The following is a 115,617-nucleotide window of genomic DNA, read 5'->3' as shown; positions in this document are numbered from 1 at the left end:
TTATTTAATAAGCTCGTAGTGTCCACTTCGGAAATAGGCTAATTATAAACCTCACACATTCAACTGTCGTTACATTTTATTCAAATGTTAAACTTTAGCTACATTTTATGGTGCGGTCAAAGTTAACAATAGCTAGCTAGTTATCGATATGTTAGCATACATTTAAACATTACACACTATATTTTAAAAGCAAATTCACCGGGGATAATTAAAAAAACGCTTGTTCTTAAACACCTGTCACCGTCAAAGTATTTCTAAAATCTGATTCTTCACTTCACTGAGCAACAAATAAGATTTTTAACTCTTTTCTTTACTTGTGATAAATGTTTTTTCAGCAGCTAGCTCTTTTTGTGAGATTTAATTAGTATAAGAATAGAAGCCAGGCTTCGGTTTGTGGTTTGAGGAGAAATATGCACTGAGAGAGGAGGTGTCGAAAGGAGCGAAATCCTGTCGGACATACGGGGAAGAGGGGCAAAAAAATGACGACAAAAAGAAGGCGGGATCAAGCATTGGTGGTTCAGTGGTAGAATTCTCGCCTGCCACGCGGGAGGCCCGGGTTCGATTCCCGGCCAATGCAACTCTTTTGTGCTTTTTCTCTGTCCATGCTGACAGCTGATAAGAGACAAAAAGACCTATCTAAGTCCTTTGGATGTTAAAAGAAAATGTGGACAAATTACGACAGAAAGTAATTGCATCCCACTGTCTGAGCATTAATGTTACGACTGGTTCTGAAAGCAAATTGCAGTTTTTACTGTTGGAAACTTGAGAAGTCTCTACTTGTGTACAAAGTCCATGAAAGACATCGGAAATGACGGGGAAAGATACGAAAAACGTAGTGACGACATGAATTGGTTTGTTTGTTTTAGGTTGTGTGACAGCAGGTTACGGGTGGAAAATTAAACCAAACGGACAATTTGAAGGTTAATGGTGCGGTTGTTTAAAAAAAACGACACTTGTGATGATATCTACAGGTACCTTGGACAGCCAATAAAATGCTAATTAGCATAGTTATTTAAAAAGCTCGTAGTGTCCACTTCGGAAATAGGCTAATTATAAACCTCACATATTCAACTGTCGTTACATTTTATTCAAATGTTAAACTTTAGCTGCATTTTATGGTGCGGTCAAAGTTAACAATAGCTAGCTAGTTATCGTTCTGTTAGCATACATTGAAACATTACACACTATATTTTAATGATTGTTTCTTTAACTTTATCAAACTGCAAGTGAACTTCCAATGATAAAAACAGGTGAGTGACAGGTTATCACCAAACAGAGCTTTGTTATCATGAGATAACAAACAAAAAAGCACCTTGTGATCTCCAGACAACAGCTTGATTTATAATGAAGCAATAAAACCTCCCTAAACTATTTTTTTTATAATTTAATCTGGACTTTAATACCAAATCACAGTGTATTATTTGTATTTGTGTATGTGTACTTTGCATAAAATGAGCGAGTATTTAACTGACTAATTAAAAAAACTGCAGCATTCTTGGTGAGCAGGTAAATAATTAAGCTAATTATAATGTAAAATATAAAATATTTGAATTCTAAGCTTGTTGTTTCTCATGTAAAAAATGTGACTATCTTTGAGTTCTAGGGGAAAAACACAGATTGAAATTAATTAACATTCAGATATTTTAAACTGTGATGTAATTAAAAGCGTCTTACAACAAATTTCTTGTTAAGCTCTTCATTCTTTATTTTTTCCTCAGTTGAGGACCATTAGTAAAAGTCATACAAAGCTGTTATGGTACCTTTGAGGTCTTTGATGACTGAAACCACTCATTATGGCAAGATCTGGCATCCAGAGAAGAAAGGTAATGTTCAGATGCCGATTTCAGCTCAGTGTCACCCACAGCTGGCAGGTCTACGGGGTACATGGCCTATCAGAGGGCATATCACCTAGCATGACAACAAAATTTAAAATTTAAAACAGTAGTGATTGGGATTCCACAATAAACAGTCATTAACTGTCCCAAGTGACTATTTTGGCAGCTTTCTAGCACAGATTCCCTCCACCAAACTACGTTCATAATCACGGCACTTTAAATAACATTTGCTTACACAGAAACGGAACATTGAGTGAAAGATGACTTTTTATTTTTATTACTGCCAAACTCTTAGTTCCTTGTTGTTAATATCGGCAAAGAAGTTAAATAAATTAAAGCAGGTAAATCTGATTTTGGCGACAAATCAATGTCGGGCCACACTAATCCGTGGCGATATATGGGTCATGGATATATGTATTAGAGAGCGATGTTGTTTGTACGATTAGTGAATTTTAAAAAACGATTTTGGAAAAGACTGAGGGTTTACGTGACCTGACTGTGTTTTCACACCGCATACGGGTGCAGAGCACATAAAAAACAGCTGTGTGTACTTCTAACTGGCACCTCAACATGGCAACGAAACGACACGTCAGGTTATAGCTAAAGGTAAAGAAATTACCAAATGATTAACTTACTTTATGTGGACAGGAGAAGGTGTAGCCACCACCTGTAACTTCAGACCCCGGTAAGAGACTTTGAGCCCACCTTTCTGTATCGTTTCCTTGACCTACAGCCCCACCTTCCGGTGGTAGTTTTTTTTTTCACAGTGACTCGTACAGGAATGACCGGAAACTGGTGATGCTGGTGATCAACATAAAGCATAGCCTTTTACAAAACATTTTGTGTCTTTCCGAAAGACTTTTTCGAGTATTAAGTGATGTCACACTGTGTGGTATTATCTTTACTTTCTCTCACATATTTGTATGCCAGAATATTCGGTAATTTCTCCACTAATAGTGATCAGGTAGTTTTAGATGATTCCCTGTGTAATTCAGTAGCGGCACAGCAGTTGGTAAGTACATTTAATTGTGGATTTGTGTCGTTATTCAAGGCAAGAATTTTTTATTTATGGAGTACAGTTCAACAACTGGGTCACTGAATTGCTTTACATAGAACATAACATTGTTGGAAACAAAATCTAAAGTAAATAAACTAAATAAATCATCAAAGTCCTTCTTTAAACACAATTGTAAAGTTTTTAGTCTCCATCAATCATGATGTTACACACTTTCTAATCAGCTATTCATTATTCAAAATTATATGGTAATAAATTTGTCATTCTTACACGGATCTCTGTGCATTTTCCAGTTGAATGCCACTACTTCCAACAGCCAGCAGAGTGCCGTTTGTATAATTTTGTTACCTTTAAAAAAAGTAAGTGGGGCCTTTTAGGTTCCCTTTTTTCCTTTTGGAGAGGTCACATGTCTAAATTCAGATGTGGCTTTCTTTCCCTCCAATGAAAACTGTCATACACGCTTCATCCCGATGTAACTAAGCTACATTTATATTATGTTACCTTATTACAAAAGGAATGAGTTTGATATGTTCTAACTAAAAAGTAGTTTAATTTTCAGTGAAGATATGTAACTTCAGACTTATTTAATTAAGTACCAAATTAGCTGTATAGTGTAGTGGTAAAAAGGAACAGTGAAAAGTGTCGTATTTTATTTTGAAAATGATCAAACGGAAGTATATGTTCGTGGTGCGTTTGGTTGCGTTAACTTTACTTGTTAATCACTGCGTCATTACAACAGTTCAGTGGACACTATGCTGCTCGGGTCGACATCAGGTCGCTGGTTGTTGCCTCTTCGGCGTTGTCTCCCGCTGCGTCGCAATGTTAGTTTGGAAAACTCCGCCAGGGTGAGTCATGTTTTAATTACTTTATGCTGCATTGGTTTGTTTGTTTTGGGGTTGTGTGACAGCAGGTTACGGGTGGAAAATTAAACCAAACGGACACTTTGAAGGTTAATGGTGCGGTTATTTAAGAAAAACGACAATTGTGACGATATCTACAGGTACCTCGGACAGCCAATAAAATGCTAATTAGCATAGTTATTTAATAAGCTCGTAGTGTCCACTTCGGAAATAGGCTAATTATAAACCTCACACATTCAACTGTCGTTACATTTTATTCAAATGTTAAACTTTAGCTACATTTTATGGTGCGGTCAAAGTTAACAATAGCTAGCTAGTTATCGATATGTTAGCATACATTTAAACATTACACACTATATTTTAAAAGCAAATTCACCGGGGATAATTAAAAAAAACGCTTGTTCTTAAACACCTGTCACCGTCAAAGTATTTCTAAAATCTGATTCTTCACTTCACTGAGCAACAAATAAGATTTTTAACTCTTTTCTTTACTTGTGATAAATGTTTTTTCAGCAGCTAGCTCTTTTTGTGAGATTTAATTAGTATAAGAATAGAAGCCAGGCTTCGGTTTGTGGTTTGAGGAGAAATATGCACTGAGAGAGTAGGTGTCGAAAGGAGCGAAATCCTTTCGGACATACGGGGAATGGGGGCAAAAAAATGATGGCAAAAAGAAGGCGGGATTAAGCATTGGTGGTTCAGTGGTAGAATTCTCGCCTGCCACGCGGGGGCCAGTTGCGAATAGCTGTAACAGAGTGACAGCCAATGAAATTGCAGCATTTTGGTGTTGTCCAAGGTTCTGAACCAAACTCTGAATGATGGCTGAGACCCTGGTTCAAATCCCATCTGTGACAAACCAAAACATTTATTGAATCAAATTAGCTGTTTGTATTTAATGACCTCGTATTGGTTATTGAAGACAAACAGCTATTTTGATTCAATAAATGTGAATCCCACTTTCTTAATAATTGTACTTATCATTCTCTTGGTTTTTTATTAGTATTTTAATCATTTATTGTATTATAGTGGTGGTCTATTATTTATAAACTATTGGAAATATGATTTAGTCAATCAAAAGCTATAGATGTTAATATCTATCAGCTCTCTCTCTGTATATATATCTATTCATAGATATATATTCAGGCTTAACAGTGATACAAGAGACAGTTTTGTGCACTTCAACTTTTATTATTTTAGCTAACATTTTTGCAATGGAAAATTGTTCTCAGGTCCCTCAGCACAAACATTTTAAAATACTTTTTACATGTCGATAAATCAGAATCAGAATAAACAAATACAGATATATACAGATATATTATGAAACATTTAACGCTCATTTCAATTTAAATCTTCAACTATGACTAAATTAAACTTAAATAACACTTTATATTTACATATGTGAATTTCCATATCTAGAGGCCTAGTAAACACGTGAACAGAAACAACTGATGACCATCTAGAAAAAACAACTTTTTAACTATCTTTTCTTCTCCTGTACCCATCGTTGTTTTTCTTCCTCAAAGAAAGGAGACTTGCAAAAGTCCTTCCAGCTCATTTCCTTGGTCATACCCTTATGTTGATAGAGGGCATGAACTTTTGATGGGCAGTAAATGTACTTCCCTGCCAGTCCAGGGAAGCTCGTGTGGATATGTGGGCTGTCTGGTCCCTGTTTGAGAACCATGCGGCAGAATCGGCAAAGGCGGCCAGGTTGTTGTGAGTCGGGTCTTTTTCTCTTTTTGTCTGTCTTCTCTTCCACTCTTTTCTTTGTGTCTTCCAGCTCCCTCTGAAAGAACTGAGTGGATGAAAAATCCTCAAAAGACATTTTGGGGTTAGAGAGACCCTCAGCAGCATAGATGTTGTGCACCTTTTTAGAGCAGTAGAAATACCGCACGGGCCCTTGCTGAAAGAAATAATGGACTGAGGATCCATCAGTCCCGTATCTGGACTTGGGCTGTCCACATGCGAGACAGTTCTTCGTCTGTCTTTGCTTCTGCTCTGACTGTTGCTGCTGCTGTTTTAAAACGTCTTGCACAATCTTCTCAATAGACTCTTGTGTCATAGGTGTGGGCGAAGAAGTTGCTGGAGGGTTGAATCTAACAGGCTCAATGGTGACAACTGGAACACTGGCAGTCTTACTCCCCTCAGTCAAAGAGTGCCACAGCTGCTGAGTTTCCAATAGTTTTTCAGGGCTTGTGTTCAGAGACGAACTGGCATTTATAAGCTTTGCCCGGTGCTTTATATATCGAGAGATATGTTGCCTGGTTGTGGGGTGAAGCAAGCTGTTGGGATCTGTGGCAGCCCGATAAACCAGATCTGCATATTGCTGATCCACAAGCTTCAGCATGTCTTTTTGTCCATGAAATTTCTGCAGCAACCCATCAATGGCCTCTGTCATTGGTGCTGTCCAGCGCGAATGATCCAAGACAAAGACCCGTCCACCTGTTTTAATTTTTCCAATACGGGCACTCCTTGGCGAGGATCTCAGCGGTAGAGGTACAGCATCTGCAGTTTCTGTAACAAAATTAAAAAAAAAAACAATTATTGTCTCTCAGTTTCATGTTATTCAGCCGTGATATAACGAAAAAATGTGTCTAAACAATTTTGTTCATTTACCGGCAGTGGCTAGAAGTTCCTGTTTGCTCTCCGACTGCATCTCCTGCCTTTCCGGAGCACCAGCAGAGAGGGGATGGCTGGCAGATGTCATGCCTGAAGGTAGCTGGGGGACCACATCTGGAGCTTGGACTCTGGAGGGGGTGGGTGTCTGCAGAAGTGACAGAGGCAAAAGAGCAACTTGTTCTTCACTCTTTCTGCTTCTGTGCTTCTCCCAGTCCAGAGGGACTGGGCGGCAGTCTGGCTCTCGGTATTCAAGGCCAAACCTCTCTCCAGTGTCTGTTGCTGAAAGGTGAAGTGCTGGGTATTTTTCCTGCCCCGTCACTCTTTTTGATGTGGTATTTAATTCAGCAATTAATGCTGGATCAAATACAGCAGGCAGGAGGACATCTGGCTGCTTGAGGTCAACAAGCCGCTGAAAGTTCCACCGTGCCACACCTGTCATGCCCTGTGCCTGGAACAATTCAGGGGAGACATGGGTCCCTGTGACCCACTGGGCCTGGTGGAAATGGTATCCCTCTTGCTGTGATGTACCTCGCACAGGGATCCAAAGTGGGACTTTGGCACCATCTCCAGGTACATGGTTGAGCTGGACAGTTCCACCATACCTGTACATTATCCCCGCAGACAGCTCAGGGTCACTCAAACACCCGCGGAGAATGTGCACCCTCTGTATACGCCACGTCTTCAGCATTGACGGCTTGTACATCAGGACATCATTTGGGTCTTTGGCCAGGTGAAAATGTTGAATGACCTTTTCAACCCTTTCCAACAGCTCTATGGGCTGTGGTATCTGAGTCCTGCAGTGCTCGCGTACATGCTGCTTTGTCGGACTAGCTGGATGGATGTTGCAGAACTCATAGGCTTTTTGGAGCCTTTTGAGGTCTTCCTGATCCACCACAGAGAAGGCAGCAGAGAGGAGCTGACAGAAAGTGCTGAAAAGAGGATGATGTTCCGACGTGCACTCCTGGGAAAAGCGCCTCAGGCAGTGGAACAAATCCAGTTTGACAACAATTTCTGAGTTGTAATGGGCTCGTGAGGCACATCTGTTCTGCAGGTCACCAGAGGTTGCTGCAGCAATGTGGGAAGGGGTAGTCTTCCACGCATCCCAGTCCAGATGTTCACCCGGGATGGTGTTTGGCATCTTAAATGCAGCGCAGCAATCCCTAAATGAAAGATGCAAATATGTAATATATGCTACATAATTTACCCTAACTTGATGTTGCTAAAATCTAGGCCATAACGAGCACAACATAGTAGTTTAAAAGGCAGTAAAAAGAGAAGATGACCTTTCTCACCTGTCTACCCAGTGGTATCCTGCCTTTTCCACTCCGGCGTCAGTGTACCTCTTGGCCATCCCTTTGTACATGGGTTCCAGTGACCTGTCAGATTCCGACTGAACCATCACCCAGGACACTATCATCCAGTTCTCGTTCATGATAGCGTAACTGGACATGACCCCAGATGCCAAAGTTACTTTTCTTGCAACTTTCCGGGTGTGATCAGATCTGAGCACATGCCCAAAAGTGCCTTTCAGAAACTGAGACATGGCTGGCTCTTGATGTCTGAACTCGCTGATTAAACAGTCAGTTAGGTAGAAACCAGAAACGAAGACGCCACACCAGCCATCTGGATCCTCATATTTGCCAAAAGCATAGGGTGTTATTTTCTTCCTCAGAAACTGCCCGATTGTCCTCTGGCCATGCACGCCAGCCTCAGCATCCCAAACGCTTTCTATGGCATGCAGATATGCCAAATGAGCTCGCTCATACTTGAGATGCATGAGCTCATTCACTTGCTTTGCCATGTCTGTGGGTGACTTGCCAGAGCGCCTCAGCTCATCCATTACGGACTTACAGATTGCCTTCTTGTAAGTGAGAAATGCAGGGAGAAGGTTTGTAAATCGTTTTGGTAGCTTCTCAAGCCATCGTGGACTGTCAGCAAACCAGTTCCTACGACAGGCCTTACAGCAGAGTCGTGAGGAGAAGATATAATACTGACCACTGGAGCCAACAATTACTCGAGGCCTGCCCACACCTGAAGAAACCACTTGTGGACGGGGGCAGCCATGGAGACACGGAAGGATGTAATTATTTCTTAGTCTACCCATAATGTTGCTTTCAGGTTTCCAAATGAAAAATGGATGGAGCTGGTGGAAGTTGGGCGATGGGAGCTCAGCCACTGTATCGATAAGTTCAGGCTGTGGAGGAAGACGCCACAGTGAAATCGTATTCCCTGGGTTACGCACGGGGCGAGACCCAGGCCACAGTCCAAGATCCTGAAGCTCTGTCCTCATCCACAGTTTTTGATGTTGTGAACAGTTCCAGCTGCTCATGTCATGGTCACGCTCTGGCAGAGGCACAGGGATGGGTGGTTCTCCTGAGGGAACTACCATTGAAAAATTAAGACAGACATGACACAAAAGTAATTAGAGACTTAACAAAGAGAAAGAAAGAGAAAGAAAATATACATTTTTAGGCTGAACGAGTAAAATTGCTAAAGTAGAGTAAAGAAAAACAAAAAAATGTTTACATGCTCTCTATACTTACCATCTTTACTACTCTCCTTAAAAGTAAGTGCTCTGCATACAGAGGAGCCAGTAGCACTTGTGCTGGGATCTGAAAAGAAGTGCCATCTTTATGTTATGTATTCATTCAGGATTTAAGCACGATTATGTGATAACATAATTTTTAAAGTGGTTTATTGAAATTATACTGACCTGTGCATCAAACAGATGTGTTATGGAATATTAGTGGAAACATACCTGTGAATGACTCCGGTTTCTTTGCTCTTGTGTCTTTTGAGCGCGCAGTTTCTGTCACAAGGAATGAGAGCTCTGCTGGTAGGGGCACAGGTGTCTTCCTCTTCACAGCTGCTGGGAGGAAAAAATAGAAAAATATTTAAAAAAAATACAAAAAACAACCACATATTAACCCCAACATTAGATTAAAATAACAGTATTGCATTATGTTTACCGTCAACTGTTGATGTTTGCAGTTCATCAAGTGTATCAGGTGGTCTAGACTGGGTCGAAGATGGAACTACAACAGAAAAAACATCTGTCATTCAAATATTCATGGTGAATGTAAGTGTTGATGTTAATAGGAACTCAAACAGCCATTTGCTTGCTTCTCCTGCTCTTCAGAGCTTCATAAACAATCTTTCAATTTTTTTCCACATCTAATTCGCGCACACATAGTAAACTAAATTTTTTCTCTGTCCAAGCAAGAGAAGCAATACAGGGTCCGACATAACCCAGTAAAAGTACATGCAGGGCAAGTTATGGGTAAGTCGTGGGTAAGTCAAAATTTGAAATTTGCCGAGAAGAAACCCTAAAGTTGTTTAAAAACCTACCACTGAACGTCACCAGCAGGTGACTAAACTCATCAACGCTGCCTGCCACACAATCAAATTTGAACAGGCCTTCGTCTCTTTCGCTCTTCTGAAGAAGAACAGTTTCGACATATGTATGCAGATTTAATCTTCATCCAAACGTCGACGTCGAAGGTGAGTTAAAGTTCAAAAACTAAAAGTTACACATTTGTAGTGTGTAAATTTGCTCATACAGTTTCATAGTTATGCTCATGCTGCATCTCATCTCTGTGTCAAGCAGGTGGCTTGCAGGAGCAGACAGAAGGGGCTTGGAGTGAAGACACGCCTTTTTCCTCTCACTGTTCTATATGATTGTGTTGTATGGAAAATGCATTGTTAGTTATTGACATTAGAAAGAGAAATTATTATCTGAAATGTGTAAATTGTAAAATGTAAATGAAATTAATTTAATAAATAGAAATTTAGGTTAAAAAACAAGGGTTATTTTCATTTTTGCCAGCCAGGCCAGTGAAAATACACAAGGGCCCAATAAAACTCTGATCTACTGGCCCAGGGGGCCAGCAGGAAAAAAAATGTTATGTTGAACCCTGCAATATGGCTCAGTGCATGCATTCAAGTGTTAGTAATGCTGGGCATTGCATGATTTTTTTTTTTTCAATGATAACAAAAATCTATACTCACCTTCATTTTGGTTGGATCAATTCATAGTCCTTATGACCATAAGAGTGACAGCAGCATACAAACAAATATTGAACAGGAAAATGGCCGGAACATGGCCCAAACGCAAAAACACACAGAACAAAATGAGTTAAGTTTCAGTTTTGGAGGGTCATTCATCATGTAAGAGAATCGCACTCCACTCCTGAAACCTGTTATCTAAAAACCTGTCTTTGCTCCTGATGAAAGTTCCTCTTGGGCTGCTGCCACTGATGGCACAGCAGCTGATCACAAAGAGAAACAGAGATATAAGTATTGGAAGTATTAAATTCAAGACTTACCCATCATCAATTCAGTAATCCAGCCAGTGTAATAACAACGGACTTACTGCTTTCAGGTAGGATCTTAGACGGTGAGATGCTCAACATCGCACTTTCCAGCTCCTCATCTTCATCCATCGCTGTGGTGCGGACAAGATTTAAAGTGTACAAAAAAAAGAAAAGAAGAAAAATTACTGGCACCGTTTACAATCAGTTTAAATTTAACACATATCATGCTAGATTTATTCTGAAAAATGGGAATAAGAATATTGACAAAATAACTTGCCCAGAGGTTTAGTTGGTGCACGTACTGCTGTCGGCTCAGCAGTCGTGGAAACAGAGGCACTGAGCTGCTTCTTCCGCAGGTAATGCTGCAGCTTGTGCATGCGTGTCCCTGGAAGGCAGTTCTTTTTAATAATGAAGTCTGCAAAGCCATCAGCTCTGCTGTCCCATATCTCCTTCCAGGTGCTTTTTCTACGGGAGCCGAAGCCCACCAGCTGATCATCTTCAGAAGATGCTGCTGCAACACCCTCATAATTTAGAGCAGTCTGAATCTCTGTAAAACTGAGCGCATAGTCCACAAATGTGAAGAGACTGTCTTTGTTATGCCCCTCAGTTTGACTGATTCCTAAAGCCTCTTCCTTCTGGAGATTCTTAATCAGGTACAAAGTATACCCAACATCATTCTCCAAAAGCCACCTAAAAGACTTCCCTTTATATTTGCCGAACTGTAGGATGTAGTCTCCCAGCACCTCTGTCACATCTGAGGCATCCCCCCCTCTCTGACGGACCATACTGAGAGCATTCTGTCGCACAAGCTCTGCTCTCATGGGTACAGATTTATCCTGAAGACTCTTGTCATCCTTAATGTGCTTGGCCTCAGGAGAAGGCTCCTGGAGGAGAAAACCAAGAGGCCCTTTGCGGAAAACCACTTGAAGTTTCCCAGGAAAGAACATAATTTTCTTCTGCATCTCAACCTGCGAAACAGTAAAATAAACAGTTAATTTTTTATTTCTAGATTCCACTTTAAGAAAAAAAATCAATGATATATATCTATATTTCATGTTATTTTCACATCAACTTTAATATTTTAGCTCAAAGAATAGTCCTATTAAAAACCTGTTACTCTCCATTATTTTATCCTTAAAGAGGCCAAGTAGAGAGCAGAGGCACAGGTGCATATGAGGACACAGATTTTTTAGTGTGTACAAGAAAGTAAGAGGATGGAAAAATATGTTGAGTAATTTTTTTCACTCTGCAGGTTTACTCTGATTCTATTATTCCAAAATCATTTAAAGTAATCCCTTGATAAACAGCCCACAGAGGAAAAAAGTTCTTACAGTACAGAGTTTTTACTAGTGCCTCAGCACTAGAAATCGATATTAACTGAACAGAAAGACGGTAAGATGCGTTAGCGACACAATGTGGGTGTAAGATAGTATACTGTATATTATACAGTAACAGTCTCTTAGAGCTGGCGTTACGCCAACACATCATTAAAAAAATGAATAACTCTCAAATAATGACCGGTTAGCTTACTGTTATAACATGCAAGCCCATACATGAATATGAATGAAAATTTTCATTCAACATTTTACGTATCATTTCATTCATCATTTGACGTCTCATTTCACTGCATTTTATCAGCGTTTACTATGAACTACAAACGTAAGCTGATGATGTACTTTTTAAATATCTATCCACATTAATATGTCTTACCTTTTACCGAGGAGCAGACGTGAAATTCTCGGAGCGTCAGCGTACAGTAGAGCGGTCCCGCTAATCGTGGAAATTTACTGGGAAAAAATTTAAAAGTTTGCAGCATCCTGTAGAAAAAAGCGAAACAGCGCCAAAAGACGTAGCGGTCGAAAATATATTACATCCGTAGTGATTTAGGCACTACCATAGAGAATGAATGGGATTTGGTTTAGGGCCGTTTAGCTAAACAACTCTCGGCTCCCGCGCGGGAGGCCCGGGTTCGATTCCCGGCCAATGCAACTCTTTTGTGCTTTTTCTGTCTGTCCATGCTGACAGCTGATAAGAGACAAAAAAGACCTATCTAAGTCCTTTGGATGTTAAAAGAAAATGTGGACAAATTACGACAGAAAGTAATTGCATCCCACTGTCTGAGCATTAATGTTACGACTGGTTCTGAAAGCAAATTGCAGTTTTTACTGTTGGAAACTTGAGAAGTCTCTACTTGTGTACAAAGTCCCTGAAAGACATCGGAAATGACGGGGAAAGATACGAAAAACGTAGTGACGACATGAATTGGTTTGTTTTAGGTTGTGTGACAGCAGGTTACGGGTGGAAAATTAAACCAAACGGACAATTTGAAGGTTAATGGTGCGGTTGTTTAAAAAAAACGACACTTGTGATGATATCTACAGGTACCTTGGACAGCCAATAAAATGCTAATTAGCATAGTTATTTAAAAAGCTCGTAGTGTCCACTTCGGAAATAGGCTAATTATAAACCTCACATATTCAACTGTCGTTACATTTTATTCAAATGTTAAACTTTAGCTGCATTTTATGGTGCGGTCAAAGTTAACAATAGCTAGCTAGTTATCGTTCTGTTAGCATACATTGAAACATTACACACTATATTTTAAAAGCAAGTTCACCGGGGATAATAATTTTAAAAAAAAAACGCTTGTTCTTAAACACCTGTCACCGTCAAAGTATTTCTAAAATCCGACTCTTCACTTCACAGCAATAAAGATTTTTAACTCTTTTCTTTACTTGTGATAAATGTTTTTTCAGCAGCTAGCTGTTTTTGTGAGATTAAATTAGTATAAGAATAGAAGCCAGGCTTCGGTTTCTGGTTTGAGGAGAAATATGCACTGAGAGAGGAGGTGTCGAAAGGAGAGAAATCCTTTGGGACATATGGAACGACGAGAAAAAAAATGGTGATACGAAAAACGACTAGATCAAGCATTGGTGGTTCAGTGGTAGAATTCTCGCCTGCCACGCGGGGGCCGGTTGCGAATAGCTGTAACAGAGTGACAGCCAATGAAATTGCAGCATTTTGGTGTTGTCCAAGGTTCTAACCAAACTCTGAATGATGGCTGAGACCCTGGTTCAAATCCCATCTGTGACAAACCAAAACATTTATTGAATCAAATTAGCTGTTTGTATTTAATGACCTCGTATTGGTTATTGAAGAAAAACGGCTATTTTGATTCAATAAATGTGAATTCCACTTTCTTAATAATTATACTTTTCATTCTCTTGGTTTTTTATTAGTATTTTAATCATTTATTGTATTATATTCAATTCAATTCAATTCAATTCAATTTTATTTATATAGCGCCAGATTACAACAATTGTCATCTCAAGGCACTTAAGTAATATAGTCCAATTCAAGCCAATTGGAATTCAATTCATTGTAATCATAATCCAATTAATTCATATAGAGCTAATTCAAAAAATTAATATCCTAGCTAAGGAAACCAACAGATTGCACCGAAATGTGTCTTCAGTCCAATCTCCCGTCCTGAGCGTGCCTGTGGCAACTGTGGAAAGGAACGACTCCCTTTTAACAGGAAGAAACCTCTGGCAGAACCAGACTCAGGAAGGGTGGCCATCCGCCTCGACCAGCTGGGGTTTGAGAAGACAGAAAAGAGGGAAAAGAGGGGGGAAAAACACCATAACGCCATTCAAAGGATATCTGTTGGAACAGGGAAACATAGGTTAATAACCACAATAATGTCACATGTACATAAAATCAATTTTGAAATTAAACAGGGGGAAAAAGAGAGCAAAGTGAGGAAAGGTGTGACAGATGAGGTCCCCCAGCAGTCTAAGCCTATAGCAGCTTAACTATGGGATGTTTCAGGATTACCTGAGCCATCCCTAACTATAAGCTTTATCAAAAAGAAAAGTTTTAAGCCTAATCTTAAAAGTGGAAAGGGTGTCTGCTTCCCGGACATTTACTGGCAGCTTATTCCACAAGAGAGGGGCCTGATAACTGAAGGCTCTACCTCCCATTCTACTTTTAGAAACTCTGGGAACAACAAGTAAACCTGCAGTTTGGGAGCGAAGTGCTCTGTTAGGAAAATATCTTACAATTAAATCTTTAAGATATGATGGAGCTCGGTCATTAAGAACTTTATATGTCAGAAGAAGAATCTTAAATTCTATTCTGAATTTAACAGGGAGCCAATGAAGAGAAGCTAAAACTGGAGAAACATGATCTCTCCTGTTAGTTCTCATCAGAACTCTGGCTGCAGCATTTTGGATCAGCTGGAGGCTTTTCAGAGAATATGTGGGACAGCCCAATAATAAGGAATTACAGTAGTCCAATCTTGAAGTAACAAATGCATGAACTAGTTTCTCTGCATCACCCTGAGACAGGATGTTCCTGATTTTAGCAATATTACGAAGGTGAAAGAAGGCAGTCCTAGAAACCAGTTTTATATGTGCGTCAAATGATAAATTCTGGTCAAAAATAACTCCAAGGTTCCTCACTGTAGAACTAGAAGCCAAGGAAATACCATCTAGAGTAACTATATAACTAGACAATTTCTCCCTGAAGCGCTCAGGTCCAAAGAGAACAACTTCAGTTTTGTCTGAATTTAAAAGCAGACAGTTCTGAGTCATCCAGGTCTTTATGTCTTTAAGACAGGCTTGTAGCCTGACCAACCTGTAGGTTTCATCTGGTTTCATAGATAAGTACAGCTGAGTATCATCAGCATAACAATGGAAATTTATGCCATGCTGTCTGATAATGTTACCTAATGGAAGCATGTATAAAGTAAAAAGAATCGGTCCAAGCACAGAACCCTGAGGAACTCCATGACTTACTCCAACGTGTGAGGAAGATTCCTCATTTACAAGAACAAACTGGAATCTATCAGATAAATATGACTTAAACCAGCCTAATGCAGTTCCTTTAATCCCAATAACATGTTCAAGTCTCTGTAACAGAATGCTGTGATCGATCGTATCAAATGCAGCACTGAGATCCAACAGGACAAGCACAGAAACAAGTCCGCTATCAGAGGCTAACAGGAGATCATTGGTAACTTTCACCAGTGCTGTTTCTGTGCTATGATGCACTCTGAATCCTGACTGAAACTCTTCAAACAGATTATTTCTATGTAAATGATCACAAAGTTGAACTGCAACTATTTTTTCAAGAACTTTGGACAAAAAAGGGAGATTGGATATAGGTCGATAATTAGCCAACACTTCTGAATCAAGAGTAGGTTTTTTAAGTAAAGGTTTAATTACAGCAACCTTAAAAGTCTGAGGTACATATCCTGTCAACAAAGACCGATTGATCAAATCCAATATGGAAGTGTCAATTAAGGGGAAAACCTCCTTGAACAGTCTGGTTGGGATTGGGTCTAACATACAAGTTGATGGTTTAGAAGAGACTATTGCTGTTGTTAGCTCAGAAAGATCAACTGGACAGAAACTGTCTAAATACAATTCAGGTTCGAAAGATACTTCTAAAGCTGCTCTACTTGATGATACATCAGTGATAATAATGGGAAGGATTCCATTAATCTTCTCTCTGATAGAAACAATTTTATTGATGAAGAATCTCATGAAATCATCACTGCTGAGAGTTAAAGGAATACATGGCTCAACAGAGCTCGGACTCTTTGTCAGCCTGGCAACAGTGCTGAAAAGAAACCTGGGATTATTCTTATTCTCTTCTATCAATAATGAATAATACGCAGTTCTAGCTTTACGAAGTGCTTTCTTATACGTTATTAAACTATCTTTCCAGACTAATTGAGACTCTTCTAAATTAGAGGAACGCCACTGTCTCTCCAGCTTTCTTGCAGTCTGCTTTAACGCACGCAGCTGTGAATTATACCAAGGAGCCAACCTCTTCTGACTGATTACCTTCCTTTTCAGAGGGGCAACATTGTCCAGTGTTGTACGCATTGAAGCTGTAGTGCTGTCAACAAGAGAGTCAAGTTCTACTGGAGTAAAATTTAGGTAGCCATCCTGTGTCATATCAGCACATGGCAGTGAAGAAAAGGATGATGAAATCAACTCTTTAAATCTGGTTACAGCATTCTCTGACAGACACCTTCTATATGTAGAATTCTTCTCAGAAACCGTGTAGTCAAGTAATGTAAATTCAAAAGTTATTAAAAAATGGTCAGACAAGACAGGGTTATGAGGGAACACTGTTAACTGTTCACTCTCAATGCCATAAGTCAGCACAAGGTCAAGGGTATGATTAAGGCAGTGAGTAGGTCTGTGAACACTTTGAGAAAATCCAATAGAGTCTAATATAGAATTAAAGTTAATATTTAGGCTGTCATTTTCAACATCTACATGAATATTAAAGTCACCCACTACAATGACTTTATCTGTACTCACCACTAACTGGGATAAAAACTCTGAGAATTCAGACAGAAACTCAGAATAAGGGCCAGGCGGACGATACACAACAACAAACACAAGAGGTTTTTGTGATTTCCACTTTGGGTGGGAAAAACTGAGAATCAGAGATTCAAAAGAGCTAAAACTAATCTTGGGTCTAGGACTGATTAGTAACCCTGATCTGAAGATAGCTGCCACTCCTCCTCCTCTGCCTGTGGTTCTAGGAACATGAACATTTAAATAGTCAGAGGGAGTTGATTCATTAATGCTAACATGATCCTCCTGCTGCAGCCAGGTTTCTGTAAGACAAAATATATCAATATGATGATCACAAATCAAATCATTCACTAACAGAGACTTCAAAGGGAGAGATCTAATATTCAGCAAACCACATTTAATAGTTTGATGTTTTTGTTCAGTTAAAGTTTTTGTTTTAATTTTTTTTTGCACAAGAGGATTTGCTCCTTTTGTGTTTTTTGATTGAGGGGGGGGCAGCATCAGGTGGGAAGCCGCAGAGAAGTGTGTAAGACTACAACTCTGCATCCTGGTCTCAACCTTGGGATGTCATGTTTTTGGATGACTAATAAATTCGTCCATATTTCTAGAAATGAGAGCCGCTCCTTCCAAAGTGGGATGGATGCCGTCTCTCCTCATCAGACCAGGTTTTCTCCAGAAAGATTGCCAATTATCTATGTAGCCCACGTTGTTTGCTGGACACCATCTAGACAACCAGCGATTGAATGAGGACATGCGGCTAAACATGTCATCACTGGTCAGATTTGGCAGGGGTCCAGAGAAAACTACGGAGTCCGACATTGTTTTGGCAAAATTACACACCGATGCAACATTAATTTTAGTGACCTCCGATTGGCGTAACCGGGTGTCATTACCGCCGACGTGAATAACTATTTTACCGTATTTACGTTTATCCTTAGCCAGCAGTTTTAAATAGGATTCTATGTCGCCCGCTCTGGCCCCTGGAATGCATTTGACTATGGTCGCTGGTGTCTCTAATGCCACGTTTCTGACTATAGAGCTGCCAATTACCAGGGTTTTGTCCTCAGCGGGTGTGTCGCTGAGTGGAGAAAATCTATTAGAAACGTGGACAGGTTGATGGTGAACCACGGGCTTGACTTTAGGACTATGACTCCTCTTCCTGACAGTCACCCAGCCACTCTTAAGTCCCGGCTGCTCGGGATCTGCTCGGGGACGACTAACAGAGCTAGCTACGCTAGGTGGCTCCGCACTGACTAAAGGGGCCTGGCTCGCTATCGGGTGGTTTTCAACAGTGCAGAGCCGAGCTTCCAATTCAGATAACCTTGCCTCCAAAACTACAAAAAGACTACATTTGTTACATGTACCATTACCACTAAAGGAGGCAGAGGAGTAACTAAACATCTGACACAAGGAGCAGGTGAAAGCAGGAGATAGAGGAAGAGAACTGGTAGCCATGCTAAGCTAGAGAACCAGACACACCGCTAAAAAGTGAAAAATAAAAACTAAAGATCTGTAAGAGTGAGCGTTAGAATATAACAAGTATGGGATAGAGTTAACTATGCAAGATGTGTAAATTATAGGGAGACATAAGGTGATTATTAGTAGTTCAAGAAGAGCGAGAACTGTCACAGTGCACACACACAAAGCAAAAGGGAGGGGTGCAATACGTCTTACCGCAAAGCAAAGCCGTCAGACCGTATAGTGGTGGTCTATTATTTGTAAACCATTGGAAATATGATTTAGTCAATCAAAAGCTATAGATGTTAATATCTATCAGCTCTCTCTCTCTGTATATATAGATATCTATTCATAGATATATAGTCAGGCTTAACAGTGATACAAGAGACAGTTTTGTGCACTTCAACTTTTATTATTTTAGCAATGGAAAATTGTTCTCAGGTCCCTCAGCACAAACATTTTAAAATACTTTTTACCTGTCGATAAATCAGAACAAACAAATACAGATATATTATGAAACATTTAACGCTCATTTCAATTTAAATCTTCAACTATGACTAAATTAAACTTAAATAACACTTTATATTTACATATGTGAATTTCCATATCTAGAGGCCTAGTAAACAGAAACAACTGATGACCATCTAGAAAAAAAAAACAAAAAAAAAAAAAAAAAAAAAACACACAACTTTTTAACTATCTTTTCTTCTCCTGTACCCATCGTTGTTTTTCTTCCTCAAAGAAAAAAAGACTTGCAAAAGTCCTTCCAGCTCATTTCCTTGGTCATACCCTTATGTTGATAGAGGGCATGAACTTTTGATGGGCAGTAAATGTACTTCCCTGCCAGTCCAGGGAAGCTCGTGTGGATATGTGGGCTGTCTGGTCCCTGTTTGAGAACCATGCGGCAGAATCGACAAAGACGGCCAGGTTGTTGTGAGTCGGGTCTTTTTCCTCTGTCTTCTCTTCCACTCTTTTCTTTGCGTCTTCCAGCTCCCTCTGAAAGAACTGAGTGGATGAAAAATCCTCAAAAGACATTTTGGGGTTAGAGAGACCCTCAGCAGCATAGATGTTGTGCACCTTTTTAGAGCAGTAGAAATACCGCACGGGCCCTTGCTGAAAGAAATAATGGACTGAGGATCCATCAGTCCCGTATCTGGACTTGGGCTGTCCACATGCGAGACAGTTCTTCGTCTGTCTTTGCTTCTGCTCCGACTGTTGCTGTTTTAAAACGTCTTGCACAATCTTCTCAATAGACTCTTGTGTCATAGGTGTGGGCGAAGAAGTTGCTAGAGGGTTGAATCTAACAGGCTCAATGGTGACAACTGGAACACTGGCAGTCTTACTCCCCTCAGTCAAAGAGTGCCACAGCTGCTGAGTTTCCAATAGTTTTTCAGGGCTTGTGTTCAGAGACGAACTGGCATTTATAAGCTTTGCCCGGTGCTTTATATATCGAGAGATATGTTGCCTGGTTGTGGGGTGAAGCAAGCTGTTGGGATCTGTGGCAGCCCGATAAACCAGATCTGCATATTGCCGATCCACAAGCTTCAGCATGTCTTTTCGTCCATGAAATTTCTGCAGCAACCCATCAATGGCCTCTGTCATTGGTGCTGTCCAGCGCGAATGATCCAAGACAAAGACCCGTCCACCTGTTTTAATTTTTCCAATACGGGCACTCCTTGGCGAGGATCTCAGCGGTAGAGGTACAGCATCTGCAGTTTCTGTAACAAAATTTAAAAAAAAAAAAAAAAAGTCTCTCAGTTTCATGTTATTCAGCCGTGATATAATGAAAAAATGTGTCTAAACAATTTTGTTCATTTACCGGCAGTGGCTAGAAGTTCCTGTTTGCTCTCCGACTGCATCTCCTGCCTTTCCGGAGCACCAGCAGAGAGGGGATGGCTGGCAGACGTCATACCTGAAGGTAGCTGGGGGACCACATCTGGAGTTTGGACTCTGGAGGGGGTGGGGGTCTGCAGAAGTGACAGAGGCAAAAGAGCAACTTGTTCTTCACTCTTTCTGCTTCTGTGCTTCTCCCAGTCCAGAGGGACTGGGCGGCAGTCTGGCTCTCGGTATTCAAGGCCAAACCTCTCTCCAGTGTCTGTTGCTGAAAGGTGAAGTGCTGGGTATTTTTCCTGCCCCGTCACTTTTTGATGTGGTATTTAATTCAGCAATTAATGCTGGATCAAATACAGCAGGCAGGAGGACATCTGGCTGCTTGAGGTCAACAAGCCGCTGAAAGTTCCACCGTGCCACACCTGTCATGCCCTGTGCCTGGAACAATTCAGGGGAGACATGGGTCCCTGTGACCCACTGGGCCTGGTGGAAATGGTAACCCTCTTGCTGTGATGTACCTCGCACAGGGATCCAAAGTGGGACTTTGGCACCATCTCGAGGTACGTGGTTGAGCTGGACAGTTCCACCATACCTGTACATTATCCCCGCAGACAGCTCAGGGTCACTCAAACACACGCGGAGAATGTGCACCCTCTGTATACGCCACTTCTTCAGCATTGACGGCTTGTACATCAGGACATCATTTGGGTCTTTGGCCAGGTGAAAATGTTGAATGACCTTTTCAACCCTTTCTAACAGCTCTATGGGCTGTGGTATCTGAGTCCTGCAGTGCTCGCATACATGCTGCTTTGTCGGACTAGCTGGATGGATGTTGCAGAACTCAGGCTTTTTGGAGCCTTTTGAGGTGTTCCTGATCCACCACAGAGAAGGCAGCAGAGAGGAGCTGACAGAAAGTGCTGAAAAGAGGATGATGTTCCGACGTGCACTCCTGGGAAAAGCGCCTCAGGCAGTGGAACAAATCCAGTTTGACAACAATTTCTGAATTGAAATGGGCTCATGAGGCACATCTGTTCTGCAGGTCACCAGAGGTTGCTGCAGCAATGTGGGAAGGGGTAGTCTTCCACGTATCCCAGTCCAGATGTTCACCCGGGATGGAGTTTGGCATCTTAAATGCAGCGCAGCAATCCCTAAGTGAAAGATGCAAACATGTAATATATGCTACATAATTTACCCTAACTTGATGTTGCTAAAATCTAGGCCATAACGAGCACAACATAGTAGTTTAAAAAGCAGTAAAAAGAGAAGATGACCTTTCTCACCTGTCTACCCAGTGGTATCCTGCCTTTTCCACTCCGGCGTCAGTGTACCTCTTGGCCATCCCTTTGTACATGGGTTCCAGTGACCTGTCAGATTCGGACTGAACCATCACCCAGGACACTATCATCCAGTTCTCGTTCATGATAGCGTAACTGGACATGACCCCAGATGCCAAAGTTACTTTTCTTGCAACTTTCCGGGTGTGATCAGATCTGAGCACATGCCCAAAAGTGCCTTTCAGAAACTGAGACATGGCTGGCTCTTGATGTCTGAACTCGCTGATTAAACAGTCAGTTAAGTAGAAACCAGAAACAAAGACGCTACACCAGCCATCTGGATCCTCGTAATATGCCAAAAGCATAGGATGTTATTTTCTTCCTCAGAAACTGCCCGATTGTCCTCTGGCCATGCACGCCAGCCTCAGCATCTCAAACGCTTTCTATGGCATGCAGATATGTCAAATGAGCTCGCTTATACTTGAGATGCATGAGCTCATTCACTTGCTTTGCCATGTCTGTGGGTGACTTGCCAGAGCGCCTCAGCTCATCCATTACGGACTTACAGATTGCCTTCTTGTAAGTGAGAAATGCAGGGAGAAGGTTTGTAAATCATTTTGGTAGCTTCTCAAGCCATCGTGGACTGTCAGCAAACCAGTTCCTACGACAGGCCTTACAGCAGAGTTGTGAGGAGAAGATATAATACTGGAGCCAACAATTACTTAAGGCCTGCCCACACCTGAAGAAACCACCTGTGGATGGGGACAGCCATGGAGACACGGAAGGATGTAATTATTTCTTAGTCTACCCATATTGTTGCTTTCAGGTTTCCAAATAAAATTTTTAAAAAAAAAATGGATGGAGCTGGAAGAAGTTGGGCTCAGCCACTGTATCGATAAGTTCAGGCTGTGGAGGAAGACGCCACAATGAAATCGTATTCCCTGGGTTACCCACGGGGCGAGACCCAGGCCACAGCCAAGATCCTGAATTTCTGTCATCATCCACAGTTTGATGTTTGGAACAGTGCCAGCTGCTCATGTCATGGTCACGCTCTGGCAGAGGCACAGGGATGGGTGGTTCTCCTGAGGGAACTACCATTGAAAAATTAAGGCAGACATGACACAAAAGTAATTAGAGACTTAAGAGAAAGAAAATATACATTTTTAGGCTGAATGAGTAAAGTTGCTAAAGTAAAGAAAAACAAAAATGTTTATATGCCTTCTATACTTACCATCTTTACTACATTCCTTAAAAATGTCAGGATTGATGGAGGAGGGTAGGACCCAGATGCAGAACTTCAAAAAAAAAAAAAAAAAGGAGGTTCATTCCAAAAAGACAAGGAGCAAGAACAAAAAGCACAGCTGAGCCGGATTATCGAAAATACTTAAACGGGGTTAGCAAAACAAGACAATGGATAAACAAGGCTATGGAAATCAAGACTATGAGGCAAAACCAGACTTAGCATTTGTGACTGTGACATGAAGGTTGAGTGAGGATTCTGCAAAGACTGGGACTGAACCTGGAAACTAAATGCTGTGGGGAAGTGATTGGTGATGATGTGCAGCTGTGGAACAGAAAACAGGTGACCAGAGTGAAACTAAGTGGCAGGGAAAAAACATGACAAGAACCTGAAAACAAGAATATTAAAACCTAAACCGTGACAAAAAGTAAGTGCTCTGCATACAGAGGAAAGCAGTAGCACTTGTGTTGTGATCTGAAAAGAAGTGCCATCTTTTTGTTATGTATTTATTCAGGATTTAAGCACAATTATGTGATAACATAATATTTAAAGTGGTTATTAAAATTATACTGACCTGTCAAACAGATGTGTTATGGAATATTAGTGGAAACATACCTGTGAATGACTCCAGTTTCTTTGCTCTTGTGTCTTTTGAGCCTGCAGTTTCTGTCACAAGGAATGACAGCTCTGCTGGTAGGGGCACAGGTCTTCCTTTTCACAGCTGCTGGGAGAAAAATAGAAAAATATAAAAAAAAAAAAAACAACAACCACATATTCACTCCAATATTTTATTAAAATAACAGTATTGCATTATGTTTACCGTCAACTGTTGATGTTTGCAGTTCATCTAGTGTATCAGGTGGTCTCGACTGGGTTAAAAATGGAACTACAAAAGAAAAAACATCTGTCATTCAAATATTCATGGTGAATGTAAGTGTTAATGTTACTAGGAAGTCAAACAGCCATTTGCCTGCTTCTCCTGCTCTTCAGAGCTTCATAAACAATCTTTCAATTTTTTTCACATCTAATTCGCACACACATAGTAAACTAAATTTATTCTCTGTCCAAGCAAGAGAAGCAATACAGGGTCCGACATAACCCATGGCCCAGGGCCAGTAAAAGTACATGCAGGGCAAGTTATGGGTAAGTCATGGGTAAATCAAAATTTTAAATTTGCCGGGAAGAAACCTTAAAGTTGTTTAAAAACCTACCACTGAGCGTCACCAGCAGGTGACTAAACTCATCAACGCTGCCGGCCACACAATCAAATTTGAACAGGCCTTCGTCTCTTTCGCTCTTCTGAAGAAGAACAGTTTCGACATATGTATGCAGATTTAATCTTCGTCCAGACGTTGACGTCGAAGGTGAGTTAAAGTTCAAAAACTAAAAGTTACAAATTTGTAGTGTGTAAATTTCTTCAAATAGTTTCATAGTGCTCATACTGCATCTCATCTCTGTGTCAAGCAGGTGTTGTACGGAAGATACATTGTTAGTTATTGACATTAGAAAGAAAAATTATTTTCTGAAATGTGTAGATTGTAAAATGGAAATTAAATTAGTTTAATAAATACAAATTTACAAGGGTTATTTTCATTTTTCACAGCCAGGCCAGTGAAAATACACAAGGGCCCAATAAAACCCTGATCTACTGGCCCAGGGGGCCAGCAGGGAAAATTTTTTGCACCCAGCAATATGGCTCAATGCATGCAATGCATTTTTAGTGATAACAAAAATCTATACTCACCCTCATTTTGGTTGGATTAATTCATAGTCCTTATGACAATAAGAGTGACAGCAGCATACAACCAAATATTTAACAGGAAAATGGCCGGAACATGGCCCAAACCAAAAACACACAGAACAAAATGAGTTAAGTTTCAGTTTTGGAGGGTAATTCATCATGTAAGAGAATCACACTCCAGTCTTGAAACCTGTTATCTAAAAACCTGCCTTTGCTGCTGATGAAAGTTCCTCTTTGGCTGCTGCCACTGATGGCTAAGCAGCTGATCACAAAGAGAAATAGAGACATAAGTAAGGGAAGTATTAAATTCAAAACAGACTTACCCATCATCAATTCAGTCTTCCAGCCAGTGTAATAACAATGGACAATGTTTTCAGATAGGATCTTAGATGTGAGATGCTCAACATCGCACTTTCCAGCTCCTCATCTTCATCCATCGCTGTGGTGTGGACAAGCTTTAAAGTGTACAAAAAAAATGATAAAAATGACTGGTTCTGTTTACAAACCCATACATGAATATGAATGAAAATTTTCTTTCAACGTTTTATGTATCATTTCATTCATCATTTGACGTCTCCTTTCACTGCATTTTATCAGCGGTTACTATGAACTACAAACGTACGTTTGTAGTTGAATATTGTAGCAGAATATGGAAAAAGTATGGAGAAAGTGGCAGGAAAAAAAAAAGTTGGAAAATCAGCACTCTTGTAACTATTGGTGGCTCAGTGGTAGAATTTTTTCTTCCCATGCAAGAGACCCGGGTCCGATTCCTGGCCAGTGCCAGTGTACCTTACAGTTCTTATGTGGCACTAACCTTAAGGTCGTGATGGACGTGAGGATAGTCAGTGAGTCATCCCACGGTTTCTCACTTGATACTGGGTTCGTAGAGAGCGGAGCAGTAGTCTGTAGACTATTCAAAAGAATAGAAAAAAAGTATTACTAACTTTTTGTTTTCTAAGCATTTGCATAAATATGTCCCGTAACATAATATTGAAAAAGGCTGGAGAAAGTGCAGAGAAAAAAAAAAAAGTTGGAAATTGGAAGATCAAGTGAGCATTGGTGGTTCGGTGGTAGAATTCTCGTCTCCCATGCGAGAGACCCAGGTCCAATTCCCGGCCAATGCAGATGTACCTTACTGTTCTTATGTGTCACTAACCTTAAAGTCATGATGGATGTGAGGATGGTCAGTGAATCGTCCCACGGTTTCCTCATGCCATCAAAACAACCATTAAAGTTTTTATGTGTCCAAAGCCAAAGAAACACAAATTCATTGACTGGGAAATTGACTTCCAAAAATTCCATCTCTGTAGTGCTGATATTAATGAGTTGGTCCCAGTTTATTTGATTGACTCTCTTGATGGTGTCATTTAGGTATCTATTATACATGATGTAGAGGGAAGAAAATCTAACGGAACATCCAATCTCTAAATCCCAGTTTTCCCTGGAGTTTAGGACTGGATTTATGTTGACTGCTTTCATGATACCTGCTTTTCGATTCACATAGTCCACTGGAACACAAACTTGTTGTTATCAGACCACTACACTACCGAGTGGTTAGTGTACGTACTAAAGCTGAGGGAAAACCAAAGCAACTCCAAGAAAACTCTTCAAACCTGTGAATACCCAAACTGGGCCTTTGTCCACATTCTGGGCAGAGAGGATAGATGGTTTGAGAGAGGAGTCAAGGAAGCCATCTGTGTTAAAGTGGTAAATTTATCTTTGAACAGAGGTGGTGGCCTCAGGTATCCCCTTCTCAGCACCTACAATGCAGTATTGTCTTTCCTCCCCAGGCAGTTTCACAATCATTCACACCTTGGATCATCTAACCAAAACTCATCCTATCAGGCAGGTGGACAATTCAGAAGTGATAATGACTTAATGAAACGCAAATTGGTCCGGAGGTTCAGTGACAGATGTAACTGTAACGACCTTCTCTGCTTATAAGCTGATACTCCCCACCATCTGGTTTAGAACTGAAGAAGCCTTTTGGATGAGAGGTGAAACGTCTTCTAGATCCAAAAAGGAGTCCAGTTGGCCTATTCAAGCTCTTATGATCACCATGACCTGGATGACTGAGAATCTTCATCACCATCCTTATTGCTTCACAACCTTTTTTATTCAAGTTAGATTAAGAATTTCATGTGGACATAAAGTGGTGCAAGTAAACTGAATAGTCTCATTCTATATTTTGTTTACAGCCCTCATTTTTAGACCTCTTTTAGGAAAAAAAAAACAATATTTCACTCTAAAGCAGCTTTATCTCAATGTAGTTGTACAGTCTTAGATTTATGTGACCCCTCCTTTTAATGACTCACTGTCCTATGTGTGTGATTATCTGTGTGCAGAGGGTGGCTGTGGACAGGGTTCTCTCTGAATTCAGGTGTATAAGCGGCGAGGACGGCGTCTCATTGGGTGAAGCTGTCAGACAACAACATGGCAAAGATGAGTCTGTGCACAGGTCAGTCTGTCACTGTTACCTTTTTCATGGTAATGCTTATTTCAGTTCAATACAAATATTTAAACACAACGTGTCATTCTCTGGTATATAAGAGTGGATTTGTGAAAGAAATCCTCAACACGGTCACAGCAGGTGATTTTACCCCAAGTCATGTGACATTTGTTTGGCCATTGGGGATAATTTTTTAGCTGTTTTTCAAGCTGTATAATGTAAAACGCCTGTTTTTACAGTATTTCCAGATTTCATTGTCTTCCTTGCGATAATGTAAATGTGCAATGACTTAAGCAAGTTTGTTATTTAAGAGTATTTATACATTTTCCCTGTGTTATTTTTGTGGAATTAATGCCAAATAAAGCATCAATTTGTTCCATTATGGATTCTGTAAAATGAAAATTTAACAAGGAGTTCGAGAGCTCAGCTCAAAAGTTCCATATATTCGTAGGTTAGTGTCTTTATTAACCACCTAACATGGATAAATTAACACAAATGCATTAATGGTGAGATTAAAGAGACCCCACAGGTACTTTAAACTTTATTCATATAAAACCTTTCCTACAGGCCTACAGATCAAAGTGCTTTACACAAAACTTGACAGTAAATTCAAACATTAGTTAGTATTCAAGTCAATACCAAGTCAGTTCAAACTATAAGATAAATTGTTTGAAAATTATTTGCAGAACTGTTGACAATTCAGAGTAGAAAATAACCATCACAAGGAGAAAGGCATCCAGAGAAGGATGGCTTTTTCTTTAGAACATATCCTGATTCTAATTTAAACCCAGTTTACTTTTACACAGTCTGACCATCACAGCTTAAAGTGGATCTAAATGTGCTGGGTGGAGGTTTATGATCCAGTATTCACTCTCTTGTTGCTCTTTTATGAGTTTTCAACACTTTGTCAAGATAATGGCCGCGTTTCCCAGATTCACTAAGAAGCTCTTAGCGCAAAGAGCTGTAATAATTTCTGTAAGAGAAGCATTAAATTAGTCTGAAACAAAGTACATATTTACTTTGAATTCAGTTTACAAAGCAGCACAGTGCAAAGTGAAACCGAGTTAGGGGTGAATTCAGTGTGGGTTTGGGATCTCTAAAAAAATCCCTTGTATTAGTTATTAAAATTTATCCTGGCACCATTTTCAGAGGGTTTCAGCTCAATAAAGACGCTGCAGCACACTGGTAAAAGTACAAAGTTATTATTAGTTTGTTAATCACTTTTCAACTTCTGTTGAAACATTGAATTTTATCAGCTTGTACAGAAAGAAAAAATGTTAACCTGATTATTTGGTTTTATGTCATTTTAACTTTATCTCTTTACATTTTTTGACAGGGTGCCAGTTAATGGCGCTTTACAAGAACTGTACAATCCCACTGATTATTGATTTGTTGTTAAATAATGGATTTAACAACTGAATGAGATGCATATGAAGAGTGTTTTGCATTGCTGCAGATGTCGCCCCCCAGATGTGGTGGTGTTTCCACGCTGTGTGGAGGAGGTCAGCGCTCTGGCCAGGGTCTGCCACAACCACAATCTTCCCATCATCCCCTTCGGCACCGGGACTGGCTTGGAGGGAGGGGTCGGTGCTGTAAAGGTAAGTCTACGTATGGATATTTGTGTAGAAATATACACTTTCTTTGAAATAACCGCAATAATAACAGCTATAAACAGGATTGCGTGTGCACGCTTTTTGGGTTTCACACTCAGAAATATCCTACAGGTCCTCTTCTACCTCTCTTACCTATGGTGTGCCACAATGTCTTGTTTTGAGGCCTTTATTGTTTCTGTTATATCTGCTCGCTCTTACATTTTTGAGCACTTTTAAGGATATTTCCTCTCAATGCTATGCAGATGACATTCAGCTGTATCTCTTTTAAGCCCCAAGATGTTTCCAACCTACACAACTTTCATAGGTGCTTAGACTTTATTAAAAGATGGATGGCTGACAACTTTTTCCAACTTAATGAGGAGAAAGCAGACGTCCTTGTTTGTACTCCAGACAGATTTGTGTCTAAGGTCATGGAAACGCTTAGTATCAAACTCGAATGGTACTATAAAAATAAGATTTTTACTATACTTGTATAAGAATATTAAATTCATGCAATTTTACAGTGAAAAGAAAAAAAACAACCATACTGTATGTTGGCATGTTTTCTTTCCTTAGGGTGGTGTGTGCTTCAGTTTAAGGAACATGGACCAGATCCTGGATCTCCACCCGGAGGACTTTGATGTGACGGTGGAGCCCGGTGTGACTCGGAAGGCCCTCAATGCCTACCTGCGAGACACCGGCCTCTGGTTCCCTGTGGGTCAGTCATGTTTCCAATACCACAGTAACAAATGTGTCACTGTCACTGGAGAGAGTCAAAAATCTAATGCAGTGGAGTTTATTCAGGAAAAAGGAATAAACTTGAGTCCGTATTTGCCAATGCACAGCTTTTATTCGCTCAATAAAATTCGCTTTTTTTCTGCCCAGCAACAACTACATCACACCTGAAAATAACTGGTCAAACTCTGGTGATGTGTTGTTTTTCCTTTGTTTTGGTTTGTCTCAGATCCTGGAGCTGATGCCTCTCTGTGCGGCATGGCTGCCACCAGTGCGTCCGGCACAAACGCCGTGCGTTACGGGACTATGAGGGAAAACGTTATGAACTTAGAAGTGGTGTTGGCTGACGGGACCATCATTCATACGGCCGGGAAAGGCCGACGTCCCCGGTACACATCTGCCGTCACAAACACACTTATCTTTGGAGGACTGAAGCTGTAATAATCCTTAATTAAATTAAGAAAAAAAAAGGTTAAAAGAAGAAGTTTATGTGATAAGAGAAAGATTAAAAGTTTGATTTATGTAAAAAATACTCATATAGAAACAAATCAGTTATGAAGGAACCTAAATTAGAGAATGAATTAATAGATAAGTACAGTGTAAAGGCAATGATTCAGAAATACAGGAGTAAATAAAGAAAGAAATGAAATATATTCCATTGAAAATTTTATTTAAAGATTTATTAGAAAATTGAGGGACAAAATAAATAGATGACAACATTAACACAAGATGAAATGAACGCAGTTTAAAAATACATATTTATTTCACATTTTAAACGATTATTTATGCATAGATTTTTTTTTAAATTCAATTTTAGTTGAATTTCTAATGATATAAACAGCATTTCCTTTTTTAGCCATTTTTGAATTTGGGTATTTATTTTTTGGATTATGGCAGTTTCAGTCCTCCACACTCATCTTTGCTTTTGAATTTCTGTCTCCAGGAAGACTGCTGCTGGCTACAACCTCACAAACCTGTTTGTGGGTTCAGAGGGCACCTTGGGGATCATCACCAAGACCACGTTACGCCTGTACGGAATCCCAGAGGCCATGGTGTCCGCCGTCTGCTCCTTTCCCTCCGTCCAGGCGGCTGTAGACAGCACCGTGCAGATTCTACAGGCCGGAGTCCCCATCGCTCGCATCGGTAAGGAAGGAACAAGGAATACTTTGTTTTTGTTGTGATTCACTGTTTTATCCTTGTTGTTCCCTAAATTACAAAACTGCTCAACTCTGAAGGTGCATATGTGAGGATAAGCTGAATCAAGAGAAGCTAAAGCTGGAGAAATATGATCTCTTCTGGTAGTTCTGGTGAAATAAACAATGTAACTGAATGATTTGGACAAAAAAATTTAATTAATACATGTTAAAGGTGTAGGTTGTATGATATCATTATATTGTTGTCATAGAAATAAAAAGTGGTACCCTGCCAGCGTTTCTTGACCAAGAAAATTATGTGGACACGGGCCCTGAGGCTTCATGTGAGATATAACTGGCACAGAGAGACTGAAGGAGGAAGAGAAACCAACAAGCAACAGATTAAACTTTATTGATTCCTTTTAGATAATAGGTTCCTGCAGTGAAAGATAATAGAATCCAGGATGGAGGGGTATACTGTGAAGTTAGCTTTGTAAATAGATCAATATCCATTAATAACAACTGGGGGAAAAAAAAACCCGACCCATTAAGCTGTGTCACGGTGACCCTCCTCCTCCTGTTTGTCCTGTTTGTGGCCGTGTGTTGTCCAGAGTTTTTGGATGATGTGATGATCGATGCGTGCAACAGGTTCAGCTCCCTGTCCTACCCCGTGAGCCCGACTCTGTTCCTGGAGTTCCACGGCTCAGAACGAAGCCTCGAAGAACAAGTCAGCACAACTGGTACGTTAACCCCCCCGAAACCTGCCGCACATCTGTTTGTTTCCCAGGATTTTCAGATTTTGTGTTAAAGAGTCCCACCCTGAAGTAAGTTTTTATTTTTTTAATTACAGGGTGTTTAGAGATGAATTCAACAAATGTCATCAGTGATTGTCGTCAAATCTGACAGTTTTAAGGGTTTTAAGCCTATCAGTCCAGTCAATAAGAATCAATAATCAATATCCGTAAGTATATAACCATATGAAAATGGCATCATCATGCTAACAGTAACTGTTTTAGTTTACAAGGTAAATTTAAGAGACCCAACAGCCAGTTAAAAGTCTGTAAAAGCTTCACAGGCCTTGAAGGGCACCTCTGGATTGGATTTTTACTCTCTGGAAATACTTTGTTGTCAGTCTGAAGTCAAATCCACCTGACAGATAAAATGTTGAATAAACCGAAGTGGAGGGAACGAGTAGCTGGAACACAGATCTGTAACCGCAGTTGGTGCTTTTCTCTTCACTGGTTTTAATCAGAATTACAGAAAAGTTGAGATCAGAAGAGGAAGCTGGAACATTCCTCAAAATCACGGAGGAAATACACACCAAGACCCCATCATGTTTTATTCAGTTTCTTCTCTGTAATAAGTTAACTGCTGATTTGCCTGAGTTATGCTTACAATTTTGCTCTGCATTTAGACAGGAAGTTAGTTGGTTTCTGGATTCATGGATCTGTTGCTTTTGATTAGTTTTTGTTGTCTGAACATGTTCGTAAAAACCTCCACTCAACTAGTCATTGAATAGCACGTTCAGTGTCTCTTTAGGCATTTATCTCAACAAACTAGCTGTTATAGTGTGGAAACAGGCACTGAATCAGCAGATCAAATAAACCCAGTTGACGTAGATTATTCTGTATTATCACAATCACTGGTATTATGATCAAAACATTTCTGTTCTGTCTGTTTTTCTGAAGAGGAAATCACTCAGAGTAACGAGGGCTCAGACTTTCAGTGGGCTCGAGATGCGGAAACACGGAATCGGTTGTGGAAAGCTCGTCATGACGCCTGGTACGCTGCGCAGGCTCTCAGACCGGGCTGCAAGGTATACAAAACGAGGCCCCTCATACGCTCTTACACTGTTAAAAGCTAAAATAGATCAAGAAGCTGTTTGCAGAATTATGGCAGCTTTTTATACTCAGGAAAACTGAGCTACTTCACCAGTGAACAAGTTTTATTCTGAGTCCCCGTTTGTAGGTACTGTGCTTTGACACAGATATTTCATTCATTGGATTTAATTTAAATCGATAGTTTCAGCAAACAGCAGCAATGAATAATACAAACACTCTCCTACTTGTGTAGAACCAGGTGAGGTAAGTACTCACTGTAGACTGGTTTTCACTCTCTAAACATGAACTTTAGGACCATTCAATTATCAGTAATTATAATGATATAAAATAATGTAATTAAAGTTATTCGTCATTCGTATGGCACTGCTCCAGTGGCTATTTCTGCTGAATAGCTCTGGATATGTTACTCTGGATACTTTCTCATGTTCTTTTTCTGTGAAAACACACTATTGAAACTTTTTTTTTTTCTGGTTTGGATGTTCGGCTGCATTTTTTTTGCAGCCTCTAAATAAGGCATTATCTTTCTTTATTTCACCAATACTAAGAAGAATGAATGAACGAATGTGTACCATAGCTTTGTTAGCTCTTTGTTTGTTAGCTTTGTTAGCTCTTTGATGCTGTTATATGGCTACTTGCGGCTATAGGAGAACTAACGGAGGGATTTCTACACAGGCACTCTACTGGGACCACTTCATCCACACGCACCCCTGGAGCACAGTTTATTTACTCCTTTCTCTGTGACAGTCGGCTAACTTCATACGGAGTTTGCTACTGCTAGTTTTGTGCAACATGGCAGAATATTTATCAAATTTTGACAATGTGAACGACGACTTTGAGTAAGATGGACGTGCTTACCGAAGTGAATGAGCTGTGCTGCAGCCATGAGTGTGGATGAAGTGGTCCCAGTAGAGGTGTGTGTAGAATTCCCTCCGTTAGCTCTCCTATAGCTGCTAGTAGCCACATAACAGTAGCTATGTGCTAACAGAGCAATAGTACGCGTTTGTTCATTCATTCGTCATAAAGTATTGGTGAAATAAAGACAGATAATGCCTTATTTAGAGGCTGCATCGTCCCTGCCCCGTTCACTCCGTTATATGGATATATGCCGATCGCAAGTTTTCTAAATAGCTTTACGAAGGACGCCGACTTTTGCCAAACTGTTCTCGGTAAGTAGGTCTAAAAAAAACGGAGTTCCCCTTTAAAGCTGAAGTTTTTAGTTGCACAGATGTTGGATGTGTTTCCTTTTACTGGTGAGGACTTGTGTGATAAGTTACAGCTACACAAACAGCGTTAACTCTCTGTGTCACACTCTGTTAAGCATTTAAACCCTGAAAATTGTAAAAGACAAGCACTTGATGCCTTTCCAATACTTACCTGCCCTCTGTGTGTGTGTGTGTGTGTGTGTGTGTGTGTAGGCCTACTCTACAGATGTGTGTGTCCCACTGTCTCGACTGCCTCAGATCATCGTGGAGACAAAGGAGGACCTGATTGGGAGCAGGCTAACAGGTCAGGGGAGAATATGACTGGTGTCTTTTCATTTTCCTGTTTACCTGGGACTAATATTCACTGACTGTAGATCATTGATGGCACTCAACAATCTCTTAACGCAGATTTATTGGAACTGTACAGTCATATGATCGAAATACTCCTGTGATAAGACAATTCAACGTTGCAGTGCTAACAAATAACTTTGGCTCTGTTGACTGCGCTGAGTGGGAGAACTTTGAAATGAAAATGGCCATGTAAAAGTTCCGTAACCTTCTCCATGTTTGTTTTGCCCGCTTCATCTGCCATTCTTTTCTTTTCTGAAGCAACATACTGGGCTCGCTCATGATGGACTTTTTCAAAATAAAAGCCGGTGAGCAACCGACGTTTACAATAAAAATAATAAATAATAAAAACTGCGTTAATGGGAGAGAAATAATTGTCTACGATAATGAATTCATTAGTTAACGCAAAAATAACGCGTTAATGTGCCCAGCCCTACTTTAAAGTTGAGTTGACAGCAGCGCTTCAGGTGACCTTGTTTTTTTGAGCTGATCACTCTCTGGCATGATCATTGACCCCCTAAGAGTTAAACAGAGCTGATGAACCAGAGACAGCTGAACATTATGAGCCGCATCAGTTTGGTTCACAGTCGATAAATACTTTATTATCCTTTACAGGAAGTTACTTTGTTATAGCAGCTACTCATCTTGCAGACTAACACAATAAACACACACTAATCTAATCTAACTCCAGCAAATCTAAAAACTTATCTCTGGATTTTTTGTCACCAGAGTAGATGATATGGAAGACCCAAATGTGGGAACAGCAATCCAGAGGCAACAGTTGTATAACTAAGAATTTTATTGAAAGAAAACAAAAGACATGGCTGAGCCGGAAAAACAAAGAACTTTATCAGAGCTAAACATTAAGTAATAAAACAACCTGACATGGAGCTGGCAAGGACTGTGAAACTACAAGGAGACGATATACTGTCAGGAGAGTGATTAGTGAATGAGTGCAGCTGAGGTTACTGAACACAGGTGACCATAGTTGAGCTAATAACTGGAGAGGAGGAAAACTGAGGAAGCTATGAGTGAAAAAGTGAAATTGAACTGTACCGAGGCAAGACAGGATAAACTGATCAAAGTAAAGTCTAACAAGGACAAAACACGTGTGTAACCAGAGAAACTATGAAACAAACAGATGACTAAATAATTGACAAGACCTAGATAGAAAAGCTTATACAAACCAAGACAAGAAAATCCAAATCTTAGTCCACAAAATTCCATGAATTTTTTATAAATAATGTGAGAAACTTGACCCAAGAGAATCTGTTTTTATGTAGCCGTCGACTGGTCATATCAGTTGTTGAACTTCATGTTTTTCTTCAGTGGTGCCCCAAAAGACACCAGATGCTCGTCAGCATGAAGACACAAAAAAAATGAAGCCCAACTGTGATGAGTGAGAATGTTTTCTGCCTTCAGGTCCCATCGCAGGTCATGTGGGTGACGGTAACTTCCACTGTCTGATGGTGGTGGATCCAAGTGACCCGGATGAGCTGCACAGGGTCCACCTGTTCACCGAGAGGCTGGCGAGGTAACTCCAATTCAATTCATTTAAATGTTATGTATATAGTGCCAAATTAGACACTTCAAACATACAGCCCAATTCAGGCCAATTAGAATCAAATGAATTGTAATACAATCAAATCCAATTAATTGAATTCCAAATTGGTCCATTTCTTACAAAGACAGTTAGCCTAGCTAAAGAAATTAACAGATTGCACTGAAACTCCTCTTTGATACAATCCTGAGCGTGGACGAGGCGACTGTGGAAAGAAAAAAACTCCCTTTTAACAGGAAGAAACCCATCAGAACCAGAACCAGGAAGGGCGGCCATCTGCCTCGATCAGCTGGGCGTTGAGAGGACAGGAAACACCAGGCCCAGGACACCTGCTGAGAAAGAGAAACACAAGTGGATAACAACAATGTTGTATGCATATTATATAACGTGTCTGAACCTTTGTTTGTCACCATCACGTTAGCTGCTCATTCCTCTAAGTTTGTACACTTGAAGCTAGAGGTTTTCACACACCTCACACATCTCCTTTCTGTATTTGTTAAATGCCAGAATAAAGAGATTATTTACCGTAAATTCCGGACTATAGAGCACCTGAATAGAAGCTGCACCTTTTAACTTTTAAAAGAAAATCCATTTTGTACTTGTATAGGCCGCACCGGATTATAAGCCCCAGGTGTCCACTTTGTAATATGAGATATTTACACAGAAAGATGTTACACGTGAGGATTTTTAAACTTTTAATTAAATTTGTATGGTAACAAATACAAATACAAACTGCAAATGCTTTTTTTCTGAACAGTGCCTGTAACATGGCTGGTAAAATAAAATAAAAAAGACAGTAGCCTACCAGGAAAAGTCATTGATCGCCTTCTTCATCTTCCTCCTGCGCACTAAAACCATCAAAGTCATCTTCTTCAGTGTCCGAATTGAACAGCCTCAGAGCTTCGTCTCTCACTTCAGTCTCTTCGCTGTCGCTCTCACAATCTCATCTCAGATTGATTGGCTTTAATTCAAAGCTGCATCATATGCATTTCTTTGTTTGTTTTCCATGTTTGATTTACAATAATTTAGTTGTGTAAGTGTGTTTGATTTATCATACAATTTCATTGGACCACTGTGAACTAATTTTATTGGTCTAATGTTACGAGCCAAAATGTTTTGGGTGGCATGAAAAAAACATATTAGCTGCACCGTATTATAAGCCGCGGTGCTCAAAGCCTGGGAAAAAAGTAGCGGCTTATAGTCCGGAATTTACGGTAATTTTTTATTACCAAAGTCAGAAGTTCAGATACACTCAGTTTAGTAAGTCTTTAAACAACAAGAAAACTTCCAGATGTTCCGGTCTGAGCTTTAGAAGCTTCTGATAGGTTAATTGACGCTGTTTGAATTAATTGGTGGAACAACAAACTTTGTTATTATGTTTATGTTTATGTATTTAGCAGACGCTTTTATCCAAAGTGACTTACAAATCAAGATATAACAAGCTATATAAAAAGATAACAATAAACTACATAGAAGAAACCCACTAGTCCGACTCTGTCAGAGGTGACAGAGTAGAGATAGGGTGCAGGCATAGAAGGAAGTGCAAAGATAGAGGGGGTGGGGAAGTACAAGGTGAGTGCTAGGATAGGAGGTGCTCTCTGAAGACCTGGGTTTTCAAGAGCTTCTTGAAGATAGACAGGGACGCCCCTGTTCTGGTAGCGCTCGGTAGGTCATTCCACCATCGTGGTACGACACATGAAAAGAGTTTGGATTGTCTTAGGCTTGGTGTAGGAGCTGCTAGACGACAATCCTGGGACGAACGGAGGGACCGAGTTGTGACATAAGCCTTTGCAAGAGCATTCAAGTAGATGGGAGCCGTTCCATTAAGCACTTTGTAGGCTAATTACTTCTTACTTATTACTGGGTGCTGAACACCAGCCTGACACGGTAGGAACTATTTCAAAGATTTATTCATGGTCTTTGATTCTCGTTCTGTAGTTCCTCACATTCGGCTTTATTTTAAGTGTTGCCGTTGACATCCTGTTTCACACCTGGCTCTGATGGCCCTCACCTGCTGTTCATTTCCCCCTCAGTGTATATTCTCCTGGTTTTCCTTTGCCGTTTGCCAGTTCGTTGGTGTCTTTTTGATGCTTTTGATTGTTTCCTCTTTAGTTTCGTTCTAGTATGGCTCCTTTAATAGTTCGTTTTATCCTGCCAGGCAGCACCAAGTGACGGCCAGATGAAGCCTCATGAAGCTTTCTATCAAATTGGTTAAAAAAAAGGTTAATTTCTCAAGGCTTCATGTGCACAAAAATGTCACCTCTAGACTGTCTTGTAATAGCGTTGGCATGCATAAAAAAAAAAACAAGTCAGTATGACTGTGTTTAAATAAATGGACTGAAATCATCATACATGTGTTTTTAAACACTGACCAGTGATTGTGCTCCCTTGTGATTGTGCATACTGAGGTGATGCTGACTTTATTCATTTTTAATTACGAAACAGTATTTTTTCCACTGGGCTTGGACTCTTTTCACATGTTACTGGGTACCCCACAGCCTGAATGGACTTATATATGTTCATATATCACACCCAAACCACTTCCTGGATACGCACTTCGTGAGAGATTTTCTCGGCACACGATCCGAAGCCTTGATAAACCCCACCGGCTGTCTCGCCTGCTCCTCTGGAAGTCCTTTTTCTGCATCCATCCTGTCATGTTGTCCTTTTTTAGACAGTTGCAGGTCTGATTCTGAATAAGACTGTTTTCTGTTTTTAATTTAGGTTTTTGTGTAAAAAAAGTGTCAATTCAAATAGTTTCAAATAGTTTAATTGAACAGGACGTTGTGACTATAGCATGTAGATGCTCATGTTAACGTAGATTTACCGACTATGAGATTTATTTTGTCCTCTGCAGGCGAGCGCTGGCGATGGACGGCACGTGCACTGGGGAGCATGGAGTGGGTTTGGGAAAAAGAGCGCTGCTGTGTGAGGAGATGGGACCTCTGGCCATCCAGGTCATGCAGGGTCTCAAGGACGCTCTGGACCCAAAGAAACTGATGAATCCTGAGAAGATCCTGCAGCAGGGAGAGCTATGAACTCCATCTGAGGCGAGAGGTGCATGTCAGAGTGAAATTTTTAGAGGAAATTCCTTTTAAAAGGTTAAGTCTGTTAGGATATCAATGAAGCTGTGAGCTTGAAATTCATTTAAATCAGGAAAAGGATGTGTTGCTGTTCTCATGCCTGGGAATGTTTTAAAGGAACTCCTGGAAAACAAATAGGAAGGAATTTCCATGTAGAAAATAAATGTTGAAATGTGAAAATTCTGAAACATGATAAATACTCAAAACTTTGGTGTTTTTTAAAAGAAAATCACTTGACGTTGGTGGAAACTGTGCCCTTATTAAACAAAAAATGTCCAACAGAATGGTTACATGCTGCCATTCCGACATCTCGCCATTCTGACATTGGCCTCCAATTGTCGGAATGGCGACACTTAATTTTTTATCAAATGTCCCGCCATTCCGACACTTTTTTCCTCCTACTATTTTCTCCCACTTCTACTTTAAAGATGACCTTTCTTTCTTTGAGATGGAATCTAAAACCAGTTTGTGCAAATTATATAAGGGTTTTAATCTTAATTAAAAGTTTTGGAAACAAACAGAGATCAGTATTGGTCACGAAATGTAACGAAATGGACTTAAATTAAAGGAATGTTACGCTGTATTGCTGCTTTGATAAAAGAAAATGTTTGCTGTGAAAAACATCCGTCTGTCTTCTCATCTAACACTTAACAAGAAAATTATTAATAACATTAATTAAATCAGCAAAGTTATTTTCTGCTACATACTTCATATATTTGGCTTGTCTTCTTTGGAAATCTGTACAGTTATGTATCATTTTCTCGATTAAAGCTCAGATAGAGGGTGAATTTCATTATCTCCTACAGTATTCATCACACATGAAGGTATCACTGAACGGGTCGGGAACAGAAGGCGACGTTAATGTTTCTTGTTGCAAATATGCCTCCAAACATCTCAAATGGGTGCCAAAGAGATGGAAAATTAACACAAACGGATGTGGACTGATAAAATAACCACTGGATTACGACGAGAAGTGACCCGAAAAACATTCAACCACAAGAGATTTTTAGAGCGGCAGTAAAAGATATGCAAAACAAAGAAATGCTAATTCTTGATGTTTGTGGGTGTTTTGTCTTATTCAGAGTCTGATAATCCATTCACGACTGTTTTAACAATCACTCATATGAAGGAAATGACTTATCTAATAAATGATTCCACTAAAAATTACTTGTGTGTGTGAATGAATGTGCTGTAATCATTAAATAAAGTTTAAAAAAAAGCCTAATTTCACACTGACTGCTAAAATTAGGCAGTGACGAGTAAAAATTCTTCAAACATTTTATGGAACTCCCTCATGACTGAGTTTGCAGTTCACTTTTAATAAAATATAAAAGGAAGCAAACCCAGGCCTCTAATTTCACATATTTGTAGCTTATAATGTGTTTAACAATCCTAAAAGCTGTTTTCAATGCGACTTACTGTAAAGAAACACATGTAAACAGGTTTCAAGACACCAGATGGTGCTGGGGAGAAATTTAGTGGAATAAAATTAAAGTAAATAATCAGCTCGTCTGATTCTGCTTTCTCTTAAAACTTAACAAATATTCCACTTCTACTCAGTGTTTTTAAAGCAAATAAATAGTTTAAAATAAAAATGGAAATGAACTCCAACAGACCAGAAAACATTTGAGATAAATTCACGTGCAGATTTCAATCTGGTGCAAATATGTGGCGATGCAGTACTCTGCTCCTCCACATGGTGTCAGCAGTGCATCCCTGTGGGTCAAAACTGACGACAACGTGAGTCACATGAGAGGATCCACGAATAAAAACTGTTTTTCTGCCTCAATGCTTTGAGGTCCAACTACGGAGGACTAACACTGCCATAATGAGAAATAAATACAAAAGTATATAAATGACTAAATAAATAAGTTTATATGATGACAAATGCTACTAAGATTAAATAATGGATTAATTTATGCCAAAATAATCATATAGAATTCATAAGGTAGGAATTTTTCTGATTTAATTTCAAACAACCAAGACAAACCCTTCATTTGCACAATTAGATGCGGAAATGTACAAAGAAAACAGAAATAAATGGGATTGGAGAAATAAAAAGGAAGAGAAAATGCAAAGAAACAACAAAGGACTAAATACATCTATAAATAAAATAAATTACGAAAATGTCATTGAAAATGTATGGTGAAATCAAAATAAATAATTTGGAAGGAAAGAATATATCAAAACATTGTAAAGGACGATAATGCTGAAATAGATACAGGACAAAAAAATAAATGAGGAAAGACATTTAATATATTCTGATTAAAAGATAAACTGAGGGGCAAATTAGATAAATAAACGACATTAAGTTTAAATTAATGCAGTTTAAAATTAAAGCAGATAATTTGATTTCTTTCACATTCTGTACAATTATTTTGGCATGAATTCATTTTCATGTAATTTTAGTTGCATTTGTCATCATATAAACTTATTTATTTAGCCATTCTTAATTTTTTGTATTCTTTTTTTGTATTATGGCAGATTCAGTCCTCCATACAGAGCAGCTGACTGAATGTTGAGTCCTAAAACACACTCTACATAAACAAATCCCTATGTAGTATTTAACTCTTGTGTATCTCAGTTTCCAAACAGTTTATTTTATTATTGATTTGTAGAAGATTCCAGTACATGTGTTTACTGAGTCCAAGCTTTCATGCCAACAAAATGAGAACAAAATGACAATAACATCCACAAAACAATCACACCAACCTCAGGGAGATATTAGATTGCTTAAAAGCAATAAGAAATTATCACAACATTGAAAACATGCAGCCACAAACGCTTAATGATTTACAGAACGGAAAAACAAAAGACACACAAGATGCGGACTTGTTTCTGTGCTTGTCCTGTTGGATCTCAGTGCTGCATTTGATACGATCGATCACAGAGACTTGAACATGTTATTGGGATTAAAGGAACTGCATTAGGCTGGTTTAAGTCATATTTATCTGATAGATTCCAGTTTGTTCTTGTAAATGAAGAATCTTCCTCACACGTTGGAGTAAGTCATGGAGTTCCTCAGGGTTCTGTGCTTGGACCGATTCTTTTTACTTTATACATGCTTCCATTAGGTAACATTATCAGACAGCATGGCATAAATTTCCATTGTTATGCTGATGATACTCAGCTGTACTTATCTATGAAACCAGATGAAACCAATAGGTTGGTCAGACTACAAGCCTGTCTTAAAGACATAAAGACCTGGATGACTCAGAACTGTCTGCTTTTAAATTCAGACAAAACTGAAGTTGTTCTCTTTGGACCTGAGTGCTTCAGGGAGAAATTGTCTAGTTATATAGTTACTCTAGATGGTATTTCCTTGGCTTCTAGTTCTACAGTGAGGAACCTTGGAGTTATTTTTGACCAGAATTTATCATTTGACGCACATATAAAACTGGTTTCTAGGACTGCCTTCTTTCACCTTCGTAATATTGCTAAAATCAGGAACATCCTGTCTCAGGGTGATGCAGAAAAACTAGTCCATGCATTTGTTACTTCAAGATTGGACTACTGTAATTCCTTATTATTGGGCTGTCCCACATATTCTCTGAAAAGCCTCCAGCTGATCCAAAATGCTGCAGCCAGAGTTCTGATGAGAACTAACAGGAGAGATCATGTTTCTCCAATTTTAGCTTCTCTTCATTGGCTCCCTGTTAAATTCAGAATAGAATTTAAGATTCTTCTTCTCACATATAAAGTTCTTAATGACCGAGCTCCATCATATCTTAAAGATCTCATTGTAAGATATTTTCCTAACAGAGCACTTCGCTCCCAAACTGCAGGTTTACTTGTTGTTCCCAGAGTTTCTAAAAGTAGAATGGGAGGTAGAGCCTTCAGTTATCAGGCCCCTCTCTTGTGGAATAAGCTGCCAGTAAATGTCCAGGAAGCAGACACCCTCTCCACTTTTAAGATTAGGCTTAAAACTTTTCTTTTCGATAAAGCTTATAGTTAGGGATGGCTCAGGTAATCCTGAAACATCCCATAGTTAAGCTGCTATAGGCTTAGACTGCTGGGGGACCTCATCTGTCACACCTTTCCTCACTTTGCTCTCTTTTTCCCCCTGTTTAATTTATCAATTGATTTTATGTACATGTGACATTATTGTGGTTATTAACGTATGTTTCCCTGTTCCAACAGATATCCTTTGAAAGGCGTTATGATGTTTTTCCCCCCTCTTTTCCCTCTTTTCTGTCTTCTCAAACCCCAGCTGGTCGAGGCGGATGGCCACCCTTCCTGAGTCTGGTTCTGCCAGAGGTTTCTTCCTGTTAAAAGGGAGTCGATCCTTTCCATAGTCGCCACAGGCACGCTCAGGACGGGAGATTGGACTGAAGACAAGTTTCGGTGCAATCTGTTGGTTTCCTTAGCTGGGATATTAATTTTTGAATTGGCTCTATATGAATTAATTGGATTATGATTACAATGAATTGAATTCCAATTGGCTTGAATTGGACTATATTACTTAAGTGCCTTGAGATGACAATTGTTGTAATCTGGTGCTATATAAATAAAATTGAATTGAATTGAATTAATGTGGAGCCATCAGCGCCTCGAAAATCTGGTTCAGTCCTCCGCCAACAGCAATTGAACTTAACAATGTGTGTTGTATCCCTTCTTATGAGGAGGATGTTTCCTCCCAGCATCAAATGTTGCTGCAGCCGGTGTTTATCTGAAGGTCACCTTGTGTACGTCTCCGAGATGTTTCAAGCTTTGACAAAAGCTGCGGTTTAAGCTCTGAGAATGAAGACGAGTTGGACATCAGCTGGAAGAACTCGAGTTAAACCACAAAACCGATGACTCTCAACCTTTGGTTTAATCATGCCTGTCAGATGAAGCCTTTCACCGGCACCTCCCATGAATGTGCTTGATTATAAATGGATGATTTACCCTCACCAATCGCACACAGTTCAATGTTAGAGGAATATTTTTGTGTTTAGGTCTGACTGATACTCATTTCATTCGTCCTGTCGGCACTTTACAGAAGAGCGTTTTACAGAAGAAGTTTTTCAGCCTGTAATTTTTACCCCAAACAATCAACACAACCCCAATTATTAAAATATATTCTCACAAATCAATATTTTATTCATAATTGTTATATGTTTCCCACTGTGTAGCATCCACTCTTCTTTTAACAACAGTCTGTAAACATCTGGAACTGAGGAGACCAGCTGCTGGACCTTTGGGAGAGGACTGTTGTCCCATTCTTGTCTGATAGAGGATTCTAGTGGCTCAGCAGTCCTGGGTCTTCTTTGTTGTATTTCAAATGTTTTCAGGTGGTGAAAGTTCTGGACTGCAGGCAGGTTGGTCCAGCACCCGGACTCTTCTACCATGAAGCCATGCTGTTGGAACAGATGCCCCATACTGTAAGAAATTAAGGCTTTTTAACACAGTCCTGACAACAAGCTGGATGGTCCCTTTCCTCTTTAGTCCGGAGGATGCAGTGACCATGTTTTTCAAAAATAATCAAAAATGTTGCCTCATCTGACTACAGAGCAGTTTTCCACTTTGCTTCAGTCCATTTTAAATGAGCTTTGATCTAGAGAAGAAAGCAGTGTTTCTGCATCTTGTTCACATGTGGCTTCTTCTCTGCATGACAGAGCTTTAACCTGCATCTGTGGATGTGATGATGAGCTGTGTTCACAGACAGTGTTTCTGAGCCCATGCAGTGATTTCCAGGACAGAATCAGGTCTGTTTTTAATGCAGCGCTGCCGGAGGGCCTGAAGGTATTAGATATGTCTCCAGATCCTCTGAACCTTTTGAAGATATCATGTTCTGTAGATGGTGGGATATTCAAAGTCTTCACAATTTTACATAGAGGATCGTTATTCTGAAACAGGTCCACGCTTTGTAGACACAGTTTTTTGCAGGTTGTGGAACCTCTTGCCAGTTTTTACCTCTGAGAGACTCTGCCTCTCTAAGGTGCTCTTTTTATACCTAATCATGTTACTGACCTGTTTCCAATTAACCGAATCATTTGCAGCATGTTCCTCCAGCTGTTTCTTGTCAGTACCACTTACTTTTCCAGACTTGTGTTGCCCCCATCCCAACTTACACCTCAAATTCATCAACCTTTGATGTTTTCAGTGTTCTATTGCGAATAAAATATTGGTTTATTCTGCATTATTTCCATTTTACTGGAGTTGGGGTTGTATGTCCATAAACATGTAAGCTGTTTTTCCACCTACTGTAGCCCACAACTTCACTTATTTGGGCTGCTTTGTATAAACTATAACAGCAGAATAAATAAATTATCGAGCCAGCGATCAAACATTTTAATGTATTTGCATATTTGCATTTTAATGTATTATTGAGCAAACTGACTGTCTTTCGATCCAGTTTTTAAAATATTTATCACTTTTACTCTATACTCTAAAAGAATCACAGCACAACAAACTCTCCCTCTCCCCCTGACTGTGTTTATGCTTTTCCCAGAGCTATTAAATTTATTGTGGAACCACTTGAGTTGATTGTGTGTTTGGTTTTGTGAGTCTGTGTGTGTGTGTGTGAGTGTGTTTACATGCCTGAGCAGCAGAGTGGACCATTTATAGCCCTGCTGTCGTTAAAGCAGGACAGATTATCACCTTCGTTATGACAGTAAGGACCTTGCTATCATTTACCTTATTGGGTAGGAAGACTAAGACATCTGCGTGAGACTGACTGTGAGTTAAAGTGAAGAAACAAAGAGCTAAACCCAATAAAACCAGACTAATTACTCAAACACACAAACACAGGCTTAGACAGAATAATCCCAAACCAAACACGTTAGCCAGTAATCCCAATAATTTAGCATATGGTAGGAATTTCTGGGCATAACCTGACAACAGCATGCAACGCTGGTTAGAGGTCTGACAGACTAGGGAGCACAAGAGGATCATGGGTAAAGAAGATGAGGAGGTAGATACATCCTCAATTAAGAATATTAAATAAGAAATTTATTTGAAAGGTAAATTCAGATAGTTATACTCAAGGTTTAACAGTTAATTCATAGTTAAAACAATTTGATTCGTTTTATTGTCACATCTTCCAAAATGAATAAACATTATAAATAAAAACCATGACAATATATCACAAAATTTAAATGACGTTCAAAAATACTTTTATAGTAAATTTTTAAGTATTGGTAAATGGACTTTTATAGCGCTTTTCTAGTCTAACTGACCACTCAAAGCGCTTCACTACATGCCACATTCAACCCACTCACACACATTCATACAGCACGTCTTAAGATTCATAACTACACGCTTTCATACCCCAGTGATACACTGGGAGGCAACGTGGGGTTCAGTGTCTTGCCCAAGGACGCTTCGTCATGTAGCCTGGGGAAGCCAGAGTCAAACCACCGACCTGCTCTTCCTCCTGAGTAATAGCTGACACGATTATTTCTTTGTTGGGTGATCAAACTTTTTTCATGGTAAAAGCTTCTTAAATGTGACAATTTCTCATGTTTCTCATGTTGGTGGGCGACTGCTCTTCCTCCTGAGCTACAGCCTCCTGAGTATTTTGCAGTTATTTGTATAAATTCCCTCTGGGATGAATAAAGTATTGTTTCATTTAAGTATTTATAATAGCTGACACGATTATTTCATTGTCAGGTGATCAAACTTTTTTCATGGTAAAAGCTTCTTAAATGTGACAATTTCTCATGTTTCTTTACTAACATTAAAAGAAAAACAATAGTTTGGAACTTTTTCTTTTGACTTCTCATCTGACAAGGTCAGTGTCCAGTTAACCAGGTAAGTAAATATTATTTGAGAAATAGAGTCAGCTGACCCTAAAGTAGGTATGGACAGGGTCTCCTGGATTTCCTGGTGTGGTGACCAAGGCAGGGCTCGCTGCGAGTTGTTCAGGTGTAGTAAAACAGACTTTTGAGGTCACAATCCTGGAAAGAGCAGAGGACGAAGTTTCCAAACATTGCAAAAATTCCAGAACAGAGCACAAGACTAAAGGCTAAACCCACTGAGTACGACAAACCGACCACGAGTGAGGAGGTGCCTCACTCCGAGCCACACCGACGAGAAAACAGAGACTGAGGCTATTTTCAGAACCATGTATTAGACTCGTACGTACTCATTTTGCCAAATTGTAGTTTGCTGTATGCGAAAAGTTCCCAGAAGTTGTTCTGATTTGGAATAAAAAGGAGATAAATATATTTAAACTAATGTTTACAGCGCTGTTTCTGCCGGAGTGGCAGTATTACAACTGGACAACAAAGTCGAATGCACATTATGCGGGATGAAGCTAGCTTCCTACCGTTTTACCGGCGCGATGAGGACTCACCAACTAAACGTCACAAAAATGTTGCGCTTCAGAAGTAAACAACGTAAAAATGACTTGTTTTGTTGAAGCTAAATGCCCGTATGATGGCAAATTAATGTTAGTGAAATGATGACATCATGATGACATCACAACTAATCGACTTTAATTGCCTTACTTATTAGGTTATATACTATGTGCTAGCAATAAACGTAGCACTATTCTAAAACAATCTAAGGGTCACATTGGAGAGTATTTTGATTAGAAACCTTCCTGAGTGAAATGATCCAGAAGTATCTGAGTAGCAGCTGAGATAAGAGCTGTTTAAATTCTAACGATCTCCTTTAACATGGGATCATTTGTTGGGATCTGTGGATTTTCTTAGTTTAGATTTGGTTATGTTTGTTTCTACTCTGTTTTCTTGCTTGTGTTATCTAGTCTTTGTTTTTAATTAGAACTTAGATTAGTCTTTTTGTTCATAGTTACCCCGTGTTTTTTGTGTGTTTTGAGTTTCTGGCCTTTTCTTTGGTTTTATTATTCTTTAGTTATTTATTTGACTCTTTTGTGTTTTTAGTTGGTAGTTTCTTTGAACTCTACACTATTGAACATTATTTCTCGGTTCCTTGGTTGTTTTCAGTTCTATCTTCTTCTGTGGTATTTTGTTTGAGCTTATTCTTTACATTGTGTGTTTTAGATTCTTTTTCTGGTCATTACTCCCTGTTATTCCTGTTTCACACCTGTCTTTACTGTGTCAGCCACAGCTGCAATCACTTCCTCATTTGTTCCCCTCAGTTTGTATTCCCTTTGGTTAATCCCAGTCCTCGTCAGATCCTCTCCATTACTGTCCCAAAGGTCGTGTAGTCTGTTCTCATTTATTATGTTTTGACCATCTGGTTTATTTTTGTCTTTAGCTTTTGTTTTCTAAGTTTAGTTCAGGGTTAATTAAATTTTTTTATTTAATTAAAACTAGTATAGTTTCCATCTGCCTGCAGTCTGATGATCTGCATTTGGGTTCTCTACTCTCCACCATAGCTAAACTGTAACACCATCCTTAAATTCGGTCCTAAAATTATAACTCGATGTTTAATTATTTCCATCCAATTGTACGAACTGTGATTCATGCGTATAGATGGCCTGTGACAGCACAACATTTTACTTTTTAAATTTTTTTCTTTCTCAGTTACGAAACTTTTGATCTGAAAAGTTTTGAAAGTAATGTTCTATGTTATCTCTATAACACTTTGCATAATATTTATTGAACATTTGTAGTTTCAGACGTCGCAGCAATAATCTGAAATAAATACAACAAGATGTAAATTACTAAAACAAGTTTTTATGACGACAAATACTACCAAGATTGAATAAAATATTAATTCATGCCAAAATAATTACATCGAATGTTAAAGAAATACATGTTTCAGCTTTAAACTGCAGAGACCACCCCCTCATTGCATTATGAAGCAGAAATATGGAAATATGGAAATACATGAGGGGAGAAAATGCAAACGGAAAATAACAGAGAAGTAAATACAAGTAAAAGAAATTAAATATATTTCAATGAAAAAAAACGAGTTGCAGATTAAATAAATAGCGACATCAACACTAATTTAAATGAAGGCAGTTTAAAACTAAAGCTGATAATTTGATTTATTTCACATTGTATATAATTATTTTGGCATGATTCATTTTTTATTTAATTTTTGTTGCATTTGTGATCATATAAACCCATTTATTTAGCCATTCTTATATTTTTGTATTCTTTTTTGGAATACGGCAGATTTAGTCCTCATCACAGTTTAGTGTAATTGTCTTTTTATGAGTCTCTAAGAATTTTTTCTACCTTCTCTCCTTAAACCCATGATGATTTTCACAAGTTGAAGTAAAAGAGCTTAGGAAAAGGTGGCAGGAGGAAACTTTTGACTAGTTCCTGAAAGAGGAAAATGGGCAGGAAACAAAACTAAAGGAAAGGATTCCAATACGAGGTCAACTATTCGAACAGGAAAGAGAGCTCCTACGTAGAAACCAGGTTTATCCACATATTACTAAAACTGAAATATTGTTTATATGGCACTTCAGTCATATAAACATACTTTTGCTAAATAAACTGGAATATTTTGTCAGTTTGTTCAACATTGAGTTAAAATATTTCGGTAAATAAGACAACGGTGACATAGAAAATATAACAAACACGACCTGGTTCAGATTTAAACACAGTTCAAACACAAATATTCAACTCTGAAGTTTCTAAGAAACCGCTTACACAGAAACTTTTACACATTTGGGTAGACCTAGTGTAAAATAACTTGGATTATTGTTTCAATTACACTATTAACTGCTTTATGTAGCAGGGAGTTCAAAGCTGAACAGATGTTTATTAATAAATTGTAAGTATTAGGGAATCATTTGATGAAAAGACCAGAAAATGGAAGCTGTTCAACACGGTTACAAGTTTTGTAGTCAAAATGTTTCTTTATTTAAAGTAAGGATGAATATTTAATTTTAATCATTAAGAATTTTGCTAATTAAACCAACAGTTCTTGCTTTAGTTAAATAAATATAATCAAACTTTGTTTCAATAAACAGTAAAACCGTGTTGAATTTATTTGGAAAATCATTTTTTGCTTCTTTTAAACTGGTATTAACGCGTTTTAATTATTGTCCTTTTCACAAATTAGACGTAAAAACTACTATATCAAAGCCACCTGTCATTTGCTGAAATGCCCCATATATGATGGAGTAGATCAGACCCCCCACAGAAAAATCCAGGCCAATCCCATGCTGAGGAATTAAACCAGAGTCTTATCGCTGCACCGTCTCCGTGCCGTCTGTTTATGATCGGAGCTTGCGCACTGAGCGCGTCCATTGTCTGGCCAGCAGCGGCAGCGGCAGCGGCGGAGCGGTGAGGAGCGGAGCGGAGCAGAGCGGAGCGGAGCGCCGATTAGAGCGCAGGGGAGCGGCTTCACTGTGACCCCGATCAACGGGGGAGGAATAGCGACCGCTGGTTGGAGCCCACTGGACCGGACAGACAACGCGGACGGGCGACGACGTAATTTATTTCCGAGACAGACTGTCTTTTTTAGGCAGTCAGACGGACAGCAACAGTTGTCACGATGTCTGAGATCAGATGAGACGGGAGCGGCGGAGCGAACGTTGCGGCGCTGCTGTGATCCGGGCCGGGCGGGATAAACGTGTTGCTGCCGCGTCCCGCCTGCAATGAGACAGCCGTCTTAACCACCTGGGACAGCGAGGGGAGCTGCATCTGTTTGTCGTGCTGGGATTTCGGCGTCATTCAGCTCGTCAGCCACCCCCCTGCACCCCCACCCCCCCTCTGGTTGAGTCGAGGTTTTGTCTGCGGGTGAGGTGAATCCAGACGTCAGGGCTGGCTCATGTTCCGCTCAGCAGAGATCCAGAGCTGACGAGCCTGCGGAGACACGCACTCAGGCAGGCCGAGAGACAGACAGGAGTGAGGGGAGGGGGGCGACAGCCTGTTTGGGCTCTCTCGACCCTTTGCGGATCGAGCCGAGCCCCCTCCTGTTTCCACCCCAGAACCCCCACCCATTTCTCTCCCGCTTTGGATGGGGGGAAAGCAGAGCACGGCAGGGCGGCCCCGGGGTACTTTTCCCGGCGTGTCTTCGGATGACAGTGCGGTGCCACCCTCGGCCCACTTTGGTCACTACCGGCCAAGCGGCACCATGGGCCTGCGGAGCCGCTCGGTGAGCTCCGTGGCCGGGATGGGCATCGATCACAGCCCCGCCGTGCCCTTCGGCTTCTACACCCCCAGAGGGACGGACTCGGATCGAGCCGGAGGGGGGTCAGCGGGCACTACTGCGGCCCCCCACGGAACCGGCTACCAGGACACTGGGGGCGGAGGGCACCACACGGACGGGGTGCTGTATCTGGGGTCCCGGGGGTCGCTGGCTGACACCTTGCCCCTGCACATCACACCCCGCTGGTTCAGCGCGCACAGCGGTAAGCTCTGCCGCACAAACACGTCCGTGTTCACACACGCACACCCGGCAGACAGGTTTTAGGTGACGGCTGAAGGATTAATCATCACATAAAACCCCGCACAAACACCAGCTTCCTGTTGCCAGACACCTACAAGCACCCACACCTTGTTTACCTGCTGGTAGGCTGCCATTAAATCCCTCTGCGTTCAGGCGAAGTTCAGCAGGAAAATTATCGGAGAAACACTCAGATATTAGACTAATCTCATCATTTTCTACAGCAAACTGAAGATACTGAGCACTAATTTTGCCAAACACCCACCTGAACGAGCTGCTTATAGCTCATTTTATAACAGTGTGTGTGTTTGTGCTTATATTGGTTTTGGATAACAAAGCTTTAAAGGTTGTGCTCCATCTTGACTGTCACCGCTGCACCATCTGCATAGGTCATTCCTTGTTGTGTGAAATGACACTAATAAGCCTGTTGCCAAATCTGGCTGAGTCAATTAGCCCTGCGATTAGAGTGGAAGGATGAAGGAGGGAGAGGCAGGAGACGGAGGATGGAGAGAGGGGTTGAGAGGGTTGTTCTCGCCGTTAATCATCAGCTTACTTCTCTCCACAATATGTCCCTGTTTTTGACTAAACTCACCTGTCCACACAGGTCTGCACATACCCAAGTTAGCCTCAGTTAACTTATTGATTGTTGGACCTCTTACCCTCAACATCGCATATCAAAATATTTCCCTTTGCACTCTGAAAATAACATTTTTGAGCTGAAATGTCAATTTTTCAATGAAGAAAATCAATAAATAGTTGTAAATTCTGATAATTAGTTAGTTTGACTTTAGGTGTTACTTTGTCCACTGTCAACATTAGCTTGTTTCTTGGTTCTCAGAATTTGGGTAGAAGAGATTAATATATACATGTCAATTTAACATCTTACACTTATATAAGCAATTATTTTTGATAGCTACTCGACAGAAAAGTACTTAAATGAAATTAGTTCAACATAAACTTCAATCATTGTCCTAAAACTACCAGTTGTGGTCACGAGATGGACGATCTGATATCAATCAGTGGTGCAAATTTCCAACCAATTTGCATGTAATCAAGTTATTTAGATCCACATGACTTGGAGTAAGTGTCCAGTTTTTTTATCTTCGGAATTTTGGCTTTAACTACATTGGCACAGCTGGTTCCATTGCAGCCGCATTTACTGAAACGCTCAGCATAAAGTAATTGAGGAACATTTTGAACACTACTCCCCCTTCTCCCTGTCTTGTACACAGCAGGTTCAGCCAGGTCCCCAGGCTCTCATTACCAAAGCTCTGACCGGCTCACAGCAGGAGGAAAGCAAGTCAGACGTCAACATCTCAGCTGTTTTTACCCTTCCTACATTGCCTAGCGACTCTTATGTGCTCTCATATCAGTGGGGGCAGATGATAAGACTGGAGGACGTGGGGGTGTCAGTAGAATATTGGAAAATAGAGGAAGGTGCACATGTCAGACAGTGAACACAGGCCTTAAGGAAATAGTTTTAAGACAGAAAGCAGCTGCGTGTTCATGACTGAATAACTTCTTGATTCAAAGTTCTCAAGAGTTCACTAGGTTAAACCTTAGACTTTTAAGACCTTTTGATACCACATGCAACACAGTGTAATACCTGTTTTATCATAATACCGTGCAAAGGATGTAAGGATCACTGAAGATCCCATTGGGCCCAGGGGACTAAGGTTTTATAAGGTCTTAGAAAAACAACCACAAAGATGCAAAACAACAAGAAACACATCCAAATCAGCTACAAAGACACACAAGAGTAACCACAAGGCCTAAAAAGAAGAGAGAGACATCAAGCAAGTAAAAAGAAAAAGAAAACCGCTACAGAATATGTCAAACAGCTACAAAGAGACATAAAAAAAATCCACAGACGTAAAATATCTCAAAGGACACAAAGTAACTACAAAGATGTAAAACTGCTGGAGTTGTCAAATAGCTACAAAGAGATATAAAACAGCCACTAAATAAGACAAACAGCTACGAAGAGACATAAAACAACTACAAAGTGATGTTAAATAACTACAACACACAAAGTAAGTACAAAGATATAAAACAGCTCAAAAGAGGTGTCAAATAGCTGCAGAGACAGAGTAACTACAAAGACGTAAAACAGCTAAGGGAGACATCAAACATCTACAAAACAAGTTGAACAGCTAATGAAGAGACACGAAGCAACTACAAAGTGATGTCAACTAGCTACAAAGAGACATAAAACAACTATGAAATAATGTCAGCTAGCTACAAAGAGACATAAAACAACTACAAAGTGATGTCAAATAGCTACAAAGAGACATAAGACACTTCAAAGACATAAAACAGCTATGAGGAGACATAAAACTGATACACAGAGATGCTGAGTAGCTGCAAAGAGACATAAAGCCACAACAAAAATGTTAAACTGCTACAATACGGACATGAAAGATCTCCACAAAAATGACCACAAAGAGAAATAAATCATTCCAACAATATGTAAAACAGCACAGGATACCAAAGAGCTACAAAAAGACATCAATGAAGAATTGGAAAATGAGTGCAAAGACATGTACAATGGTGATAATGGGGCACAAAATAACCAAAGATATTTGCTAAACGACCGACAAGCAACATAAGACAAGTGCAAAGGCATAAAATATTTACAAAGATATGCGTAACAATTAGAAAGCCAGTGCAGAATGTCTTTAAAGTGATGCAAAAATGACAACAGCAAAGAAACAGAGCTATAAAACTGTTCCAGAGACATTGAATTCAGAGAGAAATGCAATATGACCAAAGAGACAAAAGCTCAAAAGAAAAGCGAAATACTTACACTGAGTTGCAAAACAACAACAAGGAGACATAATTATTTTAAGAAGACACAAAATGGCTTCAAAGAGACAAACAAGAGCGACAAATCAGTGTCAAATAGCTACAAAAGTAATAAGAAAACATATCAAATTGTAATGGACATAAAACGGCTTCAGAGATATACAAAATGGCTACAATATAGTTCAAAACTAACACAATCAGATTTAGAATGACTATATTTGACAAAACAACTATATAGACAAACAAAATGGCTAGAATACAGTTCAAAACGACCATAAGTAGATGTAAAATTACCACAAAAAAACATAAAAGGGCTACAAATATATACTAAATAGCTATAATATAGTTCAAAACGACCATAAGGAGATTGAATTACTTCAGTAAGACATAAAACAGCTACTCAGATGTATCAAAGAGCTACAAAGGGATCAAACACATCTGAAGAGATGCTAAATTATCATAAAGAGATGAAAAATAGATATACTGTCACACACTTTTATTACAAGGGTGGTTTTGCCCGTCTTTAAGAGTGTCCAAGGACACTTTGGCACATGTAGGGACCGGGGATCAAACCACAGAGCCTGAAGTTTCTGTACAACAGCCACCACCACATTATAATTAAATAATTAATTAAATTACATGGAATCAGGAAAGCAGACTCAGAAATCAGATTTTATGTTATTTCCATGGGTGGAGGCCTGATGAATAAAATACCTGCACACAGCTTGTTTACCACTGTGGGTTATATCAGATGGATGTGGTCAGCAGCTCATCAGTTTTTAATTAAAAACAGTTGAAGCAGGTGGAATGTCGACAACAACAATGTCGAACAACAGTTTTGAAAGCAAACAAGTAGTCAATTTAATGTTCAGAAAAATGCTCCAGGCTTTAGTGCTGTACACCTTTGCCTCAGGTAAGATCACACATAAAAGATAAAGATGACTGACAAGCGCTCGGATGTAAAATGGATTGACCTGGGAGGAGGGCAGGATTGACAGCAGTCATTACAAACATAAGTAAAGTTGAATCTGGCATTTGGATTTGTGTGCAGTCGTCCATGGAGGCAGATAAGCGAACCAGTTACGATCTGAAGTATCCGAAGAAAGCTTTGCTGACCAAAATGTCACACTTTTAATGATGTAATAAATGATTTATTGCACCTTTCATCCATCTAGATTTTGTCTCTGGAGGCTTACTATGACCTTTCTTTACACTTATTGGTTGATGAGATTTTTCTGAAAACTTGTCTGCCTTCAGAGCCACAGCAGAGCCGTGTCACGATATCCAGGGTCCTCGTTTATCCAGCTGAGACCACTGAGATGTGCTCAGCAGGGGCTCCAAAAACAAAATGACACCTCCTGGTTTAGCTAGGGCTTTTCACAGAAAATCATAGAATATCAAATTATCAGTATTAGATAATAGATCATATGCTTATTTGTTTTATTTTCCTGTCTGAAACTGTAATGCTGCCATCCCATCCAGGTCCTCCTTGAAAGAAGTATCTAACCTTTTGATATTTACTTGGTTAAATAAGGGTTACAACAAAGAGAAAGTAAAATGCAAACAAATAAATGAATAAAAACAATTGAATGTATTGTGTAGCATGATGCTAGCTGCTCATTTTACCTGGGAAGAGATCCGTGGGAATTAAGGCCTCCGTACATAGTCCGTATTTTTGTCCTAGGCTTTTTAAACCTGACATAAAAAGCTCTGCTCTCACCAACTCTGATGTATTATTAATCAATGAATTGAGAATATTAACAGTATGACAGTAATAAGCACATTTATATGACACTACAAAAAATAAAGGTTTTTGTGTTAGTTTGAACAAATTTGGACTAAAATGCATCATACGAAACCGTACGAACTTGGGCTTCTCACAGCTGAACTCACACACATAGCTTATATTTTTTAGGGAAGAGTAGTCAAATTGGCCTTGGTGCTCTGTACATGCAGAGTTTATTTTTATTTTTAATTGTGTAAGTGATAATGAGGGGGGGTGAAAAAATATCTAAAACACTGCATTTCAAACCTGTTGCTGCATCTCCATGTGCTTCCTCACATGCTATTTTACATTATCACCAGTGCTTTTAGTTTAAGCATTGGCTTTGTTCCAAAGTAGCAGTTCTCGTGACATTCCCAGTTAGTTCTGGAAGAACACTGAGACAAATTATTTTCCCTTAGGGCAAATAAACCTGTCCATGCATACACAAATGCTTAGTTTATTTTTCAATGTATTCTCCGGATGCCCTTATCGTCGGTGCACTGAAAACACTTCTCAGTAAAATGGCTGTTAATCAGGCAGGCCACAGGTGCATCCTCCCTGTTTGCCCTTGGGAAGTTGGTGTGTTTGTGAGCGAGAAACCGAAAGCAATGTTCGTTACGACACGAACAGCGAGAGCCTTGCAATTGCATTTGTAATGTAGCGACACGTCCTGGTTTGAGATTAAATCCTTTTACACACCGATACACACATATATATGCAGAAAGCAGCAGCAGTAAAATCACCTCCTCCCATCCATCTTTGGTCCGACGCAGGTCAAACACCACGATGAACCTTATTAATGGGCCTCCTACTGTGAGTAGTTGTAGTTATCCTTCAATTTTTGATATTTGAAAGCAGCCTTTTAGACATTGAGTTATTGCTTAAGCAATTTATTTTATTCAAAATGTCAAATACCTGCAGATTATAGCATTTCAAAAGATTTCTATCCAATTACACTCAGTTTTATTTATATAGCGCCAAATCACAACAAATGTTATCTCAATTCACCTCAAATATACAGCCGAATTCAAACCAATTACCTTTCTTCATAGTTAATCACAATTTAACTAATTAATCACTATTGAAGAGTTTCATCTTATTTTTAGTAGGGACAAGACATATGAAGATGTCACCTTCAATTTAACACATTTTTTAAACATTTATAGGTTGATTAATCAAAGAAAATGACTTAAATAATCAAGATAATGCCTCCAGACAATGGATGAGATTTTTAAAAAACTAACGCCAGACACCCTCTCACATCAAAAGACAATATTGCTAAGTTTTAAATCACAGTCAACAGATTTTGCAAAGTCTCCGGATATTGCATGGTCACTGTTTGCAAGACCACAAGTAGACTTTTCAGAGATTATATCCTATCATGCACCTGGTCTAAAATTTAAAAGCAATTAAGTTGAACGATAAGCCGCTTTTAGCGTTGCATGTTCAAAAATCAGCTGTAAAGAATAAGATACGATACTGTAGAACGTGGACACGACCCCTTTTGTATGGTCCAATTGAACCAGATGGTTTTTTTGCAGTATCGCCATGATCAATCTCAGCCAGAGCTTCCCCTGCTTCCTGTTTGGAAGTGACCACACATAACGTGTCGGTTGAAAATGCAGAATGAGTCACGCAGAGGGACACAATTTGCATCAAACAAGACTAAACTAAACTAAACTTACGATGATATTAACCAGGATATTGTCGTAACCCTAGTTGTGAGAAAGACCGCCTCAAAACATCCTGGCAAAAGTCAATATAAAATGCATTTACTTAAAGCAAGCGTATTTGTCTCATAAGATCACTTTAAGGTACATTTAGAATATATATAAAAAGTGGGATTATTTTGCGATTGATCATGAGTCAACTGAGCAATTATGCATTTAATTGCGATTAAATATTTAAAAATAAATGACTGCCATATTAAAAAAGGAAACAAGAGGTTTGGTCGTCAAAAACAACTAGACCTCAACCACAAACATTTGTTAGATTTTGTGGTTTTCCAAGAATGTGAGAGATACAAAAGTGTCACGGGTGGAGGTCCAGAAGGACCCAAAGGAGGAGGAGGGGTAACAAGACGTGAATTATTACAGAATGGTAACAAAATGCGCAAAAAACAACCTGTGAAAACAAAACCTGACTAAACTGACAAAGAAACCTGACAAGGAACAATAATCAGAACACAAACACGAATGGCAAGATGAGGATTAACGGTGAGGATCTGGAAAAGATTGAGTAAAACAAAGGAGAATAAATACACTGAGGGAACTAATGAGAACGTGACGGGGAAACAAGTGGGAAAATGAAGACAAGAGGGATCAGAGGAAAGTAAGAATAATGACCAGGATGAACACCATACTGAGAACATGGAACCAAAAGAATAAATGATTAAACTATGAAGAACACCAGAAATTTAAAAGACCAGAACAGCAGATGCAGATCATACCACAAAAGTCTCTTTTAACACGCAGACTGTCAGTCATCGTTGATACTAAATTCACGTGTGTAAAAGTCTGGTTTGGGGATTTCCGTGGGCACAGTGCCACCGCCTGAGGGGAATAGATGCTGTTTTGTAGTCTAATTTACCAGGAATGATCTCTGTCAAGAAAGTACACGTCAATCTGGGTGTGGTGGACGTGAAAGGAAGTGTTGCAGATATTAAAGAAGAGAAACCCAGGCTTGTTTCGTAACATGTACCTTTTTATGCTTCGCTTTGGTCTTGTATGCAAATGCCTGTGTGATTCTTAATTACTCTGATTAGTCCCGATGTTCCACATCTGCTTTCAGCGAGAAGCATGAAAGGCCGGACAGTTTGAAAGGGGTCTGAACTTGGAGAACTGCCACCAAAGGCTGGTGATGTAACAGCAGGACAAGGCTCTGACACTGAGTGGGGAATACTGTGTCACATTCGCACAAAGCATTTTATGCTTAACTGATCAGTCTGATGTAGACATAGACGTCTGAACACGAATAACTCACTTTACAGTACAACCCAGAGCTTTAGAAATGCACTGTATATCTATCAGTCAGCCACAAACATCCCTCAAACCAGCGGGCCTCCCCTCCACCCTCCTGCCTCTTCATTGATACAATCTGCCAATATGACATCAGTGCTTAATCGATACAGCAATTACACTCCTTTTCGGACCAACAAGTTTAATCCGCGCTGACCTTGGCTGCAAATTCTCCAGCGACACCTCGTCAGTGCAGATGCATTTTCAGAGCTTAATTACATTGCCTGTTTGAACAGAATGGGTCAGAGTCCGAGGCCTTTTTAACAGAATCTCCCAGCAGCCACAGTCGGTAGCGTCACTGAGTCCATTTGTCACATGGACGAGCAGCAGCGACGCATCAATTCATGAATCTGAGCGGTAGGTTTAAGCAGCTGTGTTGAACCTCGACAGATTTTCAGATTATTTTAGGCTCAGTTGTTACAGTTAAGCAAACATCACTGGCTTTAACTTTCATCTGTCCCAATACGTCCAATACCCAGCCTGGTTTTAGCTCTGTTTGGCTCTTCACCACCTCTGCTCATCGCTCCACAGTTCACTAAAAGCTGCTGCTGCTGGAAACAACGTGACCAAAGTGACTCCCAACGGTAAAACTGGGGGTTATAAAATCAAAGCTACAAAGCTGAAGGGTGCTTAGAGAAAAATTAAATTGGGTATTTTACATTTCAAGCTGTCTCAGGCAGTGTTTGAGTTCCTTAAATTGGCCACAGATGTCCTTATTAAGTTAATTTGAGTTGTTTTAAACTACTTTTTTATCTAAAAGTGACTGATTATGCCTTTTTTTTAACAATGTGACATGATTTTCAGAGCTCTTATTGGCTTTGATCAAAATACCTGTTAGTTGAAGCACAGTTCCCCTGTCTTTCAGCCCGTTTTGAACCCACTTTCTATAGTCTATTGTCGAAGTGAAGTCTCACTGGCGATGGATGTAACAGCCGACAACAGAACATTTCCAACAGAAGCTGTCTTCATTATGGTGGATGTGAGTACCCTAATGAAGACATTAGGAGTGGATGGAGTGAGCTTGACAATTGCCAATTCAAAGTCTTTTTATTTGTTATTGTAACTTTATAATTAGGCAAGTATACCATAGAGTGACCTCAGGAACAGTTAGAAGACATTCAGGGTTGCAGCAAACATTATTTAGATAACTGAGTATTCTATCGATTATTCCATCGATTAATGACATTACCGGATAAGAAATACTTTTGCGATAATAACTCAACTTAAATAATAAAAAGAGAAAAAAGATTTGTGTCTTTACACAAACCATTTATTGGGTTATTAAATTAAAAAGTTACTATACTGCAGAGACCAGCCTTATCTTATTTACAATCTCTACTATCTCTTCTTATAATTCTCACTACTGCATTGAGCAGTTTTTGTAATCGAGTTATTCAAGTAAGTCAATCATTTCAGTCCTATAGACATAAATTGATATGGACAGGGTAGCAGAAAAAAAAGTTTTCTGTGGATCTTCTGGTCCAGTCAGCAAGAGAAACGAACAACTCTGAAACTTTACTGAAAGTAATTGCTGGATATATGTCATGATATCTGAATTAGGCAATGGGCTCTGTGTTGTTTATGCTAGTCATTCGTGTTAACACGAATGTTAACTTTAACTCGTGTTAAAATGGAATTACAACAGAAGAAGAGGGTTTATTTAATTCTCAATTAAAAGGTAGACTAAATGTAATGGCTACATATTCAAATATTTTACAAATACCACCAGCGAGTCCTCAAAAACGAGGAAAAGGAACTTGGTTATCTCTGAACACAGAGTTTCTTTTATAAGGAACATCGCAAACATTTCTTGGACGCTTTCTTCGCTATTCCATCACAGGTTCAGTATTACGCTTAGTTTTGAAGCCTTGTCTGTCTTTGTTATTACATTAGCTCCATTTTCAGTTCTGGAAAGTTCGTCATTTTAAAATGCTTGTTCGAAGAGCGTCCCTTGAGTCTCTTATCGTATCAAATATTTAGCCTGATTTATTTTAGGCATTGATTTCTAATCCTATCTCTGCCATCAGAGCTGCTCCCCTTTATGTAACTGGTGGAAACAACTAACTCGGTCCAATCTAAATGTGGACATCACTGTACTGAAAAGGCCTTTGCCTTGAGATTCATTAACAAATCGCTGGTTGATCTCGATTTTTGGGGGGCTGTTTTATTGACATTTGAAGGCGCTTCATGCCCAATAACTCAAGGAGCTGTTTTTATTTCAGCATGTATGGAATGAAAATAGCTATACATTATATATAAGAGTTTTATTATCCATATTTCACTAAATTCAAACAAAAACATTAAGTAAACATTAAAAGAAAATTTAATTTTGTAGTCACTGCTCCTGATTGTCACAGTAAATTTAAGCTTTGTTACATGATTTTTCTTCAATTCAAGCCAGTAAACATCATGGTTGTAAACATTAAACATAAAAATCTTAACTAAAACAGAATCTGTGACCGCAGAGAGGGGTTAAAGACACATCATTTCACACATTTACAGGCACACACACACAGACTGACCACCTGGCCTAAACCAGGTTAGAGGGTGAAGCTGTGACTGCGTGTAATCTCCTGCCTGACAGTCACTCACCCATCTGAGATACAAAGCAATTACTCAGCAACAACATCACTTCCTCTGTCTCCCCCCTTCCTTCCCCACTGTGTCATGAGTGAATGTCTGCATGCCATTGTTCTCAGATTACAGACACATAAGCAAATCCTTTTAAATTATTTTTAAATAGTGGAGCAGCGTTTCATCTATAACGATTCCTCTAGTTATAAAAAAAACTTTGATGTGAATTATTTGCTTCAGTGTGTTGTTTAATTGACTCAAATGTGTTCTGTTCAAGTTTGGGACTATTTAAAACAAAAATACAGAAAAATAAAGCTAAAATACGGAGTCTACTGAGCGAACAAACACAGGGGAACATTTTACGTTAGCATTTTAACGGAAATCAGTTGGTTTGTTAGCTGTTAGCAGATAACATAAGTAAGTCAAGGCTTTAGCTGGGCTGTTTTCATTTTTATCCCTTACATTTAAAAAAACTTTTTTTTTTATTTTATTGGACAGCTAGTTCTTAATTTCTGTAGAATTGTCACCAGAACTACCACACATCAAAGTCCAACCAAAATAAAAAAGTCATATAAAAGTTTTAAAAAATAATTATCAAACATGTATAAAAAGCAACTACACAAAGGTATAAATGACCAAAAAGAGTTACTAAGTGGCACAAAATGACCAAAAAGAAAAATGATTAACCTTAAAAAGAGGCAAACCAATCTTAAGATGCACAAAATAAATAAAAGACTGTAGAATGACAGAAAATTACCACAAAATGACTACAAAACGTAAATAGAGGTAAAGATTACCACAAAGGCACACAAAATTACAGAAAAAGACAAATAATGACCATAACGAGACAAAAAACATCTGAAAGTAGCACAAAATAACCAAAAACAAAAATTATTATCTACAAAAAGAGGCAAACAACCACGAAACAACTTCAAATAGAAAAAAAGGAACATAAAAACGCTTAAAATGACAATCAAAAGACCAAATGACCTTATGTTAAGACATAAAAAGACTAAGAGATAACAAAGACACATAAAACAACTTCAAAGATGCACACAGGATGATGTTGTACCTACTACCACCAGCATTATTCCTATTTTGATTTTATCCTCGTATCAGGGAGCTGTCAGGTTGTCAGTCTTTATGAAAAGTCTCTATGTGTAACACAGCATGGAATAACAAAAAGTGTCCATCAGAGTAGTATGTCTATTTCACAGGATTTGTTTTTGCTGCCTTCACAGGAGACAAAGAACTAATGACAGAACAGTCTGCAGTTTGAGTCTGCTGGAGAAAAAGATTAGACGCCTGAGGCCTGAAATAAGTCTTCCTCACTGCTGCTCGGCGGATGCTTGCATCATCAGATTTAGGATTTGGAGGGATGAAAAGAGTCGCCCTATAAGATGCAGATTATTCACAGGATGGCGATCGTAGTCTGACACATACATGGAGACTCAGTCAGTGAGGTGCTGTCAGTGAGGAGCACAGAAATAAATCATTGCGGATCCTCCCACACATACAAATACAAACACCAGCTTCTGATGCGCAGTGTACGTGGGCTACACAAACTGACTGACATCCACACAGTTGGGTGATGTGGTTGGATGTTTGAGTATTACAGCCGAGGTTTTCAGGAACACGAGGATGCAGGAACATCTGTGCTCTGAACTGTCTGGTTGCGAGAATATAGGTCATCACTGCAATTTATTTCTGTTTTCTCTCCCTCACACACTCCCCACATCTTCCCTCGTCTCCTTCCTCCTCGTTAACTCAGCGCTGTGCACACTCAGGAGGCGTGTAAGGACACAAAGACACACACACACCCTGCAAAAATACAAGGGCAGAGTGAGATGATAGGGAGTGAAGAAGAGACTGTGCGGCGACGTTTGGCGATGGGATCTTTGTTGCTGTGACAACCACATAGCAGCTTATTGCAGCTGGCTTTCCAGACATCAACACAAACAATACTCCATCACCTTTGCAAATGTCACCTCAGCTTTACCGTTCTCTCCCACTCAAAAACACAAATGCTGCTTAGCATGAAATACATTAATAACAAAAAATAGACACAAAACAGTCGTATAAAAGTTTTGAAAAGATAATCACCACAAAATGAGTGCTTAAAGACTCTATGTGTTGAGTATTTGAGACTTAATGTTGAGACTTTCAAAATGAATCCCCGTAAATTTACACAAGATGACCATAGGGAAACAAAACAACTACAAAGGTGCACAAATTTACAACAAAAACACAAATAATGAGCAAAATGACAAAAAAGAAAAACTATTACTACAAAAAGAGGCAAAACAACCTTAAGAGGACCAAAAAACAACCACAAAGAGACACAAAATAAGTGAAAGACACACAAAAACATTCATAAAAAGGTTAAAAGAAGTGCTAAAATACACAAAATGTTGATGTTTTCAAACTTATTTACTATATAATGACACAAATGACCAAAGGGAAACACAAAGCAACTACAGAGAGGTACAAATAACCACAAAGACGAAAGCACAAATAATGGGGAAAACGATAACCTAACTACAAAAGGACTAAGAAAATTCAAAATGATCCTGAAAACACCCTAAATGGTAATCAAGACAAAACAACAATAATTCAACATAAAGAACTACAAAGATACACTTAACTGCCACAAAGACAACCCAACTGAACACAAACTGACTACCAAAGAGACAGAAAACAACAAATACATATACTAGGTGGCCATCAATATTTTGTCTTGTTCTCTGCTGTTGCTTCTTCCTCGTGCACGTGCAGTAAAAGATGAGGAGCACGAGGTCAGACAACAATTTAAAGAGATTTAATCTGGAAGCTCTCATAACTTAATTAAAAAAAGAGTTGTGTGGCTGCATGTCAACACCGTATGTACTGTAAGAGCACAAAGCCGGCCAATTATGATGCAGCGAGAGCCCCAGTGGTCACCGTGGCAGTGGTGGGCACGGAGACTGTTGCTATGGACAGCGCCTTAATGTCGTCAGGAAAGAGCACAGAGACTTTCTAAAGATAAACCCGTGACTAGGGCAGCGAGAGCAGCATCAAACGGCAGCATTTACAGGCTAATGCACCATCCCTCATTCAGAGTCATATGTCATCATCTCAACAGGATGAAATGTGGGCCTTTTCTGACAAAACTATCAATTTCTTTCATTTGCTGGTCTCAAAGAAAGCTTTTTCATATTTCACAGGAGCTTGTTTTCACCACATTTTACATTCTTCAACCATAAAAACACCCAAAATGACAATCAGAAGGCAAAATAACCATAATTCAACATGAATAAACAACAAAGACACATAACAACCATTCATTTACATTCCTCTACTTAAAACCCTCTCATGCAAACCTCACTGAGCCTTAGCTGCTAGCTTTAACTGAAGAGATGACTCAAACCATCAAAATTATAAGCCGACATTCATTTGTCACTATTGAAAAAGAGGTTGTTGAATACACACTGATATTTTAAAAATTAAAAGTTTTAGTGTGAACGCACAAAAACTTAAACTAAGCTTCTACAGTTTCACAATGCTCTGGCTTCTAAATCTGCAAAATTTAAAAAATGTACGACCAAAGTATTTAAAAATACTAATTACAGATCAACAGCAAGACCTGTGAATGTCTCGTTTTGCACATTAAAGTAACTTTGAAACAAGGCTCCAGCTAATAATTATTTAGCTAATCGAGTATTTGCTTGATTAATCCATCAATTAATCGGACAAGAAATACTTCTGAAATACCAACACTTTAAAAGAGAAAAAAGACTTAACACAAACTATTCATTGGTGTATTTTTCAGAAAATACGACAAGCTGCGTGTCAAAAGAACAAAGCCAAGTCGTGCGTTTAATTCTTTCGGAGCCGAAGTTTTTAAAGAAAACTTCATGTTTTGACAACATTTTCAAAAGGCTGCAGCTTTAAAAATATTGGAGATAAAGGAATTCATTAAATGAGAAAAATACTGAGAGTGACCCAAAGTTAATGAAGGTGGTGAATTTAATCACCTACTTTAAATGTGGTGACATCACTGATGACATCACTGCATGGCGGCGCCTCGGATTCCCCAACTTTTAGTGAACATTGGATTTTGAACACTTCGTTTTGATCCTTTTCTGAATTTATGTACACAACTATGAACAAAGCTAATCCAATTTATGATCCTCTTTTTGTGACACAACTGCCATAAAAATAAATCTCTATCTGAGCCCTGAATGTGTACAACATAAAGACGCCATTAAATGCCAAAAAAGGTCAAGTTACAGTAAAGCAACACGGTGTGTTTCATGGCTAGAAAACAAAGTAGTGAACTGCTGTATCTCACTTTAAAAGGAGTCAGAAGCTCATTGTTTTAAGTTTTTGTATCACACCATCATAAACTGAATGTTTTATTGTTCAGCCGTCTGAAGGCTGCATCCTGTCCCAACAGATATCTTACAAAAGGACTTAAAGGGGAACTCTGGTATTTTTAAACCTAGACCTTATTTCTGGCATGAAATATGTTTATCTACTCACCGAGAACAGTTTGGCTAAAGTCGGCATCCTTCGAAAGCTATTTAGATAAATCGCGATCGGCGTATATCCATATAATGGACTGAACGGGGCTTAGACGATGCAGCCTCTAAATAAGGGATTATCTGTCTTTATTTCACCAATACTTTAAGACGAATGAATGAACGAACACGTACTATTGGTCTGTTAGCACATAGCTACTGTTATGTGGCTACTTGCAGCTATAGGAGAGCTAACGGAGGGAATTCTACACACACCTCTACTGGGACCACTTCATTGACACGCATAGCTGCAGCACAGCTCGTTCACTCCGGTAAAAACGCCCATCTTATTCAAAGTCATCGGTCACGTTGTCAAAATTTGATAAATATTCTGCCATGTTGCACAAAACTATCAGTAGCAAACTCCGTGTGAAGTTAGCCGACTGTCACAGAGCACGGAGTAAATAAACTGTGCTCCAGCGGGGCGTGTGGATGAAGTCGTCCCAGTAGAGGTGTGTGTAGAAATCCCTCCGTTAGCTCTCCTATAGCCGCAAGTAGCCACATAACAGCATCAAAGAGCTAACAGAGCTATAGTACACGTTCGTTCGTTCATAAATTCTTCTGTTGGTGAAATAAAGACAGATGATGCCTTATTTAGAGGCTGCATCGTCTTTGCCCCGTTCACTCCGTTATATGGATCGCGAGTTATCTAAATAGCTTTCGAAGGACGCCGACTTTCACCAAACTGTTCTCGATGAGTAGATAAACGTATTTCATGTATATTTCATGTATGTCACGTATATTTCATGCCAGAAATAAGGTCTAGGTTTTAAAATACTGGTGTTCCCCTTTAGGCAGCAGATTAATCATAGAAATCTTAGAGATGGACTAATGCTCTGTTGTGGCCCAAAGCTGCACTGATGGAACAGATGAGGGGCCTTTACTCTTTATTTGTTATCTCTGTTCCAGCAGGTCATCATTTAGTTGCCATCTTGCCATTTACATTATGTCTGAAACTTTTTGGCATGTTGGAGCTGTTAAAAAGATGAAAAACTGCCACGTAAAGATGGAAGAAGGCAGCATAAACCATGTCACTGTAACATGGCAATGCGTGTCAATGGCACACCACTCTGCACACTTTTCGTGAGTCGTATATTCGCATCTTAAGTTTTTGGGGTGACATTTTACATTAAAAATAACACACCAAATGGTTAGTTTTATGGTCAAAGTGCAGGTCAGAGTGTCCTATCAGAGTTCATAGCATGAAAACTACAAAGAAATATGAAATAAGAACACTCAGTATGAGTTTGCATGAACTCTACTGTGAAGTGTTAAGATGTTATGGGTCAGTAATTACATTTAAAATTTTAATTAAAACTCTGGTTTATGTTCTTTAAGCTGTATGTGGAAATGTTTCAGCTTTGAAGGATTCTGCAAGTGCAAATTGGCGATTTTCTTATTAGCTACAGCAAACAGTTTGACGTTAAATGATCTCCTCAAAGAAAAGATGAATGTATGAATTGGCTTTCGAGTGTCAGAAATTCAATTTAAAGACTCTGAAAGTTTAAAGTGCTGCTTGAGATTCAGACTTTGGATGTTCAGTTTAATAATAATTTATCATGATTTATCATAACATTATTTATTTAAGACTTTCCAACCTAAAATAGGTTAAATATTCAGTTATACTGAGTCTGGATTGCTTCATTCTGTACTCCTTATTACTTTGTTATCTCGAAGGACGTTGCTGCTCTCTGTTTTCACACACACATAATGCCTCCAAGCTCTTAGTCTTTTCTAATAAACAGGAGTGAATGTTTAGAAGCTTAAAGTAGATAATTTCATAGTACACACGTCAGACTTGTTTATTTTAAAATAGGCTGAATAACTCGTTACCTTGAACTCACCGTGTTAATTTAGTTCTTGATGAGATTATTTATGTCTGATGAGGGGAAATAATAGCAGATTTTGCAGTTTGAAGATAATTTTTTCATTTCTTTGTACACGTTGTAAAATAAACAGATAATCAGTGAGCAGGTTAAGTGATGCTCACAGAGGAAAACAGTAGATTGTTGGAGCCCTTTGATAGCTTGGTGTTGAGGTACAACCACGGCGTGACGCTGAACCGATTCCTGTCAGGCCCACTGTGGTCTCAGGGTTGATTGAGCCCTGACGGTCTCTCTTCGGAGTGAACATCCTAATTTAACCTCTGGTGATGCTGGATCCAAAACACAGGCTTCCATTTCTCTGTGTATGATTATACTTTAATCTTTCCTCACCTCCATCTAGGGTCACGTTACTTCCCCGTGTGATGAACAGAGCATTTTTCTCCTTTCTGTTTCCCTCCACACCCCCAGCATCCATCTTCTCCGTCTCCACATCCCTCTCTTTCTCTTGTTCTGTCCTGTTCCCATGGAAACTGCTGGTCTTTCCGGTAAGGTAAGGAGAGTTTGCTGGCGAGAGTTGCGTTAGTTGTAAGTTGTGATGTAATCACGCCTTCAGTTTCCAGGGTTACCCTTTATGGTCATGACAGTGGTAGGGTGCTGACGGTCAGGCTTCCTGCCGTCTGACTGAGGCAGAGGACAGTAGGAAAGTGTCTACAGTCTGTTTGTGGGCTGATTTAATCGTAGAGTGTTAAATGCATCTCCTGCTAACAGAGGCAAACAAAGGTGATAAAGTGGATGTGTTCACAGTGTAAGTGTGACATTTAATCAACCATAAAAAAGAACATAGAGCAGACATTTCAGGTTCTGTTTTTAATTTTCATCTCTCAGTAATTCTTCCACTTGGCTCAAGCATCAATCTTTGGCACCAAAGTAAGGCTGAAACGATTCATCAAGTAACTTGAATCCCGAAAAATCCTCTATGCAAATTATTTGCTTTGGTGCATCATTAAGGAAACCGGAGAGGAAAACAGCGAGAAGAAAATGCTTCACAGTGTGTCCACTGTAAAAGCGAATTAGCTTACAACAATAGCACAACATCAATGCTACGGCATCTCAGCAGAAAGTAGCCAGTTCACATTTCGAGTCCACTGAGCGGAACAAACACAAAGGAACATTTCATGTTAGCATTTTAACAGAAATCAGTTGGCTTGTTAGCTGAGAAGGATGTCGCTGCAATTTCATTTTCGGCCCGTATTTTTTTCAAAAATTCTAACTCGTGTTTATTGTGTTAGACAGATGGTGCCTAATTAAACTAACCCGCTAGCACAAGCACACTGTCATATTTTCCTTAATGTGCCTCTGCCCATCAGAACAGTTTCATCCTGAAAGCTGTTAATGTGAACTAATATTCTCAGTCACATCAAAGTACAGCCAAAATAAAAAAAGGTAATTCTATCAGACCTCATTGCATCTGTAAAATCAGAGACTGATGGTTAAAGTGTTGTGTTAAGTCTCTGTTTCTGACTCACTTTGTTGTCTGATAACAAACAATAAAAAATTAAACAAGAGGCTTTATTAGCAGAGACAGTAGGAGAGAAACAGATGTTAACTGTTGACACAGCTGGGTAGAAAATAAATACCAATTGTTCTGTAGTACTGTTTTTTAATAACATAATGATAAACATTTTTTTACCTTTTCGCACAGGCCTGACTATGGCTACACATAATAGCTAGTTCATGATGTAGCTAGTTCTCTGAACTAGTTATTGCATGAATATTTCTTATCAGATTAATCGATTAATCAATAGAATAATCAATTATCTAAATGTCAATGTGCTGCAGCCACAGTCTGGAGTGGCCGACAACAGCACCTTCATTTTTTAACATGATCTCATGACATTAACCTTTTGGTTTGTTATTTATACACATTTTAAACTTTTGGTGCGTTATTATACGCTCGGGTAAAATAACAGCCTAAACTTGCTCTTGCTCGTCCTAATTCGTACTTCTCTGAAGTAGCCATGACTAAAAAAACAAGGGTCTTGATAACGGCAGCCCCTGGTTTTATTCACAACCAAAAAAAAACGCTCACATCTCTTTTCCCACATATATATAAGACTGCCCCACAGTGGCAGCAATATGTTATAACGTATAGACGTAACGTTTGCAAAGCACCGTTACAGAGCCGTTGCAGAAACATGTTCAAGCCATCATTTCTCAACCACCACGACTCAAATATATCTTTGTTCTACTTTTTGAAAAACAACTCTTGTAACTGGTTTGTCTTCCAAATGTCATTTCCTTTTTAGTTTTCTTGTAGTAAAACTGAAATATGACAATGCATTGGTTTTATCCTCCAAACCCTTTCAAAAGTGTCCTCTTTCCCTTATTGAGGTAAAACAATCTTGTCTTTTTGAAAAATAGGTTAAAAAATTCTTCTTCTTTTTTATTCGACAACATATCGATGTGACTTTTTTAGCAAAACCAAATAAAACTGCTTTTGTCTTACCCTACAGTAAACATCTCACACTAGATTAATGAAAATGTACTTTGTGTCTGTTGGAAAAATTGGTTGGAAGCTCAAACTTATCTCTGGAGAGTGTTGAGGAACGCGCATGATTGCGTTCGATCATTTGAAAGGTAACTTAAGTTTATTGCATCATTTCATCATTTCCCATCAAAGCGACCACTGTGGCTCCATGAGTCATACTAACTGTTTTAGAGATTTGGAAAAACAAGCTGCACAGAATTGAGGATATTTGTCTTTTTTATGAACTATGACAGAGTCCAGCTCCCGCTTCCCTCAATTCCACATCCATCCTTGTAGCTCTGCAAGCTTGACAAGCAGAGTGACTAGAGTTGCTCTCAGACTTTCCATCTGTAGTATTAATGGTGTCCTCTCTCTCCTCCTCTGTGATCTGTCTGGCTGACACCGCCTGCCTGGAGTGCCTCTGTGTGTTAAATCTCTGCTTTCAGTCTGCCACGCCACAGAGCTAAATCCCAAGAGTGGCTTTGTTGTGCTTCTGCAGTAGAACCTCTGCCTTCAGCCTGTCTGCCAGAGCTAAATCTCAGCATGACTCCCTGTGTGTGTGTCTGCATCTGCAGCTGAATCGGTTACCAACTTCCCTGCTACCGAGGGAAAAAAGCTCTGGTATCCTCGCTCCCTGAATTAGAATGGAAATTGACAGAAGAGTCTTGAGCTTCTGGAGCCTCAACTTACACTGACTTGACTGACTCATCAATGTGATTCAACTAGGTTTATTTCCAATTATTGTGTATTTTCGTTTATTTTTTATTTTTTTATTCATATAGTGCCAAATCACAACAAATGTCATCTCAAGGCACTTCAGAGATACAGTCCAATTCAAGCCAATTACAATCCAATTCTTTGTAATACAATCATAATCCAATCAAATTAATTAGATTCTAAATTGATCTAATTCATACAGAACCTTAAAAAAAGTGTTGCCTTGCTAAGGAAACCAACAGATTTGCATCAAAACTTTGATTCAATCCCCTGTCCTGAGTGTGCATGAGGCAAAGGTAGAAAGAAAAAACTCCCTTTTAACAAGAAGAAACGTCCATCAGAACCAGAACCAGGAAGGGCGGCCATCTGCCTCAACCGGCTGGGGGCTGAGAGGATAGACGAGAGGGGACAACAAACACCAAGAAACACACAGACCACGGAGAAACACAAGTTGATGACAACAATAATGTCATATGTACATGGAGAGTAAAGAGAGTGAGGAGAGGTGCATCATGGGAGGTCCCTCAGCAGTCTGGGCCAGTAGTAGCATGCAACTATGGCATGTTTCAGGGTCACCTGAGTCAAAAAACAGGTGTCTTAACACGAACCATTCATTGGTTTATTTTTCGGAAAATGCAGCACTACGCAGCGTGTCAAAATAATGAAGAGCCATATTGAATTTTTTTTTTTTTAGATAGCAGGGTAGTTCTGGTGACATTAAAACAGAAATTAGCCACTTTTTGTCCAACACAAAAAACACAAGTTGCTTTTTAAAAAAAAATACTCAAGCCTCAGCTAACTTATGTTCTCTTCTAGATAACATTATTTTCTGAGTTAACAAGCTGACTGATGCTAACGCAAAATGTTCCCTTGTGTTTGTTACGCTCAGTGGACTCAATATGTGAACTGGCTGCTTTCTGCTGAGATGCTGAAGCAGTGACGTGGTATTTTGGTAAGCTAATTCACTATTACAGTGGACACACTGTACAGTATTTTAGCTTTTCTTTTGATTGAAATGGTCCCAAACCTATTTATTGTACTTTTCTCTGATTTCCTCCATGGCGCCATCAAATCATGCTCGCTACAATCGCAGCACTTATGTACATTGCGTGACAGTAATAATAATCCGTGTGAAACAGGCAAACAATTTGCATTGAGAATTTTTTGTAATCAAGTTATTTCGGTCACTCGGAATTGTTTCAGCCCAAGTATATTTTATAAATATCAGGCAAACTTTCCTCCTCGGGATTTGTTTTCACATTTTAGAGACAAAATAATGCAAATAAATGATTAAGGATAATAATTAACCTATTAATCATTAGCTGTACTCCATCTTTCAGCCCGAACTCTGAGTATTCAAAGGAAACAATATGACAAAGTTGATATGCATCTACTTATAAACAGAAATAGAAAAACTGGGTAAACTGATCTGGATCAGTTTCAGTGAAACGAAGAGTGTAATGCACCTTATAGAAAGAAGACCCAAATGCAGAAAGAGTCCCAGAGGAAGGCAGGTAAAGTAAAATAATCCTTTCTTTTACTAGACAAAAAAAGAAAGATGCTGCCATGGCAGGAAGTCCGGTGATATAATACAAAAGAAGAGCAGAGTGTTGAGAAAAATATGCAAACACACAAAACAACAAAGACAACAAGGATCTGGTACTGAACAAAGAAAATCTGTATATATATATATATAAATATATATATATACATATGTTAGGTTTTATCCTGAGGGAGATAAAAACTAACAAGATCAAACTAAGACATGGTGTGAAACAAAAACAGAAATAAACTCAATAGAATGATAACACAAGGAGGGACGCTTTACAATTAAGTCAGGAAGCAAGATAAATACCAAGACACAAAGCAATAAACAAAACCTGTGTATAAATAGCACGCTTTTGGCACTTTTTGTGTCATTTCTATGTGTTTATAGCTTTGGTTGTGTCATTTTAGAGTAAGGGAACAGTATGGTGGAGGGTCTCCCATGCCTTCAAATTTACTGTACATGCTGTGATTTGGTAAGGTGTTAGGGCAAAAGTACAGGACGGGACGTAATTTCGTCATTTTCGTCGAAAATGTGCAGAAGTGACAGATGTATCAAAAAGTCTTAACATGCCAAATAACTTGGTTTGCTAATACTACGTTTCTTTCAGGAGACCATGCTGGCCTGAGCCATCTCTGCCACTCGAGTGTCATCCCAAACATTTATGAAAATTAACACCAAATTGTTATTATTGATCACCCATTGAAATACAAAAAGAAAAAACATTTTTCCATTGTTTTTTTTTCTCAGTGAGGACATTAAATGGTTAAAAGTAGCCTGATATTTGTTTCCAGCATTTCTTCAGCTAGAGTTTCTCTTCCTTTCTCCTTTTACCTCAACGACTCTGTTTAATTTTTCCAACATCTCCACTCAAGGTGATATTGATTATATCATTACTTGTGAGTTTGACTGGTGGACGCTGACCTTCGTTGTCCACTGAGTTGCTGATCTTGCTGTGTCACTGTGTCCAAGTCTGCTACTTATCTTAAAGTACCAATCTCCAGCGGTGCGCTAACATCTGCTACTGCTGTCTTTCCCAAAGTGACATCCAGGGACCTCTGTGGGTCCTTGAGGACCTCAGGATGGCTCTCTACAAAATGTAATGATAATTATAGTTACACCGCAGTGCACACTTGGCCTCTGTTGAATGCTGATTATGTATTTCTAGATGCAATGAACAGACCTTCTCAAGCTAGAATAAATGTCTTCGTGCGGCTATTTTGTATTCTCTCCTTATGAGTTGGTAAGTGTTATGTGAAGTGTTTACTTAATGGTCCTATCCAACCCTATCTGACTTATATAAAAGCATTTAATGACTGTTAACATTTTCTCTTGAAGAGCTTATAATAGACCTAGTGGCTCAAAAACAATCCAGAAGGGAAAAGAGAGAAAAAGACTACAAATGGCTCTGAAAAAATCCCACATTCTTCCAAAGGTTTCAGAGGAACATATCGAATGACAAGGACATGCAAAAAATAACATTTTCAGTTCAGTTCAGTTTTATTTGTATTGTACAAAATACCAACAAATGTTATTTTAAGGTACTTCAAAGATACAGTCCAATTCAAGCTAATCACAGTCCAATTTAATTGTAACACAATCATAATTTAATTAAATCAAATGCGTGCACGAGGCGATGGCGGGAAGAAAAAAAAAACATTTAACAGGAAGAAACCTCCATCAGAACTAAAACCAGGAAGCTCGGCTGTCTACCTCGACCGGCTTGGGGTTGTGACAACAGGAAAGAGGGGACGACAAGCACCAATAGGCCAGGGATACCTGATGAGAAAGAGAAACAGAAGTTGATAACAACAATAATATGTACATGGAGAGACAAACAATTCCACGAAAAATGCATCAAAATGACTGCAAAAATACACTGAAAAAACAACAAAAAGATGCTGTAAAAAAATTGTCAAAGCCCACTTGAAACAACAAACCACTACCAGAATATACAAAACAAATCAACAGATATTCAAAATAAGTACAAAATGACATGAAATTGTACAAAGTACAAAGACATTACTTCAGAAAGTCAAAGTAATAAAATAGCCACCTACAACAACTATAACCAACATGGCTGCTTTGAGGGTCTTTGCTCTTACAGTATGTATGAGTTCTTTTTCCATGGTCTGTTAAAGGTTTGTTTAACAAAATTGAAGTGGTCAAAACCAACAAAATAAAAACCACTCGAGGCGCTACAGCAGGAGTGTGCAACTTTTCTTTTAATCAGATGCCCACATTGACTTGATTAAAGAGGGGCTTTTCGTGAATTTAAAAACAACAAGAATGACTTTGTTTCACAATTTCTATGTTAGCATTTAGCTAACGGTGGCAATTCATGGATGGTTGACTGATGTGTAAAAATATTCATGACAAGTTTATTGGATAGTTAGCAGTCAAAAGATAAATGTATATGTTATACTGTTTGAGCGTTAATCTCAAGCTTTTTATCAAAATATATAAATATCAGCTTAAATATCAGCTCTTGGTTAAAAATGTGACATTCTGAGCCTTCAACTCTCTCCTGATTTGACGTCGTCATCCTATTTTCAGTCTTCTTCCGACGTCACAACTTCTAGATGCCTTATTTTAGTCCAGTCTAGATGTATATATGGCTCCCCACTTGGTGAAATGTAGCGTAGACAAAATGTAGATTTTTATTGACGTTTTCTTGGGTTGTTTTGTTTTCATTGGACCACAAATTAAGGTATTTTTGCCCATGTGTGCACTACAGGAAATGTCAAGATCTCCAGGTGGGAGTCATTAACGTCCATGCATAATGTGAACCTCACCATTAGCTGTTATAGATTGGTCTTTGAAATGTCTTGGGATAACATTGTGATTTAGCACTATTTAAATACAACAGAATTTAATTGAACTGAATTAAAAATGCTTTCACCTGAGTGTTGGCATTATCTTGAAATAATCATTTAGTGTATTGACTGTTTACACTTCCAGCAGGTGCTTGACATTTGCTTTTTAGTGGCTCAGAAGGAGGTCCACACATAAACTACTGTTGAAAAATGGATGAAGGTGCCCAGCTGTCTTTACATTCCTGTGCTGCTCAGGTGATGGTTATAGAAAACAGCCTGTTAGATGGACTGAGGAATGCTTCATAAGAAGAATTAAGATACCAGAAAGTGTTTCTCAGTTGAAATAATCCGTCTGTTTCTGCATTTAATTACATTTTCTTTGCTCTCTGCCTCTTTTCAGTTTATTTCTCCACTTCAGTCAACCCTTTTTTTTGCCTTCCTGATTTTCCTCCTCCTCCCTCCTCCTTCTCTCCTCACCTGTTTCTCCTCCTTCTCCTCTCAATTCCATGAGTTGGCCTCACTTCCTCTATTTAGTCTCTGTATTTTTGCTCTTTCCTCTCCATGGGTCTCTTTTTCATCAATTCCCCCTTTGAACTTTCTGTCTAGCCGTTCTCTTTACTCTGCTTTGCTGTTCCCTTCATTCCTCTCCTTCTGTCCTCCTCCTCCTCACTTCTGCACCATAAAGTAGATGGCTGGATGATTCATCGCTGCCCCCGGACTGTTGCGATCCTCGTTTTATTGCACAGTTAAACAGGACTCCCCATTCCTCCTCCGTTGTCTCTGTCCTCTGCAGCTATTGACACTTATCAACCAAAGTATTCACACTGATAACAGTCAAGATTCAGTAATTGTTATTCTGTGGATACTTTGTTAGAATTGAATACAGTCAGGATTATACAGTGCTATTGATTGGATGTGGGTAGTTGTTTTTTGCAGCCATTATTCTCTCCGAAGCTCCAGTTTGATTTAAACTGTCTCCTCTCGATGACTCTGGCTATCTACAGTCCAGCCGTCTTTTTCTGGACATTATTCATCATTGCGAGATGGGCCAGTGTAAGTTTTAATAATACCGTCTGCTGCGGCTTGGCTATGTATCACAGCCATATGTAGCCCATAAGCATCTTTACCAAAGTCTGGTTGACTGATGATATAGAATTGATCTAACTAATCAGTGTTTGCTGACTGATGTCTTTTCCATCTCATTTAAAAACACATTAGTCGTTGTTGATTGTTCCTGCAGGGTTCATCTAAGCCTGAGCTCTTACACAAAGGGGGACCACCTTGTTTTCAGACCGCGCATCACTTTAAACACTTTGGTATCTTTTGTTGTGTCTGAGGACACCCACCATCATCACACACTGATTAGAAGAAAATAGAAACAGCTGTAATAACTGAAAAATAGATAAAAACAGACATCAAGGATGAAAGACACAATCACTGCTTTGTCTAATTGACCTTGCACCTCAACGGTTAATATCACCAGTCCTGTTTATAAAGTCTGTTTATAAACAAAAAAATCGGTGTCTGAACGCTTTTCTTAAAGCCAGACAGAATTTTGTTATCATTAAATTCTGCTGCAAACAGATTTTATACACGCTTTGTTGACCAGGATATGGTGATATTAAAACAATTAACAACATTTACAATTAATGTTTCAGACATTGTTTATCAAGAGAAAAATGTTAATAGGAAATGCCTATTTATGTGATGCATTGGACAGCTTTCACAAACTCTCTGACATTAAAGGGCAGGAAAATGAGAAGAAAGAAGAAAGTAAGCTTTATCCGGTCCTCGTTGAGACTACACTTTTAATCAGTTTATTGCATTAGGCTTAGACGCCACACTCAGTATGTTTCTGTGCACAGTTTAGTTAATCTTCATTGTAGTTTATTGTTGTTGGTTCATGTTTTCAGCACTGTCATTAATTTACTATGAATCTTGCCTGAGCTAACGGCAGCATTTTATTTGCTTTCTAGCCAACAAGACACAACAGCTTCTGAGATGTTTAATGGTATATTTTCAATTACAGTGTTCTTTGCAATCTTTGATTTTGACCCTTAACAAACTGTAACACTGATACCTTTAAACCAGTACAGCACTTCTCATCCAGAGGAGGCACAAACGGCAGCAGTTTACGTTAGCTCATAAGCTAATTTTACGTTAGCACTCAAGCTAATGGTAACATTTTATTTGCTTTCAAGCACCTTGATACAACAGTTTCAAAGATGTTTGATGGTATATTTTTTAACTTACCTTAACATTAAATTGTTCTTTGTCTTCTTTGATTTTGACCCTAAACAAACTGTAACACTGATACTTTTAAACTAGTAAAGCGTAACGCATCCATATGAGGCACAAAGAGCAGCATTTTTTGTAGATATTTCAAACCCATTGTAGTATACTGTTGCTCCTTTCCCTGCTGACACACCATGCTTCACCGTCAAGCAACTTTGAGGTGTTCATCGATGGAAGGTGGTTATTTGGGAGCTCCATCAGGGTCTCAAGCAGTAAAGGGTTGATGAAATATGCATTGACCTGAGATTGAGTTGAGTAACCTCGCCTGTGCAGGCGTTTTACAAGAGTAAGTCTCCACATGACCATTTAATAGCACTTCAGCTCAGAGTTTGTGACGGCTCTGTCTATTCAGCCACTTTCCCTGTTGTTATTACACAGTCATGCAAGGTGTGAGTATGTGTGTGTGTTTTCAGGATATTCCTTCTATTGGCAGACTGAGAACAGATTGCCTGAGGGTTTTTAATGGCAGCTTTTATAATTTCTCCTTTTGCTTCCTCCTGCATGCATTATATTTGTGAGTCAGTCAGCGTTTCCAGGTGTATGATAATTATTGCTTTTGTAAATGTATGAGAAATGTTATTTATTTTCCTATCACAGTGAAGTGCCATGGAACTGATGACCTAGTCGTGTTATTAATCTTGCACTAACAATATGAATAATGTATAGTGGAAAGTTGTTTCTTCGATGAATAATCCAATCAAATCTCTACTGACATCAAAATGTCTTATAACTGCATGACAAACATTGTTTAATACCTCTTGTTCTTAATGTTAGAAATTTGCACGGGCCATGGTACGAACACATTTAACCCCTCAACATTCTTGTCTAATTTCACAACTTGCCTTTTCTTGGATTAGAGCGAGCTACCTCTCTACGAGGAACTAGTTTGTCTGGTGTTATTTTAAATTTGTGAACTTCCGCTCAAAGGAAAAAGTTTTAGTTTTTTAAACTAATTTTGGAATAAATAAGCCTGGGGTAGTTGTACCCAAACGTCATACGGAAAATGATACACAGTTGTTATAAAAAGCCTTCAAAGCACTGGGAGGCATAGGGAACAAAGAGGCATTTTCTCAAAGTAAAGTTTGTGTGAAGAAAGAGAAAACTCATGTTTATAGATGGACTTTTTATCATAGTGTGACAAACAGGAAATGTTTAACATTCAACTCATTCTTATCAACCAACATGCACGTTTATCATAATTCTGCTTCAAGTTGTTCATTAAACTAACTTTAATTAAAATCAGTATTTTTTCCAAGCAAGATCTAAAATGAAACATTACTGTTTATACTGATATAACGTCTGCCGCTCACAGAATATTATCTATAGGTGACCAATATATCGTGGCTTCATCCATCTTTCTGTGCTAGCAGCAGAGTATCAGCTGGTAAACTTCTCCAGTTTGACATACAAATTCTGTTTAATGCTGTATATTTAATGTGCAGTTCAAGCCTGTACTCAAACAAGGTCATTGTAAACATTACATTTATGTATGGATTACATTTTCTTTTAGTTATTAAAATTTGTGGGTTAAGAGGTCTTTCTCTGGCCTATAAATCCTCTGAACCTGTTCCCATTTATCTTTGATTATAAGGTAACTGATCATTTGCATTCGGTTACTGTCAATTTCTTTCCATTTGGAGGCTTCTTCAGTGGAGTACAAAAAGTCTGAAAACAACGTCATTGCAAATTATTCATTCTTGTAAAGTTCCTCTGGTGTGAAATTAGTTTGAGGTTGCTCAATGGCTGGATGCTAATATTTCTATTTCTGCTCAAAATATGCTGTCTGGATTGCGATTGATATGATTATTATGATAAAAGGATGAATCATTGTCAATTAAAAGCATCTTTTTTTTTTATTACTTTGGTCATTTCTATGTTTATATGTATGGAACACTGAATCTGCCATAATCTGAAATAAATACAAACATACAAGTGGCTGAATAAGTTTATATGATGGCAGATGCAACTAAAATTAAATGAAAAAGAAATGTGAAAGAAATCAACTCATCCGCTTCAGTTTTAATCCACAGTCATTTAAACAATTAATTATTTAATATTTATTTAATTTATCACTCAGTTTTCAATTACATTTTATTTTTTAATTGAAATATATTTAATTTTTTTCTTTATTTATTTGTTACTTCGGTATTTAATTCTGCATTACTTTCTATATACATTACTGTATGCATTTCCGCTTCGTTATGCAAATGAGGGGGTGGTCTTTAATTAATAATATAAATTAAAGCAATAATATTTATTTATTTCACATTTTATATGATTATGGGGGCATAGATCTTTTTTTTGCCATATATATATATTTGTATTTATGTCAGATTATGGCAGTTTCAGTCCTCCACAATTTGAGTTTATATGCTGTTGTTAATTCACAATTTTTGAATGTTCCTCAACTTTTCTGGAATAGGAGATGATTTCCTCCTTAAGAGAGAGGCTATCATTTGTTTCCACTTGAGGTTTTCAAGAAATTTTCAAGGAGCCATCTACTGCTGGAAAAATCTAAAAACAAATATGTATGATAGTGGTCTGCCAAAATAAATATTATTATCTTCTACTTCAAGAACTAATAATATCTCATATCCCTGAGAGACTCTTTGGAAATAAAGAAATAAAAAAGAGGCAGTTACTTGTGGGATAAAGTTGTAGGAACTGGTACCTGATACTGCTTCAGGGTGGTTTATTCGGTCTAGTTTTCACATTTAATGCACAGTAACTTGTTTTTTTCCACAATGTATGAGGTGTCATCTGACCAAAAAGCCTCTGATCATCCTCATTATTTACTTAGATGTTATTATGCAATCCAAATCCAACCTGGGAAAAACAGATTTTGCATTTGAGTCATTATCCAGCTTTGATCCTTACCGCGTACTTCATGTTAATTATTATATCACAGTGAAGCGCTGTTTTTCTGTGCAACTTCGATTCACCGTTTTTCATCACTAAAACATGACACAGCTGACCAAAAAACTGGATAACACAACAGTTCAGATCCTGGGGTCTGAATTTAACAATGGAGATTTATACAGCACCTGCAGCCACTACAAAACACAAACACAAAACAATAAACTGTGTTTTTATTTTTTTGTATTTCTGCAAAATGATAGCTCATCTTAATATAACAGCTACTGTAGCTATCTTTATCTATTTTCTGTAACTCAACTACAAAATAAAACATTTGTAAAATGTTTCTGACCTATATTGTCAGTTTGTAAACATGATTTGAAATAATATCCATGTAACAGTTCATCAAGTGTTCAGGGAGATATGTTGATTATACTTTTACCATTCAGTTTAATAAATGGATTATATCTCTTAGCAAGCTAACGTTACTTTTGTTAGTTGGTTGGGTTAGTAACATACAAACACACATATGCCAGTTGGTTTTATCCTAAACGTAGTAACATTTATTCATATCTTCATACAAGGAGCTGTATTTTTAATGATTAACGGAATTTGTACTGTGTAGGGAAATATTTATGCTAACATATTTAGCATTACCAACCTAAGTTAGCTTAATACATTTTGTTATTTTGTGAAAAAAAACTTAAAAACCACAATCTTATAATACATAATTTTATGAAGTGTTAGATATGATTGACCACACAGTATGTTTTCTACATTTAGAGTAATCAGATTTACTCAGTCTAAGAGTTACATGTTAGCCTGCCCACGTTAGCTTTGTTATCTGGTTGTTTTTTGGTGTTCATGTAAATGTTTTTGAAAGTGCTAAGAATGCTCTTTTTATTTGGTAACTTTACACTTTTATTTGCTGCAACTGCATTAGGCTCCAGACCACTGACCAGATAGAAGCTTGAAAATAGAGTTGCGGTGGTATTGCAAGAGAAGTTGATTTACAACTGAGCAGCACATTGGTGTAATTCATCATGAAATAGTTGATAGTGAGAAAGTGAGATGGACAAGATGTGAAAAGAGAAGAAAATATGTTTTTGAAAGACAAACCTTGTGGTGATTATGACCTTTTGCTGCCATTTAGTTTAGTTATGTTTGTATCTGGGTGCTGGCTGGTTGTCTCCTGTTGTTTTTTCAGGCTGGGCTGGACGGCTGGGAGGAGCACTCTCACATTCACACCTGTGCCCCATTACCAATCTGGCACCTGTTAAAGCCTGCTCCCTCCTGGCCTGCGGTGTCGGAATATTGTCTCACTATGGCCGAACGCGCATGCTAGTTGGATGTCAAGCCAGAGAGCTCTACCCAGCCCAGTCTGCTACCGAGCCATCCCGCAGCCCATAACCGAGCCTGCCTTCACGAGCACATACACGGGAACTTCGGAACACGGGAACCACTCGTCCCCCGAGCCTTGCACGGAGTCACCCGGACGCAAGACCTCCTTCCACCTCACCCGGACCCTGGTTCATTCCCCTCGCCTCCTGAGATCCTTAACTCCCCCCTCCCTTAATAAATCCCTTTTGATCTTCACCTTCTGTCTGCTGTTCGCTTTTGGGTCCAGTCCTCTCCAGAACCTAACAGAATATTCCGACCAAGAAATATGGATCCAGCGAACCCAGACGCCCTCCAGGAAGCCCTCAGCACACAAGGCATTTTGATCGGTAAACATGATCAGCTGTTGAGTGGAGTTATGGGAACTTTGCAATCACTTTCCCAGAGCGTGCAGCAGTTAGCCGCTCTCAGATGTCAGCGGCCAGCTCCGCTCCTCCTCCACCAGTAAACGACCCACCTGTCACCTTACCCTCGGCTCCTGGAAAGGAACCCATGGTTCCCACTCCCGAACCTTACGCTGGTGAACCAGGTTCATGCAGTAGATTTTTGTTAAATTGCACCTTAGTCTTTGACCTTCAGCCCTCTAGTTACTCCACTGACAAAGCTAAGGTAGCGTTTTGTGTTAATTTATTAAGAGGTAAAGCGGCCCAGTAGGCCACTGCGTTGTGGAATAGCCACTCGGCAGTTTTGAGTTATTTTTCAATGTTTTCGACTGAGCTTCGTAAAGTTTTTGATCACCCTGTTAAAGGGCAAGAGGCCATGAACCGGCTATTTTCGTTAAGACAAGGGTCTGGATCAGTGGCCAGCTTTTCCGTTGAGTTTCGTATTTTGGCTGCAGAGTGTGGATGGGATGAGCCCGCACTAATGACCTTGTTTGCCAGGAATTTGTCCGAAGAATGAACTGGCCTCTCGAGATGACTCGACCTCTCTCGAGCAATTGATTGCTTTAGCCATTAGGCTAGACAATCGTCTCCGGGAACGGAGGAGGGAACGGGCCAATCGGACCCGTAGCCCAGCCCCATCAGCGGGTCCCGGTTCTAGCGCCCCTGGTTCCCCGTCTTGGAGTCCCGCTAGGCCTTCCGCTCCCCCTCCTTCCTCTGAAGAACCTATGCAGCTGGGCCGAGCCCGCCTATCTCCCTCAGAACGCCAGCGACGGATGCAACTACGACTCTGCCTTTACTGTGGACTCGCGGGCCATTACGCGGCCACTTGCAGGGCCTCGCCAAAAGATCCAGCTCACCAGTGACCGAGAGCATTCTGGTGAGCAACACCTCCTCCTCTCGCTCTCTCGCCCGTATATCGCTACCTGCTATGCTGAGAAGCGACCTCCAGTCCTACCCCCTACGTGTATTCATAGACTCGGGGTCAGACGACAATTTCATTGATGAGAACTTTGTCACACAAACCAACATCCCTCTCGAGCTCCTAGAAACCCCCAAGTCTGTTAACGCCCTGGACGGTCGGCTCATCGCCAAGGTTACCCATCGCACTGTCCCCCTCACACTCACTATTTCAGGCAACCACAGTGAGATTATCCAGCTGTATGTGATACCCTCCCCTCTGTCGCCAGCTGTCCTTGGTCTACCCTGGCTAAAGCTGCATTATCCCCTTCTCGACTGGAAAACGTCGTCCATTTCCAGCTGGAGCGTCTCCTGCCACGCTCTCTGTCTTAAGTCCGCCATTCCGGAGCCCCGTCTGTCTGCGTTTCCCCAATCACCTCCAGATCTTTCCTCTGTGCCTTCTGAGTACCATGATCTCGCCATGGTCTTCGATAAGGATTTAGCACGCAGAACCCCCGCCCTTATGACTGCGCCATCGACCTGTTCCCTGGAGACCCTCTCTCCACTAGTAGACTGTTCAATGTGTGTCGCCCGGAGAAAGCAGCCATGGAAACATATATCAACGAGTGTCTGGCTTCTGGTCTGATTCGACCCTCCTCATCCCCTCTGGGAGCGGGCTTCTTTTTTGTCGAGAAAAAGGATGCATCTTTATGCCCCTGCATTGATTACCGGGGTCTTAATCAGATTACCATTAAGAATAAGACTCCTCTGCCACTCATCGATCCCTCATTCGAGCCGTTATGCCATGCCCAAGTCTTTTCCAAGTTGGACCTCTGGAACGCATATCACCTCATCAGGATCCGCGAAGGAGATGAGTGGAAGACCGCGTTCAACACACCCCTGGGACAGTTTGAATACCTGGTCATGCCCTTTGGACTCACTAATGCCCCCGCCGTTTTCCAGACCCTCATGGACGACCTCTTCCGGGATATGCTGAACCATTTCGTTTTCATCTACTTAGATGACATCCTTATCTTCTCTCGGTCTCTCCAGGAACACCGTCAGCATGTGAGGTTAGTTCTCCAGCGTCTGCTTCAAAATAAACTGTATGTCAAACCAGAGAAATGCGAGTTCCACGCCCCCTCCGTCAGCTTTCTTGGTTACATCATCGCTCAAGGCCAGCTGGAGCCTGACCCTGTCAAAATAAGGGCCGTCGCCGACTGGCCTCCTCCCGAGAACCTCAAGGAGATACAACGCTTCCTGGGTTTCGCCAACTTCTACCGCCGCTTCATAAGGGATTACAGTAAAGTAGCCGCCCCACTCACCCATCTGACCTCCACCAAGATCACCTTCCAGTGGACCCCTGAGGCCGACAGCGCTTTCTCCAAGCTTAAGTCACTGTTCACGAGTGCCCCCATCCTTAAGCATCCAGACCCCTCCCTCCAGTTTGTGGTGGAGGTCGACGCCTCTGATGCAGGAGTGGGAGCCGTTCTGTCACAAAGAGATCCCTCCACTCAGAAACTGCATCCTTGTGCTTTCATCTCCCGTCGACTCAGCCCTGCCGAGAGTAACTACGACGTGGGAAACCGTGAGTTGCTGGCGGTGGTTCTGGCTCTTCAGGAGTGGAGGCACTGGCTCGAGGGCTGCAAGCAAGCATTTCTCATATGGACCGACCACAAGAACCTCTCTTACCTCCGCTCTGCTCGCCGGCTCAATCCATGTCAAGCCCGCTGGTCGCTGTTCCTCAGCAGGTTAAATTATACGCTGTCTTATCGTCCCGGCAGTCGTAATGGAAAACCGGACTCGCTCTCCCGCATTTATTCACGCTCAAGTCCCCAGGATTTGGATCCTATTATTCCCTCCACCTGTGTGGTGGGGGCGGCATCTTGGGAGATTGAGTCGGTGGTGAAGGGAGCTCAGAGGAATGTTCCAGATCCTGGTGGTGGTCCTCCTAATCGGTTGTTCGGTCCCCCTGCAATCCGATCACAGGTTCTGCAGTGGGGACATTCGTCTAAGCTGACGTGTCATCCAGGAACCCAACGCACCTTAGTCTTTCTCCGCCATCGCTTCTGGTGGCCGGGGATGGCCAGGGATGTTCGCGAGTTCGTGGCTGCATGTTCTGTCTGTGCCAGAAGCAAAGTTTCCCATCGGCCTCCTGCTGGTCTGCTGCGTCCTCTACCCATCCCCAGCCGCCCATGGTCACATATTGCCGTGGATTTCGTCACCGGGTTACCCCCATCAGAAGGTAACACAGTCATACTCACCATCATTGATCGTTTCTCCAAAGCTGTGCATTATGTTCCCCTCCCCAAATTACCCTCTACCTTGGAGACCGCAGATCTTCTGTCCAAGCATGTATTTAAGCTCCACGGGATTCCCATTGACATTGTGTCTGACCGCGGACCGCAGTTTGCCTCCCGAGTGTGGAGCACTTTCTGTAAAGCGGTGGGTGCATCAGCCAGTCTCTCCTCGGGTTATCATCCCCAGACAAACGGCCAGACGGAACGAGCCAATCAGGACCTGGAAGCAGCGCTACGCTGCGTGACCGCTCATCACCCGGTCTCCTGGAGCTTCTTCCTGCCCTGGATCGAGTATGCACACAACTCCCTCTCTTGCTCCGCCACAGGTATGTCCCCATTCATGGCTTGTTACGGCTTTCAACCCCCGTTGTTCCCAGCCGAAGAGGAGGAGGTGGCAGTTCCTTCCGTGGAGGAGCATCTTCGGAGGATCCGGGAGGTTTGGAGGAACGTGAAGGCAGCACTCACTCGCTCCACTGAGAACAACAAGTGGCTAGCAGACCTGCATCGCTCTCCGGGCCCTGAGTATGAGGTCGGGCAAAAAGTGTGGCTCTCCTCCCGAGATCTCCCACTCCAGACGGAGTCACGTAAGCTGGCTCCCCGTTATGTGGGGCCCTTCACAATTTCCCGCATAATAAACCCTTCCTCTGTCCGTCTCATCCTCCCGGATTCTATGAAGATTCATCCCACGTTCCATGTTTCCCTCCTCAAGCCTGTCTCCACCGAACGCGCATGCTAGTTGGATGTCAAGCCAGAGAGCTCTACCCAGCCCAGTCTGCTACCGAGCCATCCCGCAGCCCATAACCGAGCCTGCCTTCACGAGCACATACACGGGAACTTCGGAACACGGGAACCACTCGTCCCCCGAGCCTTGCACGGAGTCACCCAGACGCAAGACCTCCTTCCATCTCACCCGGACCCTGGTTCATTCCCCTCGCCTCCTGAGATCCTTAACTCCCCCCTCCCTTAATAAATCCCTTTTGATCTTCACCTTCTGTCTGCTGTTCGCTTTTGGGTCCAGTCCTCTCCAGAACCTAACAAAACTCTTTGTAAAGTTGTTAAAAGGTCCAATTTGAAACCTTAAACAAAAAAATAAATGTAAAACTACCATAATGATCCTACTTTAATAGACATTAGGCTTTTCGAGACAACTGCAGAAAGTGTTTCTAGTAAGGGTGTAAAAATTTGTCAATTTTCCCCAAACTGTACAGTTGTATTTTGAAGCCGTAGGAAGGTTGAACTTGGGTACTTCTTAAAAACTTCTTGGTCGTTCATCCAAACACAGATGCAGTTGTTTGTGGCCTTAATCATAAACACCTGAGAACTTGTGGATAAAAGAAATGCTAGGGAAAGCATACTTTTGGGTCAGCATTTTTTTACTGCTGGAGAGCACCACACTGCTTATTCCTTTGTATTTTGAATCTTATCCCTTATGAATGAGAAACTGTACTTAATTAAATAAAAGTCCTATTTATGTCAGCTTTGATGATGACTTCACTTTATGGTGCAAGTCTGTATGTCAGGTCGTTGCAGTTGTGATAAAGTTCTTTGTTTTTCTTTGTTATTTAGTGTTAAGTGTTCTCACTGCTGGAAAGCTTTAACTGTGTGGTAAAAACATGTCTATTTTGAAATAAACCACATCTTCTGAGTGTACAGTCCACATTTACCAAAGTGTGCACACACATCCAAAAGCAGATTCTCACATAAGCACCAGCATAATTAATTTATGATCCAGTCCTGTGACTTATTTTTGTCCCTATCTGACCTTCTGCTCTCCCTGAATATAAAATGTCCTCCAAGATTCATGGTGCTCGGCTGCGTTCAAGACAGAAATGACTGCATAGCTAAAATCATGCCGGACGATGTATCATAATCCTTCATTTCTCCTCAAACATGCCTCACCTTCCCACTCATTTTTTCCATCTCTTTCTCTGCTCGTCCCTTTGGAGCATCTGAAAATAGCAGCCAAGGGAAAAGTGGGTCAGCTGCCATGTAATAGTGTGTGTAGTGAATTCATCTGTGCGTGTTTGTAACCCAACAATCTGCCAAACTACAGTCCTGCTTTCCTTTTTAAAGGGCAACATTTTTTCACAAATCAGCATATTTTCTTTGCAGTCAATCTTTGATTTATGAAATTAGAAGCACATTTATAGGTTACTTGCACATTTCTTCTGTTAAACAGATTTAAATCTCTTTTAAATTAAATTTAGTCAGTACACAAACATCAATATGTTTACATTTGTGTTTATGAATGTCTCAAAAATGTGATGTTACAAGCTCAAGGTAACGATTTTAAATGTCTTTTCAAGTCATAGAAATAGGAAAGAATCTCACGTGAGTGGAGCGATATCAGGCGTGGACATAAAATTCAATCCAAGCTGTTTAAAGGCGGCCTTTCTCACATCTTTTGGTTACAACAAAATCAAACATGTTTAATATTTCTTAAGTCTTTAGTCTTGTTTTATGCCCAAAAACATGCATGTTGGGTTAATTGGTGACGCAAAGTTATCCCTAGGTGTGAGTGTGAGCTCCCAGCCACTGGTCCCAATCCTGGATAAATGGTGAGGGTTGCATCAGGAAGGGCTTCCGGCGTGAAACGTGTGCCAAATCGATGATGTGGGATTGACTCGCTGTGGCGACCCCTGATAGGGGGAGGGCCCAGAAGAAGAAGAAGTGTTGTTCAGTAACACGTTCTTGGTTTTTAACCAGTACGTGCGCTGCTGTCACTTCGAAATTGAAAGTCATGACCCAAGAGTGACCATGTCAATGAGGCAAAGAAAAAGTACGGTTTAAATGGACCGAACCAAAGTGTGTTTTTTCTTAACAGCTGTTTTTTCAGCATACGACGCTTCACATATCGGTGCTGCTAATCAGTTGACTTTATAGTTGTTAAGACTCGCCACCAGGTGCACAATGGGAATAATCTCAGAAAAATCTACTTCTAATCTTGCAGATAGCGACACTGCAAGATAATAAAAGTCACATCTAAAGGCAACGTCACTGAACTAAAAGTCACAGACTGACAACTTCCGTTCGGGAGGCTTAACATTTTCCCATTTTTACAAACAGATAAATAATCTTTTTTTTTTTATAAACTTTAGTTTTTCCCGGTTCTACTGACTCGTCACACACTGTCACGCAATGAAGTCCCAAAATCTTCTAGAGATGTTGCCACATGTTCGCAACATTCACTCCAGGATTCGAACAGAGATTTTCCTCTCATCCCCCAAGTGAAATATCTGAAATTTTTTACGGAACATTTGCCACCACTGTGAAACTTTGCTAAATGTTAGTCCTTTCTGCTGACCTGTAGGCTGCTTTCCGCTCCCGTCTCGCTGTTCTGGATACATACAGATACATGTGATACCTAAAACGGACACTTCCATAACGTGATTGCTGCAGCACTTGCACCGCTTCCTTCGAATTCCCAAGGAGCACATCTCCTACAGAAGGCTTCCAGTTTTGAAGTGCTTGTGGCTGAACTACGAATAAATTTCGGACCAAACTGTTCGCACATTCTCCCAAACATCCCTGGTATTCATGTGTGAAAAGGGCTGTATAGACTAGTATACATGAGTTTGCTGTGTCATGTCTTTAACCCACATGGTAACCCCAATATGTCACTTTTGGATGTGCAGGGTTTCCTGAGATGGTGCGTAACAGCTTAGAGATGCATCATTCGGGAAAATCAGAAAAGTTCTCATCAGCAAAACTTACTTTCTTGTTTTTAATAGCTAAAGTAGGACTTTCCCTAATTTTAACTACGTCCTCTTAATGCATAAGGTAGTAGTACATTAATAGAGCGAAGGTAAAAATAAAGACTCACTGAAGAACAGAAGAAGGTGGAAAAACATTGGTGCCATGGTTGGTTTCTAACATGAGTCTCATGTTTGGAGTCAGTTGACATTACCTCCTCCTTTCACCTTATACAAGCCATGGTAACTTGTTTATAACTAAGCATCGCAGAATGACGTTTTCTCGTTGGTGTTTGTTACTGATGTGTCAGAAGGATAACTGACAATGTGCAACTATAGAGCGCTTCTTTGTGCATCTGAAAGTGACAATAAAGGGACCACATCTGTTGTCAGCTAATGCAAGCATTTCTCCGGTCGGTTTCTCATAAACAAAGCAATCTTCACACTCACTATGTGTCTTATCAGCCAGTGTTAAGTAGACCACAAGTGATTTTTTCTCAAATAAAACCTTTTAAGCTGAACAAATAGCAGTCTGTATGTACAGATTGGCAGTGCTGCTGGTGTCAACATATTGTGTTGCAAATTCCCAACATACTTTTTAAATGTATTAAAAGTGTATTTGTAGCCTGTCAAAGGTTTTCTCATGTTAATGAAAATAGTAATTCAATGACAGTTTCCTTGAATATGTATTGCTGTTAAAGTAATGTCTTGGTGACAGAGCAGTCAAATTTCAAAGAGGTTAAAATCCATTGCTCCAATAAAATAAAGATTACATCCTGGGAAGTGCAGGATCCAAGGTTATTGGAGCATGACCTTTTCTGGGAACGCAACCAAAAGCACATACAATTATAAAGTCCTGCTGGACCACCATAAGTTCAAGTGAATTTATTTAAACAAGTCATATTTCAGTCAGTCAAAAGATAAGAGAAAAGAAAAAGAATATTCGGACTATCAAATCTCTTACAAGAAGCAAAAACCCAGTTGGAATAAACCCCGGCTAATCAGGGTTAAACTATCACATGATTGAAGCAAATGGTAATATAACAATTCACAGTCACTGCAAAACTGTCATTAAGAAGTGTTACAGCCCAGTGAAAGCCAAAAGAAAAGCCAGTTCTTTTAAAAACTATTTCCATGATGAGTTAGTCACATTTTTGTGAAAACTCGAATAATTGGCACATGAAACCCACCACTTATACCTGCTGAAACATCACAATCTAACTGATCCTAAAATAAAAAAAAAGGACCACTGCTGTTTTTAATGGGGCTCCCTTTTATCAGAGAAGTTGTGTTTATTTTCAGCTGTGTGCAAACTCGGCTCATGTGGCTCAGTGGTTGATCTAATTAGCTCTTATGTGTTTAACTAATACGGTTAGGCCAAATGGGTCCCATCTAAACAGCACAGGAGGAGTCTGCTGAGACAGCTCCAACGTTATAAAACAGAGTGAAAATGTTTGAGAGGATGAAAATGAACAGATGAAGGCTTTACTGTAAAGTATTTGGAAAGATATACTGACTGTTTATAATGCTCTGTAGAAAACTGATCATACCAGCCATGAGTTGGACGTTTGAATTTTCATGAGGTTATTTTTCTAATTAAACCTGGACAGCAGTACCGTTCAAAACAGTTGTTCTGTTCCTATATCACAGACCCAGTGTATATTCCTCATATAGCACCTTGGGCCTGTTTTAGGCTCTCTGCAACATGTTCATTCTTAGTTTTAAGCCACATTATGACTTCAATATCAAGCTGAATGCATAAAAAGATAACTTCTGTCTTTCATTGGTCACAGTTTAGGTGATGGAGTGTGTTTGAATAGCTGAATTCACCCCAAGTGTTTGATGTCTGTGTCAATTTCTGACTTATATATATGTTATATTTATGTAGATTATTGTTTAAACAGATTTAATTCAAGCAAATACAACCTCTATATTTATGCCACCTAAATCAATTTTGCATTGACATCTTCTCTTTTGAAACAAAAATAAGTGATTGTTATATTTATGCTATGTTTTCCTATTTAGGTAATTTTCCCTCAGAAAATGTTTACTACAACAGCATCATTTCAATTTGTACATTAATAAAGTATAATTCTGTTAAATAAATCACATCTCAACCATTTTTTCAGGAAACGTGGATTTCTTTTTCAAGTTCCCCCAAAAAATAAAAAAAAATAGCACAAAAAATGTAATTCTCTTGACTTGAGTGTTTTAATGTGAGAAAGCACAGATCTTCCTACATTTATATAAGAAATATATGCTTGTACAGTGAAAACCGTCTTTACTGAGGCAGCATTTTACTTAATGTTTTGTCTTTCTGTTGAATTTCAGTTACACTTTAGCTATGAACATTATAGATATCCAATGCTCTGGAGATTATTTTGGAAACAGTGCAATATAAGCTTGAAAAAAACTGATACAGACGTAATTTGATTAGCTGTTCGGATCTGATCTGACTGAGGGTGGTTGGAATAATGTATAACCAGAGGGGATTTTAACAGATTCTAACTAACCACCTAAAACCCAAACTTATAACCCTTGAAAATGAATTTTAAAGTCTCCAACTGAAACAGAAAAATAAATAATTTAACTCAAATGCAGCCAGTAAACAGGCCAAACTCAATAAGCTTGGTAATTTGAAATACAATAAAACTATTTCCCTATCAGCCAGCCAGTAAAACTTGTCGTGTGGATCCCAAATATGTGGTTAAAACTGACTGGAAGGTCATTATCTTAGCTAAAATTTGTCCTCATTTCAAGCCCAAAGCTAGATTTGACACCAGTTGTTATCATTCTCTTGATTTCTGGCTCATAATAGATATTTTTCCAAAGCAGTGGAATCAAGTAAACTATAATTTGCATTAAACAGCTTTGCGTTACTTCGTTTGAGATGAACCCATCAGTGTGCTTTCTGTCAGCGAGCAGCATCCATTCCCACTTTGTCATAGTTTGACATCTGAGGGGAACCAGGGGCCCTAAACAGCAACACTTAAGTGGTCTGTTGATGGGTGATTCATCATCGAGGCGTCAACACTTAGATTATCTCGGTGGAAGATGAATGTCTATCATTATTAAGATCTGAAACACCTTTTTCAGCCTATGTGACGAAAACTAAAGCCCCCCTTTTTTCCTTTCATTTAAATGTTTGTAATGATGTTACAGGTTATCTGGTTGAAATGTGCGACACAAATACAGCTTGTGATAAAGCTGGTGTTTGCTTTTTTTGACTCTTACCATTTGTCTACCTAGGATTCAAGTGTCCTGTCTGCTCCAAGTCTGTGGCATCCAATGAAATGGAGGTTCACTTCATCATGTGTCTAAGCAAGCCTCGCCTCTCTTACAATGGTAAGAAACATCTCTTTGTGTCGTTACCTTTTCCTATCTGGTACTTGGAGGGAAAAGCCAAGCTCGCTGGCGTGCCAGGAAATAGGAAATTATTTACTTTTTCAACATATTCAGTGATCCCTTCCTAATATTGTACCAGGTCTCCTGCAGCTGCACTCATGAATATTCGTGACAAGGTGGGTGGGTCCTCATACTGATGCGTGTTATTGAGCTGGTTCTCCACATCATCATGAATCAGATGAATAAGTTAAGTCATAAGAATTTATGGAGTGGCTCTACACAACCAGACATATTCAGTCATTCGGTTTAAAATATACAAACACAGCTGAGGCCTCTTGGCAATCAACCCTGGCCATAACATGTAAACTCTTAAGTTTCACAAGATGTTTCTGGTGCCATCTGACCCCATTATGTCTTTATTTTCCACATTCTGCTGGAGCAGTGGGAACTCTGCAAGATGTAAACAGCACAGCTTAAAGTACAGAAGCATTAACCACTAATTAGTTGGAATTTAAGGAGAAAAGTTGGTTGTGCATTTAGCGGCTTAATGGTGTCAGTAATTTTTTGCTTATTCTGGATAATAATTTACCGTACAGGTCTTGCATCCTTTGAATTTTATCATTTTACAAAAAGGGCAACGGCCACAAAAAAAGAAGTAAAATATTTTGATTTGATACTTCTTCCAGAATCCTTGCAAAGGTCTTGGTTGAGAAGGTAAACTAGCTTCCTTAAATTGCTTTTAGCTTACCATCAATAATCTTGAAGGTTAATGCTCAGCCTGGTCTCACTGGTGTACAGCAGTGTGAAGGTGTGGGGATGTCAGAGTCTTTTATTTTCCTGTATTGATCTTCTGTGTAGTGCTGCTGTGTGTTGCCCTGTTAGCTCATCCTTCACTGTCTCCATGCTGTCCTGCTTCCTTTCTCCCTGTTATTCTACCACCAGCTAACCTATTCAATTTCATGACCAAAAATCTATGACACCAGACTGTGTTTTGTTGGATTGATACCTGCTGTTGTTTGAAGACTTTCGGGTATTTGTTGGAGTGGTTATTATTTAGCTGATAAGAGGCAAAAATGTCCAAATTTTTAAAGTGTTGGTTGATTATGGAACTACTAGCATTTTGAAAAGATCTGTATTAAATGGTATGTGGAAACTAAATTCCTTTATAATATTGTTTTTTTAATTGGCTCTATATGAATGAATTGGATTATTTTCAAATTAATTAATTGGATTTAATTGGGTTATGATTACAATGAATTGAATTCCAATTGGCTTGAATTGAACTATATTATTTAAGTGCTTTGCTGTGTGTAAGAACACATCATTGCGGGGCTGATCCACAAAGAAATACAGAAAATTTTAATGACTAAAGTCTGCATTGAATTACAAAGGCAGCAACTTGACAAAAAAAAATTTCTTGAATAGATACAAAGAAGAATTGTACTTCAACTCCGAAGTAGAATTATTCCCAGCTGTTAAACACGAGGCACAATATGCTTGTCACTGCAATCTTTTTGTCCTTTTAACCTACTACTACAAAATAATAATAATAATCTTCCTCTTTCGGCCTCTCCCTTTTATCAGGGGTCGCCAGAGCGAGTTGATCTCAAATCATTGATTTGGGATGTTTTACGCAGGATGCTCTTCCTGTCGCAAAGCTCACCATTTATCCGGGCTTGGGACCGGCACTAGAAATACCCTGGCTCATGCTCCCTAGTGGCTGGGTGCACACTCACAGCTAGGGACAATTTTGTAATTTCGTTTAAATTCGCAAACAACCATTCATGCCCACACTCATTCCTAGGGTCAATTAAGAATAACCAATTAACCTAACATGCATGTTTTTTGGGAGGTGGGAGGAAGAACCCACGCATACATGGGGAGAACATGCAAACTCCACACAGAAAGGCCCCAGCCGGGAGTTGGACCTGGAACCTTCTCGCTGTGAGGAGACGGTGCTAACCACCACACCACCGTGCAGCCCAGGAAGAACATTAATAAATAAATACCAAAAAAAGGTTTTGCTCACTAGTTTACCTTCATTTTCGTAATAATTTACTAAATCGGCTAACAATGTTTCACATTCAAACAGATTTTTGAAATTTCAAAAAAGTGACAGCTCGTACAGATAATTTATGCACGTCATGTAAACATCGCTTTCACATTCAAACACAACCAAAAGCTATAACAAAACAAATCTACAGGAAATTCACTTTCACGTTGTGTTTAAATAATAAAAACGTGGAAAACAGAAACTGCTGCTTCGCGTTAACCATTGGACTGTTTTTCTTGGTCTTCATGCATTGGTCATACTACAGTTTGTGGCGTGTTTTCAGATGGTTAAATAAGTTAGTTGTGTTGCTTTGCACTGCAGTCAAAATTCCAAACCTCTTATTGAATACAATTCGTTCTTGGTTAACATCACAACACCATGAATGATGGTGATCCGCTACGAATGACAAACTGTTCTTTTGGCGCTTCACCAGATATTTGTTTTTTTGTTTCTGCTCTCTGTTCATGTATATTTGTCCTTCTATTGCTACTCGTCCAAGCTTCATCCAGCGGACTTCTAGCTGCGCCAGCTGTGATAGGCACATACGGACACGTGGTCAACAGGAAGTGCTTGACTTTTGCTTTGCATTTCTAATATTGGACAATCATGTTTGTTTAATTGAAGGAAGTCAAAATTGAAACAGATTCCAGGCTCCTGTTTGTTTCACTGAGTCGGCTGTTTTATTTTTATCATGACCTGCTCATTGCTCGGAGACTCACACCTGACATGTCTGTTCATCTGACATGTCTGTTCATCGCCCCACAGAAACTCAGTGATTGTCTCTTTTTTGACTGTGGACATAGATGGACATCTAATCGGGTCACCTTGTCTTGTATTTCTGATCATAATGATAACTAAGTCGTGTGAAGTTGTTTGGGGCTGGGAGGTCAGGGAAGTAATTTTACAGCTCCACAAATAGCTGTCAATGTGGCCCACAAGGCCAGTGCTGTAAAAAATAATGTAGGTTTGAAGCCTGCAGCCAAATTCGAGCTGAAGATTGAGTGACAGAGACAGAGAGAGGAGAGTGAAACTGTCTTAAGGAAGATGGGATCCAGAGTGATGGAGTATCCTGATGGCTGATAACGGACCAGAGGAGAGAGGGTAAAAGGAGAAACACTCCCATAAATTTCTCTTTTTTTACAGCTCCTTCCTGTCCTGTCACTCTTTTTTTACAGCAAATAACTCTCCTGCATTTTCTCTGTCTATCTCTGCTCTGTGAGTCTGTCTGTTTGTTCCAACTGTGTAATCGCTTTGTAATTTCTTTTTTTCCATCTATCTCCCTTCCTCTTCGTTTTCTTTGGTTTCTGAGACCCACAAAATGGGCCAAGCTTATCTAATTTCCCAGTGTGCTCAGGGGTCCATTGTCAATCACGTGGCATTATGGCGTGTCGCACATCAGCACATCTTTCATTGTTCGGCAGCCTTTTCTGAGTGACATTTTCAATACGCTTTATGTAGGGGTGGAAAACTGATTTTAACGTTAAAGATGTAACTACAGTACAGGAACCTGATTGGCCTGATTCCACCATTAAAATCCAATTGATTTCTGCATCAATGTCAGGGTCAAAGTAGGTCCATGTAATTACTACACCGGTGCACACCGTTTGAATAGCAGCCCACCCACTAAGAGATGGAAAATTCCCGGTAAATTTCCAGAAACTTTCCATCGGAACTTTAGTTCAAGAATTTTGGAAATATTTCAAATTAGATGATTTATACATAAACAAACGCTTCCCATTAACATTAGCTGGTTTAAAATGACTCAACACACACACATTGGCTGTCCTAAAAGTCGCCAAATTAAGTAATCGCCTAATTTGCATGACTGGCAATGTGCTTGTAATTGTAATGGATGCTGTAGGAGAGAAGAATAACATTATAAGAGACACATAAAGTGAGTAAAAAACAACCTAAATATGCTTAGAACTACAAATGAGCTTTCTGCTGTGATTTATTTTAGACATTTTAGACGCTGCTTTCACATCAGAGTCTCCAATAACACCAAAAAAAGTCACTAGATTTGTCGCTAGTCGGTTTTTTGAAAAAGAGTCAGAATACTCGCTAAACATAGCAACAAAGTCTTTAAGTTGGCAACACTGATAAAATGGTGCTAGCTAGCTTACACTTAGAATATCTGATTTACCAGTTAGCTAGCTACTGTATGAACACGTTTTGATTTAATACCTGATAGTTAGGCTTTAACACTATAGATCAAATATATCTCCCTCATAATATCTTCAAAACTTACTTGACTTTATGTAGTCCTTGGCCTCAAATATGTGGCCTCAATAGTCTGTGTCTGTACTGTGAGCTCACAAGGGTAGCTTTAGTAGTTCAGAAATCTAGAAATCATCTTTGCATGTGATGGAGGAATGCACAATGCATGTAGGAGGTGCAACCTCAATAGCCCTGCAGTAAGTGATGGGCTATGTGCTTGTGACTCAGGAATAGCTTAGATAATCAGCTGTATTTGCATTAAATCTGATGGTCTACAATATATTTTCTACCAACTATATTTAGGTTCCCAACTTTCCATTTGGAAAATTTCCAGTTTATTCTCATTAATTCCAACTAATTCCTGTTAATTCCCTTGGAGAGTTTCCAACTTTTAAAATTCACTGAATTTTGTAACGCTACTGCCCACCACCTTGTTCAAATCTAGCAGTGGACTGCTTGTTCTCCCAAAGTCACCCGAATAAGTTGTTGGAACAGCATCACTCTTTACGATATCTTAAGTCGCTAAACCCAGTTTTTTGGTCAGATTTGCCTTAGTCAGTCCTCAAAATATAGACACAATATATTGAAAATATACCATCACTTCTATATCAACGTACACAATATTTGTATCACAAAATACTGCCTTTACTCCAATAACTGGTTGGCTGTGGACTTTTTTCATGTCAGACATTTTGACTTGAAACATTCTGCTTTTGTGGATGTTAAACAACTAACCAACATGCACAGGTACATAAGTGGAATACAGTACACCTTAATACACTATACACTGAAGTATCTGTATATAAATAGCAATTCATGCCATATTGGCTCTGCAATGGACTGGCAAATCATCCAGGATGTTTCCTGCTTTTTGCCTCATGGCAGCTGGGATGGGCTCCAGCCCCCCATGACCCTGAATTGGATTAGGCGGGTGTAGAAAATGGATGGATGGATGTAATCATTGTAGCATTGAACAATTCTGTATCATATTTTGTTCGTACCATGCAGTCTAATTGAAGACCTGTGGGCTCTCTGGTGTTTTTATAGGACACTACAATGGCACAGAATAAACCGAATGCACTTCTGTCGTAATTGAAGATCTTCAGGTAAGAAGGGAAGGTTTAAAGAATCTGATTATATGCCGTCATTTTCACAAAGAGAACAAGTCAGGTCTCCCATCTTGAGCCAAGTACAAAATGGCTTCACTACTTATTTTGTGCTCACATAATCTTCTAGCTTGTTAGCTGGTTGCTCACAACACAAACAAATTAGCTGTACAGACCCATCCGCAAGTACTCAACATACATGTGTCTGACCTCGTCTTTTTGAGACTATGGTGCTCTGCAGGTTCAAGGCAGAAATCCTTAGCAGTAACACTGATGGCTTTTTTTATTAACTGATCAATACTTTTAAATGATTTAATGTTTGAAATCATTTCACGTTACTCTTCATCTCCTGATAAACATATTAACACCTTAAAAATATATTGATAGGGTTAAAAACTTAAAAACAACGTAAAAGGTTGACTTTCATTCACGTTTTAGATTAAATTCTTGTGCATACACAAGCATGTGTTCAGGATATTAATCAAATGCAGAATATTTTACTTGTCTCACTAACCATAAAAATGTGAATCAGTTGCATGCATTTATGTCAATTGAATGCTTTTAAGTAGTCGTAATTCATCTTGCTACAATATGGATGAAAAGCATCTGCTTTTGAACTGTACTCAGAAGTGTTACACCAGTGTCTGGATAAAGGAAAAGGCAAAGGGATGATCAAAGACTGTGGTTGCTTAATGCTGTAGTTTCACCTGAGGCAGTTCAGACAAATCTAAACTTTGAACGGATCAAAGTGTCTCACAGAAGCTGCAGCCATTGTTTTTAGGAACTGTCTCATTAAAAGAGGTATTACAAAAGACAGGTCAACTCTGCAGCTGCCTTGAGGTACAGTGCAGCGGTTAGATTACTGATTCGGGTACGAGTGTTTGAAAGTCCAACGTAAAATGAGGAGATAAAAAGTGAAAATTCAGGGGTCAACTTAATCTAAATTACTTAAATAAAGGCCAACATAAAAGGTGTTACTGTGTCTGCATGTCGTGAGCAGGAGCAGGTTGGTAGCACAGAGAGTCCACGTGAGCTGACCACAGGATCTTTTCTGGGCTTCGACTTTCAATGATGATATTTTAATGCCTCCTGCTAAATATAACCCATCTCACGGAGAGCGAGGGGAGGGGGCGCAAAGACATGGAAGTCAGGAGGTTGGTACAGAGACACAGAAAGCCGATAGAAAGGTAAAGAAGAAGGCGAGGTATATGCAGTGCTGCCTGCCGCTCAGGTCACCAGAGAATATAAAACGAGACAAGAGAGCGGGAATTTAGTGCTGTGATTCAGGAAAGCAAAGAGCGACTCCTCTAAGTCATTATTGATGTGAAGGTGCTGGATGCCAAACGTCTGCTGGCAAGCCGGAGAGGCAGCTGAAAGTCAGGAAGGAGGCAGGCAGGTGAGGAGAGAACTAATGATTTAGAGACCCAGGAAGGCAGCACTCAGATCCCATTTCACCTTATTCTGATCACAGTCTACTGATTCACACAGTTCACAAATCATGAAATAGAGTCTGGTGCAGTTTATTCTAAGATAAAACATATTCCCATTTTCTGTTCTTTATTGCTCTCATAATTATGAGAGAAGGTAGTGATGGTTATCATTATACTTGATGGTATAGTGATAACTATGGTGATGGTGGTGAGGTGGTGATCCAAAGCTTGGGCACCAATATAAACATTTAAGTCACCAAAGTTAAGCCAGCTGCCTTCAGGAAGCCTCACTCTTATCTGATTGGTCAGCTCTGCCCACCATTCTGTATCAATTTGTTATTCTAAATAAACATTTAATATGATGCAAAATAGTATAATATACTTTTATACACATAGCATTTAAAATGTGTCCACTTGTCTTTTTAACCCACTCTTTGCTGTATTTCATCTGGATTTCGGCCATTGCATTTGTTAACAGAGTGAGTACAGAAGCTCTGTCAGTCATGTTGTTTTGATTTTTTTTCATTTGTCTCTGACTAACTGTTTTATATCGAGGAAGAACATGTGTGGCGGGAACAGGGTTGTGACAGGAGGACACGATTTGTAGTTTACGCTTGTTTAGACAATCAAAATGCTAACTTGGTGCAGTTCAAAAGTGGCTAAGTGGTTAATAAAAAACAAATCTGGCAAGACTTTTGCTGATTCTGCCATGTTTTCTTCTTTGTTGCCCCTCTGAACAGTACTCTGAACATGGTCTTTACCTGGTGTGGAAGGACCTGCAATGCTTACAAATACGAAAAGAAACATGTTGTTTATTAACGTAAAGGTTTTGTCATAGGTGTTTATTCTTGATACACGAAAACTGTTGTCATTGTTGGACCAGTGTGAATATACAACCATTAAAAGCTTCATTACGTGGCACTTGTCTCTTAGAGTTAAATGTTGGCAAAACACAAACAAATGGAAACAAAGACAAATGGAAAGTCATTTTATTGCTTTTACTGATTTTCAATTGTTTTCATGTGGATAAAAAGACAAAAAAAAAATAAAAAAGATCATATCTGTGTACATGAGTTCAGAAAAGGGTTAGAAAAAAGGAATAAATAAATTAAAACCACTCATAAGTGTGTTCAAAATCCAATGTTCACTGGACGTTGTGGAATCCAAGGCACCGTCACACAGTGTTGTCATCAGCGATGTCATCACAAGCAAATTAGGTGATTAGCTTTACTACCTTCATAAACTTTGAGTCACATCAATACTTTTCCCATTTACAAGCTTTTTGCCTTTTATAATCTTGTCTAAATGTAGGTTAAAGGTTTAATGTATTTATTTTAAAATCTTATAATCAGGTCTGAGATTAAGGACTAGTTGGTCGGGGTTAACTGGAAGGGGTTTTGGAGGGTTTAGATGCTCCATCTGGAGCCATTTAAAAGCCTTTAGGCTGCAACACATCAGGACTGTTATGAGTTACGGCACCAACTTCATCCAAATGACCTAATTTTCTAAAGCATTACACAGGTGAAGGAAACACGACTGAACAACCCTCTTAACTTGATTATCCAAGCTCAGGTTAAGTTTTTGACTTTAAATGCAATACACTTTGCACTCCCTGTCAAAGAGGCAACACGGTGTCACTTTAATCTCCGAGGGTTTCCTGGCTTGATTTGCAGGCTAGTTGGAAATTTAAGGAATAGGTGGAGCAGCTGCTGTAATTGTATCTGACAACAGATTCTTGCTGTTTAATCCAGGGCACTGAGTTTAGAGATGATAGAGAGGTATTTGTACACTGAACTGAAGAAAAGGCATAGAGAAGACGTACAGACTTGGGAAAGAAGGGAGGGATGGGGGAGGAGGAGGAGAACAGGGTTATGGGAGTTTGTTGAGGAACTCGGCTGATTTACAGTCAGAGCATATGTTCTCTGTCTTTGTCCATCTCACAGTCTATCCCAACTGTCTATTGATCTTTCTATAGAAATTTAGATGTATGTAGATAGTTTTTTTAATGATATATTTCAATACAGTTTCACCAGAAAATGTGTCCACATCTCTAAACACATAATGTCTCATATATAGTTATAAGTTGGAAGATGGTAGCATAACCCTGTAGGACAGCGTCCACATGTGGCATGACAGGGCCTGTGACTTTTGAGGAGTGAACTGTGTATCCCCTATTCATCAGTATTTTTATCATACAAACCATGTATTTTACAAACAAAACTTGGTTACTTAATCATGTGCTCTTTAGTATGTCGTTATCTTTGAACCAGGCAGCTCTTTACTGTTTATCATGTTAACTCCAGCAAAATGTTCAGCCTCACCCGTTTTTTAAATGAATCCAGCGCAAATTGCTTCGTAAATGTTAGTGCCGTTAGTATGCTGCTGTTAGCATTTAGCCATTAGCGTGTTAGCATGCTGCTGTTAGTGGTCAGCCAGTAGCGTGTTAGCATGCTGTTGTGAGCATTTAGCCATTAGCTGTAAGGTTCTGTCTCGGGCTGCTTTCACCAAGAAATCAGCTCTTAGATGAGTGTCGTGCAAGTTACCAGTTTTACTAAACTAATGGATAGCTTTTTTATGTTTTAAAACTTAGTATGAAGTCTAAGAACTATGACCAATATTTCCCTTTGAATTAGGGTTGTTGCTATATGATGATAACATTATTAATGATACAATATTGTTATTGTTATTGCCTTTGGGTGCAGTAATGTTGTTAAAATCTTATATCATGACAGCCCTAGCTGAACACTCACTAAAGGGGAAAAAGTGACAGTTTGTGGTGAAGAGTTTTTCAAGGCAGCAGTGACCTGTTTTCAAAATCATTTGAAAATGAAATATTTTATAATAAAACTCAGATGAGCTTTAGGTTCTAAACTAGAGACAAATAAAATAGTTATGTTATCGACAGGCATTTAAAGCCAGAATAATGTGCACTGAAACTAGGGCTGGGAGGTAAAACAATCCCAAAATTAAATTGTGATTAAATGTACATCGATCTAGGTGATCGGCATGAGACATTTTCAGTTGATTCATCTACGGAGCCAGCTGGGCATCCCTGAGCAGGAGTTGGTGCTAATGCATCTCTAAACTGGTTGCTAACCACCAAGAAACCCAACAGGAATGAAAATAAAACATCTCTAGTTGAAACACGCCTGGTCATATGCTTTGTGCCAAAGATGACATACAAAAGAAATAAGAAGATAATTGATGACGAGTTGCAACCAGCCTGGTTTGACTGACTGTGGATTAGAAGCTGGGCTTTGTGCTCCTGCTTCCAGAACCAACCAAATCTCCGTATCTTATGTTAAAATCAGTTGCAGTGGTGAAATAAGGTGCAATTAATCCTGAACAACTATGAGGGCTCTCTACTCATATATATGTCAACAAGTCGGCATCTGAGCAGTGCTGAGTACTTCCATTATTCTCACTTCTCCCAGTAAGTGAGACCTAAAGACATACTTTAGGTAAGTCTTTAGGTTTTAAAAAAAATTGTTGTGTGATTTAAAATCTGGTCATTTTACCAAGCAGGTGGCCTACATCTTTTTCTTTATTAGACATAAGAGGATCATAATATATCAAGAAAATTAAATAAAAACATGTAGATTGACTATGTTCTCAGACTGTAGTCGAACCTAAAATGCATTGTAGTACAGAATGAGGTTAACCTTTGGGACCCCTAAAGCATTACTTATATTGATGTTCACAGAGATTATTTTAATATTACATGCACTAGTCTGTGAACTCAGGGATTTCAATTCAATCTACAGTTTCTTTCTTTCCTTTGTTTGCCCAAAAATGCTGCTATTACAGCCCAAATTACCTTTTTTATTGTTTGTTTGTTTGTTTCTCTGGGCTAGATGCAGTGTCTTTAATGTTGCCTGCCCTGGTCGATTTATTTTGACAAAGTAACCATAGTTTTTCCCCATGTCCCCCCACAGAGCTGCTCCCATTCACATCCTGAAAATTTTCACTAAAGGTGTACCAGCTGATGTCAAGGGCCTCAGATAAAGCATCAATATGTGGTCGATTTGCACTGAGAATGAAATAATAATGGTGAAACTATTCAGGGGAGCTGTATTTGTGCAAGACTTTGCTTTAGTCGATTCTATGGATTGATTATGTGATGACAAGGCGCTTTTGTTTGATTCATCCCTAATGATAATCTACAAGACAGTTTTTTTTTAATTGAACTCACCAAGTGTGAAATTCATGGCACATTAGGACTGGATATTTGAACAACTCCAGATCATTTCAACAGCTTTATGAATGTGGAAATAAAGTATGAGCAGCTCCAGTTATTCATCCCCTAAAAAAAGGTGAAGTAATTCCAAAATCTTTCCTCTGTATATATTGGGATGCGTCACTTGTGAAGGGGAAAAGAAGCAGAATGAGTAGGTCACGTTTTAAGCATATATGGATAATCTTTGTCTGATAATAATGTATGTCACTGGTATCTGGTAAAGCCCAAATGTTCCATTTTCCTTTGGTTTGTATATTTCATTAGGATGCACACACTGCTTTGTATATGATTGTATAATATATCATTTGGTCCCTAAATTGGATGGTGTATTGATCTCTACTCCAAAGAGCCATGGGGATTTGTCTGGGCTCGAGCCAGTGGGAGGTAAAGAGGATTGAAGAACGGGGTTTTGATGTATGTTGCTTGAAAGCTATTTTAATTTTTTAATGTAAGAACAATTTAGAGTTTATAGAACTAAAAACTATAAACTGACTAAGCTTCTTTATTGGGATAAGCATACTAATACTAGTCAGGGCCCCTTTGCTCTTGGACAGACTCAGTTCTTAATGAGATGTTGAGAAGCTTCCTGTGAGACTCTGCTTTACATCACTAGATCTGATGCTATGTCAGCCACACTTTCATACTCTGACTCCTTTGTTCCACCATATCCCAAAGGTTTTCTTCTGGATCCAGATCTGGTGATTTGAGGAAGCCACGGACGTCAGCTATGCTCATTGCTATGCTCATGAAATCAGTTTGCTTGGTGACATAGTTCATTATCACACTGGCAATAAAGGGAAGCACATGATCAGCAATGCTCAGACAAGCTGTGACATTCAAACCATGAGAGTATTTAGTGTGTCAAGGAAAGATTCACCATTATACCATCAGCAGCTCAATAGATTCACGCTGCTGTTGACTCTGACCTACGATCTGCAGTCTCAGCAAAAATGGTCATCCGACCAGCCACAGAGTAGAACCCGTTGTCATCTTTCTGTCTGCTCAAACCAGCCGGTCCATTCATGCTGCTCTGACTAAACCCCAGACACTGTTGTTGTAATGATCTCATGAGATCAGCAGTGCCAGAAACACTCAGTTCTGCCTGTCTGCCACCAGCAACGACACATTCTCAAACAATATCATGCTTGTTGTGAACATTAACTGGAGCTCCTGATGTGTATCTGCAGGATTTTATGCATGTTTGTTATGTGCATGCAGTATATAAAACATGGAGATTGTCACTGCTTCTCAAATGTGAAACCGATGTCGAGGTGTCCCAAAGTTCCTGTGTGTAACATTTATTGGTAAAAATCTAATACAGTTTCCATAATATTCGTTAGTGTGCAATCACAGTAAGAATTGTCATGATTTTAGCAGTTATATCCCAAAAAGCTGTGAGCAGAGCTGGCTCTAGGCATTTTGGTACCCCAGCTGAGAGTATGGTTTGCTCGATGTCATACTACTCCACTATCTGGAGGTAGAATGACTTCTACCTGTAGATGTCACCATATCCCACGTACTGGACCTTTAAAGTGTACAGAGGCTGGTTCTGAAACATCAGTTTGACAATTGATGCCACACTTCGTACTGTGAACACTGCTCACGCGATCTAACTGAGATCTTTCCTCATAGAGGAGTAGGCCTTTGTTTCAAATTCTCATTGTTATTCTCATTGTAAAACATGTTTTTCATATTTCCCTCAAAATTAAATATGGAATGGTGCACATAAACACTTGCACCTCATTTCCACATGTGTAATGTGTTCCTATGCGAGTCAGCTAGAAATTTATTAAGATCTTGTACTTCACTGTTGTTTTTTAACTGTTGATAGATGAAGGGGTCATTATATCTGACATAATAAGAGATTAACTGAACACATGAGAAATGAAGATGCTAAAGGTGTGTCTTTATGTTTGATTGTTGCTGAGTTTCGACATTTAGCAGCATCTGACATGCATGAATGTAGACACGGAAATAAACTGTGTTTCTATGGAGGAAAATCCACTCAATGGTTCACGTTGGAGAGTGACATGACAGAAAATCATGACTTGTTTACTAAGAAAATCCTCCACTGTTGTAATGTCAAGCTATCAGGGGAAATAAATAAAATTGTTCTGAAAGATTTATATATAGATATCTTAAGGCTCTTTAACTGCTGCCATTTATTAAGTAGGAGGATTAAAAACATCCAGATGGGAGTTTTCATGTGTCAGAAGCAGAAACTGGATCTCGAAATGCCTCCTTGTGCGTTTTCAGGACGAAACGACTGTGTAATGCACCAAGCTGCTCTCCCTGCTGCTCTCCGCTGTGTTTGATATGCTGTCTGAAATTATTCGATGTTTTCTGGTGCATACTGATTCATCTTCTGCTGTGTGTTTGTGTGTGTGTGTGCTTGCCTGCCACCTCAGATGATGTGTTGGCGAGGGATGCCGGTGAGTGTGTGATCTGTCTAGAGGAACTGCAGCAAGGGGACACCATAGCCAGACTGCCGTGCCTCTGCATCTACCACAAAAGGTGACTGACACAATCACACGCTCACAGATCTGAATCACTTCCTGTAATATCATTTCGGGCTTTTTATAATTAAATCCATTCGCAGCACTCCAGTAAAGACTAAAAGATGGATGGCACTCCTTGCCTTTTACATTGAGGCTTATTCGTTGGGTAATAAAGATGCTCCATTGTAGAATTTAGAAACTCTGGAATAACCCTGGCAGATTAGCAGGAAAGCTGAGATAATTAGCAAAAACAAATGAGAGAAGGTCGGAGATGACTAATAGCTGCAAGTGCTTTTCAAAAGTCTTACCCATCAATCTTAAGCGGTGATTATGCTCGCCGCATTGGTCATTGTGCACTGTGACGTCCTCACAGAACCATGATAGTTTATACACTCCCTGTCCGAAATAAAAGTCACCACCTGGATTTAACTAAGCAAATAGGTAAGAGCCGCCCATTGGATAATTACTGCATTGATGATTATGTTTCAGCTATTTAACCCTAACTGATGCAATGAGCTTCTCATTTCTTAAACAACCATGTCAGAAGACACATCCTGTGGTCGTGGAAAAGATATAAATCTGTTTCAGGATGATCAAATTGTTAGCATGCATCAAGCAAAGAAAACATCTGAGGAGATTGCTGAAACTACTAAAATTGGGTTAAGAACTGTCTTATTAAAATTAAGAACATGCAATATTAAAAACTGGAATGATAGAGGGGAACCAAATGGGGAAAACAATCTTGAATGATCATGATCGGTGATCACTTAAACGTTTAGTGTAATCATATCGTAAAAACACAACTGTAGAACTCATGTTTAAAAGGGAAAGTGAGAGCATTTCCACAGGCACAATGCGAAGGGAACTCAGGGCATTGGGACCAAACAGCTGTGTAGCCTTAAGAAAACCACTTATCAGTGAGGCTAATTGGGGAAAAAAGCTTCAATTTGCGAGGGAGCATAAAGATTGGACTCTGGATCAATGGAAGAAGGTCATGTGGTCTGATGAGTCCAGTTTTACCCAGTTCCAGAGTGATTGGCGAATCAGGGTAAGAAGAAAGTTGGTGATGCACCCATCATGCCTGGTGCTTACCGTACAAACCTGTGGGGGCAGTGCTATGATCTGGGGTTAGTGCAGTTGGTCAGGTCTAGGTTCAGCAACGTTATGAGCCCAAAGAATGAGGTCAGCTGACTACCTGAATATACTGAACGACCAGGTTATTCCACCAGTGAATTTTTTCTTCCCTGATGGCACGAGCATATGCCAGATGGCAATGCCAGGATTCATCGGGCTCAAATTGTGAAAGAGCGGTTCAGGGAGCATAAGATATCATTTTCACACATGGGTTGACCACCAGACCTTAACCCCATTCAGAATCTTTGGGATGTTCTGGAGAAGGCTTTGCACAGCGGTCTAACTCTCCCATCATCACGGCAAGATCTTGGAGAAAAATGAATGCAATACTGGAAGGAAATAAATGTTATGACATTTCAAAAGCTTATTGAAACAATGCCACAGCGAATGCGTGCTGTAATCACAGCTATCCAAAGAAGCAATCACGGTCCAACGAAATATAAGAGTGTGTAACTTTTTCTTTGGACAGGCGGTGCTTCGGAAACGCCAAACTCGCTGTAGTTTTCTTCCAAAACAGTTTGCAACAGTAATTCCACAGGAATAGCATCACAAAAAGTCATACAGTAAATTTCTGAGGTCTTATAAAGTGAAGAGACAGAGATGTAAGAGACAGGCTTTGGTCAAAAATATCTCTTGGTTTATGCACAGTGGTTCTTGCCTCAGCCCTGTTTTCACAGCTGACTGTTAAGAGTCTGTTTTTAAGGATGGAGACGTTGCAAGTGCTCAACCCCGTCCACAATCTACCCATCTTGATATTTAAAAAGATTTTTCTTCTTTAGTTGGCGAGGGAAAACTTTAAGCAGTGAGGGGACTTCTTCTAAGACCAAAAAAGTGGAGCACATCAGTCCAGCTCTGAAGTCTTTACACTGGCTGCCTGTCCATCAGAGGATAGACTTTAAAGTTCTGATGCTGGTCTATAAAGCTCTGAATGGTCAAGGACCAAAATACATCAATGACCTCCTGACCCACTATGAACCTTCCAGACCCCTCAGGTCATCTGGATCCGGTTTTTTATCAGTTCCCAGAGTCAAAACCAGACATGGAGAAGCTGCATTCAGCTTCTATGCTCCACATGTCTGGAACAAACTCCCAGAAAGCCTCAGATCAGCTGAAACACTCAGTGTATTTAAGTCCAGGTTGAAGACACACCTATTTTCAGCTGCATTTGAATGCTAGAGTTTCAAAACGGAATCATGTTTTAACTATTGATTTTATCTTTCATATATATAATTTTTTCTGATTTTATCTATTGTTCTTATTTCCTTCTTTTGTTTAAATTTTAAATCATGCTTTTTATTTCTTCTGTTTTAATGTCTCTGTGAAGCACTTTGAATCACCTTGTTGTTGAATTGTGCTATACAAATAAACTTGCCTTGCCTTGCCTTATAAATTTGTTTAAGTCAGCCGTGCAAGATAAGCGCATCCATTGAGTTCACGAATCCTAAAATAGCATGTATTATATCATTTTCACCATTGTTTGTTGCTTTTTCTGTACAATGAAACTATAAAATCTTAAGAAACGTCCTTCTATTGCCTCTGTCCACCCAATCACAAAAATATGTGGTGTGAAGTTGTGTTTATAGATTAGTTTTTAGTACAAAATGACTGATGGTGAATTATAGAAATTAAAAGAAGCAGAGACAAAGGAGAAACATACCAGTGAGAATGCCAGCATGGAAACAAAACATTTATCAGCTTCTCCAAGTAGCCTTTTGATATGATAAAGTCAGCAATGTTTTATGAACCCGAAAGAGCAGTTTAGAGGGTTTAGGGTGATCTATTCAAAGAAATAAAATAGGGATGCACCGATATCATGTGCGTGTACTCGTACTCAGTATTCATTAAAGTGTTCCAATACTACAGAACCGATACCAGTGTGACAGGAGCTTCATTTTCCTGCAATGTGTTTGTGAAAGTTAAAATGATAAAACAATATGTTGCACTAATAATAGTTTCATATTACTAAAATGCACAAAGTGCAGTTGTATTTGGGTTGAATATACCTAAAGAAAATTAAATGTGTTTAATTGTAAGAACTGTAATGGCCTTGATTAGTACTCATATCGGTACTCGGTATCAGCAAGTACTAAAAGGTAAGTACTTGTACTTGTACTCAGTTTAAAAAAAATGTGGCATTGGTGCATCCCTAAGATAAAATATAAAATAAAGCATAAAGGGAACTGGTTCCAATCCGGAGCTTTGCAGAAAGGTAATATGTTTGAAAGTTTTACAACAAACTCTGTAACATTTTGCATAAAACTTTAAGAAATTTTTAATCATTGTTTTAGAGAAGCAACACGAGAGAAGTTTATGAACCTAAAAACTATGTGTTTCTGTCTCATTTTGAAGTATTCTGACCTTTGTTGTGGACTTTACGGGACCTGAAAATGTTCTAGAGCATCTAGGGACTGAAATAACGCAGTTCACAACTTTGGTTTTGAGCCCCTCATACCACAGTTTTGGTTTTTGGGCTTCAACATGACAACAAATTCCCATATATGGCTGTACATGTGCAGGGCTCACATGGAGATTTGTTTTTATGACTGTCGTGTCACATCCACCAACTGTCGAGGGAGCCAAAGAATTTGCCAAATTATCTTGTGTTGTTTAACTTTAAGTTTAGTTACACAGAAATCACACAAAGTAGAAAATCAAACCCACGACATTTCTCACAGGGAAGATTAAACCAGAAGCAGTTATTCAAATAACTTTTGCAACCACGTAGATTTATCATTGACTTCCTCATTTCAAAGTCAAAGTAACCACAGAAGATAACAGATCTGAGGACCCAGGTCAGGTACTAATGTGGCTTTGTTGAAAACTTATGAAAAGCAAAGGCTATGTCACTATTTTAATCAGTTTTTGCACAATCGTGCATTAGTTTAGTGTTAAAAAAATCTTGCTTCTTTTCAACGAGTTACACGTTAATGGGAAATACTTTTAAAACTGGAAGATATGTTGCGAAATAAGCTTGTCTGTTGTGTATTTCAGTACATTTTGCTGGATAGATTTCATCTACTTGTGATGTAAAACGGAAAATTGTATTTCTTGGCAACTATTTCCATAAATCCCAGTAGAATATGAGTTTAGAATAAATCACTTATGAGTACTGTTGTCTTATTTTTCATTTTAAGTCATTTGTTGTGTATTTATTTGCTGACATGACACGCTCCATCATTAGTGATCTCTGAATCTTGGTAAAATTTCAGTTTCTGTTCTAATCAGCTGCAAACAGTAAGTATATGTGCTGTTTGTCCACTATATCTGCACAAACAGCTTCATGCATGTGTGTCTGTTTGCATCTGCAGCTGTATAGACTCGTGGTTTGAGATCAATCGGTCCTGCCCTGAACACCCCTCTGACTGACTGACCACCTGGCCCACTCTGAATACTGTTCAAGGTGAGAAACGCAGCATGTACACTCTCTGATTAGTAATTCCTGCAGCCTCAGCTAAGTTCCCATTTAGTTTTGAAGCAAATTTGAAGCAAACTTGCATCCGGTGCTGGTTTTGAGCAGTTAAACCAAGCTTCCTCTCAGGAACCAAGAAAAAACACCTGAGAGTCTACCCCAGCGTAGGCTGCAGTGTTTTCAAAGGTGTACACTTGCACATAGCTGTGATAAACAGAGTAGTGGTTGCTAATGCTCCTGGGCAATTTCATTTTTGTTACATTGGTAATTATCCCTTCGTGTCAGCATGTGCCGGCCATGTTTACTCCCTGGATGTGGAAACTGCTGAAATCTAATTAGTAAAATGGCATATCTAGCTGCCCTAATACATAAACTGTTTTTATATTTAAAAAAAAAAGTCTGTTTCAATGCTCAAACTAGTAAAAACTGAAATTGATTACATTTTACCACCTCCATTGACTTTTTATAAATGTCCAACTTAAAAAATATGCTTCAGAAAACAATGTAAACACGACTCCGGACTATGGTCTGCCAGTGGAAGTTAAACTGAGACAACATAATTTAACTAAAAGCAATTATCTATATTTGTTTATGTACTTATCTACTTTAAAAAGGTAATTATCAGCATTGATACTACCTAATTATTCATTAGGTAGCATTTAAGATAAAAGCTTCTGAAGACAGAAGTGAAGCTGAACTGTTTAGTGGTTAAAACATGTTGGTCATGTTTTAAAAGTGTCCATGAAGGTGTATTTTTGGAAGGTGTTCTTGTGTGTCTCATCCCTACTTTCTGTATCATTTTGAGCCCTTGCGAACTCAAACGCTGCACTACAGTGATGTCAAACAGTTGTGACAAGTACACAGAGTGCCAGAGACAGGTTACAGTCCAACATTTAAAGTTTATTGATCAGACAGGGGTCAAATACAGGGAGGTAGTCAACAGAGCAAATGCAAAAGGAAAGGAGCAGACAGACGAGGGAATACAAGATATATAAACCGAAGGCAGGCGAGACTGCTCGATTACAGGGAGAGTAAAGACATCCCTTGTGTTCAGCCTGTATCTGCTGAACACAGGGGATGTCTTTGGTCAGTCACATGAAAAACTAAGTACACCCTCTTTCAATTATACGATTGTACATATCAGGACAAACAAAAGTCATCTGGCTTTTACCAGGTCTTAAGATTGGGTGACTTTAATTATTCTTGTCTGTTTGTGTCCCTCCTCTCTGTCTCCAGGACATGTCGTGGTTCTGCCGTGGACATCTGGACACAGACGCAACCAAATCCGATGAAACAATCAAAGCGATCATCACGTGCTTATCCTGACAGAATCCATCATCCTAACAAACAAGATAATTATTCCTTGTGAACTGAACCAAAAAAAGTGTGACTGTCAAACCATCCATTTAAGGGCCTCTGCTGAGATCTTCATGTTACATCTGCTGATGATACTGCTTACAACCCCGACCTTCTCTTCCCTCCCTTCGCACCTCTCCAGACAAAACAGAGTCCCTTAAAAGGGTTCATCTGCCCCTCACTTTGACTCAACCACGGCCTGTTGCACCCCCCCATGACGTGCTCAGGCCTTGGTGGTCCTCTCGTCTCGTCTCTGGAACCAGGCCTGTCTCCCACTTGTGTCCAGCCCTCCCATGGCCTTAACTGGGAAGAGGAGAGGAGAGGAAGCTGAGCGAGGGCAGGAAGGAAACCACAGGAGAGGGGGGGGAAAGGCAAATGGAGGTGCAGAAGCTTTCTCTGAGAAGCAAACTTGTACATTATTCAGTGGGCCTCTCATCTCACTCAACAGGACTCCGACCTGGTGATGATTTCTCATAACAGACTAGCTCCCAGTGTGCTCCTGTTTCATAGTTCCTGCCTCAGTTCTGCACCCTTCCTCACCAGTTTGACTCAAAATAATTCAGTCAAAAAGTACCCACAATGCTTTTTAGATCTGGTTTGTGCACACCTTGGCAGGAGGAGAGTGTTTGGTATCAAATTAGGATTCCAGCTTGTCTTGTTTGTAAGGTTTGATTGGGGGGGTGGGGAGTGGGGTCTAAAGGTGGACTGTGGTGTGGTGGAGAGGAGGAGCAGAGGGAGGAAGGGGGATGAAGCAATGTAGTTTACGCTCTTACTGTTTAACATGTGTGTTTGGGATGCTCTGGTTTCAGGCTTCACCTGGTATATGTGTGTGTTTGAATTGGTGACAACATAGCTTTTGTTGAAGCCGAGTGAGTTTGTGTGCATGTGTTTGAGGTGGTGTGAAAGGTCATTGTAGTGGGCTGACTGGGACAGTGCCGTGTGTGTCTGTGTATTGAAATGTTTACAGTCTAGAAGTCCATGTTCCCTGTGTGTGCGATTGGCAGTCCTCCCTTTACTTTGCTGATGTTTACAGCTACAGAGAAGCGACATGACATATTGTAAATTTCACATGTAACCTCTCTCAGTTCTTTCTCTATCAGATCTGCCAGATTTTTCATGTGATCCTGATTAGTCATTTCTTCAAGAGAGCCTCAAGTGTGAGAGCAAGTGTGAGTGCGTGTCTCCATTCATGTGACTGTTTGCATGGAAATATTACTGAATGGGCCTGCCGGGCACAGGCCCAAAGACCCAAAGACCCAAAGAGTCAGGTGGTTCCCGGTATAGAACCACTTCTTGAAGCCACCTCCACCAAGAGGCACAGTGGCTAAACACAACAGATCAGATTCAAGATGCTCAAAATCTTAAAATAGCAGCTTCAAGGAAGCTCACCAACCAAAAGTAGACTCAAAACAGCCATAAATAGACAAAAATGACTCAAACTAACCAAAGAAAACTGCTTTAAGGAGACTGGAAACAACTGAAATTGGACTATTTCACCAAAAGGACAAATAATAGCCACAAAATGACTGATTAAACCACTAAAAGTAGATTAAAAACATCCACAAAGAGACTTAAAACAATGCAAAAAAAGACTGATAACAGCAACAATTACTGTAAACAACTACAAATAGTCTGCTGTAATAACACCTATAGAACTAATACTACGGAAGGCATTTATGGAGACCCAGTCGATCAAACTACAACAAACAGACTCAAAAACAAAAAAAACAACAAACAAATCAATTACTTAATAGCAACCAAAAGTAGATTCAGCTACAGTGTGAATAAAGACATAAAATGACTCAAAACTGCTCAAATTGACTCTCAGTTAAAAACGACAAGCAGGCTCAAAACAAGCTAACCATAAAAGCTATCATGACAATTACAAAGAGGCTGGAAATTACTAAAAGATAAGCTGCAAAATAAAGACAAAACAACTTCAAAGAAACCTGAAAGGACTCAAAATTATGAAAAAAAAAACTTTTATTAACAGAATCCAAACTCAAAACAACTACAAATGACCCCAGAAAAGAACCAAAATCACTAAAAACAAATACAAGTAGATTTAAAACAACTATAATGTTACTTACATCAGCTTCAAGGGGCTCCGAAATTACTCAAAACAACTAAAAATGACTACAGACGACAACCAATCCAGACATAGAATGACTCAAAACAATTACAGACTCATAGAGACTCAAAATGTAGTGACTTAGAATGACTCAAAAACTACTAAAATGGACCGAAGATTCAGAACAAGGCGAAAGACAGACTCAAACCAACCGCAGAGACTCACTGACTTAAACTTAACCAAATGTCTCAAAACAGCTAAAAATGACACTCCAAAAACAAGCATTCAACCTAAAGCATACACAGTGTGACTCAAAGCAACTACAGGTTTATAATGACTCAAAACTGCTAAGATGGACTCTGGATTCAGAACAAATGGGGTCAAAACAATGACAAAGACACTCAAACCAACTGCAGATACTAACTGACTGAAACTTAACCATAAAAGCTCTCGAGGCAACTACAAAGATACTGAAAAAGTGACTAAAATCAGCAACAAAACAGCTACAAACTACAAAACTTAAAAGGACTCAAAACTATAACACTTCAAGAGTGCAACAGAGAGGTTACTAACCATCACAAAGACATACAAACCTTTAAAAAGTTGCAGAAATAAATGCAAAATTACACCAAAAAGGTACAAAAAATTAATACAGCTTGAAACAAACTGCCTCAAAATGACCATCAAGATGTATAACAATCACAAAATGACTCAAACGTTTGTGGTTTCTTTGTGTCTCGTTCAGTTTGGGCATCTTGCTTCTATGTGGGAGGACGTTGGGGGGTTTATTCTGCAAGTTTATGCCTGTTTGCTCATAATCCATCCATGACTGTGCACGTGTGTTTGCGATCCAAAAGGCGCCTCTTGGTCTGTGCTACTGTCGGTTCCCCACATTGTGTTTCTGCTAGAACAGGTCTGGCTGTCTGCAGCTGGAGATGTGACCCACTCAGAACCTCAACAGGACTCTGTAGTTCCACTGTGGAGCCACTGAACGGGGCTTATTTATTCATTTGTTCATATTTAACAATATTTGTTTAATATTCCAATCATGTGAGGTGTTACTCACTCTTCAGAATGCCAAGAGCTGATGTGTGAAGACTACTACGAATCACCATACAAACAAACTGCATTTACAAAGCTACTGTAAACAAATGGTGGAATAAATTGTGCTAGATGACAGACTTATTTCCAGACTTTCTTTTTATGATGCAGTGTATTTGTGGGACGCGGAGTTACTGTTACATCACTCTGAAATGCTCATCGCAACACAGGGAGTTATTTTAGGACCTAATGTGAGGTGTCCACTTTCAGCCTGTTTCATTCAGAATGCCATCTGACAGCTCCTGGAGTGGGAGCACCACCAGGAGTATAAATATGAACGCCAAGGCACTCTCTTTTTAAAGAAAATGGTTTAAAATGCCTTTGTTTTCATGGTTTAGTCAAAGTGACACCAACAGCTTGCTGGCCGTCAGGGAATTAAACAGATTGGTTGGAGTCCAACATTCTTTTTCTAGTGGAATTCCACCAATAGGAATTCTCCACCTGTAATGGAATTTCCCATCTGGGTTTCCCTCCTGGACTTGTAGCCTTGTAGGGAAGATAATAGTGAATAGATGGATAGTAAGTACGTGAGTAAGTAAGTAAGTAAAATGTATTTATATAGCACCTTTCTCAGACAGCAGTCACAAAGTGCTTCACTGTAAGTACAATTAGGACATTTAAAAATACATTACAGCAACATACAGTCAATATCAGTCTTAGCAGCCCGGGGACTAGGGATGGGAATCGAGAACCAGCTCCTAGTAGTTTGATTCCATGGAATCGTTAATCCGCCCTAGGACAATACTAGGGCCAGTTGCAACATGTGCCGAGCTTTGATCACATCAAGGGGGGGGGGGGTTTACCTCCAACATGCTGAAACATTTGACCACACAGCATGCAATTACTTTGCACGAATGTAAAGTCTTTGACACGCTACTAAGCGATGATGGCAACTCTGCGGGGGAGCTCGTGGCACAGCGTCTTCCGTCTCAAAAGTCCCAGGTAACGCAGGGCTTTCAAGTCTCACA

The 115,617-nt window shown here is 39.6% G+C and overlaps 4 protein-coding genes and 1 non-coding gene across 5 annotated transcripts; 3 read left to right on the top strand and 2 right to left on the bottom strand.

Annotated features, from left to right (window-relative positions):
- The first annotated feature begins 506 nt into the window (after positions 1–506).
- On the top strand, positions 507–577 carry trnag-gcc (transfer RNA glycine (anticodon GCC)). Its single transcript has one exon. It is a non-coding gene; the product is annotated as a tRNA-Gly (tRNA).
- Positions 578–3,562: 2,985 nt separating this feature from the next.
- Positions 3,563–39,636, top strand: ldhd (lactate dehydrogenase D). The gene is made up of 11 exons (XM_072386586.1): positions 3,563–3,695; positions 26,863–26,975; positions 28,423–28,564; positions 29,135–29,276; positions 29,523–29,682; positions 30,237–30,436; positions 31,038–31,166; positions 32,115–32,242; positions 33,683–33,773; positions 35,240–35,351; positions 38,236–39,636. Exons 1-11 carry the CDS (start codon positions 3,603–3,605, stop codon positions 38,414–38,416), a joined length of 1,491 nt encoding a protein of 496 aa, XP_072242687.1. The 5' UTR covers positions 3,563–3,602; the 3' UTR covers positions 38,417–39,636.
- Positions 5,161–6,419, bottom strand: LOC140307618 (uncharacterized). Its single transcript, XM_072386585.1, has 2 exons — positions 6,321–6,419; positions 5,161–6,218 (listed from the first exon to the last, which is right to left on the bottom strand). The coding sequence occupies exons 1-2, from the start codon at positions 6,409–6,411 to the stop codon at positions 5,185–5,187; spliced, it is 1,125 nt and encodes a 374-aa protein (XP_072242686.1). The 5' UTR covers positions 6,412–6,419; the 3' UTR covers positions 5,161–5,184.
- Positions 6,722–9,509, bottom strand: LOC140306498 (uncharacterized). Its single transcript, XM_072385112.1, has 6 exons — positions 9,293–9,509; positions 9,082–9,192; positions 8,867–8,935; positions 7,616–8,696; positions 6,852–7,483; positions 6,722–6,771 (listed from the first exon to the last, which is right to left on the bottom strand). The coding sequence occupies exons 1-6, from the start codon at positions 9,381–9,383 to the stop codon at positions 6,722–6,724; spliced, it is 2,034 nt and encodes a 677-aa protein (XP_072241213.1). The 5' UTR covers positions 9,384–9,509.
- A 9,961-nt stretch (positions 39,637–49,597) lies between the features above and the next one.
- znrf1 (zinc and ring finger 1) lies at positions 49,598–114,727 on the top strand. Its single transcript, XM_072386584.1, has 5 exons — positions 49,598–50,684; positions 91,942–92,037; positions 105,489–105,594; positions 110,021–110,112; positions 111,358–114,727. Exons 1-4 carry the CDS (start codon positions 50,291–50,293, stop codon positions 110,076–110,078), a joined length of 654 nt encoding a protein of 217 aa, XP_072242685.1. The 5' UTR covers positions 49,598–50,290; the 3' UTR covers positions 110,079–110,112; positions 111,358–114,727.
- Positions 114,728–115,617: the final 890 nt, after the last annotated feature.

This window comes from Leuresthes tenuis, unplaced genomic scaffold, assembly GCF_036924035.1.
Source record: "Leuresthes tenuis unplaced genomic scaffold, fLeuTen1.0.hap1 SCAF_5, whole genome shotgun sequence".
Lineage (NCBI taxonomy): Eukaryota > Metazoa > Chordata > Actinopteri > Atheriniformes > Atherinopsidae > Leuresthes > Leuresthes tenuis.
This window is presented reverse-complemented; position numbering and strand designations above follow the sequence as displayed.

What these genes read in the sequence shown, in the direction of transcription:
- ldhd (XM_072386586.1), top strand. Translation starts at nt 3,603, where the DNA reads ATGCTGCTCGGGTCGACATCAGGTCGCTGGTTGTTGCCTCTTCGGCGT. An exon ending in GTTTGGAAAACTCCGCCAGG is followed by an intron (nt 3,696 to 26,862) that starts GTGAGTCATGTT and finishes ATCTGTGTGCAG; the next exon opens with AGGGTGGCTGTGGACAGGGT. An exon ending in CGGCCTCTGGTTCCCTGTGG is followed by an intron (nt 29,277 to 29,522) that starts GTCAGTCATGTT and finishes GGTTTGTCTCAG; the next exon opens with ATCCTGGAGCTGATGCCTCT.
- znrf1 (XM_072386584.1), top strand. Translation starts at nt 50,291, where the DNA reads ATGGGGGGAAAGCAGAGCACGGCAGGGCGGCCCCGGGGTACTTTTCCC. An exon ending in CTGGTTCAGCGCGCACAGCG is followed by an intron (nt 50,685 to 91,941) that starts GTAAGCTCTGCC and finishes TTGTCTACCTAG; the next exon opens with GATTCAAGTGTCCTGTCTGC. An exon ending in CTCTGCATCTACCACAAAAG is followed by an intron (nt 105,595 to 110,020) that starts GTGACTGACACA and finishes TTGCATCTGCAG; the next exon opens with CTGTATAGACTCGTGGTTTG.
- LOC140307618 (XM_072386585.1), bottom strand. Translation starts at nt 6,411, where the DNA reads ATGACATCTGCCAGCCATCCCCTCTCTGCTGGTGCTCCGGAAAGGCAG. An exon ending in GGAACTTCTAGCCACTGCCG is followed by an intron (nt 6,219 to 6,320) that starts GTAAATGAACAA and finishes ATTTTGTTACAG; the next exon opens with AAACTGCAGATGCTGTACCT.
- LOC140306498 (XM_072385112.1), bottom strand. Translation starts at nt 9,383, where the DNA reads ATGACAGATGTTTTTTCTGTTGTAGTTCCATCTTCGACCCAGTCTAGA. An exon ending in GAAACCGGAGTCATTCACAG is followed by an intron (nt 8,936 to 9,081) that starts GTATGTTTCCAC and finishes ACTTCTTTTCAG; the next exon opens with ATCCCAGCACAAGTGCTACT. An exon ending in GGATACCACTGGGTAGACAG is followed by an intron (nt 7,484 to 7,615) that starts GTGAGAAAGGTC and finishes TCTTTCATTTAG; the next exon opens with GGATTGCTGCGCTGCATTTA.